The sequence below is a fragment of the Falco cherrug genome, chromosome 13 (genome assembly GCF_023634085.1).
Source record: "Falco cherrug isolate bFalChe1 chromosome 13, bFalChe1.pri, whole genome shotgun sequence".
NCBI classification, from domain to species: Eukaryota; Metazoa; Chordata; class Aves; order Falconiformes; family Falconidae; genus Falco; species Falco cherrug.
Genome location: NC_073709.1, coordinates 14,358,897 through 14,502,571, shown reverse-complemented (window position 1 = coordinate 14,502,571; position 143,675 = coordinate 14,358,897). Strand labels below are relative to the sequence as shown.

The 143,675-nt window shown below is 47.4% G+C and overlaps 2 protein-coding genes across 3 annotated transcripts; one reads left to right on the top strand and one right to left on the bottom strand.

Annotated features, from left to right (window-relative positions):
* The first annotated feature begins 92,142 nt into the window (after nucleotides 1-92,142).
* On the top strand, nucleotides 92,143-125,323 carry MRPS18A (mitochondrial ribosomal protein S18A). 2 transcript variants are annotated; one of them, XM_055725805.1, is made up of 6 exons: nucleotides 92,143-92,286; nucleotides 92,451-92,482; nucleotides 95,947-96,051; nucleotides 102,971-103,094; nucleotides 103,914-103,980; nucleotides 125,236-125,323. In XM_055725805.1, the coding sequence occupies exons 1-6, from the start codon at nucleotides 92,187-92,189 to the stop codon at nucleotides 125,306-125,308; spliced, it is 501 nt and encodes a 166-aa protein (XP_055581780.1). In that variant the 5' UTR covers nucleotides 92,143-92,186; the 3' UTR covers nucleotides 125,309-125,323. The 2 variants fall into 2 exon arrangements, with proteins under 2 accessions (XP_055581780.1, XP_005439146.3); XM_005439089.4 differs by lacking the exon at nucleotides 125,236-125,323 and adding an exon at nucleotides 113,441-114,194 and having other exon boundaries at nucleotides 92,145-92,286.
* Nucleotides 115,437-134,474, bottom strand: RSPH9 (radial spoke head component 9). The gene is made up of 5 exons (XM_005439104.4): nucleotides 134,214-134,474; nucleotides 133,796-133,958; nucleotides 133,086-133,215; nucleotides 132,381-132,527; nucleotides 115,437-115,690 (listed from the first exon to the last, which is right to left on the bottom strand). Exons 1-5 carry the CDS (start codon nucleotides 134,438-134,440, stop codon nucleotides 115,530-115,532), a joined length of 828 nt encoding a protein of 275 aa, XP_005439161.4. The 5' UTR covers nucleotides 134,441-134,474; the 3' UTR covers nucleotides 115,437-115,529.
* Between the last annotated feature and the right edge of the window lie 9,201 nt (nucleotides 134,475-143,675).

Genomic DNA, 143,675 nt, shown 5'->3' with positions numbered 1-143,675 from the left:
TTAAGAGTTACACCATGTGGTGCCGGAGAACTTTAGTTAGTTTAAGCAGTGAATTTACCGGGGTCTGACTGGAGCACAAAGGGAGTGGTGTGTGGGGGCTCTTCACTGGCAGGCAGAAACAAAAAGCATAACAAATCACTGCAAACTCCTAATGGCAGTCAGAAGACAGGAGGGCTGCAAGGCATATACATGGAGTTCACAAAAAAAAAGAAGCGGAGCCTAGGAAACAAAGTAGCTGGATAATTTCTTGCTGAGTTGGAGCATGAAGTTCCTGTCTTGCAAAGGTGCTGCTGTATCCTTCATACAGCCCACGCACCAGGAGGGCAACCTGGGGCCCCTTCAGTGGGCTGTAAGGGGAAATAATACAAGAAAGGATTTCAAATTGCAGATATTGCTGTCAAGGTGCTGCAGTGTTACAAACATGTGCCCTGATTCTGCTATGTGTTTCTCACAGGTGCTCTTCCCTGCTCCACCTTCAGATGTGGTCCACTCAGATGTCCACCCACCAACTGCTTGTTGCAGGACCAGGGCCAGAGCTGTACAAGCAAATTCAGTTCTGGGGAGGGATTTTTAGTGAGGCTTAAAAGGTCTGAAGGAGTAGTGTGAGACTTCCTAAAAGCTTCATCATTCTCATTAATTCCCCCAGACAGGAGAATCAAAGGCCAAGTGACTTGGTCACATCCCTCCTCCTTCCTGATCCTTCCCGGATCAGGGAACAGTAACATCAGCATGCCACAGTGGTGAGCAGTGAATACCCAGGAAGCTTTCATAGACCCATTGCTAAGGGGTTTCTAGTGGCAATATCCTAACTAAACTGAAATCAGGCAGTATAAAGAGAATAAAAGGGGGAGTAGAGGGAGGAAGAATATACTAGAGTGACAGTCACGTGGTGCAAAGGGCTAACACTAGCCTTATAGTCACCATCCCTGGAAATATTTAAAAGACGTGTAGATGTGCCGCTTGGGGACCTGGTTTAGTGGTCAGTTTGGCAGTGTTAGGTTTATGGTTGGATTTGATAATCTTAAGGGTCTTTTCCAACTGAAGTGATTCTATGATTTTAGCTCTCTTTAAATACATGGGGAATGGTTTGGGCATAAGTGAGATTCTAGTGGATTCCAGCCTGGTGTTATTTTCTCTGCATAGGAGTAAATTCTTACCAGCACCCAAAAGGTAGACTGTTATAAAAAAGTTTCCTAACTCCACTACCAAACCCTGCAGGACAGGAGAAATGAAAAATAGCAGGACTGGCAGTATATTGCAAGACTTTCCCCAGTTCTTTTACTGCAAGAGCCAGCCTTTAGGGTAAGCAGGGTTTACGCCAGCAAGTGTTCATCCGCATGGTGGAGTTAACTCGTGCAGTTTACAGTCCAGTCCCGGTCTCCAGTTAGCTGACCTTGCAGAAAAGCAGCTGTGCCTCACTGGCTCCTCTCCGTGCTTTTGGGGCCTTATCCCACAGCCCCAGGTGCTGTACAGGAAATGGCATGGCTCTACAAACCCTTCCCCAGAGAAATGGGAGGAGAGATGTCTGTCTGACTCAGGGCAAGAGGGGGATTATAGGAAGCCCCTGTAGGACTTAGCAACATGGGAGATAGATAGGCTAGCCTGCACCCGCATTGCAGAGCAGTTATGTCAGCAGCCTTGGCGTTGTACCCTAGCCCATCTCCTTGGCTGGCCAGCTGAAGTTGAAAAGCATCTCTGATTTATAGGGATGTGGGTGTGGATAAGACACAATTTACCAGCAACACTGGAGCTATAATCTTATTAACTCTGCAGTGAACACCCACCCTAAGCAGGGAGGCCAGGGAGGTAGGGTGACTCCAAACGAGAAACAGGACAGCCAGACTTGTAGTTCTGGTCCAGCTGTAGCCTTCCCACTCTCGTTCCCTTCACTGCACACACCCAGGGGTCCCAGTGCCACAAGCACAAAGTGGGGGCAGGACATTATTCTCCTTTTAGCCTCCAGGACTCAGGATCTCAGCAGCAGGACCCCCTCCCCCTGTCCATACTTCAGCCACTCATCCCTCCTCCGCCTCCACCCTGAGACCCCGCAGCTGGGCCCAGAGCATGCAGCCAGAAATGGGAGCTGTCAGCACAATCACTGTGGGTTTCACAACCTCCTATTACTGCAGCTTTACAGTTTATTTGCTCTGTGTGCCAACATATGTGGACGCATGCTCTGTTCCTGTGGATATATGTGCATCTATGTGTCATACTACCCACCTCACAGAGCACAGGGGAATGTCAGGCCTGTGAAATGGTGATGTCCATGGTTTGGCAGCTACACGTTTTGTGGTCACTCTGTGTATCAGATGGGCATGGGAAATTCCTGCTGGACTCTGGCAACAAGTTTCTCCCTTGGCTAGTTTTTAATGGCAAAGGTTTTGTAATCACCATCCGAGCCTGAGGAGCAGAAATTCCTGAGGGGTAATTGGCTTTGTCGGTCTGTTGGACGCACTCAGCCTTGATCTCTTCAATTACTGTACGCATGTACCTACTCTCTCACTGACATGACGGTGAGGACAAGCCTGCCGGCTCCATGGATGGGTGCATGTCTTCAAGCAGCACAACCGCCCTGGTAGCTAATGCAGCGCACGAGACATGGGGCAAGGACAGCAAGCAACACCAGTCTCAGTTTGGTGGCAGCCACTTCACAAAAAAGATCACAGAGGAGACAGGAACTGTGGGGACAGAGGGAGAAATCAAGTGGGCCACCAGCTGGTCTTTTTCTACCACTTGACTCAGGTAACTGACCACAAACTTCTCCACCTGCAACCACACAGGGCACCTTGTTCTCATTGCCACCAAGGCCTTCTTCACATGCAAAACTGGTCAGCTGCTGTAGCAAAACCCTCCCAGTGGAGACTCAGCTTCCACTGGCAAGAAGTTTGCACATGCCAGGGTGGCTTATCCCAGATGAATTTGCTGCCAGCAGAGCAGCACGTTGTCTTAAGACTCTTGCCAGCATAGCTGTATTGATGGGAGGGACAGGATGACTTTTCCTTTCCTTAATTAATGGGGTTATGCAGGCAAAACATTGTTGGGAATGGACCAGGCTGATGACCCCTTAATACTGCCTCATCAGCACGCAGCACTTAAAGGATGTATATGACATTGAAGCATGCTTTGTAAGCCCTCCATGGGGCCTGAGAGGGCTACACATAGGCACAAATCTTCAGGCCCAACATCTGTTATATCAGATTACATAGCGGGGTCTCGGGCACAGTAAACAAGGTCAGGATATGCATGCACTATCCTCCTCATGTACCCCAAGCCATCATCACGGTCTGACCAGCATGTTCCTCCACACTGGCTCCCATCCACAACTGTCCCACTCATGTCCCACCTGGCCCACATGCTGCTCCCATCTCACTCCATCCTCCTCACCACAGCAACATCTCCACTGCCACCTTTCCCCCTCCAGCCTTCAGGTCTTCTGCCCTTTCCCAGCTCGCCCCTGGAGCTGCTGTCCCTCTGCCAGCAGCCGGCGGGTTGTTCCCCAGCTTCACAGTCCCCAGAGTTCACCGCAGGCAACTTTCACTCCCTCATCTCCTCTAATTGCGGTCGGCACCCCCCAGGCTGGGGGAACTCATAAATACCATGGCCTTGTGAGGGAGTCTTCCAGCCAGTAATTGACTAAACTTTCCAGATGCACTTCCAGCAAGAAATTAAAAAGCAATGTGACCCTTGTCAAGGGCAGAGGCACCCCCCACAAAGCAAACACCCTCTCCCAGGAAAGCCCCAACCCTGCAGACGTGGGTCTGGCAGGAGCCATAGCGGCAGGAGGCATGGGGCAGAGGAAGTACGCTGTAAATCAAGGGTCTCCCAGACCCCGCTCTGTGCCGGACCCTCGTCCGCGCCACTTGGCGTGGGCACTGCAGGGGGTGTGAGCAGGGCAGGCGCTGCCAGTGGAGATGAGGGTCCCACCGGGGCAGTCCCAGCTCCCCCGGGAGCCTCCAGACCCTGCAGGCACAGGGGCCTGGCCAGTGGCTGCCCACCCCACACCTCTGGGCCTGTGGGCCTGGCATGGAGGTCCCCTCCTCCTGCCTGCTCCTGACAGTACTGGGGCCTGCAGCCTGATTGTCCAGCCCTTCCCTCTGCCACCAGAGCCTGCAGCTCGGCAGGCCCAGTGCCTTAATGGGGGCAGGCTGTCACTTCCCTGTCCCCTCTCCCCTTTGTCACATGAGAAACAGCCTCGAGGCCTAATGAAAAATAAACAAGTCCAGAGCTTTGCACGCTCAGGGAGCAAAACAGCAGCACTGACAAATGGGCTGACGGTGTGTGCCTGTGGCCAGGCACCCCCTGCCCCCACACCCAGGGGGCCTGTATTGCTGAGGGCCACCCTGGCTGCAAAACCCTTTCTCTCAGCACCCAAGCAATGCCACGGCTCTCCAAACAAGCTTCTGCTCCCTCTGGCAATGTTGTGATGGAACAGGAGGTGCAGCAGAGTGTCTCTCCCACTGGAGGCCTGACCCTTAGCTCAGGCTCCAAAAAACCATGGCAGCACCCAACAGAGCTGCCGCCTCGACAGGCTCTGCAACAGGGCGAGGACTTGGGACAGCCTGGGGTGCAGAGCGGAGAGGTGCAGGAGCAGAGTCCAGGCAGGGAAGAGCAGGGGAAGGCAGAGGTCCTTGGCAGAGCTGCACCCCCTCGCTCCCCCAGAGCAATGACCACCAGGGCAGAAATGACAGTCTCCAGCTGTAGGGCTTGCAGGGAGGGGAGGAGAATCCAATCCGAAGGATGGCATCCTCCAGCACCAGTATGGGGTGGAGAGGCAAAACCGGGTGTGCTGCAGCTCACTCCTGGCCAGCCTTGGCTGGTGGCCGGCAAGCAGAGGCCAGGGCCAGCATGGGGAGAGCAGCGGAGAGGTCCTCATGGGGCAGGACAGGGCTCCCTGGCTGGGGCACAGAAGGAAGGGCCTAGGGAGTGCCAGTGATTCACAGCATCACAGGCAGGCACAGATAAGTGGTTGAAAGGTCTCTCACCCTGCTAATCCCACTTCCCTCCAATAGCTTTAAATCCATCACTTAAAAATTCCGTGTTTCTCTGTTGGAGAGCTGGGTGGCCCACAGGATGAATGGAGCTCTTCACCCCTGGGGCAGCAGGGATACTCCAGAAAACAGGGCCAGAAAGGTGCTGGCATGTTAGCACGTAGCTGGGTTATAATTTACACACATATGCCATATGCTTAGTCCCATTCGCTTCTCAGCTTGGAAGGCACCCAGTCTCCTTTCACTCCTGAAGGAATCAGCCTCATTAGAAAGCACTCAGAGACCTACGTGGCTATATTTGCTTGCAAAATAGAGGCAGCTATGCTGAGACCAAAGGCAAGCCTTGAACATCAGGCTCGCTCCCCTTTGATGGAGTTAGAAAGATGGCACTTTTCATGGTGGGTAATCTTAAGCTGGCCATTTTCCCTGAGGGGACACAGCACACAAAGACATCCCTGCTGCAATTTCAGGGATTTTAAAATAACGTTTTAAAATAACGTTTAAAAATAACACCTATGAGAGATTGCCCAAGGGTCCAGTAAAGATCAATTAGCTGGTAGGAGAGAAGTCTTTAACTGCATGGCTAGTCCACATAAGTCACTTAGGACCTTGGGGGCACTTAAAATGTGATTGAGTCCATGCTTAAGTATGGTTTTATTATTGTCACTAGCACAATTCACACAGAATATGACAAATACTGTCCCCCTTCTGTACTCCTCTAGGAAAGATGCAATCATTTCAGAAGCCCTAAATTAACCTCTGGGGTAGGTGAGGTCCTCAAGGATAAAACCAGCACTCCCAGCTACACAGGAAGGCTTTGCCTTCAGGTCGACTTGTCTCCAAGCAGCTTACCCACTCTCCCACCACTCTGAAAGGCCACAGCCCCACACCATCCCCTCCTGTCCTTTTCCACCATGTTTCTACCACCTCCACTTAATGAGTGCCATAACGTTAGCTCCACAATCCCTGTGGACAGGCCCAGTGCAGGGTCCCAGATGGAGGGCTGGGGGGAGGAAGGCTGCTGAGTCTGTATATTCTTTCAGATCTCCCCCCTGCACACTCCTCCACGCAGAAATATCCCTGCTCCTATCAGCGGTTTTGGAGCTGACGTCCCTCATGACGCAGGTAACATCCCGCAGGGGCAACAAGGAATGATCTCCCCCCAACCAGGCTCTCAGACCCTGCCCACCCCAGCTGGAAAGACCTCATGCTCGCCTCATCACTGGTGCTCACAGGATGCTGCTGGGTCACATTGGCTCGCTGAAGGTTGGGCCTGGTGACAAAGTGGAGCAGCACTGATTTAGACCCACTTAGAAAGCTACCCTTTGAAATTCTTCTTCCCCGCTGCCAGTACCCAGTGTTTTCCTTCCTTCAGGCTGTTAAAAGGCCGTACTGATGAAAGCCCTTGAATGCCCTCTTGACCAGCATTTCCAAGCACTGAAACCAGGACTGCAAGTGTTGAAAGCACTGGAGCCTGAGCTCACGCTCCCTGACTGGCGCCTCCGTCATGTTGTCACAAGGCGGCCTTGGATCCTATACAGGAGCAACGGACTGTATGCAGTAGTTGCTCCAGGCAAGGAGCAAGACTCTCAAGGAATGGTCTCAAAAGCAGCCTCACCATCACACTGGCATATGCCTACCATTAAAAGGTGTTTCCAGAGACCCCATCTCATCCCCTGTCCTGATTTGACCACATGGGAACCTTTGCAGTAGAAGGGTGACCAGGCACTGCAGGGCCAGGAAAAAGGCAGGTCACATAGTGAACGCCTAAAGCGAGATGCTGAAATCCTGTCATGTTTTGGTGCATAGGGTCAGAGCTCTCTGTAGTTAGGCACTAAATTACCTTATCAACCTCAAGCTACTGACTTAGGCCAAATGCAACCTCCACTACAGTGAGAGAAGCTCACTCCCTTGCTTCCTTGCTTGCTTGCTTCCTTCCTTCCTCACTCCCTTCCCCAGAATCCCCTCACCTTGTCCCCAGAGTTCTTCCCTGTCTTGCATTAGCAGCCACAGGAGGAGACAAGCAGGGGAAGAGACACAAGGGAGATCTCTGCTTATCTCTCCCAGAGGGAATTTCTCACCTCCACTCCATTCTGCTCAGCTGCCCAGGAGGCAGCCCTGTCACCAGAGACAGCATCTGGCCTGCTGTGTTGACAAAGTCACAAGAGATGTGGAGTGCACATGGAGATCAAGGCAGGGCTGACACAGGCTTTAAGCCCATCCTCACTGCTCTGCTCATCGGAGAAAGGAAGCAGGGGTGGGAAGGGGAGAAGGGTTGTCTTCTGCACTCTGCCCAGCAAGAGCCAGGAGCAAACCTTGGCTCCTCTGTTCCCCCAGCCCAGCTGTTCTTAGCCACTCACAATTCCCTGCCCGGTGCCAGCCAGAGGCAGCACAGGGTTGACAGCCAGAGGCATCACTCCATGACCTTTGCAGAGAGGGCATAAAATTTTTACCTTATATTCAAGCAGCATTGTCAAATACTGGGGCTAGATCCTGCGTTAAACACACCAAGTTTTTGTTCCCAGCTCTGACAGTGAGGCACTCTTATGGACAGGCATCCACATGGCATGTTGTCTCCTTCCTCTTCTGCTCTCCTATTGCATGGTTCCTCATCTGGATGATTCCTCATTCAGATGCTTATCTGCTGAGTTTGGCATCAACCCATATATATGAGCACTCTGCCCACGATCCTGCTGCACCCCTGTTTGCAAAGGATCATGATGATGTACACCGTAACTGACTGGCAGAGGAAGGCAAGTTAGCATTTGCCTGGCAGTTTTCACACACACTACTTGACTGATTGCAAGCGCTCATCCATGCCTCCATTTAGCATGGAATTCACTTGCCAGGAAGGGTTTGCCCATTTCCACAGGCTGGGACCAGAAACATTGCTGACATCTCCAGCAGCAGGAGCAAAGCCCTGCTCCAAGTGCCCCCTCTCTGCATCCTCCCAGACACCCAGGCTCTGTTGCCTTCCCCTCACAGCCCCCCAGCTGTTCCACCACCTGCCCCTTCCGTTGCCAAACTGCCCTTACAGCTCACTTCAGCTAGATGGGAAACGTACACCCAGAAAAGCCCTCCTCCTGCATTGCAGTGCTCCCAAACTCTGGTCTCTGATGTCTGGGTGCTGGGGCCTCATAAGAGGTCAGGGGAACCTGGTGGTCCCCCAGGGCTGAGCGCACATCCCCAACCCTAAATGACCCCACTGAGAGCGAGGCAGGATCATGCCTTACAAAGCTCACTCATCAGGCTACACAGAGCGCTGTTGTGGCCATTCTGTCCTTGCCACTTTGGCAGATGGGATGAATTAGCAACAGCCCTTCAGTGCTGGTGTAACAGTGGCTGTGCTTCCTAGTAGAGAAATGTTGCTTTTAAAAACCACTCCATAGCCCTACACGTCTCAATTCTACTGTGAGGCTGACAATAATAAAGGCCAGCCTAGCCTGAAATAGCTGGATTTTGAATAGTGCTCAACTCCCACTGAGGACAATAGCAAATCCCAACCCCCAAGAGGCAGCAGAAGTGGTGCTGACAAGCTAAGCTGGCCAGCAGTGCTACTGCTGCCGGGAGCCCCAGACAGGCAACGGTGTGGCTGCAGGATGCCTCACCAGGAGTGAAGAACAAGTAGGACTTCCCCTTCCCTGATGCTCTGTCTCCACCTTTATGTTGCAAAAACAAAGAGGATTGGGTGTGATCCTGCCCTGCACCCAGCAGCAACTTCAGTGGTTGCGTGCACAACGTGCCCGCTCCTGGTGCTGCTCATGGAGGAGGAGGGTGTCTGTGCGCTGGGCACGTTCCTTGGGCCCCGAGGCACCATGCTTCTCCCTCTCCAAAGTACACATGCCTGCACCACCGCCCCCGTGCCGGCAGCGGAATGGTTGCTGGAGCCTTTTCCATGCTCCAAGCCAGGCTGGATGAGGAAGGCCGGGCTCTTCCCAAGGTGCCCAGCCACCTTCTAACATGAAATCACAGAGCTGATCAATGCAGGTGAGCACGTACGGCAGCGGGAGGGACTGTGTGTGCTCTCCCAGCCTGACTAAGAGAGCTTACAGTTTACAGCCAAACCCGACTTGACCTCCTCCAGGATTGCCCCAGGGAGCCAGGCTCTTCTTCTCCAGCTTTCCTTTTCTCATTACATTGTTTTGACCTTTATAGCAACATCTAAATAAACCCCTCAGGCTAGAAATCAAGGGGCTGCAGTTTTCTTCAGTGGTCAGTGGAAGTCCATAACAAGGACAGACACATACTAATTCACCCTGCCACCTACAGCAGCACATATAGAGTCCAGGATCTCACCACCAAAAACTAGAGGGAGGGTCACATCTGTACGATGCAGGGCATTAAGCATAAGAGGGAAAAAAGGAGAAGAGGAGGAAGAAAAATCCCCTGGAGCTACACATGCGTGTGTCCCCAACTAAAAGCCACTACCAGAGCAAACTGTGAAGACCTCAGGCCAGAAGGAACAGAGTTACAGTAGCGTCTCCAACCGATTTGGCTCCCAAGCTGAGAAGAGGAGCCTGTGGTAAGCAAGCTGGCAAAGCCTGCCAGAGCCAAGCTATACAGTAACATTAGCTGTCAGGAGCGCAGCCTCTGGGCTACTCTGTCTAGGATTTTTTCATTATTTTTTTTAAAGTCTTACTCTCCTTTTCCCAAACTGCAGACTCTGGCAAGCATTCTGCAGTCTGGTAACTGTGTGCTAAGTTTGGCCTGAAAGCATATAATCCTAATGAGAATAGAAAGACCTGACTCTCCGGGAGCTCCTGCTAGGCTTCAAAGGATCCAGGACTTACCAAGCAGTTTTGAAAACCATCCATGACTTCTGGCCCACTTTCTGATCACTGCTGAGGAAGGAAGGCTGCATGCATGAGGAAGGGGCAGGGGCTACCAGAGGAAAGCAGCGGGTGTTCAAAGGGAGAAGCTTGGGAGAGGTGGGGGTCTGTGTGCAGTGAGGGATGGCCTGAAGGAGGTTGTGTGCCAAGAGGGGGCCAGGAGGAGCAGGCAGGATGTACATGAGTTTTCTTTAAATGGCTGAAAGAGCAGATGGTATGGTGGAGATGAGAGGGTGGAAGGGGAAGATACCCATTAGTGTCCAGGGGAAACGGCAGGGCAACAGATAGAGGCACAGAGCTGGGGGAGCAGGGCTGGGTGTCAAGGGAGCTGCACAGACATGAGGGGACTAGCAAAGACAGCCCAGGAGCCCACACATGAGCCTACATGGATTTCCCCATGCATGCTGAGTTGGGGATCCCATTTCTTCACCTGCCCACTTAGCCCCAACCCCCTGGATCTTGTAATACTGTCCCAAAAGAAAGTGCTTCCTAGGGCTGGAGAGACTCCAAGAGAGCAGGCTTTCTCATTCCAAACACTTTCCACCTTACACTTGTGTTGCTACATATGTCAGAGGGGAGCAAATATGTGTTTGTTTCAGCAGGGACACTGTCCTGTGCATAGATAAGTAGGTGATGAAAATGTCCACAGCCTCTACCAACACATCACAGGGCTTCGTGAAATTTCTGGAGCATTCCCCTCCACCACCACCCTGGCAGGGAGGAGCGGTGCTGTGTGCTTTAGCAGAGATATTTGGGGCTAAGGAGCGCAGGGAGGCCACGAACGATGGAAAAATAACACTGCCACACAGGTATTATTACTAGCTCAGGATAACACATGAACTGTGGCAAAGAGGAAACCGGAGAGTCGGGAATGTGAGGCCAATCTAGCTACTGGCGAGAAAACAGTGGAGCCCCTCTGTGTATCCCTTCTCTCTTGTCAGATCTAATATTGGCCAAGTTAGGAATGCACATGGACGTGTTGCTGATGGAGCACTGTGCAATCAAAAGCCTGGCACTGTGCCAAGCAGTATGTGTGGCACACTGTTAATGTGGGGGGGGTCGGGGGACTATCACCCCCATAGGCACCATTGGCAATTCAGTGCCTGATCTCTTACAGATTTACACACATCTGGCCATCCCGTTGCTGGAGTGCCTTACGTGGAAAGCCAACCACAATACATTTAGCAGACTGTGCAGAGATGCTCACCTGCCTGCCAGCTGCTTCCTGCTGCTCTGCTGACTTGCTTCATCACTCCCTCCTTGTGAACACCAGCCTTTTCGACACCAGTCAGCAGCAGTCATAGCTGTTACTTAATGACTTGCTCCACAGGAACTGCTTGCCCAGAAATTCAGAGGCAACAGCCTGCCTTGCCCGCTCTCCACGAGTTCCAGGCTACATCCCCAGGGAGGACCCAGCCCCACCACTTACTCCCCACCTCCTGGCAGCAGTGAGGTGGGTGGCAGCATCTCATCCCATGCACAAGCTGCTGCACTCAGTGCTCAGAGCCAGCAAGGCCAGGGTGTACCATTGGTCTGTACCCCAGATCGTAATGCCCCAGCCTTCTTAGAAGCCCCAAGAATGCACGCACACTCTCGGCCTGGGCCCAAGCAGAGCCTCCAATGCAGACGTGCTCTCCTACCCAGCACTCATAGACAATGGAAATGGTCTTATTAAAAAAAGCTGTAGACAGAATGAATCACAACCTCCTGCAGGCCTGGTCTCTGGGCCCTTCCCAAAGACATGAGGCTGGCAAAAAGCAGCCAGCCTGTCGACCAGAGCTGCCTGCTAGCTTTATGCAGCACCAGGAGGAAACACCCTGCTCACCACTCTGGGACCAGGCTCATCCTGGGAAAGGAGTGGAAAGGAAAAGTGCTCTAGCGAGATGATGAAGAAGCCACAGGTCCACAGTGGGTTCTGCTGGGAAACACGATCCTGGAGTCACAGCCCATGCAAGGAGCTGTCAACACTGAGGGATGCAGGCAGTGGTTGTAGCAGTCAGAGAAAACAGATCTCCATCAAGGAAAGCAGCCCCAACATTTTCGCTAGGACACAGAGGTGACTGCATCTTGCTCTGGGCTGGGCTGTTCTTTCCTAGAGAACATAAGAACTAGCACCTATTTGACTTGTCCTTCCTAGCCCTTGTTTCAATTACTTGTAACTTGCCACTTCCACCACTTGGGCTGACATTTTCCAGACCAGGCATCTGCCTTAGCCTGTTAAAAGAAAAAGAAGGGAAAAAAAAAAAAAAAAAAGAAAAAAGACCCACACACATTTAGGGGTTTTGACCATTTTCAGACTATAAGAATAAAAAGAGTTTGTTCTGTCCATGCTAAAAAATCAGCACCTACAACTCATTAACTGAGAGTTTACAATTTAAAGCAAGAACTTGAAATTAGGCAAGGGAAGTGCCTAGCTGCCAAGAATATGTCTCTGCTGTCCCCAAGAAAAATAACCCTGAATTTGGATCCAGTTATGAGCTCGATATTCACACAGAACAGATTTGGCAGAGTTGGAAGCTCCATGCTGCAAAGTTTCTGCCCAAAGTGACTGTGCGTATGTCCACACGTAGCTCCCAAGTGCCGAACTGAGCCAGTCTTATACCAGAACATCGGCATCTCTCCATGTCAATGTGTGGGTGGGAGGCATTGATGGAAATTTTACTTTCTTTGCAGAACATAAGCATTTGCCTTGTAAAATCTTGCTGAATCACCCAGTCCCAGTTGGCAAACATTAATTGACAACACTTGCCAGGCCTACCCTAACTTCACTGGCTTCACACACCTTTTGATTTCTGCCATGACCAAGATTGTGTCCCACAAACAGCTCTGGTTTCCCTCCCTAGAGAAGCCTAATTCATGCCCCCCAATCCTGAGATCATTGCAAGTCAGAAAAACCCATAGAAAAACTGTAATGTGATGGTATATCTATAGCGTCTGATCTCCTTACACACCAGGGACTTAAATCCTGGATGCAAAGACAACCTTAATTTCCTCACTTCCTCACCAGCGAGGCTTGGCAATACTTCTAACCTCTATCGCTATATAGGCTCTTATAGCACTTTTGTCTTTGCTGTTTCTAAGCTAGTCCTAAACAATATTAATCCTGCCTCTGAGACTTGGGCCTCTGATTCTTTTACTCTGCACCCAAGAGAGGAACTCGAGTACTTTAAAGCCTCCTGTCTCAGGCATTACGCTTTTGGATAGATGTGGCAGAGTGGGGAGCACAGCCCACGGATGTCCACTCCCAGGAGAGCTGGCCATAGCACAAGCAAGCCCAGACACTTGGACACCCTTGGCAGTCCTCAGCTCCGGAGAGGAAAGCTGGCTGAAGACAGGCTGTGGCACTTTTCACCAAAGGCTACTGAGCTGTATCTCTCAGGGCATTTGGAAGTCCAGATTTCCAGATTCAGCTTTCATGTCAGTGGTCCAGAAAGCAGAAATCAAGAGTAAACTACAGTGTTAATGTACATAGTTCCTTTCATACCAGGGCCTCCTAGGCACTTTGTGAGTATCAGTTTTACCTCTCAATAGACCAGAGAGACTGGGTAATAATTATTACTTTTTCCTTTTGCAGAGAAGAAAACAGACATTGAACATGAAGCAAATTTCCCACAGACAAGAGATAAGCTGTATGCAGAGTTATGAGAGGAACCCAGGTGTCCTGACTCCATTCTCCCTGCTCTGGCCATGACAGTGAGCTGGAATAGCAAATGCCACATACAGAAAATAACACAGGCCTGTTGCTTTACAGAAATGTTGCACGCTCTGATTTTAGCCGAGACATTTGTGTCCACATCTTCCTAGTTCTGCTAAATATTTATTCATAGCTATGCCTAGGCACACTAATAGTGCTGGATATAGCAAAGGGAGATGGAGGGGAAAAGAAACATGATACAGAGTGATGAGTATTCATGGGGTAGGAGATGGAAGATAGGAGTATTTTCCTCTCCTGCCCGCCTGATTAGCACCATGAGGTTTGTAGGGAGAGTAGTGGGGTTTTCTAATTAGACCAACTGGATGTATCTGAGAAAAGACAGACAAGCTGTCAGGAGCTTAAGCTCTTCTTTAGGTCTGAAAGAGACATCAAACCTCAAGCTAAGTACAAACTGCAAACAAGCATTCCAAGTTTAACTTCAGTGTGTCAATCAGCTAGCTGTTTAGAAGGAAAGGGAGTTGTTAGTGCATCCACAGCAGTAGGAAATATTAGCAAGGGAGAGGGGTAAAGGCTGATACTTTCTGTATAATAAGCAGAGGCAAAAGTTCTTGCCAGGCAAATAGCAAGGGATTAGTGGAAGAGTGGGGAGCTGGGGAAAATTGTAAAATCAGTATTAGTGCTACATCCTTAGTTTCTAGCATCCACTAAAGTCACAGATTTTAATTCCCTACTCATCTTTTGAAGGTGTTTGCTAGGTTTGCCATAAGGGTGATGATGAAGTCTGTGACAGTGTGGCTGTTTGTTCTGTGCATAGTGCTCTCCTGACTGTGTAAGCCTATTCCTGTCATGTACCAATGCCCCGTGTGAGTTCATTCATGACACGGGGGTGGTTTGGTCCCCCATTAGATTCCCTGAGGGCACGGGGCATGCTGTAGATGTGCCACGTTCTGTATGCCACTGTGATGGCTTTGGGGCATTTTAGTGATTTTATCCTCTGTTGTTCAAGCAGAGCCTGACTCCAGGGTGACCATGCCTTGTATGCCGTGTAAAATCCCCAGCATGGACTGATTCTTCCTGGCTGAGTTAATGCCAGCACCACCCAATGCTTCATCCCTGCCTTTTGATGACTGCTATTCCCTGTCTGTATCTTCCTCTGAGACCTGGCATAGCATTGGGAGCTCCCTGCAACATAAGCTTTGCACTGTGCAGGCTGTCCAACCTCTCTGCAGGGGTCACAAATGGTTGTGCTGACACAGGCAGGACTGTGCTCATCCTCAGCCTGCCCTGAGTGTTGAGAGCTGCCATCCAGTGACTACACTTTGTTACACTGGATGTTGTAAATCTGGATGACCATGTAGGAGGCATGGGGCAATTTCTGAAGATGAAAGAGATGGGACCAGAAGAGCCTTCCCTCCAGCCTGGGGGATAGGGTTCGAATAATACTCTTTGCCAAGTCCCCACCACATAATTCATTGCAGAATAATTTCTTCCTGCTGCATCTCACCCTATTTCAGACATCTCTCTCTCTGACTCTCTCATCCCTCTCTCTCTTTCAATCTCTGCTGTTTGTTCTATTAAACTATTCATCAGATAATTCCCACAGACGGCTCCCGGGCATCAGTTCACTCCTGAACAGCTCTCTGTAAGCCTGCTTGAAATACCAGCTGTTCTGAGTGGATGTGCAGGTGCCGTGGGATCCTTCTGTCCCTTGCCATGAGGGGAATCCTTTGGATGGCACAGATATGCTCAACTACAAGTTCTAAAATGGTTTCCTGAGGTCACTCTCTCTTGTCTGATGTTCATGTCCCTTTGGAGCACAGTGAATGCTCAAGATGGAACCACCACGTCCAAAAAGAATTCGCTAAATGAATAGCTATGGATCAGCTTAACCAGAGATGCAAACCTCTGGACTGGACAGTTTTGACAGTAGGGCCAGCAACAGCCAGTTCTCCAGCAGGCTTTTACAAAGTTTCTATGCCCCTTCTTAACTAAATTACTATAGAGGTGGATAAATCAGTATCCAGTTTGCTCCATCATTTTTCCATACTTTTCTCTGCAAGCACAGACCAACCAAAGCTTTTGCTCGGACCCCAACACCACAGCTGAACCCTACTCCAGCTGAGATCACATTGGAAGGCATTTCTCAGTGTGACGGGACTGCTTTCTTCTGAAGAGGGACTTAAAAAAAACAACCAAAGCCACGCAATTAGAGTTTGGGGCTTAGAAGGCCCTTTATCTCATGAAAAAAGAGATTAAAGCCCTCTGATAATTTATAAAGCGCTTAAAAGTTTAAAGGAGAATTGGGCTTTTATCTGAACTATCAGATAACACGAGGCACGCAAAGGCCATGCACAAGACAGCCCCAGGGTGCAGTCACTTCATCGCAGAGAGCTTGTGCTTCCAACCATGGATCTGATCCCAGTCCCTGAAATTAATAGCCAGACTCTCGGACTTTCATGGACTAGTAGCCAGGCCAGTCTGACATGTCCCTGTGGCTCAGACATGCAGTCACGTAACTCTCGCTTGGACAGTCCTTGGGTGTCCTCACTTAGTGGTGCCTGACAGCTCCTGTGGTGAGATGGGCTGGATGTCCCAGATGCCTTTGAGTGAACATCCTGGCATTGAGGGCTTCTCCCACCACACTGATGGCCAGGGCTTATTTAATGAAGGTGTGTGGTGTGCTCAGCATGCCCTAAGCGATGTATAGTTGGCCCAAGTGCTCTCAGAAGCTTGCCCAACCTGTTTTCATTTGAGTTGGTATTTCAAACAGCTAATTATTATTTGGGTGGTTGAGGCCATCATTCATTACTTTCCTGGTAGACTTCTGCTGTCTTCCCAGTTCTCTCTCTGCTCATTATCCACTTTGGCCACTGCTGACAATGGTGTCCCAGCAGACTGAGACCACCATCAAACAATGGAGGGAGGAACATGTGTGGGACACACAGCATGCCCTGGAGCTGGCCCTGGATGCTGGAACTTGCTCCCACAGGAGACAGGGACTCCAGGCTCACGGCAAAATGCCAAGCTCAGCTATTCCTCAGCTCTGCCCACACATAAAGGAAACAAGTTGCCCTTTGAGCAACAGGGCTAACAAAGCTATTCCTGGGAAAAAGGGGGTGTCCTTTGTCCTTTGTCCCCAGACACGCTGCATTAAGCCTTGCCCCACAACATGCAAGAGACAATAGTGGTGTGCATAATCTAGAGCTAAATACCTGCTGGCAGGCAGGTTGTGTTCACACATCGTGATGGTGTGGCCAGCTGATGTCTAACAGAAGGTACAACAGCTGGGTTCTCCCTCTCTTCCCTTCAGAAATCACTGGTTTGCATCATGTCATCTACTCTGACAGCCACAAAGTTAGTGTTTTTGAAACTTCTACTGTTCTTTCAGATGTGGTTGAAACTGGCTGACATGTAGCAGAGCTACTCGAAGAGGGAAGGATGGACAGCCAAACAGGCATTGTTTCTTTCAGAATATGGGCTTTAAAAATACCCTGCAAATAAAACAGACTTTATTCCTTTGTACTGACCCTCGGTTAAAGTGTGTGCTTCACCCAGCAGATAAAAAAAGTCCTAACCCCATGCAAACAGAGTGACCTAGCCAGGCCCATCCTTACTTGACCAAATCCTCAGTCTCTCATGAGTGAATGAATCAAAAATTCCACCTTGCATCTGCTTTGCTGGCAGCCCATAAGAGGATCAAAATGTTCCCAATCTAATGTATTATGCAAATTGTTTGCCAAATATTCACTTGTTTTGAAGGGCCTTTTTTCAGCTTTTCAAGGCCAAGTTGAAGATGGAAGCTACCTCTGGAGATTTTGGTGGATCACTCAGAGAAACAGGGTTTTATCAAGTAGCTAAAGCTCTGGTGTGAGGGTCAGGAGACCCAAGTCCCCTTCCCAGCTCTCTCCAGGACCTTCCACATTATTTTAGAGAAGCAATTCCCTTTTGTATTTTCTGTCTCAGAGTTTGTCCATCTACTTGGTTTAAACTGTTTTCTCTTTGGGGAGGAGGCTGGCGTTAGTGAAGGTTTGACTAGCTTTTCCAGAATGGGACCGTGAACTTGACAGACAGACCGCTGCAACACTAGCAGCACACAGTAATAGATAAGGACTTTGCAAGTCTTCATTTCTGGAGAAATACATGCAAAGAAAATAAGTACATAATATATATCTAAGGGAATACATACATGTATATACACGCACATAATGATTACATGTATAAAGGATGGGAACCGCTGTATTTAAACTGTAAGAAGTCACTCTGAAAATGTCTGGAAGTGTTTGGTCCTATCATTGGTAGTGACAACATGCATGGGACCTGGGAAACTGCTAGCAATCAGTGAGATGTGCCACATAGCCGGGCCTGTCCGACTCTTTCCATGCAGCCAGGAAAGGCACGCTCCAGGTGCCACTGACTGTCAGCACTCAGTAGCCAATGGCTCTCATCTGCTGAAGAGGATTTTGTGTGGACATCAGCCACTGAGCCTGTGCAGTGCTAAGCATGGGAGCCACTGTGAGGTGGAGGTATTAAAAACACTTGTGAAGCATTAGAACATTTTTGGGGTTTTTGCTGTGGTTTGTCCTTTGGTTTAGGACACCACCAGAACCGGCCAAGAATACTTTAGCGTGACAAAGTTCTTATTCACATGACCGGCATGCTAACATCCTCATTCTTACCTTGCATGTCTGTCAAGTGTAAGCAAAGTATCTATTAATTGTGTCTGACTGAATTTCAGCTGCTTTTTTAAAAGGTCGCTGATATAAGTTTAGATAATAGGCCAAGAAGAGGTTGAATCCCCGCGGAGAACATGCAAGGTATTCTCCTGTGTCACCGATTTAATAAAGAAGACTGAAAACACTCCTGTTTAGAAAGGCCCAAATACTTTGAAGGTTTCTGCCTGAATGGAAATTGGAATTCACTTTGGCTGTGCTCTCACCCTTTGTGTGCTCACCTCCCTGTGCTGCCCCAGCCAAGGACTTTTACTGTGGGGAACATCTGCAAGAATAGCAAGAGATGCTGATAGCTTTTTGTGGGAAATCCTGTTTCCAGTAGATACCTCTTTCCAAGTATGAGGCTTATCCTGCAAGGCCACCAGCAACAAGAGGTGATGCATGAGACTCAACATCCAAGACCATAAATGAGGTGATCAACATGTCCCAAGAAAATGAAGTTAACTCTTATTTTGAAGCATTGGGGATTTGCAAGAAACAAACTGCTGAGAGTTCATCAGGAGGCAAGACATAAATGTATCACTTGAGATGACAAATAATCAACCATAAACTCATGGACTGCTTAAAAACATGACCAGGGGTGAAATGCCCCAGATAGGTGATTGGAAGTGTTACTCACTTGGTTGCAGGCATGACTCCTCAGGTCCACATGGTAACCAGAAACTCAGCCAAGATCTCAGCAAGTTGGCCCTAGCTGCCAACTCCAAGGCCCCTTCGCTTAGTCAAGTCCTCTGTGCAATGTACATTTCCTGCCCTATCCCTTGCCAAAGTCCCACTCATCTGCAGCTCACCCCAAGCAGCAGATGGAAAACATCCACAGCAAGAAGCAATGGGAAAAGCCAGCTTCAGTTGGCTCCTTACCCCTCAGCATGCTCTGAAATGGGTGAGCTGTGCTGGCTCCCTATCCCAGAGAGCACTGCCATCTCTCCCTTTCTATTTTAACCACATCACAGAAGGAGTGGAAAATTCTGTGAGGGAATTAAGCTGCTGGGAACGCTGGTAGGCATTGAGCTGTGAATAACCTCCCACTTGCCTGAGTCGCAAGAAACGCATTACTGAGGGAAGCAGGGCAGACCAGTGCCACAACGGACATGGGCACGGATGCCCTGCCATAATCACTCTGTGCCTCAGATGCCATAAAAAACAATACCCTGTGCATTATGTTTACAATACACTTTCATAAGAGTCCCAGGAAGCAACATATGCCAGAGTCTGCACTACACTACACCTTTGCAGAAGCTTCAGACACAAGGTACAACCAGACACCACTCACTCCCTGGTAAAGTATCTCATGGAGCAGCACGCTAAAATTTCCTAAGTGCTGTGTTGTCCCCAGCACATGAACATGAGCAAATGTCATGCACCTATTGCACCCGCGTAGGGAGGCTGTGCATTACCGCAACAGCCATAATCACAGCTTCTTATCTCTGGTGTGATAACAGACAGTTTCTATTACACAAATTGCACCAGGTAGGGCCAAACAACCCATAGCATGGCATCACTATCATTCTAGGAACAGTTCTGCTCCTCTGCTGCCAAAACATACCACCCCCAGCACGTCCCAGTGTGGTGGCATGCAGATGGGGAGCTACAACCACAGGGAAACATCCTCCTGCAGCAATACAGGGTGCCTTTCAGGGCTGGCTAGGAATGTGTTTTGGGAGGATTACTGTGAAGCCCTGCTGGATAAGGCTAGTGGTTGCGTCGCTGTGGAGCAGCTCAGGCAAGATCCAGTACTACCCAGGGAGCTGGTTGCTTATATAAAACAGCTAATATAGCTGGTTATCATCCAGGCAACTCCTGCATTATCTGTCAGTGGCCATGTGGAGGACTCCCAGAAACAATATACATGGCAGCTGTGCCGCCCAAGAAGAAGAATGTAAAGTAGGAACTCAGTGGTTGGGTTTTGTTGGTCCTTTAACAGACATCTAGCAACAAACGTGGAGAAAAGCTATATTCAAAAGGCACTTAAGCATGTGTGGATTAAAGTTAAGCATGTGTTTGTGTGCTGTCCTAGATCATATCCATTGCAATCTCAGGGCCTGTGTCTGGGGAGACTTTGTTGGCAGAAAGCATCTTCATGCAAAATGCCCCCTACTAAGAACTGGATTTTGCTGGGGTCTCAACATCTAATGGGAGTGTATATCAAACAAATATGCAGAGGCAGAGAATTACCCCAGTAGGTGCAGAGGCTTCAAGCATTTTTGGTCACAGTCACTAGCAAAAAACCGCCAAGCTCATCCAGCTGCATTGTGCTCCCAGGTTTTTGTGAAAGAGCCTAGAAGGCACATAAAAGAGACAGCCTCACACCTCTGCCTGATGAGGCCACATCCTTCCATTCCTTAGGGTGAGGATATACCACAATGCATTTATTTGCAACTAAAAGCATGAGAGGCAGGTAGGTCTCAGTGAAAACTCATCCAAGGAAATTGTTAACATACATTACAAGAACCAGGGGCATCAAATGAAAGTGGCAAGCAAAACAAGCAGTAGGAGGTGTCCGTTTACACAGCAGGTAGTTACACTGCAGAAGTCCCTGCCACAGAATGTGGCAGGTACTACAAGTTTACAGGGTTTCAAAAAACAGCAAGACAAATGTATGCAAAAAGAAAAAAAACTCAACAAAGATACTAGGTCTGCCTCAAAAAGTCCCCGAAGTACAAACTGTGGGAGGCTGGGGAACGTTTGGGAGACATATCACTATACATTTGCAGTCAAATAACGCTCTTTGTTGTGCATGCACTATCAGCCATCGTTGGAGACAGGCTGCTGGGCTCCACGAACCCTTGCTGTGACACAGCACAGCTGTTCCTCCCCTGTGCACATACACTTCTTGCTTGGTGAAGGCAGAAAGGAGCAGCAGACTTCCAGCCGTCAGAGCCCGAGGGAACACCCAAGCCTTGGATCAGGCTCCATCCCATAGTGCATGATCAGGGATAGATATTCTGCTCAAAATGAGATTGGGCAGAGACTTGAATCCGGGCACGTCTCAAGCCATTTCCCTAGGCACAAACACTAGCATGCGCCACTCACATTCCAGCTCTGAAAAATGTAAGTTTTGGTCCGAAAATCACATTTCACACAAAAAAAAAAGGAAATTTGACACAACACACTCTCTGCCAGAATAGCTGAAATATTGTGGCTTTGTCCCAGCACAGACTGAGAGCTAATTAGGAAGCTTTGAAAGTCATTCCCAGACAGAACTGCTTTCCTCTGGTTATCTATCACTGCAGCCTCACTCCAGAAATACACAAGTATGTCAAAAAAAGACAAGGACATGTATCAGCAATTCATATATGTATTTGGAAAAGAATGGTACAGTCTATTTTACACAAAAGTAGGAGTATGGCTATGGTTAGAAGCTGAAGTTCTGAAAAGTGCTCAAGCTCTCTTCTTCCAGTGCTACAATAGGAAATGCCAAGGGGACGGGCAGTGCTGGAGGGAAGCTGGTGGAGGGTCTGAGCTCCCCTCCCCATGAGGGCAGCAGAAGGAAATGTCACTGATGAACAAGCACACCAAAAAGACAGTAAAGCATCATTCTAACACAGTAATGACAATCACAGGCATCCAAAAGCACAAATCAGACTCAAAAAATTTCATGAGCTTTGTTTAAAAATAAAAAATTATAATCCAACATGGTAAGCTGAACCTTTCATATCTGCCGCAGAGTCTTTAAGCCTTCAGAGTTCACAGTTCCAAGCTTTTCTTGGTGACTCTTTGGTCTGGAAATGTGTTTAAAGAAAACAAGAAATGTGTGACAACTAAAGTGATTTAAGGTTTTTTTAGATTTAATTTTTAACATGGGCATTTTAAAATCCTTGCTCTTACGTGTAGAGCAGCTCCTGACTAAGTAAGAATTTGGCCTAAATATTCACCCTGAAAAAGACTTTCAAAAATAGCAAGGTCAGAGAAGAACAGGGCCAAGGATCCATCCATGACTATCAACACTAGAATAAAACTAAAAAAAAAAAAAAAAAAAAGAAGAGAAACTTGTACGTCTCTCTAAAATAAAAATATCAGCATGAAACAGTGGGGCCAAATTTTCTGATTTAATTGGTGAGTAAATCCACACAAGTCAAGTGGTTTATGAGCAGAATAGCCTGCAGAGTGTTAGAAAAAATAAGGAACAAAGATGTTAGCTGGTTTTGCAACACAGAAAAAGAAAAAAAAATACTTAGAAGTAGCTGCTGCTTTGTGTGGACAGTTCCTGACATTCGAAGTCATTACTGAATGATTAAGTTACCAACTCATTAGGGGTTATTTACATTGTTTACAAGCATGTGACTAATTACACAATGAAGATACTGAAACATAATCACCTAATAACAGCATATGGTTGTGGCGTAGATGAATTGGGTGAGCCTAAGTGCTGCCAGCAAGCCCCAGCCCGCCCTGATCATGGGGCACTCGGAGCACTCCTTCCCCATCTCCCACAAGCAGCAAGTCCAGAAGAGGCAAAAAAAAATCCAGGAACCCTTGCTTTAAAGGGCCACAGTCCAGAGGGAAAGCAAGGAGGGCTGCATGCATATCCTCGCAGGGAAACACGGGTGAGAGGCCCTGCACAGAGCCTCAGCACCAGTGCCACCAACATGGAGGGCGTAATCAGGTGAGTGGTATTTGGGAGTGGTTCTCACTCTGTCCAGAGGCAAATTCCAACCCAAGAGAATTTGATCCTGATGAAAGGTGTTTGACATGCAGCCTTGAAGACCGAAGGCTTCAACATCTAAACACAAGGCAACATCAGTGCAAATGGAGCAATTCCCTCTAGAGAGCAATCCCCTCCCAGCAGAGCTTCCATGCTGACCTCGCAGGGGGACTTTGAGGAAGAACCATATCTCCAAACAGCCAGTGAGTGTCTTCTGCAGCAGCGGATTTTTCTCATATAGAAACTTGTCCTCCTGGACCAAGACTCTAAGCAATGTTGAATCTGACACGATGCATCACTATAGGGGCTCTGCATGTCCAGGGTTGCTGTAAATACCTCTCAGGAATGCCCTGTTGCTAGTAAGGCTTCTCATGGGGGAGCTGGCTTCCCCTTACTTTCATATTCAGGCTGCACCGCTTCACTTAGCAGGTAATTTCAAGTTATATTAACACCTTAACTTCTTACAATATCATGTCTCCCACTTCAGATAGACTTCCCCTAACCACTTTGCCATTTAAAAACAAAAAGGTTGACATGGTCGTGACTTAACCAAAACTGATGTCTCAGGGTAAAGGGTTGTTTCAAGGATGGTAAGGAGAAATGGTGCTGCTGAAAGCCTAGCTCCCGGCTGGTATCAAGTCATGGCACAGAAGCTCTGCAAGCTGATCCCTTTGTGGAAAAAAACTATGCAGGAGGAACATTCACCAACATCCCACAGTGACGGGAGCTCTTCTAGCCCAGCCAGACTAAAACTCCTGCACACAGGAGGATGCGCTGGGCAGACAGCACTGGGGTCTGGCCAGGGGTCCCATGTGCATTGAACTAGCAGATGCACTGTAACAGGAACACTGAAGCATAGCCAGGTAAGACGAGTGCAAGATTGGGTGTTTACCCCCTGATGGCCAAGAAAATCAGGGACCCCAGGGAGCTCTTTGTTAATTTCAATGGCAACAACATCTTGGATGAGGTTCATCCAAAAGAAAGCACTTTATGGGTGATAACACAATCAGCCAGATTTATGGTACCACTTTTGAATATATATCATCTCCTAGACACAGTCTTATCTGATGCTACCACAGCATCTGCTCGTATCAGAAACCGCCTGCATCCTCCCCAGTGCTCCACAGATTTGTAGCACCCAGCCATGACACCTTGCACACCCTGGCTCCCTATGCCTCCAGCACTGGGGTCCAAAGCTGTGACCCCTGACAGACCGATATGCCCTCAGTCATGCAGTAGAGCAGTGGCAGAGACAATGTCAGACCACAGCCATGGCTATCTGAAGGCACCTGCAAGGAGCTCATTTTGCTGCCAGCCTAATACCTGTTCTCAGCGGTGCTTTCTCCATTCCTCCTCCTTACCCAAATGTTGGTTTGAAGGCACTGCAATGTGGAGGGCAGGAGTACGTTGCACCTAGAATGGAAACTGGAAGTCTGACAGTACCTCTTCATTTTGGGTATGGCATACCCAGAAGGGCCCAGGACATTCCAGGCAGAAGTCACCCACTACATTACTGGAAGTGCTAAACAGTCACAAACAGAGCACCCTCACAGGGAGAGGCAGAAGGAGAAAAGCCCTTGTCTTGTCTGGGAATGTTTTGTTCCATGCCAGTGCCCAGAAAGGGGACGCGTGTCTCCCTGATGGGGCAGATGGGCAGAAGTCCAATACCAGCTTCTGCAGGCAAGCCAGTGGCAGCATCGCTGTGATCTACAGCTCCCTGTGCCTGCAAGCTCCTCACGCTGCTCTTAGTCCAACAGCCTCAATGCTAACCATGAGCTCCAGCTTCACATCTGCTGCCAGCTCCATCCCAAGCTCATGCCCCCTAAACTGCCAGGGATTTTTACCCTGAAGCCCAGTGAGCAGCCATAGCCCCTGCTCTTTGGACTGGCTCTTTTGGCATAAAAGCAAATTGAAGCTCCAGCAGGAACTATGCTGTCTCTGAAGGAACTGGGGGGAAATCCCAGCTCAACTCTGAACCCGCAAGGGAGAGGCAAAGGACCCAGATCTCTGAGTTACCCTCTTGCCTTCTCTCCCCTCCTGCCCTAAACAGGATGGTCAAGAGGGAACATGGTGATTTATTAAAACAGCCCTTGTGCTGAAAAGAGGCCCTGGGTGCGGTATTGCTGAGCTCAGCTGAAATTGGGCATCTCCCACAAGCAGCAGGACGGGGAAATTTGTGTCAGCTGAGGAGTGACCCTGCTGCAAAGCATCCAGCTGTTTCCCTTCCCGCCTGGGTCTGAGACAGCACGAGCCTACCCGCATCCCTCCCCCAAACCGACCGTCACATTTGTCACAGACTACATTGGCCTAAATAGTTAGGTGTCACGTAGCCAGCAGCCCATACGGGAAGATCTTATATAACTCAGATAAATGGGACAAGGTCATTGCCAAGCCTGAGCTCCTTTTGCAGAAGACCCCGCATGAATCAGTCCTCCCAACTCTCCTGCAGCATGGGGGGCTGCTGGGGACCAGGAGAATCAGGGATTGCCTGGCAGCCCCAGCCACTCTGTCCACAGGCAGATCAAAGGGCACTGCTGATATGTACAGGAAGAAATTCCTGGTAGGATTTGCAGGGCTGGAATTTGCCAGCGTCAGTCAGTAACCACTGGTGCCAGGTCAGGTGAGACAGTTTAGTGAAACCACAGGTGTGGCCCTTTGTCTGTGCCCAGCGCCTGGCGCGGTGGAAAAGTTTTACCGGGGTTACCTCACATCTCCTGCGCCTGCTGATTCAAACTGCTTTCTCTATTTTTAAACAAGGTGTTCAGTGTCACCCAGTCAGGAAAATTACTCTGCACCTCCAGAAATAGAGACTGTACCTTACACCTGCTCTGCCCCATCCCAGGGGAGTCCCTTACAGGTATATACCATTCAGCAGTGATCAGCACTGCTCCTCCATGCGAGGGGATTCCTGCAGCGTCTGCTCTGAGACCGCGCAAACCCTGCGTTTGCAGGAAACACTGTGAAAGAAGGAAAAAGGGGGCTAAGCTGCAGGAGAGCACAGTGCGGGCAGACGAGGGAGCGGGTCTGCGTGGTTTGCGTTTTCATGGAAAAAAGGAGGATAAAAAACACAGGCTGGGGAGAGGGGCCAGGGGGGGCTGGATGCTGTGGGCAGCACTAGTCAGGGTCAACAGCCGGCCAGTGTTGGGCCACAATTTGGGAGCACTGGCCTTGGGAGCAGGGACAGACACTAGCTGGGGAGGGCAGATCTGGAGAGGACCCTGCCCCATATAACGGGGAGAGAAGAGCATGAGCAGGGGGCAGAGGCACCCAAATTAGGATGGGTCTTGTGATAGGGTGGGTTTTCCTTAAAGCTCCTGCTTTCACTGAGGGAAGAAGTTTTTCAGGTCTTGTCTGAAAAAGAAAGGCAGTTTCTAGTCTTGGTAGTTTCAGAGGAAAGCTTAGAGTTGTGTCCCAAGAGGGATTTTAAGGGTAACCAGTTGGAAGTGGGGGAGGAGGGGAAGGGCTGTTAAATATGGACATTTTGCTTTACTGATATTTTTACTTACTCTACCAATTTGTTGCACACTTCAGGCTGGCAGTGTGGGATTTTAAGGGCCAGTACACAGGGTGGCTGCTCTCCAGTCACCCCTGCCTTGCTGGAAGGTGCTTGGGGGCTGCAGCACTGCTCTGGCTCCCCAGCCTGTGCTGTTCAGGAAGGGTCCAGCTCCACAGCAAGCCCAGTGCCACCATCTTGCTTCCCTCTCCTACATCCCCATGTCCCTCTCACTTCAGGGAACACTGGCTTCTTTATGCAGAGCCCCTTTCACAGCCCCGTGCGCTGGCCTGTCATGCTCTGCAGACAGCCCAAATAGCACCAAAGCAAGTCTGCAACACAGCGCTGGCTTCATGACCCGTCATCATCAACCCCGACCCATCCAGGGACACAGGGCCAGCTACAGGTGTCCATCACCTGGAGGAAGCAGCCGGCAAGCAGTGTTTGTATCACATGCTGGAGAAGGAAAACCACAGAGTCAGCCAGAGGCCAAAAACAACAGCCGGGAGAGGAGGAATTCATTAAAAGAAAAGGCAAGGGAAGCAAAGCCTGTTTGTATAAGGGCAGAGCCAGCAGCAAGCCATCCTGCAGCCCGCAGCCACAGAGGGTCGGGGCTGGAGCCGTGCCCACCTGGCTGCCCCTGCGCCAGCTGTCTCCTTGGCTGAGCTGTCCTGGTGAGAAGCATTTAGAGACCCTCCTGCCCCCTCCCAGCCAGGCGGGTGGGCTCTGGCACAGGGCCTTCGCCAGGCTTGATGCTTTCACCCCCCCTACACACACACAGCCTGGCAGCATCATTTGCTGCTGCCTTTAGGGCACTGGGGCAGCAGTGGCCTCTGGGGTAAGCAGGTGGCTTTTCAGAGCCCGAGGCGCCGCGGGGGGGCACACCCCTGCTTCTCGTGGCTCCCCAGCTTAGCATCCCCTCTGGCACGCAGGCCAGCAAGTTCCCAGCAAAAGAGTTGGAACCAACTTCAAAAGGATTTACAGTGAGCAACCTTTCTATCTCTTGATCCTCTCAGCCGTACACTGGATTAGGGGCTGGCTGAAACCTGCAGCCCCCAGTCTGGGGCTTACTCCCCTCACTCTCTGGGGATGCACGGGGGACCTGCTTATCCCTAAGTCCTGAACTCTCCGTTTCCCATGCTGGCCTGGCAGTCTGCAAGGGGGAAGTTCTGTCCAGTGTCACTGTCATTTCCGGGACTCTGGCTAGCGGGGACACAGGGGCCCAAGGACATGGGATGGGTTTGCCCACTACAACACCATCTGGCAAAGCTCAGTAAGGAGACAGCATCTCTCCTCCACCTCAAGGCTCTGCTGTTAGGGCTTCCCCAGGGAGAGCCCTGTATCTAGGAGGAAGGAAAGCTGCATTAGCCCAAACCCTGTCTTCCCTGACCGCATTTGCCAAGGCAGCCATCCTCACAAACCTTGTATTGCCCTGAGGCTCAGCCATTCTGATTTTTAACTGGGCTGCCTGTCCCTGGGAAATATATTGGGTCCTTCCATCGCACCGCCATGCCATGGGGCTGACACATCTCCTCAAGTTCCAGGGAGGAGGGAAGGGTAACACTGGAGTCCTTGCTGGAGTAACACTGCAAGAACTCAGAGGAAGTATAATTTCCCACTGAGAACGGGGCAGTAGGTGAGGGGAAAAGAAATGCTGGAAGGGCTGCAAATCTTAACGAAAGGACTAAGCTTTCAAAAATGGAAAAGGAAAGCTCAGGAAGGGGGGTGGGGGGGGTGGGGGATGGTTTTTATTTTTCCAGAGGACAAAAGAGCTGGTCCACATTTTTTAATCATGAAAACAGGGTAAGTTTTCAAAAGGGAGAAAAATTATTCTAGCTGAGCTCAGAGTATCAGAAGAGTGGTTTGAGCTCAGCATTACTAAATCCCATTTTCTCTGCAAGACGGGTCAGTGTGATGTAAAGTTTGTCTTTGAAAAGGATGTCCAGAATTTTTCCAATAGGTGGGGATGAGAACAGAGGTGGAGTCACTTCATTAAGGAGATGAGGACGGGAAACTGCGCAAGCAAAGTTCATACTGCAAAACTGGAGATGTTTAGTGATCACCAGAAAAAAACTCAGCCAGCATAGTGGACAGGGTTACTGCAGGGCAGGACACTAGGGCTCCCCTCCGAAGTGGGGAAGAAGGGCTAAGCACCAGCATCGGAGCAGCAGAGCAAGGGTCAGGACACCAGGGTCTGGAAGCAGCATCACTGCACTCAAAGCCTACTTTTGTCACTGACTCCCTGCATGCCTTTGTGTGAATCTCCTTTGTGCTTCAGCTCACTGCTGTAAGACACAGGGCTAGAAAGTGTGGCAACTTCCAAGGGGTGATGAAGGTGTCAGCCACTACTGTCAGTGTTTTGAGAGCCACTGAGAAAGGGAGAGGACTCCAAGCTGCCAGTGCAAGTGATGGATCCATCAGGGTCTACTGGGATGAGCTTGTTTGTTGAGCCTTTGGCCCCCGTAACACTCTCCCCAGAGCTGGGCCAGCCAGTGCTGGGAGGGCCACTACACTGGGAAGTGTCAGGCAATCACTGGACAGAGCCATCACTGCTGCCAGTGTAGCTTCAGCTTGTTTGTTTTCCTTAATCCCAAGAGGCAGCATCTCTGACATGGCAGCAGCATGATTAAGATGACCCAGCGTTGCTGTCACAAGCATGTCATTATGGGTTTCCTGTGTCACTCCTGCCGGGAGGTCAGTGACTTGCCCTCCCTCACTCCAGCAGTGGGATGGGATGGCCACAAGCTTCCATCTGCCTCTTAACCCTCTGCCCAGCTCTGGCCTCCAGCTCCAGCCTCCAGAGCCCTGGTGAGGGGCACAGCCAGGCTGGGACTGAATGGCAGGCTGAGAGGGGTCAGGGAGACCCAGAGCAAAGAGGAGAAGGAAAACTGGAGAAACTGGGCTTTGAATGGGAGACTGCAGAGGATGCCTGCCCTTGCTGGGACTCTGTACCCTTAGGTTTGCCCACGAGGCTCTGCAGTGAAGCGGCCTGTGTGGAGTGCCTGGCTTTCAAGAGGGGGTGCCTGGTGGGTTTTGGGAGGCTGTCCTTTAGACCCCACAGGGGACCTGCCTGTTCAAGGGTGACCCTGGTCCCAGGGAAAGGGGAAGAGCTCTCCTCATGAGCACACAGGCCTGCCAGGGGCCAGTATGAGGGCTACATTGCCCATGGATTTAGAAAAGTGGAAACTATGGCCTGTTCCCCCTCCCACGACCCTTTTAAGACATAACATAATACATCTTGGACCATCCCGAGAGATGTGGGCAAGCTTTCCCATCCCCTACATCCACATACCTCTGCCCACAAGTACATGAATAATGGAAGCTTTGCCACAGTCTGCCCCAGGTTCTCCCAAAAGGCACTACAAAATCATTTATGAGGCCCCCAAGGGAATAATCTTGCTCCTCAACATCCATGTTTCCCTTGCAGCTAGCAAGCTGGTCATGGATGAACAGAGGAGCTGCTCTCACCAGATCAGTTTCTGAAGCTGTTGCACATGGGATTAGCTGCAAATCGCAGCAGAGAAGGACCCGCTGCTGGCCTGTCAGAACAAGAAGAGGTTTTGTGCTGCATTTGCTCCTGGAGTAGGCAGGGTTTCCTCAAGCTCAGTTTGTTTAGTGACCCCTACGTAAGGAAATCCATCACATAGCCTCCTTTATTAATGCTGGCAATCATCTGCAACCAGCTGTTGCCCAGCTGTCAGAGCTGGTATTGCATGGGAATCCCTGCACAGAGCACCACATCTCTCCATACTTACAGACCTAAGCTCCAAAAAAGACCTAAGGAAGATCCTGGGAGGATATGGCAGCAGCCTGCTTAGTGGGGTTACTGGCACAGGCAGATGCAGTGGACCTTAGCTCCTACTCACACAGCAAACTGCAGCTCAGTGTACCCACTGACCTTAATATCACTGCTCACACTTGGCAGGAGCAAAGCACTTCTGTCTGTGAGGAGCTGCCACATGGTCACTGGTTCTCAGCCCGAGAAAAGATGAGTTCTCTCCAAAGCACCACATGCCATTGTGTTTAGATGGGGCCAAAGCCTGGATTCAGATGTTCGGGCCAAAATGGATTTGCACCTCATACATAAAGTAAGCTGTGAAACTGAGTCTCAGTTCCTCCCTTACTGATCCCAACTATTTGCATCTAGCAAGGCATACCTTCCGGAAGGTTTCAGTCCAAAGACACCAAGAAACAGAGGAGCCATCATCACTCCCAATAGGGTGCTCCACTGAAAAGCTACCTTCACCATTGAAAAATTCTGCCTTCTTCCTGGGTTGGCTCTGGCTGGCATGAGCTAAGAAGCAGGCAAACCATATAGTTGTGTTTACACTTAATACAGTTACCAAGGGCTACAGTCTTGAAGTAACTCCTATATAAACCTACATGGGAGCCGACAGCAGTGAGGGCTTTTGCAGGTTTCCTCTAGTCTATGTTGCATTAGAAAATAAATGAGCCCCATCCATAAAGCATTCTATAAGCAGGGGCATGATCTAGAACCCCACAGGCAGAGAGGGAGGGTTTCCTCTTTCATGCCAGCAGCCATCCCAGCCACATGCAGTTGCTCAAACAATCAAGGTTTTCTCTGAAACAGAAAACAAAGGAGCACGGAGGTCCTTCAAGTGAAGACCCCCAGGAGCAGCCTCACATCACAAAAAGCTCCGGCTAATGCATGGGCTTAGGGGTCACTGTGTGGTTTAGCTATAAAAAGGCTTCTTGAAGGGGTAGCGCAAAGCTAGCAGTAGGAGTGCAGAGACAAGCTGGAGGAGGCACGAGGCAGCTGTGTGGATCCTGCCAACCACCCTTCCCACTTCCTCCACAGGGAGAAGAGGGGAATGCTGCAGCAGCTGGCCTGTGGTGAGGATTACTGCTGAAATCCTCCGTGCATGCCCTACGTAGCTGCTCTGCACACTGATACAGCCCTCTGCACAGACAAGGCTTCCACATAATAAATAGCCATCTTGCTCCTGACCACTTGCACAGCCAGTCCCTGAAACTCCCCTGGTTTCTTTCTTGCACCCTCAATTCACATGACACATCATCTCCGTGTTTCTGAATGTGCTCAGGGTGATTCATTGGCGCACGCACAATGGCCTGCCTTAGCGCGAGGCCAGGGAGGAGCTCTACCTGCCACAACAGAGACGCTGCTGCTTTCTGAAACATTTCCCAGGAGAAAACCCTTCACCTTGCCAAGGGCAGTGTCATGCTGGCTGTGCCGCTGCAGGGTTAGCAGTGACTGACACACACAGGGTCCCCTCCCAGGATGCGGGAGCTAATCACTTCCCTTGAACAGCCACAGCCGCAGGGGTGGGAATGTGTCCCATCACAGATGAGACCTGGGGTGCAAAGCCCAGAAGTGTTGTTTCTGAAGGGGAAGGGGATGCTGCTTTATATTGAGGCAATAGAGGGGACACCAAATTTGCACATAATGCAGGTAACTTCTAAAGCAAAGCAGAAGACATCTTTAAACATCAGGCAGGGAAGAGTCAGGCAGTTATTTGTCACCTTCAGGGATACTGGACTGGGTAAGAGCACCAAGGCCATCTGTCCCAGTCCCTACAAGTACAGGCTGATCCAGAGAGATCACAAGGACATTCATCCCCATCCTCTCCATCACCCACATCATGAAATATGTCATTGTTCTCCTCTGCAGTTCACAGGAACATCTCCCAGTGCCCTGGGAAAGCAGACCATGCCACACACTACAGGTTAAAAAAATTGTTCTTGCCAACCTGATTTGGGTAGAAATACTTTCCTGACCCAAAATCTGGCATTTCCTTAAGGCCAGAACACATGCATTCCTTGCAGGAGCTTCTGTGTGCCACTAAAATCACCACGACAGCCCACCACAACTTGTCTCTAGCCGTAGCCAGTGTCAGGTACACCAGGGTAAAAAGAAAATTATGGAATTTCTTTTCAGCATTCTTTCTAAGCAAATCAAAAGGGAAAGAAGTTTGCTGGTGGATTTATATGGGCAACCTGAGACAGGGATTCATTTAGCAGAATTGTGTGTATTAACCAGGACTAATTTGTGCGCTCCACCAAACATAAATGGGATCACATTTCATGTCCCTTTTGGCAATACCACCAACTGGAACATCCAAATTTCAATATTGTGAGCTTTATTCCTCCAGTCCAGAACCCCATTATCCTGTCATCCAATCCCCTCCATAAATTCAGCAATCCTGTGAATTATTCAGCTCTCTTAGGTCTTATGCATCAGCTGCTACCCGCATGTACGACCAGTATCGTGAGGAATAGGAAGAGGGACAAAAAGTGAGACAGTTCCCCAAAGTGCTCGTGCTCTTCTAGCTAAGTTGCAGAACAGCCACAAGGAAGGGCAAGAGACTGATAAACTTGATATGAATCTTGTATTACGACACTGTTGAATTTGTATCACTAAAGCTCATGGTCACTGAGATTTCTGCAGAACACCATTCTTCATAGCTTTATTTTTTTGCCCCCCCTTTTTTTTTTCTTTAAACCACACCTGTAACTGGTGTGGGAAGTATGGACAGGACATGACTCAGAAATACATACAAGCGTATCCCTCTACATTTACGCAATTCCCCAAGATTTGCTGCTGAGGATAACTGCATTGGACTGGATGTAACAGGTTTTTGTACAAAACATCCTCAGGGCCCTCTGAGCTCATGTGAATGCCCTCTTCTTGAACACCCTGGAGCCTTCTACCATGATGGGAAACAACCATACTTACTTAGGCTTTGGCCTGTGACAAAGGACCCAACACAAGTCTTACCACTTTCTGCTAACAAAAGCAATGCACATTTTTGTGATGTTCCTTCTACACAAAGGGACGTATATCCCAAAGAAAAAACTCTCCTCCCATTAAAAAACAATCTTTTTCCTAGGAAGCAGAGTAAACCATAGAAACTGATGTTAGTCACCTCTCTTAGGCTGATGGAAGATGATATTTTTTGGAGCATAAAGTGAGAACACCATAACTGACTATGCACCACAGAGTCAAGCCCAGCCTCGCCTGTGATGGCTCTCTTGATCTTTATCTGCTAGAAATGCAATTAATCCATTCAGAGCTGGGTCTGGTGGGGAACCTGCAAAAGGTGAAAACTCAGGAAGGGGAAAGGAGAGGACAGCTGGTTGGCCCTGACAGAGGAGGGCCATCCCACAGCTCAAACAGAAGAAGACCAAGACTGTGAGCTCTGCAGGAGAGCAGGGGTGAACTGAAAGTCAGCCAACAAAAAGCAAAGCTCCTTTATGGTCCTTTGGGCCAGTTCTTGGAGGTTAGTACCATCATGCCATGGCCAACCGCTGAAAGAGACAGATCCCAACTGACAACAAAGACAGAGGTTCTGGGAGTTCTGAAACAAAGATCCCCACAAAGAACTAAACCAGGACAAATATTGCCACTAAGACAGAGGAAGGGCACTGAAGAAGCTGACCCTGCCACCAAGCTGTGCAGAGCAGCACCAAGTCATCAGGCCACTTCTATGTATTGGTATCATTCCTTCTTGAGGTCTGATTGCCAAGGTGAGAGCTTCAGAGAAAAGCAGAACTTCCAAAAACCAATACACAGGTGTGGTAAAGCAAGCATGACACAAACATTTGATTGCAACACATAACACCTCCAATGTCCTTCATGACAAGAACCAGTTAAACTTTATATCCTTGCGATAAAGGTGCTTGCATTTTACTGACCAGGAAACTGAAACACCAGGAGATTCCAGACAATGTTTCTAAATGTGGAAGACTTAAATCAGACATCTAAAAAGCTTGCAGATGTGTTAGAAAGGGTCTAGGTCTTTCCAAGATGCTTCATGCCCACACTGTTTCTAACTGAATAATTGCCAGCTGACCTACTTCTGCATTCATGATCACAAACCTTTCCATAAAGGTGACAGATTGTTGTTATTATTACTGATAACAGAGCCCAATTCAATCACTCCATTCTCCACAGCTCCCAATGCCATTTCCACCTGATAAGACAGAGGAGAAGGCTGTCATATAATTTGTTTAAGATTTCCCCAGGTTTTCACAGTTACCTCTTGCACGGATTATTTTTTTTTTTTCCAATCTGAAGGCAGCGGAGTCATGCATGACTATGTGGGGCCATTTGATCCTATCACTTTCAAACGCCCCCCTGGAAATCAGGTGTCAGCAAGTCCAAGCAAGAAAAATCTGTGTCCCAAGATCGTGGATGACTGTAGTAGAGATCTGTATTAACATGTCCTTCCCAGGCCAAAAAAGAATTCACAGCTTTTTACTGTAAGCTAACTTTATCCAAACTTCTGGTTTGGATCACTGAATCAGATGTTTGAACAAATCTTCCCACTGTTCCTCTTATGGCAGGACAGCAAGGAGCTTATGTGACAGGGTTGATACTACTTTGTTAGATAAAAGCACACAGCTTTTTGGACATCAAAAAAGCGACCCTTCATCACTTACAATGCAAGTAGGAATTCCTGTCCATGAAAATACTAATCTTAACACTTTCCCAGTCTGTGTTAAATTAGTAGCATTCATACACAGCACTTCAGGACATTTACAAGGGGCATTTCCTGCAATCAAAAACATATGTCCTTTAAATGGCCCGGTTCTAAGTTTGCTTTCCTAGAGCAGCTGGCCATTCCTGAGAATACAAAGAACATTTAAGCAAGTGTAGTGTTTGCTGATACCGGGAGCTGGCTGGGAAATAGAAATCCCTTCCAGCGAGAAAGAAAACAATAGTAACCGAGTTTCTTTTTAAAGAAAATACTAGACTGAAAAGTCAAAAATGCTGTTTTCATTAGAGTTCCACAAAAATCATACTTCACAAGAACCAAAATGAAAACTTCTGGCTTCCTGGCTGCCCATCTGGTAGGGACTTCTTTGATTTCTGGTGCAGGTGAGCTATCAAAAACTTAGCGGGTCAACTTCCCAGCTCCCAGCCTTCTTGCACCTCTGACTGTTCAGCTGCGACTGATTTCTGGACCTGAGGGAAAGGCTGAGTGACTGAGAGCTGCACAGAAAGACAACTTCTGCTAGTTTGCCTACAGTGCTCTCGGCAATTTTATTTTCTTCTCGCAGAAGAAGAGCCAAGGATACTTCAGTTTGATTTTCCCAATGGAAATCTGCAATTTTCTGTAGAAATTGCTGAGTTAGTGAAAAGGGCATTTTCCATCAGAGAATTATTCTGATGGAAAATTTCCCAACTAGCTTTATTAATACCCCTGACATTGTTTTGTCATTCCTCCGATTTGTGTATCAGTGTCTGGCCACTGAACCAAATTTCCAGCCAGAACTTTCATAGTTATTATTCCCAGAGGGCCATCATGTAATTCTTGGAGTACACTAGACCTGAGATTTATTACAGTAACTGTTCTGGTGCCACACGTTAGGCAACCTGGACATGTATTTCAGTGCTCTCCTTCCAGCCAAGAAGGCTCAAAGAGGCTGTGTGCTGAGCCCATCTCCTCATCCTTTCATCAGATGCCTCAGTCAGGCCTGGCTTGCTCTCAGTTTCACATTGCATCAGGATACTTGTCACTCGCCAGGTGACTGTGGTACCAGTCACTACATATTCCTACCACACTACCAGAGCAGGGAGTACCCCAGAAAACCTTCCTTCTCCCTAACCAGGCTCTTACTGCTAACACTGAAGCCAGCATTTGACATTTGCAGCCAGAGTAAATTGTTTCCTCTTGAGATAAGCTGCAGCTAAACTGCTGACCTCCCAAGATGATACGTGGATCTTTTTTCTGGGTGTGAGCACAGTGCTGTAGACTGATGCCAGAGAGCCCCAAGCGCAGGTCTTTTCAGTATCTTACCCTGATGGCTGGCTTCCACTATCAATGTTTCAGGCCCATGGGGAAGTGCTGCAAGCTAGTTTTACGAACAGAGTTTCACTTTCTGATAATCCAAAGTTCTTTGCTTCATCTGGAGCCTTGGTACATCATGTGGATCAACATTACTTCTGTCCTTTGTGCACTGGTCTATTTAGGGAGTGTAATAGTGTCGATGTATTGGGCAAGACCTCTTGGTAATAACTGCCTATCCCCAGAAAGGAAGATAATTGTGACATATCTTGTAGCTGAGGTGCCTTGAGAATAGCCTCAAGCATTACTGGTGATTTATGAAAATCATCTGCAAGTCCCACAGCACATGGCTAAGCCTCCAGAAAATTCACTTTTCTGTCATTTGCTGTCCAGCCATTCTTGACAGCCTCACTGGTACCTCTGCAGACATCCCTTGCTGTCACTTCCATTAACCCATACTCTGCCTGCATAGCTCTGAACATTAAAAATACTTTGCAATAGCCGGTCCATGGCTCTCCACCAGAACACGGGCATGGAAGCTATCCCAGTTCTAGTCTGTTATACCAGAGTAAAACCTTGTCTGCATTATTCACAGGGTATTTTTTTTGCTATTGGGCAGCATCCCCATGGGGCCGATAGGTTTTGCTTGGTCAAACATAGGCAAAGGTTACCCATGTTTGTTCATGGTGACTGGGGAACCACCACAGAATGGAAAGCCCCCTCTTTCCTCTTCGCTTGCACCACATTTTGCCTTGGTAACCCCTGAAAGCATCCCAGGTCCTGCCCATGTTGTTGTTCTGCCCCTGCACAGGTTGTCACACAGATGGGTCCTCAGGAACATAGTGGAATTAAAAACACTTCTCTTTCAAGCAAAGCTTTCTGTTGTGAATATTTTCAGTTCTGGTATTATCCTGAAAGACTTTGACCCCAAAGTAGTGACTGTACCCCAAAGGGGGAACAATAAAAGTTCTGTTTCAGGCTATTTGATGCTGTTGCAACTCCCTGTCTTCTGGAGTAGCTGTATCCTTTGACACAGCAGTTCCTAGAGCACATTTTAAGGGCAAATCAGCCTCAGTTAATAAACGTTTTTGTATTGCTTCATTTTACATACCACATACTAACTGCTCCCTTGACACAGTATTCAAACTCTCTCCAAACTGGCAATAAATTGGTAATTTCCTTAACCTTCCTAAAAACACATATTTAGAAATTGTTTAATTTTCCTTTTTTTTTGATTGCATTTTTCAGGAGCTGAAATGCATTGCTATCACAAGTGCCTCTATGGAGAGAGGATTTGGGGAAACTCCCACCATCTTAGCAAACATTTCCACCCACTGGTTTAACAGAAACCACTAGTCTGTGGTTTCCTCTTTATCTTTTTAGCAGTCACTGTATTCCTGGATTATAATCCCACTCTGATCACCATTTCTTGCTTTTCTTTCTTTCTTAGACAAAACATGAAGAGCCACATAGTCACGGATAAGCACTTACCAAGTATACACAGCAGCTTCTCCCACTGCAACCTGGCCATGAGCATGGAATGAATGTTGCTTTCTCCTTCAGCACTACTGCCTGTTTTCTTAACCATTTATTTGCTCCCTGGAGGCTGTTTATCTTAGGGATGTGAAGAGCTGGTTTGATTATGCATCCTCCCAGAATATCTATGAACTGATCTGGGGCACCTGGTGATCTCCATGTCAGGTGCTGCTCTCATGCTGGTGAATCCTCACTGGGTGGAGTCCAAACATCCGGGTTGTTGTATGTACATGGTTGGTGGTGTCGAGGCCTCACCACAGCATACAAATAGCTCACACTACTGCCAGCAAGCGTCTCTGCTCACAGCTTCAGGCCTTCAAACTCCTTTCTTCTTTCTTGTTCACAAGGGACGATGTGATGCCTTTGCTTTCCCATTCAGGATCCTGGGCAGTGCAGGCTGGCTCACACCTCCCCTGCCCTGCTTCAGGAGCACCCAACCTCACCCTGACCCACCTCGGCTCAGGGTCAGCCCCCACCTTCCTCCAGCCCACATCAGTGCAGTGATCACCTGGTGAAATGGGATAGTGTCTCCCAGCTTCAACCATTGCATTTATTTCCTTGCCTTTCCCTCGCTACTAGTCTCCTAAACGCCCCTACTGCCAAAGCCACTGGAGCCCCGCTGCAGCCGCCGCTGCTGCAGCCACCTCCCAGTGCATCTCACACCAGGCTGCACTATCTCCCCACACTGTGCTCACCACCCCTGCTGCTGCCCCTGGTAAGGCACTGGCCACATAGCCCGATGGCTCCATCTGAGGCAGCTCAGCTGCAGGGGTGCAGTGTGAGCCCTGCCCAGAGCCTGCAAGGATGGGTACCTCTCTCCCCTCATCCCTGCTTCGCTGAGAAGGAAACCAGAGAAAGGAGACCGGCACCACACAGCAGTCAGGGGAACCCAGCCTTTCTGTGGGCCACAGAATGCAGCAGCCAATGCCAGGGCAGGACCAAGTGAGCACACTGTGTCATGGGGGATCTCGGCTGGCACCACAGGAGAGCAGCAGAGGTGCCTCGTGATGCTTTCTTACTCTGCATGCACTGTCTTTGCTCATGGTCAAGCACAAAAACATCTTACGTGTACCACGTCTGGAGACCATGATAGGGAGTTGAGAAAGGCAGCCTGTGTATCTTAGGGGAGGAAAATGGAGGGATAGTCCATCCATGCACAGGATGATCACAGGTATGATCCAAACAGCCAAGTGGGGAAAGGCATTTTTCACATCACCCTTCTGGCACCATAGTATATTCTGGCAGAGCTGTGGAAATTCACCTGCAGTGTTACATCATTGGGGCCTGGCATAAAAAGCTGTAAAGAAAGAGGCTTTGCCAGGCATCCGAGTGCTGGCTGCAGGTGCAACAGTGCGGTTGGAAAGGTACTGAGACGGCAGTGAGTCACAAGTATGGAGTCACATCAGAAAGGGGATACCAGCTTGTTCCTTCCCAGTCAGGTTTCAGAAGTTGCTGCCTGGCTCCTGCTAGCGGCATTTTCCATGAAAACTTGGCAGCACGGAGATGTCCAGGGTTAGCTTCCCCTGAGGGGGGGAGGGAAAGCTGGGTGATACTTGGGGTCGCGCCAGCCTGATCCTCACACACAAAAAAGACATGGCTCTTTCCAGTCTCTGCTTCTTTCTTTTGCCTGCATGGGAACCATGTCTCCCAGTGTGGACAGGCCAGGAGGGTAGAGGGAGAGACAGAAAAGCCCAAGGAAGCTACTGCTGTTGGTGGATATGCTACCCACACTGGCCCGACACTATGGCGGTAAGGGACATTGCAGGATCCCCCCAATGCAGAGGGAAAAGCGGGCACTGTGACCAGTTATTTTCTGGGCCTCGTCCATCCTCCCTGACATGCTTCCACTCCCCCTGCTTGCTTGGGCACCATGCACACGCCAAACCTCACAACAGCTGCAAACTCTCACTGCTTGTACAGAAAACAACAGGCCAGCAACCCCCCTCTGTATTCTTTTAGCTTAAATATGATAAATGTCAGAGAAAAGATGAGGAATTACTTTGGCCTGAAGTTCAGGATGGACAACAGTGAAAGTCAGGCCATGGGCAGTTTTAAGGCAATTAGCTTACATTTTGCTGTCTTGCAGACTGCCTGAGAAAAGGGGTATTGCCACCTTTCCAAAGGCACCAGGCTAGGTGTCAGCTCTGCTGAGTCCAAGGCAGCCTGTCCAACACAACATGGATCTCCAAGCTGTGATTCCACATAAAAAGAGGAAGCTATTCAGGAGCATCTGGTGGAGAGGAGCTTCAAATTAGGACTGAGCTATCACAGGCATCAAGGGGCTGCAGGACAGTGACTGAGCTGGGGCCCAGGGCTGGACCAGCTGGGGCTGAGGGGCAGGAGTGGAGAAAGAGGATTTGGGCTGGATGAGCTGTATGCAGGAATGAAGGGCACGAGTTGAGCTGCATTTCCACAGTCGCCATCTGCAATACACCTGGCTCTTGCCCCTGCCCTTGGTCTACTCATCCTTAGCAAGCCACAGTTGTTTGTTTGCAGCAATTTCAAACCCAAGAGTAAAGCTGGAGTTGCCCGGAGCGGTGCTACTGTCCGCACACCAGCTGACCTCATGCATGTATACACTGGGGAGGTATATGCACCATACAGTAATGACCCAGGACCTGCAGCTTTAAACTCCAGCTCTAGGTGTTGCATCAGGTTATGTAAAGTTCAGTTGCATCACAAACTGTTGCACAATGCAGCCTGTGCCTGATGGCAGCATGCCAAACCCCGCTTCATTCATCGATCAGGTCTTGTTGGCCGCAGCAAGCTGGTCAGGAGAGAGGTGCCTGCTCCTCGGGGTACCCCAGTGTGGGAACAGCCTCTCCCAGCTCGCCACACCCTCCCAAAATGTGTGGGGAGAGCTGCCACCCAGGTCTCTGTTGTATTTGGCACAACAGCAGCACAAGAGCCCCGTGAGTGAACAAGGCACAAGCCGCCCAGGTGGCCTCCTCTTGACTGGAGCTGAGTCCATGTCTCCTCAGAGAGACCCTCTGCTGGCACCACTCCATGGGAAGCTCTGCCAGGCAAAATGCGCCATTCCAGAGCCCGGCACCCACCCCCACCAATGGTATCCCTGTGCAGCACCTCTTGCGGGTGGTCTTGGCTAGCCCAGCACAGCACTGAACCCAGCCGACGTAGCACCCACACTGCACATATCCCCCCAGGATATGCAGAAAGCATCTGCAGATTGGCCAGGGATAAGGCGCAACACCAACATTGCCCTGCTCGAGTAATTCAAACCATGGGCTAATGGAAAAGATGGCGAGTGGCCCTCCAAGGCCAAAGATGATGGGAATGGCCTGTCCAAAGTAGTTGGAAATCAGAGACCACCAGGAACACACATGAAGCGCAAAGGGGGTTTGTGTCCACCTCCAGAGACAACCTGGCCCCCACCCCTGCTGGGCTCCTGTGCAGCACTCCTCCCTGGACGTGCTGGGCCACCCATGGTGGCAGGCTCAACAGCGTTCAGTGGATTCACTGCTATTGTGTGAAAAGCTGCCTTCTTGCCAAACACTCCCCTCCACTGCTAAAAGCGCAATCCCGCAATGACCCACTCCAGGGCGCGGCATTGCAAGCAGTGGCCCATCCATCAGGCTGAACTGGGTGAAAGCCCTACGGCATGGGAGGGTCTCCTCTTGGAGGGGGTGGGGGGGACCTACCTGTGCAGCGAGGAGCTCTGTCCCCCTCCAGTGGCAGAGACTTTCAGGAACCAGCTATGAGGCTTTACTCGCCTAGCTCACCCAGCCACAGCCACCTCATGCTTTCCACAGCAGAGCATGGGCATTTGGGGCCACCAGGCAGCGCCCCACATCATAGCCACGGTGGGTGCCAAAGCCACCAAGGCATCATGCCCAGAAAGTCCTCCCCAAGGAAGGTGCCCTGGCAAGAGGTCCAGTAGCCTGTGGGAGACCAGCCAACCACAGCCTGATCCCGTGCAGACCTTGCCTTCAGTGCAGGCATACGGAGCTTCATGGTTCCTATATTCACTTAAGAAAACAGAGGTTTTGACTTCTGTTTCTTCCCTGCCCAAGATGCCATTGCTAGAAATGGAGAAAGGAAATTACCAGTATCTCTGCATACAGAACTACAAATCTGGTCTTACATTTGCCGTGCCTGCAATTTCCTCATGGAGTTATAGTTGAGCATGGACATGGACTGGTTGACTGCAAGCCCGCCTGCCTCTACAGTACATGTCCCTCCACAGGGGAACGTCCAAGCTCTTGTGGAAGACCCCAAGAGAGCCCAGGATAACAGGGATCCACCCAGATTATAGCATGGAGATGCTCAGGTGACTTTCCTTGAGCAGTTCCTGGTATTGGGATGATGCAGCACAGGCAGACATGAACCCAAGTCCCCTGCAGACTCAATCACTTCCAGGCAGCAGGAACATCCTCCAGCATGAACTTGGCACAGGGAGGATGAAGGTGAGAGGTGGGAAAATAAGGAAGCCCGACAAGCTGGCACATCTACTATTTTCCCTCTGTGCAATGATAGGAAGAAAATACGTCCACACCCTCATGACTGATTTTACCACCAAGATATTGTACATTAGCTGCAGCGGGCACACACGCCAGGGAAAAGAGAGAGTCACAAAGCCACAGACAGCCCAACTCCCTGGCAGCTAATAGCTCCCTCCAGGAAGGCACCCAGTAACCACAACCTGGCTTCATCAGGCTTGCTCAGGCTGCTGAGTAGTAGGAGGGTTTAATACCAGTCAGCCGGTGGTGAACTGTTTTAAGATGTGAGGGCAGGTTGGGCCGGAGGAGGGCATGGGGAATTTGTTGGACCTACTGTGACCCCTACTGGCTTGGTCTGAAACTGGTGTGCTCATTGGCTTGGTGTCCCCAGAGCGTGGGGGGAGCTGGTCCCCCTGCTGCAGGGCCCCCAGGAGTGCCCACACTGCAGTCCCTGGGGATCACTGCCTCCTGCACCGTCTTTGCTCTCACTCCTGATGCAAACGTAATGCAGCTCCCTCAGCTCCTCTGGAAAGAAAACTGGCCGCTAATCCTCACAAGAACATCTTTTTGCATTCTTTTGCATTGGGCATGCCAAGTTTAAACTGTAATCTCCTCAGAAAGCTACATGGGGTCAGGGAGCGCCACATTGAGACAGTAGATTTCCATGGAGCAGAGGTGTCCTGCTCCAAGCAAGACTGGTGATTCATGGGCTCCCATCCTACACCAGGCCTGCCCCCATCCTGCTGCCAGTGTCTGGCACTGACCCATTCTTAGGTCTATGCTATGGAAAGGACTCTCTCAGGGGGATGCAAACGATGCCCTGAACACCTGCGACCATGAGAGCTCATGACATGTGCCTGCTTGGGTCTCCAATGGGTGAGCCTCGGAAAGGACACCACCATTAGGTGAGCAGAACAGCTCATCCCCTTCAGAGCTACTATCTCAGAGTCTGAGTCTGAATCTATTTTCTCCAAGAACAAAGCTGGTTTAAAAGTTTTCTGCTTCTCCCAAGCCTGGCTGCTTGTTCCTGAACCCGTCCTGTGATGTTCTGCCCTCTCAGGGGTGTATCAATGACCATTTTTCCTTAGCAGCAAAGCTGCTTATGAAGCTTCTGCCCCAGCCTGGCGTTCCTGAGCCTGCACAGCAGCTTGTCTTTCCTCGCCCCTCACCCCCAGCGGTGCCACTACCTCGGTGTACATGACCACAGAGACAGCTGAAATGGTTTGGGTTTTTTAAAAAATCCTTCTAAAATTAAAGCAAATTTTGTGCCCCTTTGTAACCTACTCCATGATCCAGCTTGTAGACGACAGCAGCAGCAAAACTGAAGGCACAGTAAACCTCAGTGCAGGGGCAGGAGTGAATGCTTTGGGACAGAAACCTCTGCCCATCTTTGCTGCCAGGCAAACTGAAGCACTGAACTGCACCCTTGGGGTTTTGGGACCCCAGAAGAAGCTGTTGCATCACTTCTCTTTAGCTCAGGGTTTTGATCTTTTCTATGCAGGCAGTGAGCAGGAAGCTTTCTTTTTTAAAGGAAATCTGAGCTTTCAGTTTAATCCTGTGTTTTTAGGAATGCCCAGATCTTAATCCAAGCCTGGAGTTTGGACTGTTTTAAATAGATGTTGTGTGACATTTCAGAGCTAGTTGCATTTAATTGGTGACCTAGGTCTGTTCCCACTGCTTTGTATGAAGTTTTAGGTTAAAGTTTCATGAAAAACACTAAAACACACTCACCCACATATCCAGCTCCAGCCTCCACATATAAAAAGAAATACAGAGGGGAGAGAGAGGCAAAATCATTAGCAAACCAGTAGGGTGCTGAACCTCACTTTGAAAATCAAAACCAGAGACTCATTGGTGGTGACACATTAAAGTGTCACAAGCTGCTCCCATAAAAGACACCGCAGAGCTAGTTTGATTGAGTGTTTGTGCTTTTTCCTATGCTAGCTACTGCCTCTACAACAACACAAATGTTTCTTATAGCAGAACTTTTCCAGTAGTTCCATGTTTTAAGCACAATTCCTCCTGCAGCACTGAACAAGACTGAATGCCCATACAGCTTCTATGGGGCTTGCACTCATCTGACCTCTCTTGTAATCCAAACACTCTTCATCACAGCGAGCACACCTTCCTCTGGGATGTTTGTTCCTGCTAAACATAGGACAGATTCTCACCAATCCTGCAGTATGTACAGAACAAACATTGAGTCGTGATTTAAAAATAAAATCTGGTGAATTGAAGAACTGAGACATTTCAAACGTCCTAGAAGGCATTCCTGGGTTACAGGGATGTCTTTGGAAAAGCCAAGACACACAGACAAATGACACAACACATCCTTATCAGCCAACCTTTGTCCTGACCCATCAGACTGCTTCTGTCCTATATGATGTATAGTATGAGCTTGTGGACTTGACCTTATTGTGATGCTTTAGTAAGAGCCTAGCCTTTCTTTAGCAAAGAGGATTGTCCGCATAGACGAGGGGAAGTGGTTGGTACATGTCCAGATAGCTAACAGTGCCACGGCAAAAAAGTATTGACAACAATGAATAAACGATGGTTAAAACCACAAGGCAGGAAGGAGGCTGTGTCATTACCCCTACTATCGCACTCGTGTTGCAAAACCACCTAGACGATTCAAACTGCCACCTTTAGGCCCCATGTACAAGGCTGATACATATTTGCCAAAAGCTGAGGTCTGCCCCAAGCAGCATGTGAATGGCGACAGGCAGCCAAATGATGAGTACAGAGAGGGCCAAGGAAAGGATAGCAGGAGCTCCCCAATACATGCTGTGCACTACCCCATGAATTGTCGGAGTTGAGCCAGTGTTGGCCTAAAAGAAAACCTGTATCATGGAGAGAGTTACGATGATTGCAACTGTGAGAAAAACTATCCTGCAATATCAGTCTTGACCTCACAGAAGCAAAGCCCGCTGAGTCCATGAGGCAGGGTGGAGTGAAGCAAGCTAACTTAAGAAAAAATAGACTCAAACACTCCCAAAACAAGAGGCTCAATAACAAGCGAAGAATGACTGAACAGGAAGGCAGTTGTGGGCTCTGCCGTGGGCTGTAGGCTGAATACCCAAAGCTGGAAAGTTCCTTTCCGTGTCCATATAAATATTTCTGTAAGTTATTTTTAAGTGTGTGTTTTGAAACTGAAATATATTTAGACTAGTTAAATGAAAACGTGGTTTATAGAAGGCTGCTTCTTTAGAAATTTCCCACGCTGGGAAGTCTGCTCCACCGTGCTCAGTCCATGCCAGGGCTGCCCGCTCCTGCAGGCAGCTTTGCAGGCTGGTACTGTGCAGGCAGCAGCGGCAGCACGGGGCAGAAGCAGGGCCACCTCTCTCATTGGGTAGAAGACAGCTGTGCCCCAGCCTCATTGTTGGCACAGGAAGGCTGGCAGCCCATGCAATGCTTCCATGCTGCTTTTTGATCCTGGCATGCAAGAGTCGGGGAAAGATGTAGTGCAGCACATGAGAGAGGGGAAGGGCTGAGGAGGAAATCCTGGATGTAGAGAAAGCAAGCTTTCTCCTTCCTGTGAGCCATGGCCGAGTGACTTTCCCAGGGCGCGGCAGAGGTCACAATAGTCCCTTCCCAATGCAACGCGAATCTGGGGTACTCGTCACATGTGGTCTGATCCCAGAGCACTTGCCACAGAATCAGGATGTTGTTTTGGCCAGGCTCCAGCCTGGCTTGAGCAGCCAGCACCCTGTCGCAGAAGCTAGGGATCAAAAAAGTTCATGAGATAGACAGCATAGTCCCTCTGCCTGGTCAGTGGAGACTGCCGCCTAGGACCATGGCATGCCATATTCTGTCTCTCTCTTTTCCTGAAGGAGTCTTTTTCACTTGCACATCCTGAGCCATTCTGCAGTGCTGCTGCATACACGTGGACTGCTTTCTGCCCCACCCAAGAGAGAAGTGCTTTGCAATCGATGGTAAAGTCCTCCTACCTATGTTTAAGGCTGAAGGAGAATTACAACTTATGCACTGGTTCACATAAAATAATGCTGGGAGTGACATCACATAGAAAAATGCTTTTTCTTCCATTTTGCTTGTTTGCATTATCTGTCCAGCCTGTGAGCAAAATTCTTACAAGCTTTCCCGTGGATTTCAGCCGGCTGGATTGATTTAGGAAAAACCTTTTGAAGCTTCTCCACTCCAGTCTGCACAGTTGGATTGCTTTTCGGGGGAGTTCTGGGAAGTGCACATCCAACAAAACCTCTTTCCAGGACTCTGATTTTCTTTTCCAGCTTTTATAGATAGTCCAGCTGGAACAGCAGCATCATGTATGCTATAGCTTAGAAATCTGACCTAGTTCCTTTAATCCGCGCTAGCCATGGGAGCTCTCAGAGGGCTCAGAAACAGTGCACAGCTTCGCCAGGTCACTTGCAACACAGGCTTTAAAGAAACAGTTTCATCCAAGAGTAAAAACATCCTTTGATGGATATTAAATTAACAAAAAATAGGGGGCGGGGGGGACTTTGAGCTTAAACAACAGCAAACTTCAAATGAGTCTAGTTTCTTCTGCAGATGAATGAAAGCTAAACTCTCTGTGGTGCAGCCTGCATCACCTATCAGAGCTCCTGGCAGGGGAATTCCAGAAAATAGAGTGAGAATGTATCTGGTAAATAGAAACACAGGATTAAGCGCAACTGACCCAATGGCAGGACCCCAACCAAGCTGCTGAAATTAAATATAAATCTTACAGTAAGTCCCAGATTCCCTGCTTGCTGCGCTGCATATCCCCAGTGCTTTGAGGGGCAGCATTCCCCAGTTGGTAGGCTGCCATCTGTGGAAAGGCTGCCGAGGGGCATGGCAAGACCACCAAAGTGTTATTAAATCACCCCCAAAAATAATGTTGCTGCTTTCTGCCCCTCCCCCAATGTTGTCCTTTGAGGTCCAGAAGTCACTTCTCCGAACACCATTTCTCCTCCCAAAGTCATTAGCAAAGCGTTTTGATGTTCCTTTTATTTTTCCCTAACACATACAAGGGCTTCAAATTTTTTTTTCCTTAACTGAAGGGTTACTCCTCATAATAAAGGAAGGCTGAGAAGCCCACTTCTAGTCATCCTTCTCTCAGTATAAGGAGAGGTTTTTATAAACCACATTCACGGTCTGTTTGGAGTCTCTTCTCTTCGTACAATGATAGGTGCCGTATAAAGAGTCAGAAAAAGGAGAAGACCTGCTCTCCTTCTAGTCAAAGCCAAGGACAATATTTCTTATCCTAAATCACCCTCATCTCTTCCCTCTCTCATTATAGAAGTGCCTTTCCCAGGCTCTCAGTCTTTCTCAATAGCAGTGCCCCAGCCCCCTCTGTTTCTTTTTTACCAGAGCTGAAGAATATATTCCCTTCCCATGAGAAAATGCCATTATAATATTTGCTGCTTTTTCTTTTTTTCTCTTCCATCCCACTCCCATTTTTGTTTTCTTTTGACCCCAGTGGCACACTAGGAAGAGCCTTCCACCCAGCCATGCCCACTGATACCAAGCCTCCTGGCCAAGCAGTTACAGCTCATCTGAAACATGGTCCTGTGAACAAACAGTTTGACTGGTCCCTTGCCGTGCACCCTCCCCCAGCTTGGTTTACTTCCTCAGTTTGAACCTCAGGGTCCAGATGTTCCTACCACCCTCCTTACACCTCCTTCAGAGAAGCGATAACACTGACCCGGGGAAGAAATCTCTGGGCCTCATTAGTGATGTTGAAAAAGCATTTTGGATGCAGTCTTCATCTTGCAAAGTGTCCCGACAGCAGCAACGTACTTGTCTCATTGCTTTGATCAGGTCAGTCGAGGGGAATATCAAGCCTACAAAAAGGACATGTGCTAACATCAGCTACGGAAATTTAAGAGGCAGCCACTGCCTGCCCTTTGCCAAAATTCTTTCTGCTCTGTGCAGGGAAACATTTGCAGGACCACTGGAGTTTTGATTTGCTTGGTTTTAGGCAACGGGAATTTCACGTTTGTTTCCCAGGATTCACATGCAACTGAAGGGGTTTTCCAAAACAAAACCCATTCTCCATTACAGCTTGCAAAAAGATGGGCCCAAAGGGCATTCTGACTGCACAAAAGTAGAAATATTATAATAATAGTAATAATTTGAATAATGAGAACATTCAGGGTGAGACAAGTTAAACATAAAGAAATGAAGGAGAGTTTTGGGAAGGCGTATAGATCCTGCTGCTGCAGAGCTGATTCTGCTTTTGGATCCCTGGCGTCAGGAGGAAACCACCCCTGGATACAAGTCACCACACGGCCTCGCTGCAGGGGCTCGTACACCTGTACCTGTAAAAACTCATCGTTTGGCTGCAGTGAAGGGGAACCCCGAGACCCCCGTGCGTGGCTGGACCCTGCAGAGGCAGTGAGCCTGTGGGGCCAGCCAGGCACCCGGCGCACAGTTTTCCCCCCCTCCCTCTTTTTCAAAGGGTCCTTTCTTATCATCCCCCTGCCCGCCCCACCTCCCCATTTCCACACGTTACTGGCATTCAAGGCAAATATTTCTCCCAGCCCCTTCAGTCTGGTCTCCCCCCCTGGCTTTTAGGAGGCCCCTTTATCAGGCAAGATCACGGCGAGCCGGGCAAACATTACCTCAGGGGCGCTGTGAATCGGGGCTGGGGGCGTGAATAGGCCCCACACATTCTCTCCAGTCTCTTCCCTTTCCTATAGCAACCAAGTTGGGAGCAGGCAGGTCACACAGCCCCTCCGTTGTGTGGAGAGCCCTGCTGGGGCCGGGGGGGGTGGCCATTTGGCCTCCCCAGACTAGGAGCGGGTCGCAGGGGGACGGGGTTGGGAGCAGGGGGCCTGGAGGGCAGCTCTCAGCCCTGCGCAAATATGGCGGGGGGTGCCCCGCTCTCCGCTCAGCACCAGCCGGCGGCTGCGCCCCGCCAGCACCCTGCTCTCTCTTCCCAATGAACCAAAGGCATCATTTCTGGTGCAAAAGGGGAGCCGCTCGGCTCCATCCCACCTCACCGAATCTCAGAGCATAATGCGGACCTTGTTTCAGCAGCCCCCTTGTCCTTCACCAGGCACGAACACCAGCTGCCCCACGGCAGCCAGAAGGCTTTCCGCAGCCCTGCTGCACACTCTCCTGCTCCTTCGCCTGTCGCGGGGCTCTGTGCAGCTTCTTCCCAGGGGAACTTGCAGCGCACAATCACACAGTGTTTAGCCAAAGATGCCAAAGGGCCGTCTGGCCTCTTACTCTTGACCTCCCACAGGTCAGCTCCCTCTTGGCATGTTTCTCCTGTGAGCGTGGAGGTAGGGTTTAAACACAGCTGCAGAGAAGGACCGGCTCTCACCTAGCCCCGTGGAAGTCTGTGTCTGGGTGCCTTCAGGGACATCAGACAAGGCGTACAGCCTGGTACCAGCAGTGTGAGCAGGGACAGCACCCACCAACAGCCCGGGAATGGGAGGCGATCTGTGTTTTCACAGGGGAAAGGGGAGAGGATGCCATTTTGGCCCTGTGAAGTTTTCCCTTGCAAAATATTTATGATCCAGTGTGACAGGGCTCGTCACAGGCAAAACTCTACATGCAACCACAGCCTCCCTGTGACTCCACATGTAAGGAATAAGCACAGCTGTGCTGGGTCAAAGTGAGCATCCATCTAGCCAAGCACTGTCTCCAGTGCTGGCTGGCAGCAGATGCCTGTGAGGGAGAACAGGAGCAGGCCAACAGCGATATTGCCTCTGCATGCCCTCCCAGGCTGACTGTGGCTCAGGACTTCTTAGGTGAGAAACTGTCTCCATATCTAAGAGTCCTTGAGGGACTTTTTCTCCACGAGTTTGAGTAGTCATCTTCAGGAGTCACAGATTTTTAACAGCTACTGCACCCTGATGCTTACCCAAGGGTTTTGTGAAGGACTAACCCTCCTTGCTTTTGTACTGTACATGATACCGCTTACCCCTGGCATCTTAAATAAATTAAAATTAATTATTTATTGGGTAATTTTCCTTCTTGGAAGTATGAGGGTGTCTGGGATGCCAGAGCAGATTCTTTGGCTCCAGGCTTCTGGTAAGACGCTCAATACAGGCACCCAGTAACAGGCTGCATAGGCAGGTGAGCTCAGTCCAGCATCTAGGTGTGGAGGGCTTGCTGCCTTTCCATGCTAGAGGTTGATACTGTGCTCAGCTGTATGGGGCAGCTCATGCCTCTGCCAAGGAGCCCTTCCAGGAACTCCTGTAGCATACAACTGGCATCACAACTTCAGCCACAGGAGCCATTTCAGTCACCAACATGGCAGACCCCTCATAGACGATGGCCATGGATGGGTGCAGTCCCTTCCATGGGCTCAGCTTAGCCCATCAGAGAGCTCCCAAGTCTAAAAACAGAGACTTTGAACAGGACTTCGTTTTCCAGGATAGAACATAGAAGTGCAAACATGAAAGGGACCCTGCTCAAGCATCACCAGCACTATCTGGGAGATATTAATCTAAGCCCCTCTGAAAACATCACAAGAAGGATCTCCCATTTCACCCCTAGGTTGCTTGCCCCAGCATTAACTAGGCAGTTATAAAGTTTTTCCTAATATGCCTCAAATATTCATGGACACTTACGCACACTAAGCTTCATACCAGCTGGAGCTTTTTCAGGACCTGTGGCTTTACTCCTAAGTATAGAGGGAAACTGTCAATTTGAGCTCTCATTTGTTTCCAAAATGAGTATGTTGTGGTTATTTTACTAACATTTTTTTATGTCACAGTAGCAGCCACAAGGCACTATGAACTGCACAGATAGCACAGGAAGAAAGGTCTTCCAAAATCCCACATGATTCATGGAGAATTAGGACACTGACAAAAGGTGGGTAGCAGGGAGCAGCACGCCAGGAAAGCGATAGTGACGGTGACTAACATCCTGAAAGCCAGGAGCCGTTTTGGCTCTCCTACCCACGCCTGAGACCCTCCATCACTCTTGTGGTTTCACAGTCATATATTCCACTTTCTAAAAAAGCTTTTGCTCTCTCCCAAAGGCTTGTGCAAAGCCCACCCAAACAACGGAAGAAACTCTCTGACCATACAAAAACTGATTGCATCCAAAGTGCTGACACACGCACCGCACGACCCAGCCGGGAGCCCAGCATGAGTGTTTTCCTCCACTCTTGGGCTCTTGGGAACTTCACAGCTCAGCAACAGGATGGAAATAACAATGCAGGAGAAGTACATTTTTAAGTGGATAGCACCCCTTCAACAAGTTGCTATGTCCTCTGCCGAGAGATAACTGGGTCTGTCCTGAGATCTTTCGGGATGAAGATAAAACATCTGCTGCCTTCTGCTTGTTCAAGGGTAGAGAAATCCCTCCTTGCCCTGGCCTCTCGCTTGCTCTGTGACAAGAAGGTGACCTCCATCCCAGCACCGGCGGCCATTCTCACCACACAGAGAGGCTTGCACTGTCCAGGCAATGGAGAAAACCAGCCCTCTGATCATGCACCAAAGACACTGCTGGCTGTATCACAAGGAAGAGGCTGGGGGACAGCAAAAAGCAGGCTGTCAGTTGCACGAATGGTTTGCAGAACCCACAACCTGCTCCTCACAGGCCTCTTGAGTGCTTCAGGAAAGGGGGAACACAAGAAGGAGCCAGTCCTGTTCTAGACAATGTGGCCTGGCAAACCCCAGGCTGGGGACTGTCATCCCAGCTCCACAAGATGACAGGATGGGGTACGACAGCCCCATATGTACGGTAAGCTGCCAGATGTTACACTAAGCATGAAACAAAAGTTCGCACAGTCATACCCTCCAGCACCTCCTTGACCCACTCCAGAGCCGGGCATTGTCCCAACCCAGAGCCACTGCGCTGCGCATCCAAGCCAGGACCACATGGCACCCCAGGGAAGGGTTCGTACTGGTTCCCAACTCCCAGTAAGGCTGGCAGTCAGCACTGAGAGGGGCTGACCACCACCGCAGCATCAATAGCCTCAGCACGAAGAGCTGTCCACATTCCTTCCCCCTGACTCCAGGCAGAAAACCAGGCACTGCCTGGCAACTAGCTGTGAATTTGGGGTTAGGATTCTGACCAAATTGGTGGGTTTGGTGCGTTGGCCACACTACAGGCAGGGCTGGCTGTGTTTGCAGCACAGCTAACAGGTCCCCAGCCTCAGCCCTGGAGGGCTCTTGGCACTCTTTCCATCAAAAAACCCTGCCCTTGAGGGAGAAGGCTGGTGGAGAAGGCAGCTCACAGAACTGGCCAAGAGGATCTGGTGGTGGGCTCTTTACCTCCGCAAAGCTCAAAGGCTCAGCAAGGGAAATTATCAGGAGTCCTGAATTGTCAGACGATGCTCCATACTAACATAGAGGTGATACCTGTCACAACTTTTCCCCTGAGCCCCACAGAAACTTTGCATGTCCGTGCATCATTCTCAGCCTTTGCCTCTTCACCAGGTATTCCCATGGAGGAGAAAACACAGATTTTGATTAAAGCACTGGGCTCAGGACTCTCTCCTCTGCATGCAGCAGGCACATCCTTCCTTGCCTCAGTCCCCCTCTCTGGGAGCCGGAGCTGACAGGTCGCTGCCCCCTTCTTCTGAGGCAGTGGGAAAAGAAAGCTGCTGAGGGCTGTGTAGACATCAGCCCTCATGCTTTCTGATGGGGAGCAGGTTAATACGTAGCTTCTGCATCATATTTGCAGTTTGATTAAAATCAAAGACAGGAAGCGGAACAGCTAAGGGACACTTATCGTGCCACCCCCATGTGTGCAAAGCCTCCATTTGAGGCATCTGTGCCTCTCCAGGGACACATCCTCTGCTCCTGGACTGTGGGCAGAGCCCTCTCATTCCAGCTACCTCCTGCCCCCCAGCCCTGCAATTGCCCGTGAATTAAAAAGAGCTATTCTTGCTACTCCTTTTGAAACCCAAAAGTTCCCAGAAAGGGCACTTCTAGCAAAAAGAAAAAAAAAAAAAAAGGAAAAGAAAAAAAAATAATCTATGTTAACAGGAACCTTCAGCAAGGCACCCACCTTTTGTCTTCCTGCCTCATTGCCACCCACCCAAATCACCAAGAGCAGTGGGTGGCATTTACAGAATATCTCCCTGCTGAGAAGCAAAGGCACTAGGAAAGTGGCCCAGCTACCAGAGTGGGAAATGCAGTGGTCTGCAAGCACTTGGCCTCAAATCGAAGTGGTTTATTTCTGGTAACTCAGCCACAGCAGCTTCCAGTAACGCTCATAAAGCTCCTTTCCGCTCGGGAGATGGTGTCTTCCAAGGGCCATCACAGCTAGCATTTCAGTTTGGCTTCCTTTAAAGCATGCTGGTGGTAGGGTAGGCTGGAGTCAATGCGGGAGCTGAAGCTGCCCAAGATCCCATGCAGGGGACACCAGAGATTTCCTAACAGAACCCACGAGGCACTTTTACACTATGAGTAGTGATGAGCCAACCTCATATGGTCTGGCCAGCATCCACGTGTTTGGAGAACAAGGGGACAGGATGGCTTATGAAGACTGCCTGTTCCTGTCATTCCTAAGATCTGCCTTATCCAGGCAGGGACTCCCAAAGACCTGCTCTGAACAGGTTGCTCACATAACCTCACTCCCACCGAGCCCAAGACAGGGCAGTCTTAGCTAGGAACAGCTGTGGCTTTGCCTCGCATCTGCTCTAGACCTAATGATGTCTTGAATCTACACTGTCCCATGGGGAAGCTGGGATGTTACCTGAAAGACATTTCATGGGGAGCTTCAGGAACAAAACCACAGCACATGAAAGCCCAGCTTTGCCCAGACCTGCTATACAACCAGATCCAGTGACTCCATGCTGTAAAAATGCCACCAGAGCTGCACCAAGGTGAAGTGAAGCTGAAGAGGATATGGTCCAGCCAGCTACCACAAACCCTTCTCTTGTCATGCCAGACCCAATCACTGATTGCTAACCTGCTTCTCACCAAACAGAAACAGTAGGTCTCAGCTGCCATGGTGTCCTGCCTTCCTGCCACACTGGAAAACAGCCACAGGGTCACAATCAGAGCACCACCTCCAGCAAGGCACCTCTATGCAAAGCGTCACCTCTGCTTCCCACAGCACCTCTTGCTCCGTGTGGGGTTTCTCCTGGCTGTGTGTGTCCAGCTCCTCACCTTTGCCACAGCCAGTCACTCCAGCCCTGAAAGCTTGACCCTGACAAAAGTCTCTGCAGATCCTGCCTCCAGTGGCTAAACAGCACCACCTGGGGCACTTTATAAAGCCATCGGCTAATGCTGCTTCTTGGTGATTAAAAATACCACATGTGTTTTGCACTCTATTATTCGGCTGGGTTCAAGGATTGCACAGTCACCCCTTTTATCTGTCTGGAGTCTGGCCCCTTTGCATTTCAGCCTGTGCCCCCTTCACCTGAGAGTGAAAGCTGTGACACGCCGGAGCCTCTCTGGGTTTCTCTGCATCGTTCATTCCAGTACCACATTGCCCCTATTTCCTCTTTGAGCTACCAGCAAGGCCACAGTGCTCCCTTGCTTGAGGCCATACACTTTTCAAATTGCTCCCCGTTTTGCCTCCTTTCCTGTCATTTTGGGGCTCAGAGCTGGTCATGAGGCTCTGAACAGGGATGCAGCACCAAGATGGGGAAGGATGGAGTAGCAAGGAAAGACAAAACCTCTGCCTACGGAGAGCACACACAGTGGCTACAGGTAACTTGGCCTCAGAAGCATCCTACTCTGTTAACAGACATGCACATGCAAATATACCAGCAACACACACACATACCCCAGCATCGCTGTTTGACACAAACACACTGGTTCCAGAGCCCAGGTCAAGCGATCTGCCTCTGAACCTCCAGACACTGCTTCCCATTTATCCCTCCTCCCAGGGATGCCCCAAAGCACGTGCTGCCACCCATCTTCCAACCCAAAAGTCAGGGCAGGAGCATCAGGGAGGTTGTCCCAGCAGATTCTATCTCCCGCTCCTGCATGCAAGCACTGCCAGTTCGCTGGGGCCAGCCAGGGGCCATTGCTAGCAAGGGGAGAAGGAATCTCATTCCCAGCTGATGTGGAAATGATGGTGATCAGCTGAAAGCCCATCCCCACCCCCTCCACTGCTTCAGGCTGTGCTCTGGCCTTTCCTCGGGGTAGTCATTTTAATGACTGAGCACGTCTCTGAATTTCCTGCCAAGTTTCAGTCACAGGATGGAAAGAGAGAGAAATACATGCAATGAAGGGGAAAGGGGAGGGAGACAAAGGGAAGAAGAGATATGTTATCTTCTGAGTTTCAGCTAGGGAGAGAAGAGCCTGAGCAAATGAAGGCAAGCAAAGCAATGTGTACTAGCAATGGGTGGCTTCTCCTGCAGGCCAGCTAAGAACCAAAGCTGGGCAGGGAGGTGAGGAGCTACAGCAAGAAAGAAACACAGCCAAAGAGCAAAGGACCCCAATGGGGAAGGCAGAGGAAAACAGGGAAAAGGTTAATAAGGGTGTAAGCATCTCCATCCTCCCCGCAGGGTCCTAGTACTCAGGACCATCTATCTAAGGAGCCTTCAGGCTCTAGACAAGTGAATTAGTGAGGATTAAGAGTCAGTGGAGGTCAGGTGGCCAGGGCAACTCAGATGATTATTTCTCAATATTGCATGTTTGCAAGGAGCTTGCTGATCACCAAAGCTCATAAATGCAAAAGCCCTGTTGCAGCTCCAGATAGCACTGGCCTGCCCTCTGGGAAGCCCAGCCACTAGAACGCATGGCCCTAATACACAACGTTTTCCAGTCAAGGCATGTTCCCTTCCTGACTGTGCCTCTGCCTCACCATTCTGCAAAGAAAAATGCCAGCAGAGATGTACCCATGCTCCATGTGCCCCAACAGGCTGCCAAGGCTGGGGACATGCCTGTCCTTTCAGTTCCCCAGCCATTGCTCACCCTGGTCTAGGATGCCCCCTCTGTCTGCCAGGGTCTCTAGGTGAGTCAGGCTGGCTGAGGCTCCTCTGCGAGGAACCCAAAGCCTCTTCTGCTCATGTCTTCCCAGTCTCCAATCCACTCATGCCATTGCCCTCCACACCCCCCGCCTTGGTCTGAACTCTGGGCAAACGAGCCTTGAACTTGTCCTGTCCTCCTGCCGTGACCGAATTCCCCCAGCATATGCTGGAAGTGCCTCCCCAGGTCAGCTGTGTTTGCCACTGTGGCGTTTTGCCAAGCCAGGACCCGAGTGCAACCCAGCCTGGGCTCCCACAATCCACCTGCCTCCCCATGGGACCCCACATTGCTGGCTTCCAGCAGCCCCACGACACTGAGGAGGGCAGGAAAAGTTTTTGCTTGGTTTTGGAGAGGGGAAAAAATGGAGAAGGTGGTAAAAAGAGAAGAGCTGATGGCATTTGCTGTGTTATCTCTCTATGCAGGCTTGGGTTCCTTCTGCTCTCAGTTCTGCAAATAGCAACAGATATGATGCATTTATATTGATGCTAATGTTTTAATTATGGTTACTAATAACGTAACTGATATTAATAAACACTGCTGCAGAAAAGCCTCAGAGCAGATCCAGAGGAGAATGAAGTCAAGGAGAGGAATAGAAACCCTCCCCCTCCCCATATTACATACAGGAATATCTATACTTCCCCCTGTTCCTCTGGTTTTATTTAACCCACAGTGCAAGACTCCTCTCAAAAAACTGCCGAAGCCCCTGAGTCTTGACTCAGTAGACCAAGGCTGCTCACACACAGCTCTTCTGATGAACATCTTCCCCATCCTGAGCATGGCAAGCTCTGCTTCACAGGTGGATACCCCCCGCCTGCACTCCCCACACCAAGCTTGGTCCCCATGCCACCAATTCCCACCACCCCATGGCCCCTCTGGCATCTCCCAAAGAGCACTTGTGGCATCAGGACAAAGCCCATGTCCTGGGTTTCCCCTTGCCCCACTGGGAGCTGCCTTGCCGAGTCCCCCCTTGCAGCAGCACCGAAGAGCTGGCCTGGAAACCCCTGCAAGTGGCCAAGGAGAGGAAATGAATTCCCAGGCCCCTCTGCCACAAAGCCTGAGAAGTTAATCAGGGAACTTTATTAAAAAATAATAATGGTGACAAAAAGGGAGAAACACAAGCTGCTTTGGAAGCTGTTCAAATGCAAGCACAGGGAGCATGGGAGGTCCTTTCAAATGCAAACACAAGCGAGCCTCTTCCAGGCCAAGCGGCATTTTGGGGCAGCAGGTTGCAGTTATCAGCCACGCTGAGGTCCACCGCCAGATCACTTCTGATCAAAACCAGCCCCCGCTGGCTCTGCTGGGAATGAAACACATCCCCTCACCGCCTTTTGCCAGGATCAGTTCCCGCCTGGACAGCAATGAATGAAAGCATTTCACAGAAGCTGGCGGCATCTCTTCCCAGCAGTTTTCCTCTCTGCAGCTGGGGATTCCCCACAGCGTGCCTGAGGCTTACCCAGGTCCTGCTCTGTGGGCAGCCCGGAGCTCTCCCAGCACTCACTGATGGGGCAGGACCAGGACCATCTCAAAAGCCTCTTTTTAAATTTATTTTTTTTAAATAGTGTTTATAAACAAAGCATCACTCAGAGGCTCAGGGTACACACCTGGGGCTCCCCCCTGATATCACAGAAATCAGGTGGGGCAGCACCTGATGTCCCCAGAGGTACCTGTACCTTGTAGTTGTATTTCCTAACCTCTCCCTCCCTGGGTAAGCTTTCTTGACTTGAGGGAAGGGCTCCCCTGATTTATCCTTCCCACTCTGGCAGGTGCCCCCAGGTCACAGTGGAAAGAGCACTCCAGCACATTTCTCACGTCTCTTCACACCACAGTCTTCATCCTTCCAATGCTCACAGTTTGCATCTCTCACAGGAGAAATGTTGTTTCAGCAAAGCATGATGCTTCATTTTCCGTCACACCTGGAGTACACCACCCCATCAGTGAAATCCTCCAGGCAGACAAAGGCAATTCAGCATGCCCCCATGCAGGGACAGTACCATCAGCATTAGCCCCAGAGACGGTCCTGTCCTCATACAGATTCACCCTGAATGTTCCATCACTAGCAGCTGATGGTTATAATGGGCATTTCATGCAGGTGAAGCCCCTGTGGCAGAAGATAAACTCTAGGCAGGATGATGTGCTCCTCCAGGGAGGATTTTCTCACTCCAGGAATGAGGGAGACCCAGGCAAGAGGCAGGAGCTCAATGGGGAGCTCAGGGACAGAAGAGGCAAAGCCACCACAGGCAGCAGAGCTACTAGAGAAAGAAACACTGCCATGGCCTATGGGTGGCTGGGGCCTCCAGAGCTCAGTCTGCTGCGTGTTAGAACCATGGCTGAGGGCCATCACCATTGCACTGGGTTTGGTTGAAACATCCCAGACAAGGTGATGCTGTGGCCACTGGAGATGGGAATCACTTTCCTGCATCCGGTTAATACATGTTGCCCTTCACATTGATCCTGCCTATCAGCCCCTTTCCTCTGCCTCTCTGCACGCAGCTGTCCCAAGAGTGCTCACCAGCAGCAGGGCCAGACCAGCTCCCAGGAGCCAAAAGCACCTTCCAGCAAGGTCCTCCTGTGCCTGGCTGCGACTGGGTTCGTCAGCCTGAGTCACTGCTGAAACAAACAGCCAGCAGACCACCTCCCTGCAAACACAGCCGGTGCCAGGGCACAGTGCATTGGTTTGTCATTTCGGGTGCCTCAAGCACGAACTTGCCTGCAAGTAGAAGAGGCAGGGAAGCCATCAGATTAGAGAAACCACAAAACCTGTCTGTGTCTCCCCATCCCTGCCACCTCTGGACTGGACCGATAGGAAACCAAACATCCTGTACACACACAGCGAATCATGCAGTGGGGATGGGAGCTTATTGCCCACTTCCTCTGCGAGCCTGCCTGTACCTCTCAGGGCTCAGCCCCACTCCCAGCTTCGTATAATGAGAGGTGCAAACAAGCTGCCAGCTCATGCTGACCTCTTCACTTTCAAGGTGCCCTCCCGAGAGCAGCAACCTTCCCCTCCTTGGGGCACAGTGAAAGCAGGAGAAAGTGCTGCTCCTCCACTCCCAGGAGGAAGGAAAGCTGCAGCCTGCACCTTTGCAAAACCGTGTGCCTTCCTCCCTGGGGTTTGTTCTCCTCCAGGGAACACCAACCAGGCTCACCCCCAGTGCCTTGCTGGCATGGCAAGGTATTGCTCCAGCCTCTAGGCTCATCCTTCTCACCAGCCCCAGGGGTGCACCAGAGCGGCCCATGGAGTTACACCAGAAGGACTGGGCACGGGCAATTAGGGCAAGGGGTTTAACAGCCACTGAAGGTCACAGACAAACACCTTAGCTAGGGGAAATTGGCACCGGGGTCCATTCTGCCTGTGTTGGCCACTATCTATGAGGTTTTCCCTTGCAGTCTCTGTTTTCCTTTGGGCCAGTCCCCACATTTTTAAAGTCACAATCCCAGCATGAGTCCATTGCTACTTCTCTTATTTCCACTGTGCAGTCCATCACACAGCTGGATGTCTTGGAGGTAAAAAGCAGCTCTCATGGCTAAATTGGCCGTATTGCTGCATGCTTCATCAGGGCTGGGAGTTTTTATCTTGAGGCAGAAGTGACAGAGGTCACGGCACCGCATCTGTTAGGTTAAATGTGAATTTGTCTGGGGGTCTTCCGGAAAACTAGTTACCTAGGAGCTGCGAAGGCTGAGATGGGAGCAGAGAGCTCACCCACTGACCTGGAGTGCACCTCAAGCACTGAGATAGAATAAACCCCATGAGCAAGGTCTCCCTTTGCCTGAGGACACCCTCCCAAGGGAAAACACATGCATAGCTAGGTCCTGGAGGAGACACTGCACCAAAAGCCATGAGCTAATCCTTTGCCTTCACCTGCAGGCAGAGGAAATATTTACACCTTTCGCTGAAAGCCTACCAGGTTTTCCCGTTCCCTCTACAGCCTACTCTGGCAAAGGGGCCAAAGCAGGGATGCTGAAGTGGCTACCCCAGTCCCCTTGGGCTCCTTGCATCCCTCCTCCCTGCTCCTGGGCTCATCTTGGGAGATTATTATCAGTCACAGGTGACCCCTGGATAAGCTCTCACCACCCACCAGGCTCCTGCCATCTCCCATCCATTACGAGCCTCCTCCCTCCTCAGGGGCAACCTGGCTTTCCAGACCCCCCTGCAAGTTTGTCAGGGATGCTGGGACACAGAAGGGGTGCTGGCAGCCCTAACTGATAGCCCATGATGTGCTAATCCTGGGATCAGCCAGAGTTCAGAGGTTAATTACAAAGGTGTGGAGAGGAAGAGGGAGAGAGCAGGGACCACAGGAAGATCCAAAATTACTCCTCTGCCTAAGCAGCAAGACTGAACCCCGGTTGCCTGCAGTTTCTGAAAGACAGCATGAAGGAGGCAGTACTCTGGGAGGACATGATCTCCCACCTGGGGTCAGACAAGCCAGTCCCCCCACCAAATCCCTGACCCATCTCTGAGACACCGAGCATCCTTCAGGCCCCAGCTTATAAAACTAGCACAGTCCCACCCACAGGGAGGTGCGGAAACTAAACCCAGTGGAGACTGTGCACAGCTCTAATACAACCCAGGCCACGCAGGAACGTAAAATGGGGACATGCAGGGCAGATTATTTCAGGGGGAGGTGGCAGGATTTACAAATCTTCCCACCCAGATTGACTTCTCACACATCTTTGCGGCAGAGAGAGGCATCACGCAGGGAGACCTGAATGGGCTCCCAAGCGGGAAGCAGCGTAAACGCTTCAGCCTCAATTCATTATCAGAAAACATTGCTAATTTGCTCCAGCACAACCCCACTAAGTGCGGTTTTCTGGCTTCCAAGCTGTGAAGTAGCTATCTCCACAGGACACCACTCTTGGATTAAGTAGCTTTACCCACCCGTGGAGAGCTGCCTGGGTGCCCAGCATGGCAGAGGCAGCCCCGTGCCACCCCCTGAGCCCTACTGATCGCAAGGGGAAGACAGAGACGGTGGAGGGTCCCTCCCCAACCAGGGTCTCCAGGCAGAAGCCCCTGGGGAGTCAGTGCTGTCAGCCCACCAACAGGTTTCTGGCGCGCCCCTCGCCCGCTCCGTCACTGCTGCATCCCCAGGGCTTTCCTCAGGGATGTCATTAGTCAGAAACTGTGGCATGTGACCACACATCTGGAAGGAGTTAGATGACAAGAGCCTCTGCCAGCTGTCTTCGTTTAGGTTTGTTCATACTTGGAAGTGCTCTGCAGCGTGATCTGTAAAATAAAAAGTTGTGCTGATTGACACAAGCCGAGGGTTTCCTCCAAGGTTCTCCCTGCCCCCATTGCCTCTGCCCTGGCCGCCAACATTAGTACGTATTACATCCCGGAGGCTGGCTGCATACGATAGCACGGACTGCGTCACCCCTGGCTAACACCGGGACAGCCCCAGTGACACCACCAAGCCTCGTTGCCCAAGTGGCACCCAGTGGGGCTTTGGTGCAACCCTGCTGGGAAGCCAGAGCCTGTCCCTTGGGGACTTAATGGCATGCCGAGTGCTGCTGCATGGGTCCCATCCATTTTGGAGCATCCAGTTCCTTCCCCAGCCCCATTTCCCCTCCAGCCCCCTTCCCAGGCCCCAGCAACCCCCTGAGCTCCTGCTTTTTTTTCTGCTGGCAGAGGAGGAAGGAGGAGACCCCCCCTACTGCAGTGGCCGGGGGGGCTGGCCTTCCTCCAGCCCTTCCCTCAGATCTCCACATGCCAGACTGGGGTGGCTGGGCAGGTCGTGCTGCCTCCACTCTAAGGAAGCGGATGGGGAGGGGCACACTGGTGTTGCGGGGCACACTAAGCACAGGGTAACCACACCAGCAAGCATGCTGGCAGCAGTGTATTGGGTGGGGATGTGCACCCTGCTGTGACCACAGCTCAAGCATCCCTCACCTGTGAGTTCAACCTAAATATCCCAGATAGCTGTGACACTACTAAACTCAGGAGGGGCTGCACAGCTCACTGGAGAAGCATATGGGAAGCTCAGGGACCTCCCTTTTCCACACCACACTCCAGTTCCCCATCTGAAGCTGTTTCTGCAGCCTTGCCTCTGGATGTAGCGGAGATTAACAAGGTCTCGGGTCAATCAAAGGAGACTATCAGGAGAGCAGTGTCTAAGCTTCACTGAATCTTTGTGGATTTGTCAACAGACTTGGGATCAGCTGTTCCCAATCTGATAATCCCAGTCCCCACACATGCAGCCAGAGGCTGCTGGGAAAACAGCTCATCTGTTTTAGGATCTCCCAGGGCTGAATCCTTCCTACAAAAGATGAAGCAGGACAGGAGCAGACAACTTTGACATAGAGTCCTTCCCAAAACAAGGATGCTGCTACACAGGGAGGTGGGGAGGGCAGTGGGGAGGTGTGATGCTGGGCGAGTATGTACCCCTACAACAGTGCTGCACATTCACATGACAAAGTACAGCCTCCCTCAGCTTCTGCAGGGCATGTGTGACCTGCCCAAAAGCAGCACGAGGGGCTCACAACAGAGCCTGGGTGACCATCTCGTCTGTGTGACATATGATCTCCCAACAAGGCTGCCAAGGCTGGGCCCCAGCCAAGGGATCGCGTTCCTAAGACATGTCTTCAATTAATGTCTTTTCTTCCCCATTTTGTTTAAAATTGGGGTTGAACTGCTTCTAAACAGATGTGTTGGGGTAGCCAAAATATTTGCCTTTCTGCTGGCTGCTTGTTTGGCACCCACGCCTGGCTGATGCTAAAATATTCTTTCCTCCCACCCGCAGTGAGTGAGAAGCAGCTCAGGGGGTGCAGTGGGCACCCTCCATTCACATACCCAAAAAACCAAACTCAGCTGGGTCCCTGCTGCCATCATGTCTCAACTGCTACGCTAGCATCTCCCTTGCTGGCTATGTGCTGTGGAAGAATGGGAAATGAGAAAGGAGTTTCTCCCCTTGGAAATGCAGAGGAAAAGAGTCCAGCGCTGGGTGGAATGAGCATGAGGCTGGAAAAGAAGCATCCATGGTGGGGACAGGGCAGCCAGTAAGGCCCTTCCGCAGCACCACAAGGCTGCAAGCAGCAAGCACCACTCACTCCATTTGTCCTGCAGCCCCTGCACCCAGCCCATGCTGACAGCACCTGGAGGAGCGAATCCTCCATCAAAGGGGTTGCAGTGGCCATCACCAGGGTGTCACAGCCCCACACAGCCCCAGTCACCCAGGAGTTTTTCATGCACCTGCTCAGCAGGGGAGCAGTGTCAGGGCTTATCCGCCCTGTGGAGGGGAATGGCTTTGGAGATATCCTGAACTGCAAGAAGAAGTAAGGATGCACCTGGGTGAAGGACACTACACCAGGGGGTAAAGGACAGCCAGCACCCTCTGTCCCCGTGCTTAATGTGGGGACAGACCCCACAAAACACAGCAAAGCCTCTCAGGGAATTCCACCCACTCAGGACATTCTTAGCCCTGTCTTGTCCAGAAACATGCCCTTGGAGACAATTTCCAGCTGTCTGCAAGGAGGCTTCTCCGCACGCAAACCCTTGTGCTGGGTGCTGGGAAATCCCCCTGCTCACAGCCAGGACCTGACCCCTGTGATTCAGAGGCTGAGTGGCCGGAGGGACAGTTTACGTGCAGATGCTGATAAAGTCGTGCAGGCACCCTGCTAGCTCTGCTGTGTGCCTCGGGAAGAAGCCGGGCTGTACAGCATGCAGACAGCCCATGACTCAGAGCACTCTCACCAGCCCAACGTCAGGCTCGGGCTGCAGCTGGAGAGCCCACCAGCATCACAGACACAGGGGAAACCTCTGCCTGTCTTGTCCTTTCCTTACGAGGCGTAAGGAGTAGCATCACACTGTCCCCTCCTCCTTCCTCCCTGTGCAGACACAGACCCATTCATGCTGGCAGAAAACCACAGGCAGTTTGGAGTTGGGAATGGAGCTGTGCCTGCGGATTCCAGCCTCCCAGCACACTCTTGCCACCTGCAGGGTTAAACGCAGCCCCCTGCCCTCACAAGTGCTCTCACCAAAGCCAGAGCCTGACACACCAGCTTGACTCTGCAACAAGCTAATAACCAGTGGAGAGATCATTAAACCAACTGCTCCGGCTCAGCAGCCAGATTCACCCCTACTCAGTCACACACCTGGACACCCATCCATGATGCAGACAACCGTTTACACCAAGGCTTTCAGGCTACAAACAGCCCTAGCACATCCTCTGGCCTGAGCCTGAGGCCATGATGGGAGGAAGACATTTCAGCATTGCAAGCTCCTGTCCCTTTTGCTAAGTAAAAACCCAGCAAGGAAAAACGCTGCTATCAGTTGTCACCCATGCCTCCTTTCACCCATTTTTCCCCCTCTCCAATTTCCTAGGCTCCTCTTTCCTCACTTACCACTGCCTGGTCCAGATGCTCAGGATAGACCTGCATACCAAAGGAGAAAAAACACTGGTCAGGTCATTCCCTGGATCCCATCAGCATCAATCTGGGTCTCACTCAGGGGCTTATTCTTGCTGGTGGCTTATACAGCCACCAAACCCTCAGACCTGTGACTGCAGCCCCACAAGGTGAGGTGTCATAATCCTGAGGAAGACAGACATTTTTACACTGGCCGTCTGAGAAATCATTTGAGACTAGAGTAAAATTCACCTCTGAGCCAGCAGCCAACAGCTCAGCACCTCAGCAATGTGGCAAGCCACAGAAAGCCCTTACCCAAAACAGGTGGGTCAGGAGCTGACCTGGGAACATGTCTCTTGCTATGCTGTCACGTAGGTTTTTTTTTTATTTGAGGGGCCAGCTTTTTGGACCCAGGTGCTTCTAAGCTTCTTTTGATCCCTGTAGGCTTCAGTGTTTCTGCTACACTCTTCTGTCTCCCACCATTTCTCTGAAACTGGACCCAGTCTCAGCTGGTCTTGTCCTCCAGTAGCAGACCTGAGCAGACCAGATACCAGTGCTCCACCTCAGAGTCAAGCAAGTTAGTTTCAATAGCAGTTTAGATGCCAAACTCCCTTGTGGCTCTACCCCCCAGCTGGAGCTTTGCTCTAGACACAATACTCAAGCTCTCAGCCTGGAATTTCTTGCAGCTCACAAAGACTTAGCCTATGGGGACCTGCATTTGGCCATGGATGAATCCAAATAAGAGATGGGAGTCAGTGGCAAGGAAGCAGCAGCAGGTGGTGCGACACGCTGGTTGAAGACAAACAGTTGGCACCTGTGGTCAAGCTGGTCAGAAGTGCAGAGCCAGAGGGTTAGTCTGTCCCACCTCAAAGGAACACAGCACAACAACAAACTCCTCCCTGCTGCTCCAGCTGCACAGCAGCCCAGTGCCACCAAGGATTTGAAAGTCAGGTAGGCTTGTAGGCAAACATAAAGCAGGGCCTGGCAGCTGTATCACAGACGCCTATGGTAGCTCTGACTGCATAAACACCACATCAGATCAGACCATCATTCTGGCTGAGACTCCTGTTTGTGCAAATAGCAGGGAGCACATTCACACGGCAGAGAGGTGTTGGTAACCTGGGATCACTCATGGACCAAAGCCCTTAGGTGACAGCAAACATGCAGGGCTCCAGCCCCATGAAGGACAGGCATCAACACGGGGTTCTTCCCTGTGTCAGAATGTTCACATGGGTCCTTGCCCTTTTCCTTCACTGAGGTCTTGCCTCTCCTCTGCCTGTGAAAGTCCAAGGGGAGAAGACAGTGGTGCAGCAGCCACAGCCACAGTACCATACTGCAGTGACACCCTGCAGCCTCCTAACTATGCTGTCTAAATGCTATGGGCTTCCACCAGTTCCTGGGGGATCGTGGTTGGGATCCATCCCTTCACCAGGCAGAGGCTCTGCCTCTCCAGTCCTCCCAGTCTGACACGTCTGACACAGAGACCAGACATCTCTCCCTTGCCATCCAGCCCCTAAGCCCTTAAATGTGGTAGTGGAAAGGGGTGAGGTGTAAAGGCATAAAGGACACCCCTGTTGATCCCATGGCTGGGCCAGCACCAGCTCCTTCAACAGATGGGCCTTCAAAGAAAGGGCCACAAAGCGACATGGGCATGTTGTGAGTGTGCCCCACAGCAGCACATCTGTGACCCAGCTGCACACAGCTGGCAGCACTGGCAGCATCCAGAGCCTTCCCAAGGGGAGAGGAATTGCCAACCCATGTGTGCTGCATGGACTGTTCCTCTGACTCTGAGCAAGGGCCCAGTACCCTGCTACCAGCCTTTGAAGCGGGAGCTGGCTGGTACCCCGTGGAGGATTCTCCTCAGCAGGGCTTTGTGTCCAGATGTCACCACACAGGAATATCCAGTGAGGAAGGAGGATGGTGGCAAGGCCTTGCCTGTTCCCTGGTCACCTCCAGATCACTCACCACCTTGTCATGGTGACCCAGACAGTTGGTCTCTAGTGATTGCTTCCCCACTCCGAACACCCACCAGTGTTAATTCCTTCCATCTTAGCAGAAATGTCTCACAATGCAACAAGACTTCCCTTGTTTCCTCAATACCTGAGATTTAGAGCTTTGATTGCCCAACATTCATCTGATGGGCTTAAAGGGAGGGGGAGGAAGGTCCAGCTAACATCCTCAGAACTGATGAGTATCATCCTAAAACTGCCTCAAGCTTGTCGTGAAGGTCTGCCCAGAGTCATTCTCTGTTGAATTCAACAGAGTCATAGAGTAAACATCCCAGTCTTCAGTGCAGCAATGTCAGACGCCAAATGTCCCAATTGGCTGCTCACGTACACTACTCATGTATTATTAGAGAGCATTTACATCTTCATCACAGCATCAGAGTGGGGTTGTATTTTTCCAGTCTGTTGTGAGTCAGGGGTGAGCAAGTGGGGACATGTGGGCTGTGTCTGGTGATGGTGTGCCATGCGCACGCATGTCTGGGACAGTAATTAGATGCATGGCCACGCTCTAACCTCAGCCCTCCTCTGTGGTCCCACACTCAACCTGAAAGCCAGAGACCCAGGGCAGAATCTGGGCCCTCTGACCCCAGGTCAGGGAGACTTCTGGTTTGAGGACGTGGCTGGGGTGAAAGATACTCCAGTGTTCACTTCAGCCCTCGCTACCCAGTGCCTTACAGGCAGGGTGAATGGCAGCAAGGTGATGAAAGGGGGAAGGGTGCTGGCGAGGCTCTTGGTTCCCAAGGCCCAGTACCACATCCTGCAGTGCACACCCCCCAGGTGCACCGTTCCCAGCCCCGACCACCCCCGTCACTCCACACAGACCCTCAGCTCAGCAGCATGTCAGGCAGGGCATCTTCCAGCAGGCACAGCCGGTGGGAAGGACAGGCACGCGCAGCTATGGGAGATGAGGCCCCATTCCTCAGGAGTCCCATGCTGGACATGCAGAGATGACATCCACAAAAATTTGCTCCGTATTTGTAAAAGACCCTTTCCTTTCCTCACACCCCATCTCTCTCTCCCCACCACTGGGAGCCCTCCTACCTGTACTCCCAAGGAGGAGGCTATGATAACAGCAGAGCTGGATAATATCACTTCTCTGATGCCCAGAAAACCTTTGTATGTTTGCTAAGAGCTGTCTCAGGGTAGCTCCAGCCCGGGCTCAGGCAGGCTGAGGCACAGGGGAGGTTTTCTGCTGCCCACAACTCAGAAGGTGAGGACAGGCATTCTCCAGGCTAGGTGAAGGTGTGAGCATCATCACCCTGGCCCCTGCAGATAAACACCAGGGGTGAGACAGGGTGCAGCTGCTGGGAAGTGCGGGGGGGGGGGGGGGGGGGGGGGAAGCTACCCAGCTCTGCAGGGGAATCCTTCCAGATGAAGGATGGCTGTAACTTAAGAAATATAAAGTTTTCCCATATTTTCTTACCAGTGCACTCTCTACCCCACCTCACTTAACATCAGATCTCCAGCAACATGCAAGGAGCAGGACCATTGCAGGCAGCAGCGGAAAACCCACACACCCTCTGGCAGAGTCACTATCACCCACCAGTTCACACCAGTGAATATTCCTCCTCAGGGGCCAAAACACAACCGATTTTCTACACGGAGGGCTGCTGCAGGGCCATGGGATGGATGCTTCCCCCTCCCCAGTTCTGCCAAAGGGAGGGTAAGACATCCAAATCTGTAAACTGCCTGCATCCATTTTGAAAAATCCCTTCATCAGCATAACGAATCCTTCCTAACAACATATATCAAGGGTATCTGTGCTTCCATGCTCCGTATCAGAGCCAAGGCCTCCTGGCAAAGCCAGGCTGGGCTGGCAAAACCTGCTTGGCTATTACGGCCTGGCACAGTGGTTTGGGGGTTTCACACTGTTGCCTTTCAATGGCTCCTTAACACACAAAACATAAAAGCAGAAAGCTGCTCAACCTCTGCTCTCTACAGAGGAAGGAGAAGTGAGTGTTTGCAGGCTGCTTTTAGAGAAGACTAGCCTAGTCCAGCCCACCCTAGCCCTCCCCTTCACTCACAGCCAGGGAAAGGGCCCACCAGCCCCAGCTGTCTCCCCACCCCAGCTACCTTGCCAGATGTTGGCCATTAACAGGGACCAGCCTGAAGCAGGGCTGGCCTCTGGGAGCAGCCTCCATGTGCTGTTAGTGGTACATGTGTGTGAGCAAGAGCGTGCGTGTGCAAGCCAGCATCTGTGTTTGCAAGTGTGTCTCCAAGGGCTGCACTAACCGCTCCTTTGGCGCACTGCCAGAGGTGAAACGTCTTTCTCACACATGCACGCTCTTGGCTCTTTGCTCACCCTTGCCCCCTTGCTGTTTTGCAAAGCCCCAGACCCAGCTGACTCAACAGCTGAACTATCCAGAGGCCCAGAGCTGGAGGTCTCCCCCCTCCTCGGCCACGTTCACGTCCAGCACACACCGCTTTCCTGGCGCGTGGAGGTGCCAGCTTCTGACGCCACTTCCACTATTCCCATTCAGCTCACTTGCTCGTCAGCCCACCTCAGCCTCACACACACAAAAAAGTACAGCTTTCTGATTCATCTGCCATGAGTCCTGAGGAAAATGAATCCTCAGCTTTTGTTTTGTGAGGATGGAGTGGGATCTGTTTACTCAGGGAGGCAATGAAGTAATTTTTGTCTCGTTTAAGCCAATAGCGGAAAACCATTTCAAAGGAAAAGGAGTGGGTTTGGATCTGGCCTCAGACAGAAGTTGAATGAACCCAGACCAGAATCAAAGGCAAACAAAGCTTCTGGGTGGCTTGTCCATAATACTGATAAGCCTGACCCATGTTCTCTGCCACCACAATCAGAAAAAGACTCTCTGTTATGGACAGGGCTACAGCCTACGAATCCTGGCTCCTCATCTTTCTGCCCACCCAACCTCACCCCCTCCCAGTTCTAGGACATGATTTCAGCCAGCTTGCCTCCTGGGGGCCTGCTTCATCCATTAGGTCAATTAGTCTGTGGAGCTGGAAGGGAAGCCCTGGAGTCCTGCTCCAGTTATTTGGCATGGGTATTTCGAAGAGCTCTTGTTCCACCCACTGAATCCAGCAGGAGCTGTGGAGGTGCCTAGGGATAAAGCATAAAGCAGGGATGACTTCATCTACACACATCGACCCTTCAAAACATGGATGTAGGATCCTCAGATCATGCCCAGCTCAATGCCGGTTGGATCTGAGGTCGGGTACATCTCAGAAGGATGCAGGAAAAGCCTTTGACCCAAACTGAATCTACAACAACATTTTCTCATGTAAGGTTTTTTCTCCTCAAATCTTTGTCTCGTCTTAAGGTTCTTCATCATCTGGCATTTACATGTTGCAGCACAGATCCCCAGCAGGTGCAACCAGAGTGCATCAGACACTGGGTGACTGCTTAGGAAGATGAGCAGAAGCTTGTTGCCTGCTTTGCTGAAGGATCACAACAACCATTGCTCCCACTGTTCAGTTGTAAGGAGCAGCACCCAGGAGGTGGCTGGTAGAGCCTAGAGGCTGATAGCTTCAGCATTTCCACAACTTTCTTGGCTACAGTGGGTCAGTGGTCCTAGGGGTGGCCCCAGCTCTCACACAGGCCTTTGCATGCAGGAAAAAAAATCACAGCAGAGTACAGAGCCATGGACAATGTATTTATGAAAACCTGTGTTGCTAAGCAGACATGCAGCTGGGATTCACACCAGTTGAAGTCTCCTTCATTCCCCCTTGGCTCTGTTCCCAGATATAATGAGTTGTACTCAAGGAGCTGAAGGGTCCTGCTGCCAGATCTGTGTCCAACAGAATAGGCATGGGGGCGATCCATGGTCGTGTAACCCCCCAGGACTGGAAATATCATCATTGACTTCACTGGGTACATTTCACTGTACTCCAGAACCCCACAGAGCGACTCACTGACATCATTCCTATGGCTGGACTTGGCAGAGGCAGTGGGGATGAGGTCCACAACAGCCAGAAGGCCAGGGATGGTTTGCATGGTTTCCATATGTTATTCTCGGGACTCTGTCTTTGCTGCTCAAAAGCCTCAAGTGCCCTCTTTAGCTCACTGGTGCAACAACCATGGCTGCTGCTATGTATGCAATTTCAAAAGACCTGCAGCGAGACGCCCTGGCTAATGGGGCAACCAACTGGAAATCCTTTAGCTGCTTCTGCGGTAGGCAAAGGGAAATTAACTGAGTCATCCATGCAAAGCCCTTTCTTTTTGTTGAGTTGGCTATGAAATGTAGCATTTTCACCACTGCTGGAATACTTTCAACAAGTCACAGTAGGATTTTGGACTATAGACATATCTGTGCTTCCCCAAAGGTACCTGGACAGTGGGCAAGTGGGACGTAAAGGTGCAAGCCAAGGGATGGGCAGAGGGGAAGGGGAGAGGAGGAGGGACAGCTGGAGAAGCACAATAGCAGAGCACCGCTCCAAAAATGATCAGCAGAAGAAGAATAATGGTTGCTGTTATTATTGAACATCATTACATCCCAACAGTTGAGGTCCACAGCATCCATAAAGTGTCACAAGAAGCTTCCTCCCAGTAATATTTTTCCCCAAAAGGAAATTGACCTCATCTGGAGCAAAAAGCACAAACCAAACCACGATGTTGTCCACAAACAGCCAATAAGAGTGACTGCACCTCAGCACTTCAAAGAGAGGAAAAAAAGGGCTGTAAGAATTATAACAAAAAGAATAAACATATCTTGTCCTAATGAGCAAGAGAACTAGCTCCTCAAATACACTAACAAATTAATGTATGTGCACAAAGCAATGTGTCTGAACTGAGGAGAGATTCCACTGCACTTTGGAAACTGAGATGGTTTCTTACACACACACACACACACACACAAGACTTCCACACACAGTCTTGGTCAGGATACTATAAACAGGGTTTTACTTTCTCACGAAAAATACCACTGGACTCTTCACTGATGAAGAGGAAGATGACAGGTCTGTTATCTCTGCCGGAAGATAGCACTTCCTACAGCCTACAGTTTCTCCTGGCACTAGGATGTGACATCGGGTTCAGCGAGAGAAAGTGCCAAATCTTGAATCATCAGGGCTTCCTGTTCACTGCAATGACTCAGAAGATACCTTTCTGACATCTACCCACTTCTTGTTTCCCTTTTCACCATGTTCATATTAAATATGGGTAGTCAGGCAGAAAATATTACACAGCCTGATTTCTGTTACCTGGTGTGTAAAAGTAAAGCTCCCTTATGTTTTTTCACTTGTATATACTAGTAGGCAAAATGCTTACTGGTAGGTTTACAGTGCATTTTTTTTTTCTATGAGATTGAGCTGGTGCAAAATGATTTCTGGTGCAGATTTTCTTCTGGGAAGAAGATTGACGTGTCTGGACTAGATTTTATTTGATATTTCTCAGCAAGCTTTTTTTTTTTATTATTTGATTGGAAATGAACCTCCTTGTGGAAACTTATCAGCGCTACCAGATCACACAGGCCAAGGTTAGGTACTCAAGTAGGATGTGGGAGACCCAGATTCATGGTCTGCATCAAATGGACCAGAGAGACTGATTCATTTACACTGCTGTGGTTCCTCTGGCAGGATGAGGCCTGTGCTCAGATCCCTCACCTAATGAATACTGAATCCCTTACACAACATGAAACAGCTCCTTGGGAAGAAGGAGAGCACCTCCAAACAAAAACTTGCAAGATGGGGAAAATGTCTGGGACGCTAGAGACTTAGATCTAGGTCCCTGCTTCAATTTTAGCAAGCAAATATTTAAGCAGCTCTCACTTACAGCATCTTCAAAATACTTTGTGCCACATTGCCCACGGTGCTCTGGGTGGCTACTGTGCTCACTGCTACTGCAGCGATCCTCATCTGGCAGATCTGACCTGAAGCACCACTTGTGTCCTTTCACTCAGGGAGATCAGTGAGGACAGCTGAGCTGCTCCCAAAGCACAAACCTTGTTGTTAAAGAGCTGAAGCAAAGGCCTGAACCCTGGCAGAGATCAGCCAAGTACCTACTACAAGGGTAGTAAATGGTGACCACAGGAGAGGTTAAACACTGTCTGGGCAGCCAGCTGATGAGCCAACTCATTGCCAGGAAAACAGCGAGGCCTAAGTCTCCTACAAAGTTCCCACTGGCACCCCAAAAAGCAGATGGGATTTCAGGTTCTTCAGGCTGCTCACTGGAGGCCCTTCTCCTTACAGGTCCTGGACAGCCCCTGCAGGCAGCACACAGTGGCCCCAGGCAAGTATTTTACCTCATCCTCCCCCCAGACCCCCTTGCCTGAGCAGCTCCCTAAACTGGTAAGAAGCTGGCACCTCCAGGAAGACTGAAAAACAAGACAGACCAGAGCAAATAAAAGCCACACTGCACACCTACTCCTCTCCAGCAGAAAGCCCACGGTATGAGTCCACAAGCCACATCCTGGTCATTCAGCCCCCAGTGTCTCAGCGCTCCTTATCGGGAGCATGGCCCCCACCACAGACCACATTCTGTCGTCACTGATGGACAGTAACTCTGACCCCCAGTGAGCCGCAACAGCCTGACAGACCAAGAACAAAACAATAATCAAACAAAACAACAAAGCTCAGACCTTGTGTCCTTTTTCTCTACCAACCTACACCTGATGGTGTAAGAGGCCACCTCTGGAGCCGGACACCAGCTGCAGGTTTGTTTTTCACAAGGGGAAAGCAAGCGTCCTCTGCTTGCTGCAGGGACTTAGAGCCTCTGCCTGCCTGCAGCAGCCCTGCGGTTGGGCACGTGTTTGCCATTCTGTGGGAAACTTGGCTATCAGGAGAGCTTTTCAAGCTGCTCCTTGGCAAAGCTGCTTTCTGGAGGAAGGAATTCCCCATCACTAGCTGGTTGCCATAGGCTAAGGAGGGCTGTACCTTCCCGGCATTCCTCCTGTTCTTCCTTCCCACTCCTGGGTGCTAGCCCTCACCCAGCTGGGAAGCAATCACTTGCTGCTCTTCTTCAGGGACAGCAACTCCTGGTCTGCAGGACCAGCCCTCCTGAGCTGGAGGACCAGCCCTCCTGACTGCAGAAAGGCTCTGTGCAAGGCAGCTACCCCGGACCCTGCCCCCTAAGGCAGCCCCATCCTGCTCCAAAAGCCCTGTTGGCAGAGTTCCTCCTGGCTCCTGAGAAAGCATCCCCTCGGGGGCTGTTCCTAATTGGTGGTTTCCTCCTTTTTCTCTTATGTCACTGCATTTTGCTTCCTAGCTCATATTTTATAAGGCTGGTTTTTAATAAGCCTTGCAGGCTGCCAGACCTGAGTCTACCTTCAAACTTCTACTACTGGGAGAAAACGTCCTGTCTGTAAACCAGAGGATAGCTGGGTCTTTGTGTCTGGATGCAGGCAGGGCCAGTGGGCCCATGCAGAGGCCAGTAAGAGCTCTGAGCTTTATCACAGTGATGGGCACTGCAGCCCAAAGAAGACAACCCGGGGGTGGTTTCCAGCATGCACTCCTGGGATCTGCTAACCCACGGCATGGTGTATGTGATGGGCAAGAAAGACCTTCATAGACTGTACACAGCCTAAATATTACCCTCTCGTCATTGGTATATCCTCCTTCTCCAGGGGATCACCAGCTGGGACAGGGAATAGATGAACCTGAAAACAGCACTGCCTGGAATGCAGGCAGGTTTTACTGCTGTATGCCCCAGCTGCTGAGAAAGGAGTGACTAGACACAGGTAATTTTCCAAGACATGACAAACACAGGAGGAGCCTTATGCTTCCTTCAATGAGCCAGGCATAGAAGACAGAGGTTGGCAGACGCAGCACGCTCCCTTCCCGCTGCCTTGGTCCTTTGTGTCTCCATCCTGCCCCCAAGAACCTGCCTGGTCCCCCCTGAGAGACAAGACACTGCTGTCTCCAAGGCTCCTTTGGGCCTTTCTTCCCATGCAGGGACTTGAGGGGTGGTCTGGGCAGCAAAGTTGATATACTGAATCTGAACGCCTACGGCACACCAGAAGCAACTGGGCCTGGCAGCATCTTTCCCTTTGACCTGAGAGCAAGTCTTGGTTCTGGCAGGGCTGTCTCAGCAGCAGGGCTTGTGTCCACTCCCAGATGAGCCTCCACTTGTCTGAACAGTCCTACTCCACACTCAAGGAGGAGGAGGTATGGAGGCACATGGCTATGGCTGATCAAAGCCACAAGCGGTTCTCCAAAAGGAAGCCCAGGCTGAACTCTGCAGCGGCAGCTGCAGTCCCGGTCCCTGAAGGCAGACCATAGTGAGGAGGAAGCCAAAAAAAGCCCCACACATGAGCACAGACAAAATCTTCCTCCCTCCTTCCAGCAGACCTGCTGCCCTGCCAGCTGCTCAGCTCCTCACCTCCAGATCCCCACCAGCTCCTAGATCTAAGCAAATCCACAATTTATCAAACCTCACCTGCCTCTTTGCTCAGAACCAATCTGGGGAGCCATCACCCTCCCTGCTACCACCTCTCACCTTCATCACAGTTCCACTGCTGCTTGGAAAGGTTTCTCCTCTGCAAGGAGCCCACACACGGTGTGACTAGTGAACCCCACACGTGGCTGGCAAGTCATGAGGGTCTGTTTGTGCTCCCGCTCCAATCTGCAGAACTGGCCAACATACCATGAATTACAAGTGTCAGATATCACAAGCATATCTCCAGCTGGATTTTCCATTCAGAGGGAAGGTATTGGTTCAACAAACAGCAGAAAGTGCCTCCCAAGTGTAAGAATGAGGGGTGACTGTCAGAGAAGGGTCAGGGCTGGATTCCCTGCATCCATCTCTCCTCCTCACTCACTTGTGAGCTGAGGATGGGTTGCTCTGAAGTCCATCCCCTGTCACTGCCTGAGGCAAATATACAGGCAGTCTATCTCGTATCTCTGAGCCTTTGATCCTATTTGCATACAAATGTCCTCGAAGATAAGGGGCAAAGGAAAGAGACAGAGGCAGGATTGTTTCTAGAGGGAATGGTGTGCCCTCTGCTTTCCCATAGAGAATCAGGAGCACTGCATCCCTTCCAAGGCACTGGCCCGGTTGTGCTCTGGGGATGAGCCCCACACCAAGCCTGGGCACCAGGTCACCAAGAAGGAGCTCTCAGCTCAGCCCTGTGAATTGCAGAGCAGGGTTTATTTAAGTGTGAATTATTGCCAATTGCGGTATGCACTAAAGCAGAACGTAGAGGTTCCAGTTGAAATCATGGTTTGCAGGCACAAACATATATACACAAAAGCTCATCCCTGCCACAGAGCTTATAGTCTAAAGAGGAGCAGATGCTGATGAAAAAGGTCACAGCAGGAGACAGACCAGAGGATGTCTCAGTCCAAGCTGAGTGCCTCAGCTATCACGTAACACATGTAGGGAGGGAAAAACACTGAAGGGAAGCAGGGTCTGTAAAAGTAAGCAGGTAAAGTACGTGGGAGACTCAAGCAAAGTGATTCGCTGGCACAAATCCCCAGCCCCATGCATTCTTGCAACCAGAAGGCATCCTGATGAAAGCATACAAAATACAGAGCTAAAGACAACTGGGTGTTGCTGTTGTCCTTGGACACACAAGGGTGAACAGATACTCAATAAGATGAAAAAGCAACCAGTCCAAACTTCATCAAAGTGAATAATTTCCTTCACATCATCTGTAACTGGACTAAGCCATCCCTAACACAAGAAGCTGGGGAAGCCAAGAACTTAGCAAACGTTAGAAAAAGATTGGACAATGATGTGGATGAAAAGGAAAAAAAAAAAAAAAAAGCTGCTAGCTAATAACACTTTTGGAAAATATGTTAAAATTCATATTCCTGGTCCCAATCCCATCTCTAATGGGTAAGAAAGCAATGTTAAGTGTGGAATAGATTGTTACATCTGCCTACTGCAAAGATCTTGCATCTTCCCCTGAAGCATCTGGCAAAGGCATCAGAGAAAGTATCAGAGCATTAGAGACAGGATCCAGGAATAAATGGATTTGGGGGCTCACCTAGATTGACCATTTCAAGGCTCCAGCACTTCCAGGGTTATGATTGCAATCTCCATATTTGCGTATATAAAGTCCTTGCAGACACCAGTGAAGTGAAGCCATTTGAAGTAGTATTGCTATTGCTAGTGCTTGTGATAGGTTGTGGATCTCATTATACTGTTCCTGTCTTTCCTTAAAGCTCCAGATCCTGACGACAGATGATTAGGTGAGAAACATATTTTTTACATAAGACAAGTTTCTAGTCCTCTTGTTTGTGAGGAAAACTGATTATGACCCCAATGCAGCATGTTTTCTACATGAGAGACATTTCTAGCGCTCTTCACTGTGGGAAAAACTACAAAATGTGATTTGAAGGCAACTCTAAGGCTCAGAAAGCAAGAGGCAAAGAGTGAAAATGCAGCATTTATTCTCTTACAAAAGCTCATTATTTTAAAGTTATCACAAATTTTTGTGGTCCAGCTTGAAATGTCTAAAACCTTGGGGTTTAGAATACCGAATTTAAGGCAATATGAACTGTTGTAAGCTCCCTTATATCTCAGTTCTTGCCAGCTTCTCTCAGTTCCAGGACTTCTGCTCAGTAGCTCTTCAGAAGCCCTCCTCAGCAGGGTCTGTCTCCCCTGTGCTGCTGACTTTCTAGATTTCACCAGACATCCCATTTGAGTCACTGTTTTTCTTAAAGCTCCAGCTCTCAGACTCACTCAATTATGTGAAAACATACGTCTTATAAGGGAAAGTTCCTACTCTCCATAGCTGCCAGGAAAAGCTAGCAATGGAGCCTGACTGTAACCTAAAAGCCCAATATTGCAGGGCTGAGAAAAACACCCGTATCTTCTTACACTACCGAGACATTTATGATTTGAGAGGTTTGGGTCTTGGATCGTGCATCTGAACTCCTTCTCCTGGCAACATTGCTTTCCCCACCCCTTGATTTTGAATGGGTCTCTCTTGCCTCCAGCCTGCTGCTTATGCCCTCCTAAACTTACGCTACCACTTCCTAAAAAGGCTAAAAAGGGCTCCGCAGTAGTATGGATTCTGAATGAAAAGGAGATTGATGTTCAGTTTCTTCCTTTGAATGCCAGAGCTCTGGCAGAGTTCAGTCCAGCTCAGGCACTAGTGGCATGTCCTTAGCACGGTCCTGAGCCTTGACCCAGTAAATGTCACCATCATGCCCGCCACCCACCCTCCAGCTGAGCTGTGTCCCTCTCCCTCATCCCAAGGCACAGCATCCCCTGGTGCCACAGAGAGAAAGCAGCTCTCCCACCTCTGCTCCATTGCTGGCTCCCCAATCAGTTGAGCAGTTAACTAGGAGCTGGTAAAGATTACAACCAGTTTCCCAGTGCTGTTGTAATTTGGCTCTTGTTTCTGCAGCACAGCACCCAGTCAAAGCTGGGCTTTCAGAGCCCCAAAGGCTTTCTGACGGAAGATGGAAGGAGTTGGACCTGAGGGTTAGGGCATTCACGGTTTGCACGGGAAGCAAGTTAGTGCTCAAACCCAGGCTCTGACCCAGGTTTAGCATACAATGTGAACGTACCCACATACTACAGTCTTGTCCTGGGGCCAAAGTCTTATGGCAGCATCTTGAAAGTGAATGTATGCATCTCCTAACTTTGTGCAACCTGCTCAGCAAGGGGTTTCCAGAGTGTCCCTCACCCTGGTATGCAGGTGTGTGAGATTTGCATCTGTGGCTTCTGCACAGGTCAGAGCTCTCCAGGGAAGGTGTGTTTTCCAGCTCTTTCCTGTGCCAGGATTGCCGCCACCTGGAGATGAGAGGAATGAAGGGCTCCCAGCCATTTCCCTACCTTCATCCCTCTGCCTTTTCTCAGCCACCAAGCACCCTCCTCTATTTCAGCTGGAAGGAGAGCTGGCAGCCTCCCAGGTCCTGTGGTTATGATGTCCCATGCATGCAGCCTGTTGTAAGTCCTGCTCTGAGAAGGATGGGGCCCTTACACTCTTGGTAAAAACACAGCTCCTGGGTACTAGGGGAGGCTTTGGTGAAAGAAAGCAACCCCCACTCAGCGCACTCTCAGTGCTGCACCTTCTGGGAGGAGGCAACTTGCCCTGGGCTTTCCTGTCCTTGTTAGTTTAGAATTTAAGTTGCAGATCTGTGCGAATGAATACAGGCTTGTGTGTTCAGCAGAGCTGTGCACGTAAAGAAGGGGTTTCTGCACTTATTTTATGGCACTGTCTGGGTACAGAGATGGGAGGAAGCCTGTGCACTGCATGTGCACGTGCACATTTTCATGTTGTCTGCACGTGTGTGCATGTGTATATGCATTTCCATATTGTGTCTAATAGGCTCTTTGTTTCTCCAGAGAAGAAGGAAAAGGAAATCCGCATGTAATGAATCCATTTATTTTATGGAGCTCCCCTGGAGAGGGGCAGGGGAGCACAATTTATGCAAAAAAACAGGCAGCTGCTGTTGGGAGGGGGACATCAATCTGGTTTTGATTTTCTTTCATAAGTGGAGGTGGCCACACAAGCCAAGGCCTCGTAAACTCCCTGTAGAGGAGAGTGGCCCGTTGGTGTGAGGCTGTCAGAGCCTATCTGGCCATTAGTATCGAGCTGCTCTCCTCTGCATCTGACTAATTCCCGCCCTGTTGTTCTGCCTTCCTAGGACGTGTTTCCCCGTGCTGAGGCCTCCCATTAGAAGAAAGAGGCAGAGCTGCACCGGGGCACAGACTGAAATCTTTGTATTGAAGTGCAAAAAGCCCTTTACAGAGCATTTGCAGTTCATGTCACAATCCAATGTATAATGCACATTATTTAAAAAAAAATAGCAAACAAACAACCAAAACCAAAAGCAGCATCACTTGTATGCTACAGTCCAGTTCTCCTCTGCCATATATAAAAACAAAGGGAGTGAGATGGGATGGAAAGATTCCTGGGCTGGAAGAAATGGCCTGGAAACTAGGTACCACTCACCAGTCTGTTTTCCACCCCCGCCATTTTGCAAAATGCAATGTATATTTTCAGGCCTGTGAGTGCAAAGGGACAGTGGCGAGTTTACCAGTGGGAAAGGTGTCTTAACAGGGGCAGAGCTCTCAACAGAATTCTGTTTTATTATCTGATTGCTCATCAGATTAAGGTTCCATGGAGTTTATCCATCAGCAGCATAAGAGAAAACTTCCCTTAGCATACTCTAACTCACACTATGACTGCCCCATATGACAAGGAAGTTACATTTGGCTTTCTGATGATCTGCCCCCAGCCATCTGTGCCAGACACAGATTATATGCAAAGAATCTTGCCCAAAATCTAGCTGAGGTTCCATATTCTTCACCATCACCTTGTGCATGCCTGGTAGAGGTAGGCAGGTAAACAGACAGAGAGACAGATCAACTCAGGAAACCAAGAATGAAAGTTAGTCTCTTATGAAAGCTGTCCTCACATGCTACCATCAATTAATTACTGGACAAAGTTAATAAATCTTGTATTTTAGTTACTCTCTGTAACTTAAGTCCCTACAGACAACACAGATTCTCTAGTTCTCAACATAGAATGGTATTTTTAGATCCCTCAGATACATGTTGTCCTTACAGAGAACAGACAGCACTTGCCTGTTGACACTGAACTTTAAAAAAAATTTCCTTGGCAGAATTAAGGCCCAGTGGTGGGTCGGTGAGAAGAATTTGGAAGAAGAGGTGTGGTTCACTTACCACTCCCTAAAATGCCCAAACCACCTTGCAGGAGAAGGATTCATTTTGAGACCTGCCAAAAGGAAGGTGGGTTATTCACATGTAACACCTTTGTTGATTTTCCAGGTAGTCTTTCAAGAGCTTTCTAAGAACTATCTTTGCCACCAGCTTGTAAGACAAGCATGTTTACACTATCCTGCCAGCAATACAACTCCTGGCATCACACTGCTCTTGCATTACCAGACATTCTGAACCTCTTGTTCCCCAGTATCTGGGAAGGAAAAAAAAAACAAAAACCAAAAACCCAACACCAAAAAACACAAAGCTGCTTTAAAAGTATAAAGGCCAAGTATGCACTGATGTGAAATGCTGACTTTAGAGAAGCAGCCACAAGGAATGTTTGTTTCTGAAAGCAGTGGGATCAGGGCCTCTTCCTGAAGCCAAAAGTGGTAGGTCAACTGGGCCATCAGTTTTCAGGCCAAGAGAAGGAGATGCTTTTACAGGCCACACTGGAAAAAGTTCCTGTAACAGAGTCTGATCTGGGGAGGAATGGATCAGGTCACAGAGCTTTCACCAGCAGAAACATTCAAGGGTAGAGGTGGATCCATTTCAAAATTTTGTTTTGAAAGAGACTTTACTGCGCACTAAATCTTAGAACTGCTAGGGAGAAAATACCAAAGATCAGCTGAAAGGCCTCAAATTTGCAGTAAAGTGCCATTATCCACACTTGCCCCTTGAGAATCCCCGATTCAATGATTTCACTCCTTTTGAGAGTCAAGACTGAGAACCAATGACCAAAACACTGTGTAAGCCAGGTGAGCAGGTAAAAGTAAACAGATCACCTTAATGGTCTCCTGGTTTACATTTTCCTTCCTTGTATATAAACATGGGTATGTTTAGTAGCATTGCAAAGGATATTTAGAATTAGGGAAATGTTGAACTGATCTACCTCTCCACCTCGTGCATGTTCTCACTTCCACTTACCAAATGCACACATTTCAAGTCATCTTCTGAACTGAACATCTTATGAAAACTTGGTTGAATGATACTGTATCTATGAAAGTTTTTCAATGGTCCCTTCAGCTACAGCTTGTGCAGCTCTTAACTTTAATGTGTTCATCTTCATACAGACCTACAAGAAAGCAAGGCCCAGTTATGTCCCAGTTACAGTTAAGTCCCTGAGGAACCCAAAGACTAAGGTTTGTCCCATACTGTAAAGCTCAAGCAGCCAAAGAGGGCTGCCAATGTAACTGTGCCAGTAAAAACTCTCATGTAGATGCATTTAACCTGATGCAACCCTATACTGTCCCCATTTTTGTCACTGGGTAAACAAGGAAATGGCCCTAGAGGCTGGGAAGAGAGGAGGCAGTAAATGATGCCCAGTCCAGCAGAAAGACTTCTAGACATGCAGACCATATTCCCACTAGGTGGCTCTGCCAATAGTTATGCTCTTGAGCGTTCAGTAATTACTGTAAGTTATTTCTCAAGCACAACCACATAGACCACATGCAGGTACTCTGTACTTCATGAATGGCCAGCATGCAAAAGTTTATTCTTGCTGTTCTCTTGGAGTTTGACTTTTGCTTCTACATGTTGAAGAAATCACTTCATGACTTGCCAAGGTCATGCAGAAAGTCTGGGGTAAAGCTGAGAATTAAACCATGTGGCCTGCATCCTCAGCTAGTCACCTAAGAAAATGGATCAGATGCTGCATTAGAAGCCGGACAGCCTGGAAGCATCCTGAGAAAATTTCTGCTATCATCAAGATGCAGCAACCCAGAACACAGGAAGCAAAATAATGCTGGGAGAAAGGGTGAGCTACCTTGATAGGTAGACACAAGGACATGCTCACATATGCTACTGCATGGCTAGAGACATGGCACGACGAATATCCCACAACACAGCACCACATAAATTAACATGTCGTGCTATGATATGCTCTTCTCTAAATAGATGGCTCTGAGGACAATGAGATTAAATAGTTTCCTGCAGTATGTCTGAAGATCAAGAGAAGCCTCCATACAGCTGGGGTGAGGACTACACACAGTGGAATTAGACAGCAGCTGTAGGCAGAGAAGATTCCAGCCTGGCCTCAGGGCACCGACGAAGGACATAGTAAATTCTGCTGCTCCAAACTATAGGTCCATTGCTGCCTGTTTGGAAAGACTCTTAGTATACAATGAGAAAAAACTTAAAGAGCCTCATCTAGTTCATCTGATCAAAACCAAAGTCCCTTCTAGCAGCAAATAACTCAGCATGGCCTTGACTTCTTCATCTAGGAGGTGACTTCCATCCAAGAGCTCCTCACCAGGAATTATACCTTTTCAGCCAGCTCTCTGCAGTTCCTACTGACTTGGCCTAATGAAAGTGGCTCCTCACAAGACTGGTTTAGTAAAGTTCCTACCCAGATCAAAACTGACCTCAGCTGGCTCCTGTTGTTTCCAAAAAGCTCCTGCTGATTTGGCTGACTATCAGAGCACTCCAGGAAAATTGCATGTAAGCCCTGCATTTGCAGAGGGTAAATTCTCCCTTGCTGGAACACAAAGGAGACAGGAGCAAAGCCAACAGGAACAAACAGAGTCAATTTGTCTGGATGAAAATGTTTGCAGCTAGGACTACTGACCCTAAGCAGGACACCAACACACCCTGGGCAAGCCAGCATCTCAGGCCTCAGCGACAAAAGCTTCCCCAGCCCCTCAGCCACTTTCTTTCTAGCTTGTTTTGACTCTTCCAGGCCTGGACACCAGCACAACTTCATGCTGCAGCCACTTGCAGAGAGAATTATCCTTACGAAGAGTTGTTTCATCTTGCAAGGGGCCAATAATTTCATCCCAAAAAGGACATACAGAAGCACCCCGTACTTTGGAGGTGAGCCCAGCAGGACTTTCAGGCACTTCCTTTACCCATCTCAAGCCCTTGGCAGAACTGGGATTCAAAATGATTGCTTTGATTAGAGGCTTACGGCCACTTAAGCATCTGACTTCCATGCATGGCCCACCTGGCAAGGCAGGCACACCTCCCCCAAACCCACGCCAGGCCCATAACATTTGCAGGCTGTGTGGGCTGCTCTGCTTCAGGGCCGAGGAGCCTGCCGTGTTCCCCTCCAGCTGCATCATTGGCAGCGTCATGCTGACAGGTTCAAGCCATGCAGAGAGGGTTATTTTTATAACCCACTTTCTTTTAACAAAACTTTCCCAAGCTTATTCCTCTATGTTATAGTCAAGATGACCTGCTGCTCAAGGGGATCCAGATTCTTAAAGGAAAATGAAAAAAAAAAAAAAAACCACCCACCAGGAAAGATTGACACATAGTGGCAACCAAGGAAGAAGAAAGCACCCAGCACTAACCAGTTACTCCAAATACTGAGCTTTGCCAACATCCCTCATTCCTGACTGGCAATTGCCCTCCTTTCTCTGTTGTTCCCCGGTGTCACCACAGCAGACTCTGCAGATGCTCCTCATACTGTCATACAGGTCTCCTACTATTCCAGCTCTGGGACCACAACATACTGCCCGGTAGTTGTCTCTGAGCCTTCATCAATAGCCCCAGTGTCAGTTACCTGCTGGTCTACTCACAAGTTCATCACAACTCAGCTCTGTGATACCATAACCCATCTCTGCTGGCACACCTTAGCCTTCGCTTATGACACCCCAACTGTTCTTGCCCGATTCACAGCACAGCTCCTTCCGTGCACATCAGTCCTGACTTTCCACCTCATTTACCCCATAAAGACAGAAGCCAGCAGATACGGATCATGTCAGTCACTCTGCTAGACCAGTCCCAAGGCCTCTACAGTTCAGTATTTCCCCTCCAGAAAAAGCTATCAGACAAGTCAGGAGAGGATGTAAAATCCACTTACTAATCTGTCCACCATCCAAATTTGAACTGATATTAGTTTAAAAGTCTGCAGCATCATGTTTATTCTCGTTTTCAATTTTGTTATTAATAATTACAGTGACTCTCCACATACTTGCCATCCACACACTGTCCAGTCAAGTATATTCTCAGTAATATTGATGAGCACACTGAGTAGCGGTGCTCAGGTCTTTTCCTAAACTAAAAGAATTAAATTAGAGCACTTCAAGATGTCTGAGTAAACGAGTTTTCTCCCAATCATGCATTATCTTCTGGCATTATACAAGGAACTTAATTTGCCATTGAGCTGCCTTTTCAGTAAGTTTAGCTGGGTCTCTCTGAACTCCCTCCCAGTTCCTCTCTTGTCTTGACCAACATAAATTTGGCTAGTGCTCACATAGTAATATTTAAAGCTCCCACAGTGCAAATGAAAAAAACATGCTATAACAGGATTCTAAACAATGCCATTTGTTTTTTGTTTTAAAATTTTTGTATTGAATTTCATGCTCTTGAATCCACAGCCCTGGAGACCAAAGCTCCCTTCCTACCCAAAAGGAGCTGCACAGGCAAGACAAGAACAAGTTTCTTCACAGTGTGCGGGAGGATCAACTTGTATGTTCCCTAACGAGTTTAGACTGTGAGGAATATTAGTCCACAACTTCTTTGATTAAGCTATCAATGAGTGCAATGAAATCCCAATGCCTTATTTGAGACAGGGATATTCTTCCCCACTAGGAATTGGACTACAAAAAACCAACTTATTTCACACATGTGCTGCCAAAGGGCTGTCAGATGGAAACAGCTTATTGTGAAATGTTTTTGTCATGAGAATGAATATTCACTGAAGAACAAAACAAAACCTATCAACCTCTCCGATTTTAAAAACAAAAAGCCCTCTGGCCAAGAGTTTCAACCACCCTCAGTTGGCTTGAGATCCAGGATCCAACAAAGTTCAAGAGCTGCTGCCCAGTAGGGCAGGGAATGAGATCCCAAACAGGTGTGGACCAGGTGTGAAAAAGTAGAAGGTTAACACACCCCATCCATCACTGAACAGCACAACTGTAAAAATGGAAATAAATATTAACTCAAGTCAAAATCTTGTCTGGAGATGAGCAGAATTCTCCCCAGTGGAAACTAAAGAATATCATGCGGTGAGGACTGCAGCTGAGCTGATTTACTGCTAAACTGTGCATGTAGGGCTGCAGGAGGCTCTCATTCCCTTGCTGCTGGATTGCTTCTTCTCAATACAAGAGACAAAGAGTTCTAGTGCTCCTCTGAATATCTCTCTGGTTCATTTTTCCAGTTGCAAAGCAAACGGTTTGAAGTTTCATTGTCTTGCCAGACTCATAAAAAGAAACTATCAAGCGCTAGCCAAATTGTGAAGAACAGCATGTTTTATGAAAACCCAATTAAACTCTGGCCATCAGTATCTCACTTTCATCTCCGCTGAGCACTGTCTCAGCTTTCTTGTTGCATGCCAAGCTCATATTCGTCTGTGATTCACTCAGTGAGATTACAGTTAACAGTTTTGTTCTGTTGTTTGGGGGGTATGAAAGCAGAGTCCTTCTTGTTTGTATACTAGATCCGCAGGGTACCAAGAACAAGTATCTTTGGGGTCAGGAGAGGAGTTTATTTCCATGTCTCAAATATCAAAATGGGAATTGCGTGTCATTATCACTCACAGAAGCAGACACTGAATGCCTTTCCCAGAAAAAAACTGACAGAAATTAAATTAAAAGAGAAGCAGCACTGCACTGCGATAAACTTTGGAAATCCTCAACAGTGGAATAGCCCTCTGAGCTGCACAACATAGCAGAAGCCCATGCAGACCCTACAGCGTACCAGGAGAACTGGAAAGTGTCATAAAAGTACTCCCATCCTCTTCTTTCCCCAAGGGAAATTATCTTTTCCCTTACCTATCTCTAAATAGATAAGGTATCCAGCCAGCTGTGACTCACATTAGGAAGCCATAAGAAATGCAAGAGCAAAAGAGCATTTTCACCTGACTGGCAAGGAAGCCAACACTATTATTTTCCAGCAGCTTCTAAGGCTCTTCCAGGCCACTGATTCATGAAAGTAAAGAATTCACTAAAAAATGCAATGCAACAGATTGCAAAGCAGAAAGCACATACAGTTAGGGATAAGTAAAACTGATTTTAACAGACCAACAACCATCACTGCAGCCCATCTGATCTTTTTTCCAACATGTCAGTCCAGAAAGCAAGCTTGATGACGACAGACACTAAACAAACAGACATGTCCTACTGTCTTGTGCTGTTATCACTCTTCTATTGTCTTCTACTGTCTTCTATTCAGAAGACCATCTAATAAGACTGTCCCCTATTGTCTACTTCATGTAATTTTGGTGCTAAGTGATAAATATGCAGTGAGAAGGGCAGTCCCTGCTTTTATTTTTCATTATATTTGATGTTTTTCATGCTGAACAATATCAGAAAATGCAAAAAAATAACCTAGAGAGAAATTATGTTCTTTCCAGATTTGCAAAATGCAAACACAAATCAAGGTTCAGATAACTGTGCTCTGTTGATCAGACAAATCTGCTAGGACTCAGGGTGGCACCAAACATCGGTGTGTACAAAAAGTGTCACATTCTGAACTCCTAACCAGCTGGAAAACAGCAGCATCACAAAGAAACACTACTCTGAGAGCTACACCAACAGCACAGTTGTCTAAGTGAGCGTTCTTCTCAGAAATACTGAGAGGAGTTACATGACTGACAGCCTCCAGAAGTGAAGGGATTTGAGGTGAATCCAGCTGATATATTTGTTATATGGTGCCAGCACAATTTCCCCGAATGGCTAGAGAAAAGGGGAAGCATGAAAAGGGTCAGCTGGGAATATAAGTGCATGTGGGGGAGGGGGGCAAAGAAAAGGCAAAACTAGCTGAGAACAGGCTCCATTTAAATTGCATACAGACCTCACACAAAGCACAGAGAATTGGTCAGTAGATTGAAGCCATCTGGCTGAAGGAGCCATAAGAGTAAAACCCTGCTGGAGATCTCCCCATCGTGTCCCATCATGGTCCAACATCAGAGCACAGCATGGGTTTCCCCCACTCCAATCTCATGGAGCTAAATATGGGAAGAAGAGCAAGAAGAGGACTGCAAAGTTCCTCGTTATGACAGAGCCTCTACTCTTCTCACAAACTATAAACCCAGCTGGCACTCTCTTCTGCAAACTATTTCTGTCTTGACTCTATGCCTTGCTACAAAAATCCCACTTCACTTAAAATCTAGGTGTTTGATTCCTGACTGGAACATGCTGCAGAGCCTGCTCTGTGTTCAGCCAGCCTTGTGCAAATCTTGACTGGAATGATCTGAAGCTGAGCTTGTGGATCCTCCTGCACCCAGAGACAGGGATGTGAAGCTTGCAGCTGTCCACACCAAATAATGAAGCAGTTTCTACAGCAACAAAGCAGTTTGCTAGAAGGAAGGACTGGGCATCACTGGTTTTGTCTACGCAGTTCCAACGCCTCTCTGGTAAACCTCAGGCTCTGATGGCAACAAGAAAGAAACTGAGTCAAGGCTATACATGCTTCAGCCAACGGCAAAAAACACTGACACAGACAGATGACTTCAGGTTCTCATGACTCCCCAGTGAAAGAGCACCCCAAGGCTTGCCTCATGTGAATGAACCAGAGGACTTCATGTCTCCTGCTCATCCTTACCATTTACAAGCACACCTGTCATTGAAGGCAAACTGCATTAGTGACAAAGCAGTGTGGAAAGGTCTGAAGACACATCATTTTTACTGTAAAAACATACAAACATATTTTAAAACTTATAAACCATATCATTTTTATATCCCAGAAAAAAACCTCTAACTTCATTTCATGCAAATTAATACTGCTTGTATTTCAGTGCACTGGTATCTGGACATTTAAGGATGTGGTGATCTTTACACCAACCATCCTTTATAAATTCAATGTTTTTCACTGTTTTTCTGAAGTTCCTCCTTCACCTGGGTTGGAAAAAAAAAGGCACTTAACATCTGGAAAAATTAAAGCTTTGGAAGTTTGCCGGTCTGATTGCCATGGTGTTGTTACAGAGGGTTTTTTCTTATGATTCTCCCATGCAGCCCAAATATTAATTACCAGAGATCAAATCTCAGTACAAGTGGTTCAGTTGTTTTCCATCATTTTGACTTGCCCATATGGAACATTTCCAAAATGTCAAAAGTCATTAATATTTTTTAAACACTGAAAATCTCAGAACTTATCATTTCTGTATCAGAAGTGATTTTCAGTGATCCTAAAGGTTTCTCCCTCTAACAAATGCCATCAATGAGGTATTTCAGCTGGTGTCAGCAATGCCGCAGATACAGGGTATAAGAACAGTAGCAGTGAAAATATACAAGAAGAGGGGTGGGGGGAGAAACAGAACTGAAGTGCTCTCAAGAAAGGAAGTTAGATTAATTTTCCCACTGGATTTTTCTTGTTTACACTTAACTTGAAATCTTGGAAGGAAATGTAATGAAATTATTACTTGGTTATTTTACTTTGAAAAATAACCGTATCCACTGGGAAAATAAGAAAACCTTAAAAATATAAACAAGTTATTTTCAAGTGAGTCGCTGATTCTTCTACCAGAGTGCCATCTCTCCCTGCTCTCTTTGCGGCATTTCCTTCTTACCATTTTCTGCTACCTTTTCATCCCCCTTTGCACTTCAAATTATTAATTTCTGTCCCAATATCATTCTCTTCCAGCCTCTAAAGTCTATTTCAGAAGCTGGTTGTCACTTCTTCACAGTCACAGACATTTGGGGTAAGCTGCTGTTGTGTGGAACAGGCAGGGCTTTCCTGCTGACGAGGACGCGGCCACTCTTGACCAGGACACCTGCTTCACATACACGAGATGAACGCTGCCGGAGCCTCCAAGCCCTAACAGACTCATGATGCTGGACAATCTTCAGAAAGGTTTCTGTATCACAGTGGTTGAGTAGGATGAACTGCATTTTTGGTGCACATGATTGTTATTCTCTTCCCTTATTCAGTCTCAAGAGGGTTTCTGTCACTTTTGGTTTTTACAATCAGAAATATAATTTGAATTATCCAGATATTTTTCATGTAACTATAAAATATTATTGTAATATTATTTTTCTCAGTATGGACTACCCAACAGGATAAACCTGTGACTCTGTGTCTTTCTTACTACAACTGAACAGTTCTCAGGATCTGTAGCATTTGATATACGTACATAGCTAACAAGTCATTCTGAAGAGCTCACTACATTTCCTCATTTAAAATCTTGGATTATCAATTGTTAGACTTAAACACATTTCTTCTGCTTTTCATCACCCAACATCAAATTACAAGCTATAATATAAATTCTAGACATTTCCAACCTACTCGACACCAGATTCAGGTTTCCTGATTTTTCAAGAAGGGGGAAGGGAGACATGCTGTTGGATGCAAAGTGAACGCTGACCTGCACTGACCCCTTCTGGAAAGCACCAAAAATGTACCATTGGAAACAAACCTGTACTGGTCCAGGGGGTGCGTGTGGGAACTACGTGACCTAATAGCTTTTTCCATCTCGATTTCTATGACTTTTAATCATGTTTGGTTGGAACAGCCTCAGTCTTCATAAGCTATTTGCACGGGTAAGGCTCTGGAGCAGATATACATGTCATCCATTAGCATCCGATGGACCAGAAAAGGCCCAAAGGACCTGAAAAGTTTCCTTGCAGTTGGAAGCAGAAACCAGTAATACATTATAGGAAATAATAAAAAAGACAAAACATATTCCATTTTTCAGACAAGAACCGAACACAAATTAGTATGAAAAGAAAAATGAAGCCTTACAGAACATCTACAATGTCTAATCACAAAGCAGTTCAAACAAGGGAATATCATTTCTTTGAGAACAGTCCCGCAAAACCTCTAGAGGACATAAGCAATTAGGACATAAGTTTCTTATCTAAAAGATGATACTTCCCTGCTCCTGACCAGACCCACACTTGGGAGCACAGGTTTAATTTTAATTCAAAAGGAAAAGGAGTCGTTCTTTAACGGCCGGTGACATCCCATTCCGTTCCTTGGAAACGTCCAGTTCTATCTAAACTGGACGACCCTCCACAGTGCTAACAGATCACAGAGCATGGCTGAAGCAATTTACAGAAAGAAAATAACTGTCTTCTCTCTCTGTGTGCATGGACACAGCACTCAGGGCTATTTTTCTTTTCCCCTGAATACAAGGGCTTGATGAAATAAACACATTCAAAAATTATCTCCAAGAAATCAGAAATATGTCAAATTTCCAAACTTGGAAAGAGGTGATGGGCTTCAACTCAAATTGGCACATGCTTTGTTTGTCTCCTTGGGACTCGATGGGCTGCATTGCTAACAGTTGTAGGAAATAGTCAGAACACAAAGAAAACATCTTGGGAGAAGAAACCGTTCGCTCAATGCAGAGGCTGCAGGTTTTTAAGAAAGCAATTATTTTCCTTCTTTGCATTAAATTATGTGCCACTTAAATTCCTTTAGAGAGGATTTGTTTTAAGGTGAGGCGAGCAAGAGGAGTACTAACTGTATCATCTGAACTATCACCATGTTGGCCTTTCTGTCCAACCAACAGCCATAGTGCTGCTGAAGTATCTGCATCAAAAATCCTATGACATGTGGAAACTCTTGAAAAGCACATAACCCTCTGTCTACATATCTCTGTGTAGCTCACTATGGTGAGCTAGTGCTGTTCTTACCAACTGTTGGTTTCTATCCCATGAAGAGAGTCACCCCTTCAGTTTTCCACATCACAAGAGCCAAGGAAGCCAGCAGAAGAGATTGCATTTAATTTAACCCATTGAATAAACTCTCCTATTAGATTATTGCAGCCAAACTCCTTCCACTAGGATAAAAGCCTCTATATAAAGAAAAAAAGAAAACAAATAATCTCATAAAAAATGTGACATCGTTATACCACTGTGCCTAGCAATGTTCCTTCTCCTCATAAGGAAGTTATCCCTAGGCTGGATGGCAGTAAATATTTTGTTTGGCTCTTACTTTTAAGCTTTTGGACAAGCTAAAGATCACCCTGATTCTAGAAATCATTATATAGCATAATGCGGCGAGAGAGGAAAAGATCTCTTCCGGCAAACATTCTTAGTCAATTTGTACTCTGAATAACTGGGATGGCCCTGTTTTCATTGCTTGGCATAGAGCACAAGAGTCTGGACAGAAGCCCTGCCTTCATTCTGGCTTCTTCGGAAAGTCCCAAAGTTGACTGCTTAGGTCTGCCACAGAAAGAGATTTGCAAACTAAACTGTTACAAGAAGCAGAAGTAACTGTAACACACAAGGAGGTGGAAGAACTCCTGAAACAGGAAGATCAAATTTTATTTTATGTCACATTTTATATTTTACATCACATTTTAGCTAGAAACTCAGAAAAACATACGGAACATCTCCAACAAGTACTGTTGACCAGTGATGGAATAAAATAGCATGAATATCCATCAATGCACATGAACTTCCAAGGGATTTTATCTCACTCTGTTAGGTTTGCTTCCTGGATTTTTTAGAGATGACAAAGAGAATGCAAATAAGCACTTGGAGAAATCCCATGAATGACCTTTGCTGTTGAGTACAACCTTAAGTACACTCTTCATGAAGACGCAGCATTGAATGGTTTATTGGTATCTAAAGTCCCAACTATCTGACACACCCCCTCAACAGGCACCTCTAGACTACCTTCCACCAAAGGCAGGTGGAAGCAGCTAAGAGATGAGGCATGCTAAGAAAGGTGATGGGAAAAGTTATCACTCAGCAGCCTACAAGCTGCCCAAGACATGCCAAAGGCAAGTGACATTAAAACAAAAATGGAAAGCATCTAAACTGGCCTGACTGGTTACAAGTTTAAAGCCTGGCAACATGCCGTTTCCAATCTTCACCTGCCAAATTACACAAGCCAGTGCAGGAACATGCACTGACCTCAGCATCCCTGGCAGAGAGAGATGTGAAACTAGCAGATTTGAAACAAGCCCCTTCCCTGCACCCCACAGCTGGCCTGAAACACCCCAGATACAGGAGTCATCCTGGAGCCTATCCAAACAAAGAGGCCTCTCCACCACATAGTTTAAGCTAAATCACCCCGTGCTCTTCCTCTCACTAGAGTCAGGACTCAGGAGCTGTTCCAGGACTGTAGCTTAGGCCTCTGTAACAGGAAGCCAGCACTACCTCTAGATTCACCTCCACCCCAAGCTGACACAAGCTCAAAGAAAAACCCTAAAAAACTCAAACCCCAAAACAGTAACAACAAAAAAACCCTGAAAACAAACGGACAAACAAATGAAAAAAATAAGGAAAACCACTCCAGCGGGGGAATATGCTGGGCAGGGGAATATGCTGGGCGGGGGAACAACAGCCTCCCGCCTCCGCCCTCCTCTCAGGCGACAGGGGCGGGGAAGAGGCGCGCATCAAAATGGCGCCAGCAGAGCCCGCCCCCCCGCCGGCGGAAGCGGGAGTGACGGCACGGCTGGCGACGGCAAGATGGCGGCGCCCAGCCTGCTGCGAGGGGGCTTGAGGCGGTTGTTCACCGGACTCTTTGGAACCGGTTGGGCCTCACCGCCTACCCGAGCTCTCCGGGAGGGTGAGTCCGGGGCTGGCCTCGGGCCGCCCAGTGCTGCCCCACTGCCTTACCGCTGTCGGTAGACACGGTTGCGTTCAGTGTATTTCACCATCTTCCCCCACCGAAAATACTGGGGTTTTTAGGCTAATGGGTCTCATTTTGTCCTCACATCTCTTTTTTTGCAGTCGTGGAGGTGAATGAAGGCAACACGACCACAGTAAGTCCCTGCACCCCTTGTACTTGGTAGCTGCTTTGCCGTTGCTTCTCCATCCTTCAGCCTCCCGTTGTGCCTGTGTGTCCATGTCCGACCCCCAGCCCCCTGCCCCAAGGGGAAAAAAACGGGCAAAAGGGTCGCTTTTCTTCCTGAAAGACATCTCAGGGTGTGAAGGCAAAACTAGGGTGAGTGTGCCTTGTGAGTGCAGGTAAATGGTGGAGGGTTTGGCTGCCGAAGGTCTGATCATCACCTGTTGCTGTTGAGTGCCTCCAGTCAGAGCCACCCATGGGCGCGAAAGCCCTCGCTGCACCGCTGGTAGAGCTGGCAGCCCCGACTGGTTGGGACCCAACGCGCAAGAGGTGATTCTTCAGGTGGGTTTGTTTCTTAAAGTATTTGGCATCATCTTGAATGTGGGCGGACAAGAAGGAGGTTTGCCTAGTGGCTTTGTCACTTCAGCCTAGGCCAGCAACACAATGTGGCATCACAGGATGGCTCTGTGCTAGCTGCATGCCACGCACGTCACTCGCCTTTGATCTGTGTCATGTTTGCTAATCACTATCTGCCGTAGTGACTACAGGTAATACAAAGTTTGCATCTTGTAACACTCTTTGTAAGAAAACATTTTCAGTGAAAGGAAGATCTTAAATACTAAATGAAAACTGCTCCTGAAAATAAAACAGAAGTTCTGAAGGAACTGATAAAAACAACCATTTTCTCAGCTGCAGTTCAAGACAGGATGGAAGAGACCAAAGGAGCAGAATTAGGCTTTTACTTAATTAACACCATGTGATCTATTGTACTTCATGAAGAGAATTGTCATTTTTTAGAAGAAGCACTGAAATTACTGGGGAGGAAAGGAGATTGCATTATTCTGCTCACATATTTCAGTAGCAATCTATGCATTAGCTGGAGATAGGTGGCACAGGTATCTTGGAATGTGTAAATACAGTGAGAGTGGAGCAGGAATTATTTGGTAATAGCTAGAAGACAGTGCGCCTAAATGCTAATGTCTATGAACATAAGTAATAAAGAGGGGACAGACCTTTTTGCTTGCTAATGAAACAGACAAAACCTGTTTTTTCATGCCTTTAAAATTCTGAGATTCCTTCTTGTTGTATTTGTGTTAGTGGATGTTATCAGGTTTGAAACCTGGATGGAGCAGGTTACTTACATTTTAGGTATATAATATCAAATAGAATATGGCAGTTAACAAGACCTCTAGGACTGTCAACAAAAGTAAGTTTAAAGTGTGATAGTAGGTGTGATGGAAAGTCTCTTTTTCTTCAAGTGACAGACTAATCTTTGCCCAGAGACCTGGAAAGAAGAGCTTGTAAGAATGTCCTGAAGTTGTTGTAACCAAAACAAGGGGGGAGTGTGCACACCGACACAACACATACAGTGGAGTGCTGCACTTTGCTGTCAGTTTCCAGTGGGATGTAAATTATAATTGCAAAGTACATTAACTGAGGCTTGAAATAAAAACAGTATGCAATTACAGTAGCAGAGCACTTCAGAAAAATAAATTTTCCAGGCCCATTGTAGAAGCATAAGGAATATTATATATATTCCTTATATCTTATCATATCATACAGATATTTCTACTGTATGATATCCTAGTATCAATCTAGGACCCGTCAGTGCCCCTAGATGAAAATCTTGTAACAAATGGTGTAAATTGACCAACCAAAGAGGCGATACATTTCTTGGCATGTCCTTTGGTCACTCCATTTATCCTGCTCTGCATTAGTCTTTCCTGAATCGATCTTTCTATTCTCATTGTTCTGTGCATGCTTGCTTTTATCAGTATTGAAGGAGGTGTTTGATATGAACCAGAGGAATGAATCCCAGAGAAATCTGGATTTCATCAGCACACTGAGAGTGTACAGCCCCTGTATTCCCTCTTAGTTCTTTACGGGAAGAGTAATAACTGAGCGGGTTAATAATATGAAAGCACTCAGTAGTTGGGGGAGTAATTGCCAAAATCTGTATACTGAAATTTATCTGAAGAAAAACTGATACTGACATAGCATTCTGAATCTGTATTAGTTTCCAAGATGGAATTACAGTCTGAAGCCAGACTGGCAAGAATCAAGACCAGATACACTAGCTTCCCAAAATATAACTTTACCAATGAATAGAAAATTAGATACTGGCCTATGTTTTGTATTCAAACTGGCTGTTCTACTTGTGGGGGGAGGAATCTTACTTAAAAATTGACAATATTCTCTCTCTTTGAGGTACTGAGATGCTTGAACTACAAATAACTTCAATTTTGCCATCACTAGACAAGGAAGACACAAATCCATGGTGTAAAATAGTTCTGACGGTTCAGCTGGATGTCAGTTTCCCATGTACACTTAACAGAAAAATATCATGCTTTTCTTTTCCCAGGTTTTCCGGCACTGAACCTGATGGTGCAGTCTAAATCAGTCCACTTTTTTCTTCAGAATAACATTGCATTCCACGCATGGTTTCTTTTTAAACTCTGATGTTTGCACTATTTGAGGCTGTCAGTTGGTGTTCAAAATCTGGTTTTAATCCTAATTTGACCAGAGGAAACTTCCAAAATACTTTGGAGGAAAAAATGGCTTAGTTTTATTGTCTCTTTTGTCTCTTCAGCTGCAATTTGAGATAGCTCTTGCTTCTATTTGTAAGTCCTCAAAAATGACAAGCGTGCATGTAGATAGACTTCATGTTCCTAACATATCTACATTTAGAAAACAAATTTCTCAAGTTCTTCACACACACCCCTTCTACATCTCTTTGTATGTTACTTTTGAGGAAAAGTGTTAGATGTCACCACTTTGTAGTAATATAGAAAAGATTATAAAATGATCTCCTGAAGGAATTTTTCAGGGAATTAAACTGGATAAAACATTGGTGTATTTTAAAAATAAAAAAAACAAAACAAAACAAAAAAAAAAAAGAAAACCACAAACCCACAGACATCTCCTAACAGTTCTTTTGTAAATTTAACTTTTGCTCAGAATTTTCCCTGTTCGTGATTTATAGCAAGCCGCTGCATGTTTTCATTCACAACATGCATCTGCTATTCTGTGACACTCTTTTATGCTCATAAAAAAAATGTTCTAAAGCTTTTGGCTAAAGGGCCTCTACAATTTCAAGGCATGGTCTTTCAAAAGACTACTACAATAAATGGAATTCAGGCAAATATGAGAACTTCACACTGACTGTGAACTAGTTTACATTTAGTAAAACATACAAGAATTTACCAAATGGTTCTCTCCGCCCTTTGGATTTGTTCTTCCCCCATATTCTGTGTACATCCAAAGTGGTTGTTAAATTTATATGTAAGTGAGTTGGCATGATGCAGATGCTGTTCCCCTTAAATCTGCTCAGTACTGACCAACGTGATGTGGACTTGATGATAAGTATTCCTCAAGTCACAGGTGCAGGTAGAAGACTAAACTACGCCTGATCTTTATATCCTTTGCATTGTTTTCTAGATTGAAGGGAGAATTATAGAGGATGCTCAAGCACCAGCTCCTCCAAACCCCTCTGGCCAGTGTCCCATCTGTCGCTGGAACCTGAAGCATAAGTACGATTACGTGGTAAGTTCCATGAAGGAGCATTCCCTCATCCTCATAGCTAGGTAAATACTGCTGTCAGATCTACATACTACACAGCCTGCCCTTCTTGTCTTTTGCTGGGTGTAGTAAAGATACAACTCCATCTCTGCTTCTCTTGAGTGTAGCAAGGGCTTCCCACATAGTAATTGTTTCCCTTGGCTGATAGTGTTCCTGGCAAAAAGGATGAGCTCATATAAAATAGGAGGTTTGGAATTGTACACATGGCCATCTGATCTGAGGCGGCCATATATATCTCTTTTGTGCCCAGGTGCCTTTCAGCATTGTATTTCCAGGAGACTCAAACTAGAACGCAACATTAATCAACTGATTCAGGCCTGTTCTGCCTCCAGAGAGGCCAAAAGACTTGGCTAGATCAATTGCATGTCTTGAAGCACTACAATTTCTCATTGGGTCATTTTCACTAAGGTAATGACTGTTATATATAACTTTCAAAACTCTCGATGGGCATGAAGGAGAGTATATGTGTTTACATCTCTTGCAACAGGAAAAAATAGGTTTGATTAAAGCTTTTTGCAGGAAATGCTGATGAGAAGTTTATTAGTTAATGAGACAATTACTAACACGAAATGTAGAAGATGGCAGGGAAATCCTGTAATGCTTTTAAACAAAAGAACAGCAGTCAAGAACACTTTAGATTAAGAAGTGTAAGACAGAAGATGCAGAATGTAACTTTACAAGAGGTCATTCAAACATGAGAGTTTACAAAAGGACTAAGTGCTCCCCTTGCAAGCTAAAAACCCAGTACTAGAATTAGAAAAGAAGAAGACCAGACAGGAACATGCTGATACTAAGATAAAGCCACAGAAAACTCAGAATAAGTTAATGTCATTAGGATTAGAGCGAGGGAGATACAAATGCTTCTGGAGGAAAAGAAATCTTTCTGAGAAAGTGCATTAATGAGACAAGTGGACTGAAAGCCATGTTGGCTGCAGAATGACTAAGCTGCTCACATGCAGTCCTAGTGCACACACACAAAAGGAAAATTATGTTTTAATATCTAGATAGTAACGGCAATCTTGCAAATGTGAAACAACAGGAAAAAACAGGTACAGAAATAACTTAAGCATTGAATTAGGTACAGATCAGCAGGCCTGGATTGCATGTAGCCCCAGGATCTTAAGGGAAGTAGTTAGCAAATGTATCATTTCACTTGCAGGATTTTTTGAAAGCATTAAAAAAATCCTAAGGAATCACCAAATGGTTTGAAAATAGCAGCTGAAATACTAAGTAGCTGAGAGAGGAAGGAGAATGTTGCTGATGATTATTACTTGGTAAATCAAACACTGCAAATAACCAAGTAAAATGGTACCAACTAGGAGTAAAAACAATAACCTATTGGATAGGATGAATTATGACTCATGAATTACGAATTATGAGTACAGCAATAGTGCCAGACTACAGGCAGGTGAAACAACAGATGTGAGATGTAAATGAAATATCAATTCAGTATCTTTCAAAGCCTGTGTTGCAGAAATCGTTTAGGATCTGAGTGTTGTCAGTGTGATTCGGACTGGATGCAGTATTAAACAGTGAAATATGTTTGGGGCAGGGGAGTATTTAGTGTTCTCTAGTCTCGACAATCTGGAAAGATAAAATATACAGTGAATTTGCAGGTGATAGTAAATTAGGAGAAATGGCAAATACCATTAAGGTATGGAAAGTACTACAAAAACAGATCACATTTGGTTTGTGTTGCCTTCTTTGAATGCAGTGATTTCTTGCAACTCTTCTTCATGGTTGCTGAATTGTGTTGTGATCAAAAACAGACCAATCGCTTAAACTGGAAAATGCTTTAAGGTTAATATAAGTTTTATTTGACTTTTAAATGCGAGGAGTCAAGAGCATCATTAAATTGGGTAGTTCTACAGATTTCCAGCAAGCATTCCATCAGTCACACATCAGCAACTCCAGAGAAACTATAAACTGATGCTCAGGGATGAAAGGAGCCATGGGAGCAGATTAAATCTTGGCAATTCATGTATAGGCTCACTTTCTGCTGCTGTCTGGTAGAAGGCTCTGTTGGCATGTAGAGATAACAGTGCCATCAAGAACTAAAGAAGCAGGTTTTTAGACAGTGTGATGCTGTAGAGCCTGATTTCCAGGATTATAAGTAGGTTGTTGATCTCAACAGGCAACGTAAAGCACGAGTCTTAGGTGTGTTTGTAGACTGAACTAAGGTTATGAGATTTCTTCCACACTTCAGTTTGATTCTCAGATCTTGATTTCTACTGGTCAGTATTGAGGCAAGAGAGAAACCAAATGTGAGGGGAAATCCTTCAGCCACAGTCTTGAAAATCATTGCCTGAGATCATTCCTAAGAAATTGTGGTCCTGAGAGACAAACTAGGAACATGTCCATCCTGGCTGTCATGTAGGTTTTTAAGTGCATATGCTTCTGATGTATGTATATCCAGTACTCCCGCTGTAGAGCAGAGGAAAACCTGGACAAAAAGCTAGAGAGAGCAGTGTGAACTGGCATTTCAGAATTGTAGACGTTTCTTACCTCAGCATGTAGAAGCGTTCCTCTGTGGGGCTGATGAGAACTGGGAGAAATTTCAGTTCTGGAGCAGACCACCTCTTCTTCTTGAATAACTCCCTTATATGTTTGGATGCTTTGTACCAGTCATGGATTTTCATGCTTCTAAATGTCAAGGTGAATAAAATCTCCCTTTTCTGCACAAAAGCAGTCTGCTATTTTTCTTTGCTGCAGCAGTGATGAGCAGCAGAATCTTTAAATGCTTAAATAATAAAGTGCAAGTATTTAACTCTGTGGGTAATTAAACAGTGGCACCATTTACTTACTGGTGGTTAATTGTCCTAAAAGTCTGTAAATTGAGAACAGCTATTTTTGTTAAAGATATAGCCCAGTTCATACAGCATATAACCTATAATCTGTCTTGGTAAGAGATCAGAATGGATGGATCACAGTGATTCCTTTGAGATTGATAAGCTGAGATCAGTCAGTTGCACAGAAGGGAAAGTGTGAGCTTTTTTGCTTGGGAGGCTTGTAATTGGACTGAATGAGGCCCTATGAAAAGGGAAGTGTTGAATTAGCCCCTGAGGGAGCTGAGTAATATGACCTCACAGGACTTTTCTTTTGTCATGTGCAGCTAGCACAGTCTAAAGTAGTGGCATAATGAGTTACTTTGGCTGTCAGAGAACTGGGGGACCAATGTCTCCAAAGTTATTAATCAACTGAACAGGCATTGTGAGCACTAGCAGTTCATGATTCCAACCTGCCTCCGCTGTGGTGTGGAGGGCTGTAGTTGTCTTTGCCAGTTCTGTCCTTAGTCTCTGCTGAGGCTCAGGATAACAGAGCCTAAGGTATAAATTCCCACAGTTTGTGGTCTGTGTGTGTCTGTCCATTGAATCTGAGACCTCAGTTGATTTTTTTCACATCCATTGGAGATAAAAAATTATTTTGGTCATTGTTAGGATGCAGCTGGATTGAAACCTGCAGTCCTGTTATGAAATGCCTGGAGAATGGTGTACAGCTCCCAGGAGTAAGGGAGAAAAGAAAAACTAGACTCTTGTATAACTGGAAATAATGACTGGCAGACTTGCGTGATACAGCTCAGTAGTAATTTGGCTACACAGACAGAACTCTTCTTGTGGTAAATGAAGGTTTTAATGAATCGCATGTAAGCAGTCAAGGATCCTGCTTTTCAGAGTGTCTGCAGATATTAAAATGCAGAGATGCATCTGCATTTTGGTTGCCATCCATTCACAGGAACGTGCTGTACATAGTGTTTCGTTTAGCAAGTTTATCCAGCCCTTTTAGAGGTGAAGGCTAAACTTGTTTTTCGTTTTCCCCCTTATCCACTTCAAATATCATTAGTCTGAGTAGGCAGTAAATATGTCATCTTGCTTTGGCAGCAATGAGAGGAAACCAAACTGCAAGCTTTGCCCTAGATTAATTCAATCCAAGTTGTTTTCATCAAATGCTGCAGATTACAGGGGTGGGATTCTGGGTCCAGCCTCATGGGAGCTGTCCAGTGATTAAAGCAAATCCGTGGTTACAGGCTTGGCTGTCCACTAGCACAAAATGTGAATTTCATGGAACATGACGGCACCATGAGAACTTGCCAGGCATATTTTTTTCTTTGGCCGCTCTACATACTTGCTTCCCTCCACAGCTGCCCCATAAAGTTGGCTGTACCTGTTTGCTTTCTCCCTGTGGTAAGATGCATCTGTGCAAGTATTCTGGGAGAGGCACCTGGCCTGTTAACTGTGGGGATCTTCAGAAATGGACAAATCGTCTGTCAAGCATGCAGAATTTTAAGCCAAACAGTGTGAGCATAACCTGGAGCTGCAGCGGCTGGGACATAGATGATTTCAGTTAAGAAATGACTGCCACACAAGGGTGTTGGTCAGTTGGTGACACTGTTGATCAGAGATGATAACAGAGAGCAGATTTTCCTGATGTTTTTCCACAGAGGGGAAAAAGAAAGGCTACCTCCCTTTGCTTCCCACCACCCCCCTTTGCATGGAAACACTTGATAACAAGCCTGTGACTCCATGAGGCGTGGTGGTAATATGAAAAATCAGTTGGACCACACACACCCTTCACAAGATTCTGTAGCCTGCTTAGACTTTCACAGATTCAAAGACTGGAACAGCCTCAAATTTGCCATCAGATCCCTTTTTCCTCTTCCCTACAGAGTAATGCAGCAGACTAGTAGAAAAGTCTCGTAAGTTTTTCTCTTTCTAGGCACTTGGAGCTAAACAGCCCTTCTTCACTTAAGGAAGTGGTATGTTTGCGCTAAATGGCAAATTGAGCTGTGGGTGATTTGGAGAACTGGATGGCTAAAGAAGCAGCAAAAGGGGGATGGAGTCTTGCTCTGGCTTCCTGAATCCAGTCCAGTGCATTTCAGGAGGGGCTGAAAGTCAGTGCCCTTGGACTGTTTGGCTGGCCTCCGTCCAGTTTCCAATGCAGCTGGCACCAACTGTTCCCCTGGTTACTGTTCTCATTGGCAAGGCCATGTATTAGCTGGGCTGAGGACACTTCGCTTCCGTTTTAACCACAGAAGGCCTCTCAGGAACTTGCTGCTAGTTGCTCAGCTATGCTTTTCTTGTTCTTCGGGTACAGCATCACTCTGTATGGTGGTTGATAAGTCATTCTGTATCAGTGAGAAGTTGCCTAACCTGCCATGTTTTCAAAGGAGCTGGATCTGAAAGTCAGTCTGAACACATCCGTTGTAGAAAGGAAGCCAGATAAGGGAAGACGGAAATTGTGTTATTGATTGTGTTGTGGTATTAGTGAGGGTGGGATTGAAGGTGGGGAGGGGTGGGGGACAAAAAAACTGAAAAACCCAAACCAACAAAAAAACCTCTAAATTTTGACTGCAGCACTTGTAAGACAGCATCTGTCAGAATCGGTCATTACCAGAAAGCCATGTTGAATTCCAGCAGCCCCCTTCAGAGCTGAGCTGGTCTTGTGCAGTGGAAGTGGATGTATAATTCCTAGATAGCTAGATTCATTTTATATCCACTTGTGATTGTTTGATTTTGCAAGGCTAGGATGAAGCTAGGAGTGGTCCATGGAGCTCTTCATAAAAGAACAAACATATGGGGGTGGGAGTAGGTCTGTGAATCTGTAACAGGCAGAGTCAGGGTCACCCAACATGAAAAGCAACAAGTACTCTTTGTTCTTGCCTGTTGCTGTTGACAGAGAGTGTGTAAAGTGCTGTCGTACCTCGTATGAATTCTCATTCTGTCAGGGTGCTTGCTGGCAGCTTGCTGAACATGCTTACAACAGCAGCGGAGAAGTAAACTCTACCAGCAACAAGTCTGTCAACAGGTAGGGGAAGAAACGAGCACAGAGTCTCCAGGGGCCTTTTGGGCCAACTTATGCTGATGTCAGCATGTCAGGGGGAGCTGTCTATATCGGCCTGAGGGGTAGCTTTGCACTGGTGCTGTATGTGGAAATGGAGAGCATGTATCAAAATACTGCGCTGCTATACTGTTAACAGTTAATGGGACACTTGTGCAACAGCTGTTGCTGCTGTGTTTAAAAATTTTTCATCCCAGGCCTGTGATACTATCTGATCCTAGAGGTCCCTTTAATTGTTTTTATTAAGAATGCTTTACATTTCCAGAGCTGTGACCATTGGAAAGGTCAACAGCAGTGTAATTTCAATGATTCTTGAACCACAGACAAACCCTCGGCATGCTCTGAATGCTCCTTCCATCCAGCATGGCTGTAACAGCCCCACCTAATGCATGCAGTTGAAGAACTGAAGGCAGCAATTTATCCTGTTAGGTCTTTCTCATCAGCACACATTCTTTTCATACAAAAAGCTTCTTCATGCAAGATCTTGGATCATTTCCCTGCTCTCCACCCCTCCAAAGAGACATGAGAGAAGTTCCACCATGGGAAACTGGATAAAAGTTTGAGGAGTAGATAGCAGAGAACAGTCCTGCTCTGAGGGAACAAGGAGGGGGCCAGAGGTGATCTAACAGATCTGTGACCTTTAGGATAGCAGCTGTGACGGCATTTCAAGTTGTGTAAACACTATCCATCTGTAGGTCTTGTGTAACTGCCTGACTACCTAGGACACATTATCTTAGCTAGAATCTTGGAGCAAGCAACAGTAAAGTAGCAGGGATTGCAGCTGACATCATGTGTTTACACTAGTGAAGTCAAGGGAAGACTCAGACCATCTGAGTGACCTTACTGCGCTAAGCTGGCAGGCATAGTGACAGCAAGCAAAAGCCCCTTGTTGTGAAGCTGCAGCCAAAATGCGTAGGAAGGAGTCATTGTTTTGTTTTGCTTTGTTTTGAGTTCTGTAGACAGCACGAGGGTCAGCCCAACACCTAAGAATCACAGCAGCTAAAGTAGCTATAGCACTGATGGATTTGCCCTTCTCTTGCTCCTTCAGGACGTCTTGCTGCTGAGTCAGTTTATCCGTTCTGATGGAGGGATGCTGCCACGAAGGATCACAGGCCTCTGTTTGGAGGAGCACAAGAAGATTGCTGTCTGTGTGCAGATGGCTCACCGTGCAGGTACCTAGCCTCCTCCTGAGACAACCCCTTACTGTGGGGTACCTATAGAACCCCTTGAGAGGGGTCTCCAACCCAATTGGTATAGCTCAGTGAGATGTCATTGTCCAGTCACCCAGCAAACTTGTTATAGTCCAAGTGCTGGGACAGGATGATGGACTAGAGGCTACTCCTTCCGCTTTCTATGTGTCTTGGCTCCTGCCTTGGCAGCAGACATTTATCCCTTTAGATGACACTGCCATTGCAGAAAGATCTGGGAAGTGGCTCAGTCTCTAGTAACTAATGATTAATACCAGCTTCTGAAATCACTCAATTTAGCGTAAGCTTGACCAACCCCATTAATAACATGCACAGTCTACCATCTGCCATGTGAAGAATTTTTTTGCTATACCCTAGGAGTGGGACCAAGGTTGACATAGTTGGAGTGTTGAGCTGATCTTTGTGTGTGGTACCTGAGTTGTATCCAGGTTAAATAGACTGAGGATTTTAATGGTCAGATTTTCATCCTGGAGATAGAATCTGATTGGACACCAGTGGCCTGTGCCATCTCAAAAAGCCTCTTCATTGAGCCCAAGTGGCTGTGTCTTCGGTGTGTATTTCCTCTCTGTACCCAGCAGAACCTTCTAGCATCTCTTTGGCTGGAGTGCAGGTTCAAGCAATGACATAAAATACCCTTTCTACTGTAGTTTTTTGAGTTTTTGCTGTGCTCTTCTAATACGGACCTGGGTTGCCTGGCTTATGAAGTGTAATGTAATTTCTAGATGCTGTAGAGGCAAGGAGACACTGCAAAATATTCTCACGCCTTTCTTTTTTTTGTTTCAGGTTTGTTGCCAAACCACAGGCCTCCACTTCCTGAAGGGCATATTCCCAAGAAACACAAGTTGAACAGGTGAATAGTCTTGTCTTTCCACATCTTTTTTTTCAGGAGTAGATTGGAAGAGGAAAAGCAGTTCCTTATAACTAGGTAAAACATGCCTCAGGCAGCAGGGCTTATAAAGAGTACTCACAGTATTTCGGAGAAGGAGAGTCTGTCATGATATTCTCTTGTCAGTCTTTTAAGGACAAACCACATCTCATTCAAAGCATTTATCCCCACAGGATTAAAACTGCCACACGTGTTAAGAGTCTGCCCTCCCTTCTTCAGCTGTGCTCACCCTCCTTATAACTCACACTCAGTAGGCAGTTGCAGGAGGATGCCACTGAGATGGAGTCCCAGCCTCACAGAGTAGTTGAGGTTGGAAGGAGCCTCTGGACATAGTCTAGGCCAAGCCCCCTGCTCAAGCAGGATCACCTAGAACAGGTTACGTAGGTCTACATCCAGTCAGGTTTTTAGTATCTCCAAGGATGGACCTTCTGCAGTCTCTTTGGGCAGCTTGTTCTGAAGAACCACCCTCATAGTGAAACAGTTTCCTTATGTTCAGACAGAATTTCTTGTGTTTCAGTTTGTGCCCATTGCCTCTTACTCTGTTACTGGGCTCCACTGGGAAGAGCCTGGCTCTGCTTCTTTACACCCTCCCTTGAAGTATTTGTGAACATTGGTAAGACCCCTCTGAGTCATCTTTTCTCCAGGCTGAACAGTTGTTCTCTCTTAGGCTTTTGGTGTCTGGCCCCTGACAGCAGGAGGGTGCCCAGGAGTGGTATCAGCAGTGAGCAGGGGGCTGAGCAGCCAGCAGGGTCCCATGACAAGCCTGTTCCCCTCTGCCCCATCCCTGTTTCCCCCAGTCAGTGATTTGCTCTTTGCCTGCCCTTGCTATGCAACAGGGTCTCGTCCCCCTTCCTGGCCTGAATGGCCCCTGGCCTTTGGTGGGCGAAGGGAAAGCCTGTGGCTGCCTCCTGCTCGGTGCTGGGCGCTCAGAGGTGCTAATCCCCTGTTTATGACCTCACACTCTGTTTCCATGGGAATGCCAGAGCGGTTTATGAACCTCGCATTAGCAAGCTGTGGGGTTACCAGAGGCCATGGGGCTGTTGCTGGGAGAGCTTAGGCTGCAGGGCTAGGGATGGCTGGAGACTCCTACATTTCAGGTCTTAAGCTCTTGGAAATGTCCCTTGGATGCTGGCAGGCTGTGTACTGGGTATCAGTGAGGATCAAATAAGAGGACTCCACATTTGATGTAGCCTTGTAGCCATCAGATATTTCAACTCTGAAAACCTCTTTCCTGTGTCTTACAAATCTTTGGGATTCTTTAGAGGCTGTGTCTATTTAGCAGCTGTGGGGTGGAGCACATTATCTAGTTCACATTCACATAGCAACCCTGCAGAGCAGGTTGAGACAGGAAATGGTAAATCCTTTATCTTGCTAGAATCACACCAGGACTCCAGATTAATGCCCTGACTCTTAGAATTGTTCCATAGACTGGTATAGTGAGAACAAAGAATGGATACCTCTGGATACGTTCTACATGCAAGTAGATGTGCTGCACCTCTAAAATTAAGAGATTTAAATTGGAGATTAGTATCAAAGCCCTCCCTATTGCATTGCTAGTCCTTCCCTACACCACCCTTGTGGTTTTTTTGTCCCAGCAAGGGAACGTAGCAAGCAGGGTGGAAGCAGAGTTTAGAAAAAGAGAGCAGAGCTGTTGCTGAGGAGGTGGAACAGCATTGAAACAGGCAGGCTTTGGAGTCTGGGTGGAGACAGGAGAATGAGATCAAGAAATTGGATTGAGCATTTTGATGGTGGGGCTGGAACTAAACAGATGAGTCCCAGAGCCAGGATAGAGTGCAGGGGCACTTCAGAAGTGCTCTCCTGGTCTCTCATGATACTGTCTTCTCAGCATACTGGAAGGGGAAAGCTCTTCATGTTGGACCCTTGCAAAATCTTTGCCATTGCGGTTATGTGAGAGTTTTGACTGTGTGTACCCCTGCCTGCACCTCCTGCATGGCTCTCTGGAACCACATAAGGCAGGGGATACAAATTTATTCCTTCCTCTAGCACCTCATCAAAAGTTTCCCACATAAATGAATTGTCTAATCTTACCTTGTCTTTGCGTCTGTACTTGTTTCTAAGGCTTTCTGTAAGTCTGTAGTAATTTGGGAAGCACTCAGCCTGTGGTGCTGCCAGATGCAAGTGAGCTGACAGGGAAGGACAGGGGCAGAACTGGGCTGGGACTTTTGAGTGGAACAAGCTGCCTTGTTCAGTGCCATGCGAACATGACCAGGTCATCCTCTAATCCTGTCTGGTATAATGTCAGGGCCGCACACCTAACTTAATCTGTTCCTTCACTGTGTTTGTGTCTGCTGTGTTTGTAAGTGCTAGTTCAAGAAGGGATCAACAGGATCTAGGTAGAGCCTATTACAGCAGGCAGTACATTACACAGTTAAGTAATATATTTTTCAAATCCTTGAGCTTAAACTCTTCTTGAGATCACTGTATTGACTGCTCTAGTTGTTTTTACCTCCCTGCTTAAATGAGAGGTAATAGTGCCTTTTTGCACTGCTGCTGTAGCCCTAGGAATGCCAACAGGAAGAAACTGAGGTGCCTCATAATATGCTTGGGCCCCTTGTAAAAGCTCTTCCAAGACAGAAACACAGGTAATGTACATTCCTTAATGTCAGTTTAACCAGTCCTTGTGGTCTCTAGCTCCGCCTGCAGTGATGGCTTTTTCCTTGCTCTGCCAGTGGGTCAACTCTGAGTGTGGTGTTGAAATAGGCTTTTCTGTACCCCATCCCCTCCAAAATAACCCTGACCAGCCACACTTCAGGAGCAGACTGAAGTGCCAATATTGCAGGTGCTGGAACTATTGAATTGCTATCAGCTCCTTGAGGGACTTTTAACCTGTTCTGTGAAGGAACCAGGGATCCTGGCACAGCAGCTTGCCCATTGCTGTGCACTGATGCTGGCAGAGGTGAAAGAGGCATCACTTTCTTGGCTCTGCAGGAATCTGGTCCTCCTTGATCAGAAGAAAGTAGTCATGCAGCAACAAGCCAGCGAACAGAGACAAACTTGTATCAAGGCTGCAAATTGAGATGGATAGTTCACACAGGTGGCTAATAGTATCCAGTATACTGAGATTTTAGTCCATTCCCAGTCACATGGCCTCCATTCCTGCTGACTCCTGCTTGCTCACCTGCACTTACTCTCTTGCCATCAGGAGTTTGCATTGCACATAGAAGAAAGCTTTGTATACAGAAGACAGTTCCTGCTGTCTTAAAATAGGAAGGTGCAAGGTGAAAAGAACAGAGCACTGTAAAGGCATATAGTCTGTCTCAAGACTGTGACAATAAGCTTTGCCCTGATGAAGGACAGCATTTCTCTCAGAGTCTTATCTGTACTTTTGTGTGCTCATCCCTTCTGCTCTGAATTCCCTCTCATTACCCCTGTAATCAATCCAACTCTTCACTCTGAATTTAGACATCTTTCACTTTTTTGAAGAGGGGACTTACAAGAAGTCACTGGCTACTCCAGATGTTACCCCACATACTTCTGTGAGAATTCCTACCGTCTGGGGACAGAAGAATCTTACGCTGAGCTGAAGAATGTTTTGCTGATGGTAGGGCTCTTGACATTAGACTTGCACCATCAGCTGCTAGAATGACAGGACCAAGATGAAAGCCTAAGATAACCTTGGGGACTGATGTCACTCACACCACCTGAGACTGAAGGAGATGCATGATGGGGAGTGTAACTTGAAGCAGGAGTCAGAACCCAACACCTCTACCATAATACAGACCTGAGCATTCACTTACTGCATGTAGACTCAGAGCAGCAAGCCCTGCCTGGCTGAAGTCTGGCAGATTACTTCATTTGGATGAGCAATCCCTTTCATTTCTCTCCAGTCTTGCAAAGCTCTTGTTGATGCTCCCTTTGGCCAGGCTTTTTCCAAGGTTGTGTCAGTATTTTTGAGAGCAGCTTCATCTGCTGCCGAAAGAGGGACAGACCAGCTTGATGAAAAACTGCTTTGCCTTGCTCTTTGCCCCTGAGGCAACATACAGGCCAGCTGCATGGGACAAACCCTGTGGCACCTGGGCAAAGGTGCTAAGGAAGTACATAAAAAAGGGTTGAGGAGCTGTGTTAATGTATACTTTTGAGAGTGCCAGAAAAGCTGCTCTTCAGCTTTTCCTTGGCTGCACTTGTGGCCATCTTGGCCAGAATGTTTGGCCCATATCACAGTCACCCTGTATAAAATGAGCGCCCTTAAAATACAAAGTGTCTGGCATGCACTGGCTAGCACCTAGCTGAGATTAAAATGTAACATGCCACTGTATGGAACTATCGGCAAACTGTCTTCTTTTAACAAGGGTCAGGGGTGCTTCCCTGCTGTTGATCTAATCATGTGAAGTATGGATTTATCATCCAGAACCCCTCTACGTGCTCTGCCTCTCCAGAAGGTGTTCTGGTGCTTATTCAGTGATGTTCTCCAAAAAGCAGAATTCCTGCTCTATTTTCTGAAGTGTTTTTATTGTCTCCGTTGTACGAACTTTGGACATTCCCTCCTACATGCCCCAGCTTTCTCTGCAGAGAGGTGAGAATTTCCCTGCTTTGCACTGGGTCACTTGGCAGCTGGCCTCTGCCTACCCACCCCATCTCCCAACCTTGTTTCTACTACTGGAATGCAAGAGGAAGAGCAGAATGCTTTGGGAAGTAGCGGCTTGCAGATCCCGCCTTGTTCTTGGTTAGCCAACTTTCTGACAGAGTATGCAATCAGCCATCCAGGATGTAATATAATGTAGAGGAGGAGACTGGGAACTGCAGAAGGTATAACGTGAAAGTGAAATGCCAGTTTGAGCCAAGCTGTGTGGTCCTGGGTGTGGTAGGAGATGTAGGAGAACACCTTGTGGTTAGAATTCAACTGGGGAGTGCTCCACAGCGCTCTCTTCTACCCACTGCAGTTGGGACACTGTCCAGGTGAGACTTACCATGATATTTCATATTCCTTGGACTTCAGTTCTTTGCCTTTCTGCTTTCTGCCTAATTTATTTTTGACAGCAGAAGCTCATGAACGTTATCACTTGACTGCTTTACTAGCAGTGGGTGCTTTTGAAGAAATACAGCCATGGGAGTACCTACATCATCAACTCTTGAGTCTACTGTCCTTCCCCTTCTCTTCCATATTATTTGTCTGCAGAACCCGGACATGTAAAACCAATGAAGTTTACCCCTGTCGATGTAGAATTACTCCCTGTAGTTCATTTTCTCATGTTTGGCCTAGTCTGGGGCTTTCACTGTTTCCAAGGGATGATTCCACAAGCAAATTTGTCTTGCAGCGAAGGATTGTCCCCCCATCCTTTGCCTGAATTCTCACTTTCATAACTTCCTGCTGTGATTTCTGCATCCATTTGGGCTCCAGCCTGGCATGCTGCAGAAACAAAATATTTTCACTAGCCCATGAAGCCAAGGAAGTTCTCAGGAGTTTCACCAGCACTGCATGGAGTGACTGACTGTTCTGGTATTCCAGAGTCTTGTCAGCGCAGGCCACCACACACCAGAACTGTTTGGAAAATGGTCAAACACAGCTGCAGGTCAGACTTCTGTCCTTGGTTTCAGGAATGGAAACTTGAATAGCTCAGCAGTTTTCTTTCCAGCATGGAGGTTGTTACATGGATAGTGTGCACTAACACTCTATCCAGAACAGTCACGAAGTTCAAGCCAGCGTGTAGATGCACTCTTAATGAGAATATAGCACTCATTTTCCTCTGGCAGGTCCAAAATACTGATTGAAGTACAACACTGTGAAGTTGTTCCCATTCCAAAAGGACTAAAGGATGTCACAGGTTCCCTGAGGCTGGGCTTTGTCAGCAAGAGATGCTGTAGATGAGGGAGTACTTGATTTTGAGTGCTCAGCTGCCACTCCATTTTCAGCTTCCTACTGGCAGAACAGAAGTTGGCACAGGTAATATCCAAGTCAATCCTTCCTCCATCACCTGAACTGAAGAAGTTGCTATGTGGTAGGAAAGAGGCAGGTTCCATATGAACTCCTCATGAATTACAAAGTTCTCGGGCTCTGTGGACACCTCTCGTCCCTGGGAGCAGAATCTGGTTTCACTGCTATCAGCATTTCACTCCAGCAGCATGTGGTTTCTCTCATCTGCATGGAAACTCTTCTGTGCATAGCATGAGAATTCAAAAGCAAAGAGCCAGAGTGGCTGCAGGTGAGCAAAGCCAAGAGGTGTCACGGGAAGGGATGTGGCAGGGAGGAGGCAGTCTTGCCAGCACTTTGATCGAGTGCTTCCTGCAGTCTGTAGCCCTCTGCCTTCTGCTCTTAATCCAAACAAAAGCCAGATTGAAAAAGTTCAGTGAGGGTTCAGAAGTTCAGCCTTGAACTGCACCAACGTGGCCTTTGCTTGGGCTGTGTGCAGGACTGCATTTGCCCCATGGGTAGATCATTTCCCTTACCCAGCACCTGGAAGCCCTTTGCCTGCTCCTGGGTGTTAAGTGGCAGCCTCTGAGTGGGAAGGCTTTGGGGCCTCACCTGCCGACTGAGTAAAATCCATGGAAACAGGCCTCCTTATGCCACAGAGATTTTAGGTGATTGCAGTGGCTGCAGGTGACTAACCGCAGTTGTTTCCATCCTCTTTATATCTTGCCTTTTCCCATCAGGGAAATCCCACCAAGATTCCCATCATGCTTTATCCAAACTACTCATTTATGCAGCTGGAGTCTAGGGATTCTGTTTTTTGTCCAGGATCCTGCCATACTGATGGGGGCAAGCAGAGCCCTGAGGTGAGTAGCCAGTCCCCAAGATTGGCAGTTCTGCCCCCCTTTGTCCATACTGAGAGCTCTGCACTCTGAGATAACGGGTTAGGAGGCTGCCGACCAGCTGCATTTGGCATCCACATGGAGGCTGTGTCCTGACAACCCTTGGCTGGTTGAGAAAATTCAGACCATCTGCCAGTGTGTGTTTGTAGGTTATTATAAAAACTCCTCAAGGCAAACCGTGTGGTTGGATACAATGGAAGGTTGGGTGACTTGGCTGGAAAAGAGGGTACACTACCTTAAATGGACAGCAGAGTTTGCAGAAACATCCTGTGTGCTGGGCTTTGAAGCTCTCATATGTGAGTTTTGTGGATTGTTTTTAGTCTCAGAAAAAAAAAAATATCTGTGAAACAGTAGGAACTGGGGTTAGTCAAAGAGAAAAAGGAATTTTGTAGACTGACTGCTCCCAGGCATCAGGCTTTTGCCACTGCTGAATCAAGGTGGTAAAAAAAAAAAAAAAAAAAAGGCAGCAAACAAAATAGGACAAGTTTGAGTTTGGGACAAAGCAAGTATTAAAAGCGCTAAAAGCAAATGTGCTCCAGGAAGGGAAAGCGTCCAAATGTCTGTTTCAGCTAACAATGAAAAGCCCCAGCCTGCAGTCCCCAAAGGAAGCCAAAAGCCTGGACCAGAGGGCTGGATTAGACCTGCTCAAAAGAGAAATAACAAAAGCTTTAAAATCAGGCCATTACTAAATCCTCCTTCCTATGCAGAATTGGGGTGTGCACTTCCAGCCCCCACACAGAAACAGAGGGATTTCTTAAAAAGCTACTGTCTGTCTAAACCTGCACACAGCATTGATGTGTATCTGTCTCACATTCACACATTCACTTCTCTCCCAGTGAGATCATTTATTATCACGGGAGCACTTTCCCATAAGCATGTGGACACGTGACCAGAACTGCACTTGGCACGCTGATGCATTAAAACAATTTGGGATTTTTTTTTTCCTCTTTCACTGTAAGTGCAGTCTTGCAATACCAAAACTTGTGCTATAGACCTCCCCCTGCAGCAAGGGGAATATGAAAAGAAGGGCCGAGCCCCATGTGCCCATCTAATACCCCTGCAGCTTCTCCCAAAGGAGCTGCCTTGCCATGGTTCTTTGCCAGATTCCAAACTGGGGACCTGTTTGGTCTCACTGAACTCCCCTTGCATGTGAAATGAAAGGCAAGAGAAATTAGAGTCCTGTCCTGATGTTGTTATGTAAGGGATTCCACTAATGCACTAGCATAACATTGAAGGTCAAAAGAGACTAATATAATGCATACATAGGAGAAGAAGTGGCTGTATCTTGCTCGATACCTTTTCCCAGATTCCCTCCTGCTGTTGCTTCTAGGTGTTTAGTTAACTAACATAAACTTTTCAAAGCAAAAGAAAAGCCTTTTGGAATTGGCTTCGTTTCAGTAGCAGGTACTTCCAAATATGATTCTTTTTTCAATTTGTGCTGTTCAGGATTGCTGAGGAAGAAAAGTGCTAGGAAAACGGGCTTGCTGTTACATAGTCTGTGGCTGCCTGGCATAGCAAGCTTGCTTTGTAGTTCTCAGGAATGTGCCAAATGCCTTCAAACAAATGCACTACATGGTCTCTGTCCAAAGTTCCTAATATCTCGAATTTGCACGATGCAAAATAAAAGGTAACAAAGCTGTTTGGGGAGAGGATGACTGATTGAGGTTACATTAAGACCATGGGATTACTCAACCAGAGGCATGCAAACATCGCTGGACAAAGTTTATCAGTCTGTTCCAAATTCTAATTTGTTAGAGCATTGTTTGTGCAGATTATGCTAGGGTTTTACTTTGGATCTTTATTGTCTGAAAAGACTCCTCTTTCTCTCAGGACCTCTATTCCCCTCTCTACTGGTAGCAAAAGATTTAAAACCTAACAAAACTCTAGGCCACCCAGCCACAGGGTAAGATTTCCAGTAACTGATTCTGGATCTGAAATCCCCTGCCTGTTTGCAAAGCCAAGTCTAAAACTTCAAATGGTAAAAAACAGAGCATATTTGCCAGACGTTGCTCTTCACAGAGATTTGTAGTTTTGTGATGATAATTCCATTCTAGTACCTCTTACACTGTAGGTTCTGACTTCCTGCACCAGCAAGCTGCAGTAGTATTGTACAGAGAACACTAAAGCAAAGTTGGATGTATGAAAATACAAGACTAGGACAGAAACCCATCACATGCAGAAGAAATAACCGATTATCCACCAGAAGTAAACTAATCCCTTTTTAGAGACTTTATTTCTCACAGAGTTTAGCCTTTGTAATTTGTTTACCTTATTGAGGCCAGCTGTTGAAATAACACCTCCCATAGAGGCTGGATGCATTCAGTCTTGGACTTAGTTGCAATGAAGGGGTTTGGCACTCCAGTTTCGCTACAGGTGGACAACTTGCCAGCAGCCTGGAGACTACACCTGATTTGTAAGACTGGAAGTCAAGCAGGTGCCAGGGGGTTCAGTGCAGAGGTGCAGCTTAGAAGTTCCAAAACAAAGAAAGATTCCTTTCCAGTGGCCCTTTCTGAATTGAGGGGGCTCTGCTCATCGTTATTCCTTTTATAAAGAGGCATGTGTGGAGGCAAAGGCTACAGTGCCTGCTCCTGCTTCAGTTGGAACCTCTTCTCTGTGATCACTCTCAAGCTGAAATGCATTTGTGTTTTTTTGACAGGTATCTGACCCGCTGGTCCGTCAGATCTGCAAAGCCTATCTGGAAGAGGGGCCCTAAGTGGTGCAAAAAACCTCTGCCAGTGGGACACCCTTTGCTGAAGGATAATGTCAAATATACACACAAGCCTCTCTGTTTAAACCACTAGTGGACAGAACTGGCATAGTCAGTAAGCACAGCTGTTTCCCACTGTTCTGCTTTTTTTGCAAGGTTGTCAGTATCCCCAGTTTTCTTATGCCAAAACTCTCATTAGTACTCTATACTGTCTCCAGTGAATGAGCTGCAACCTGCTCCTCTAGCAGAATACAAGATTTAGCAAAGCAAAGTTCAGTGTGCAGAATGATTTGGAGAAAGGAGGGGCAAAGACTTTTACCTCAAAGCTGGAAAGGATCTGAAGGCTTTTGTTTCATCGTGGTTCACGACTGGGTTTGGAAAAGCATGTTTCCCACTTTTTCCAACAATGAATGGTGATTCCCCATTAACCTGTGTTTCAGCTCAGATCTGCCTCATTTGGGCTTTTATACCTGTGACACTAATGGAAGTAAAAGTCTCCTGCAGAACTGTATTTCCTTGGCAGTAACAGAAATTGTTATGACTACCAAAATTAATTTTTTTAATTATCTGTACTATCCATAATTTGCAGCAGAACACCTATGGCAGTGGTAAACAGACATGTGTATCTTACACGTCCCCTTAAGGATTTCTGGCTTGTGCTTCACTCCTGGATCTAGAAAATACAGAATGTTGACATCCTTGATGACTTGGCCTGTGATTTTTTGCCCATGGAAATACATTTGCCTTAAGTCTTCCATATCGGTGGTATGGCTGCTTCCTGGGATAGTTTGGGCCTGATAGATGCGCATAATTTTCCATGCTCTAACTAAAAGGTGGCACCATTTCTCTCCTTGTATAGTAGTACATGCATGTACCTTCCACCTGCTGACCACTGCTACTCGAGATGTGCTACTTATGGGCCTGGTATGAAAAGGTCATTACATTTATCAGGGTCATTATGGCTTTGGCTACGTTTCTTTGATATTTGTCTGGGGGCTACAGATCAACACAGCTTATTTATATACTACTATGCCACTTAACCTTGTACTGCTTTTGCTAATACCTGTCAGCATGGACAGGAACAGAGAGTAAGGATAAACACGTTTTACACAGGAAACCAAGTTATAATGGTTCTTCTTAGCCTTACTTTGTGAAATGGAAGCCCTACATTCAGCCCCTTGAGCTGGCCAAGATTTTTTTGCTTTGGGAGGCAGAGCTAAGACTTCATTAACTATACTGAGATAAAATCTCTGGCTGACCATCTATTTTATGGAGCTTTGAAACTTACAGCCCTTCAGAAAGGAAAAGATTTTTCTTTCTTCTCCTGCGTACACAAGTTACTATGTCTTCTAGCCTAGGTAGCTCTGCTCAGTGAGCTTTACTAATGGAAAAGTCACTGGATTAAACCACTGCCTTGAGATGAACCTGAATGAGCACATTTTGCAAAAGACCAGGTGATGCCCACAGTTAATGTTTTCTACAGTTTAGTGCCACGAGCTGGAAAGACCTCTCTAATTTTCATGAAACCTAACATTTGAAAAACAAAATACTTTCTTCAATATGCCTTTCTGGAGTTCAGGGTTTAGTACAGATCCCTTATAGTATGCATGAGCTTTCTACTCTGAGTGCAGCCCTGTCTGTTTGTCATTCATGGGTGATAGTAGGCATTCATTCATGCTGTCTCCAAATTAGTTTTTGTGTAAGCATGGTGTCAAGTAAGTGTCATGGTTGTATAAGCATGTGTAACCAGATGGCCTAGGTTTGATTTCTAACCTGGGGCTTCACCCATCGTGGAAGAAAATGCCATTTGTCAGTATCTAAAGGATCTTCAGTGACACATAACAGGGAATTCAACCTGGAGCTGAAGGAGGATCACACACAGCAAAGTCCTAAGAAAAGAACTGGGGCCAGAATCCAGGCACAAAAGAATCCTGCTCAAAGTGCAGAGGTTTCACACATTTATTAGAACAAGCAGTAAACAAGTGTCTCCTAAATATAAAATCTAAATGTTCTCAAGTCCTCATCCCAGACAGGAGAGTCACAGCATGAAGGGCAGATCCAAGTTCTTCTCGCCAGTGCCGAAGTAGACATAGCCGTATTGCTTGGTCATTGGGACATGGTAGAACGTCAGTCCCAGCCACAGTAGGCTCCGCAGCACCACCACAGTGCCTCCCTTCTCTAGCTGGACAGTCCAGGAGCCTGTGCAAGAAAATGCCATTTGTCAGTATGTCACAAGTACAGTCACTGAAAAGGAGCAAAAGGCAGCATTCCCGGAGCAAGCTGTCCCTAAGCTGAGAGGGGGACTGCAGTGCATTCTGCCTGACCAGTTAACAGTGCACAAGGCTGCACTGGAGTTTGTGACACCTGAGAAAAGGGAAGTGAGGGAGACCAGAAACCTTGATACCTTTTTTTCTTTTGTCAGTTCAGCATTACAGGCTGCCCTCAATTCCAGATGTCTGTGTCTAGCTTCACACAGTAGCATATTCCATGGCTATGATAGTAACGTCATATGCATCACAGGAAGGGACCCCTGGAGCTCCAGACTTGTATACTTGATCCCTAGGAGAGGCTAGAGCTATTCTTGGATGCTTCTGAGTGGGCAGCAGTTACTCTACCAAGCTGCCACCTACTTGGTCTAGCTGCTAGCTATAGAGAGCCAAGACTAGCTATAGCAATCCTGCATAGGTATGAAATTTCTTTTTAAAATAAACTTGTAGCATTAGTAGTGAGAAGAAGAAGACACTTCAGCTCCAGAGAAGACTGGTTTCCCTGATGCAGCAACTGGGAAAGAAGAAGACAGCATGAAAAGCACGGTATTTCTTAGCTCAGAGAATTTTGCAGAAAAGGTTAATTCTCCTCAGTCTTTCCTGGCTCCATCATTGAAGAGGATGTGCGTGGTAGGGGCAAAGGGATTAGTTTCCGCATTAATTTTGCTTTGGCTCTGCAGAGGAGGTTCAGAGCCAGTGTGAAAATGCAATTTCTCCTGGATGCAAGGAGCTCTGAGCCACTGAGTGTTTGTTTTGCATCTGACACGACAGCCTGGGAACAACACAGGAGGGGAGGGGGCTGGAGCATCAGCTTGGATTCAATGCCAGAGGGCAAGGAACTGCCAAAAGAAGAAAATACCAGCTTCAGCACCAAATCAGTAACACCTAGAGGCTACAATGTAAGGAAGAAGGTTCCTGCCAAATCTTCATCTAAAAGCAAAAGCAGCAGGCCCAAATAAAAAAGTGCAGTTGGAGCTGTCATACTACTACGGGCCTGGAGTCAAGTGGTCAGGCTGGCTGCACCCAAAGTCAAAATCTGCCAATTCCAGAGTAAGCAGAAAGCCCATAATGTGTTGGGCCAGTTAGACGGTATTCATCCTTGTAGATAATTTTAGGCTCATCAATTTATGCTGTGACTCATGCTTACTCATGTCATGGTTAGCCTGGGGAAGGGCTTCTGTGATTGCTGTCAGCTGCCAGTCCTCCCCTTCCCACTCACTTCTGACTCTTGGCCAATTTTAGTGACATCCGACAAAGGGTTGAAGCGTTTTAACACCACAAGTTCCTACAACAGGTCTCCACAGGACATGGCCCAAGGGTTGACTGCAGCTCCTGAAGCTATTTGTTTATCTGCCAGCAGCTGTGAGGAAGCACAGGCTGTTTGGCTCGCCTGGCAGCAGCTATCTGGGCAATCAGTGCTTGTAGCTTTGGGCTCTTGCACACTCACTTGCAGTACATGTAGTCTCTGAAGCAGTTCATGGCAAACTGCAGTAGTTGAGGGCTTGATGGAGGGGGGAAGTTGAGAGGAAACAATATATATGGTGGCTGCAGAATCAGAAAGGAACACCACAATTCAAAGCCCTGTAAAACCAGGTGTCATGAGTTCTGCCGCTCACCTGTTACCTCCTCTCTCTTCTCTTTGTATTTCTGTACTTTCAAAAGTTTCTTGGACACCACTGTTTCCCCTGTCTCCTTCAGCAGCAAGTTCCACAGGTTGGTTTTATCATAATATGCACTGTGTCGTCTTTGATCTGTTACCTTTCAAAGTACCCTCTTCAGTTACGTGCAAACATGGAACTAAATGGACAGCAACACCTGCCTTCCATGGCAGTCACTGAACTTTCTAACAAAGTGACTCTGGCTGCAGGATAGAAGTACAAAAGAGACATTCACAGTCTTTAAGGACTCGGGAGATTTCCATACTGGAGATCTTACTTCTGACTCACTCAGCTCCATGTTGCCACTAAAGAGAAACAGCTGGAATCTCAGTAAAGCAAAGCGCTACTTAATACAGAGCAGGATCAGTACAGGTGTGTGCCATCTTCCTTGCACTGTAACATTCCTTGCACACGTCCTAGTTAAACCATGAGCTAGTGTCTTCGCCCACAGTGGTTTCACAGACAAGGCAACCCGAGTCTCCCATGCAGTCTCTCCAGTGCTACTCATATGGACACAAACTGGACTGGACCTTGGTCATAGCTGGAGTAAAGCCACATATTAATGGTTCAACCACTGGGATTACAAATTCTGACTGACTGGGTCTCTGACAAAATCTGCATGTTCTTAAGAAACTTCACTACTTGAACAGCATGGAAACCCAGGTGAAGAACATTTCATGACGAGGCAGATCATCCAGTGGCTGAAGCACTACAGCCATCTGCTGTCAAAGGACAAGCTTTCAAACAGTTTATTGAACTTTGCCTCTAAAAATTTTCACCATTTGCTCGTGGCGGTAGCTAGACTATGCATAGGGGAGTTGAGCAACAAGTAGCAAGCAAATAGGTCTGAATATGTGACAAATAACTTTTTCCATTTCTCCTTTGAACACCGACTCTGCTTTCAGCGCAGAGTTCTTGCAGCTTGCGCTTGCAGAAATGATCTGCAAGCCCTTTATCACGTACTGGTGGTTCTTGCTGCAGCTTTACACATGGTTTGCAGGGGGGGACTGTAAACTTTTGAGAGAGTTTCTCTGACAAAAAGCTAATGGAATGAGGAATTCTCATTGTCTTTGATTTAGGACCAGTCCTCTGAGAAGCAAGTCTGTCAAGAATAGGACTGTGCCTTGCCTTGCTGGCTGGCGAGAGCCTCTAGGGATTATCTGGTTTGGTAAATGTCTCCCAACATACTGGAAGCATCCAGCAGCCTGGGTACATGTGATAGCTTGTGTGTGTGTGTATGTTCATGTACACAGATGAATCCTCTGCCCAAAACTATTTACAAAGAACAAAAAGAAATGCCTGGAGCATGACAAGTGGGAAAGGTAAGAAGGAAAACAGGTATGTTAATGCTCTCATGAACTGTATCTGGATTCAGACTTCTTTTTGCTGGACAAATTCACAGAGAAGGTAGAGTAAATAGAGTTCAACTTGATTTAATCCCCTTATCTATGCTCTGGGGCAATACAGTACATGGATCCATGATCTCCTCACAACGTTTCCCCAGTGTCACACAGGCTTATCTATCTCTGCAGAGTATTCATCAGCAGTTAACTCTGCTGATCAAAGGAACTTCCCATGTACCTTCACACCCGGCAGAAATGGACAGATGTAATTGAAGACAGCTCCATTCACTTTTATGCTTGATCTCTGAAGGCTGTGATGTGCAGCTGTTTCATTTCCCTACTGTCTGTCCAAGCTGCAAACTCCCAAAGGGCTCAGATTTGTCATTTCACAAATGTGAGACCTTTGGGGAATATTAAATTGTTACAGCTTTCTAGCTCTTCTCTGATACTTGATTCTGCATCTAACTCTATGCAAATAGGGACAATAAAGTTTTGCTGATGCTGCATAAGTCTTCCTGTGAAATAAGGACCTGAACAAAACAAGAGGTTACTTCAGGGCAATCCCACCAGGACTGACATAGCACTGGTTGAAGACAGGAAAAAAATTACATGAAACTGTCTGAAACTGTAATGTCATTTTCACTCAGATCCTGTTTTCACCAAGAATTAGTCATAGAGCTGCTCTTTATTCTGCAGAGCCAAAACAGCAGCAGCCGTGCCACCTTCTACCTTTTACTAACCAGATCACTGGGGACATATTTCTAACACAGCAATCAAAGGTGATTTATTGGGTATACTTTTCCAGGCTGGACCTTTGCAACACACAAAATCAATTCAGAAACTGCACTGATACACAGTGCTGGTGTTTGCCTTCTAAGAAGGCAGTGCATTAAAGTTGTGAAACCTAACCACTTATTTTGGTCCTTTTAGAGCCCATTATCTCAGTCTGTTTTTTCCCATACCTCACCATGTTAGCAGCATTTGAGGAGATAGTCCAGAAGACAAAATTATTTGAACTCATAAGACATGGAGCAAGTTATTCTCCTTGAAAGCTCCAAGACAATTGTGTTTTCCATCACAGCTCAAATCTCACTATATTAATAAAAAATGCTTTTTCAGGCCCACCTTTCTTGTAGGAGTTTGAAATAATGATGTCATAAATCACTCTAAAAGTACTTTAATCAGAAGCTAATGAACAGCATGAAATAATAGCTTAAAATGAATATGCCTTCTTTCCTCCTTCAAGAAAATGCCTTAGAAATGCATTTCATAATAAAATATAAAAAGGGCTGAGGACTGCGAAAATTAAATGCTGCTTTTATCCTTCTTTTTTTTGCTTTTATCCTTTTTCTTTTCTTTTAAACCTCCCTGCTATTACAAATGGTTCTTGGAGTAAAATCATTGCATAGGTAGCTGTAGGTCTCTATTACTATAAAAATGCATAAGTGGGATGCTGGGTTCAAATCCTTTCTAATATTGGCTCAGAATACCCCATGGCAGTCCCCGTACTGTTCATTGCCCCTGTGTCAGACAACATGTCTCTTGCTGGGAGGCTGAGAAACTCAGAGCATCAGTCTGTAAGGTACACCAAGACTCCTAGATAAAAGTTGTCAGGAAAAAAATTTACGAATTATTATTTGCATTGGAGGGAATACAAATAGAACTAAGAGACAGCAAGTAAAAGCTGGCTTTCCTAGAGTTAAATACTGATTTTTACTTGCATCTACGTGTGAGCTGTAGCCTATGTTATCCCTAAATCAGGCAGCAGAGTTAACTTCACTCATCATGCTTGCTGAGGTACAGGGAACCAGAGGTCATTGCTCTCATGCCAGAGATTTCTAACTAACACCGCTCTGGTAAGATTTCCATTCTTCAAAATACATTTTTTAAAAGAGCAAATTAATTCTGAAGCTGCACCCAGCAAACCTAAGGAAGCCAAGCACTGTCTGTGTTGAAACTATTGCCTGTTGCTGCTCCAGAAGGGAAGGGAGGGAGCTGCTGTGTGGGAGGAAAGAGCATGGGAAAAATATCCGCTGGATGAAGATCTGGAGCTTCCTATTCCCTCTTTAGAGCAGGCTGCAGCCTCCACCCCTCCAAACACAGACAGGAATTCTGAGGAGTTCCTTACATCTTTCCCAAACAAGAAAGTGCTTTGAAGATTCTGATGCTCACCCAGTGTTAAACCACTGCCTTTTTTATGGCCCTTCAACAGCTGCCAGGACACCAGAGCTGAATTTCAAAAGTCAACCTACTTCTCAGCTTCTTCTTCCTTTCCAGTCGCCAATAGAAATCACTGTCTCATCCCCCATGTGTCTCAGCTATGGGCTGGATCTTCTAATTCACAGAGGCAATAGGGTGCGTGAGACATTAGCTTTTAAACAAAAACCTTTTAAGAAGGCTGTTTGCAGAACTTTCCTGTGGTAACTGGTCCACTTTCAGTATGACCTCTCATAACATTGCTGCTTTGGAGGTGATTCAGCAATGCCTCGTTTCAGTACAAGCTTGAGAAGAAACAGCTTTAAGAGCTAGACAGCCTGATAGAGAGGCTCCATGTCACAAAAGCTCACAGAGGGTCATAAAAGTGACATTATCAATTCCTCTTCAAAGCAGGAAATGTCTCAAGGGAAAAGCAGCTACAGCATGGTTGCACTTACCATTAACGCAATATGCTGCCACATGAGCAGGTTATAACCTAGCTTGCTGCAGTTCAGTTCTGAGTGAGAGTGAAGTATGGAGTTATAGCACAAATATTAACACCCAGAGAGGGGTAACATAACTGTTTCCCTTTGCAAAAGCAGCCACTGCTTGGCTGCGTGACCCCAGGCACTTAGCTCTGACAAAGCTACACTACACCCATGGGATTTAGCTTCCATTTCCCTCCAACAGAAAATCCAGCACTGCAAAGAGCTTCCTACTTCTAATTTGCTGTCGATAGGAAACAAAGACAAACTGCAAAGCAGAGCAGCTGTAAGGAAATTTTGCTGCACGGACATTTGACGCACAGCCTACCAGCCATAAGGACACACATCCAAACGCTCTTATATGTGGGGCTCAGACTCCTTCATGCCACTTACTGGCTACAAACTAAATCTTTTTCATTTGCTTGACACACCACCTGCACCCCATATGTTAACACTGCTGTCAATATTTCCAATTCCCCATATAACTATTTAATAATAATTAAATAAAAACAGAGACTGGTTGCAGGTTCGGTACTATTTTTAAAAGCCTCCAGAGCCAGGAAAGCACAGCTTACAAACAGTCAGATGCTTCCAAGTGGCTCTTGCGTGGTCCTAATGCCTGCCACATCTTTGAGACACAAATATAACTATGCCCAAACCTCAAAGTAAAATGATCTTGCTTCAGAGGGTTTTTCTCTCCATTATCCTCTCCCACAGGGGATGCCGCTGCAGCACAAATGATTAAGACAGCCCTGGGCCTTCCATTTACGCACAAAGTACCTGTTTCCTGCTGACAAGGAAGACCCAGGGATTGCAGTGTTGTCCCAGAAGCACAGTATTCAGGTGCCTCCGAGTACTGGCTGAAATGAGGCCGTACTTAGACATCTGACAACAGTGCTGCTTAATCCAGTTGAAGCAGCCTCTGCCCCCAAACCCTTATTCCCCTCCTCATCACTCTTCCATCACAGAGACCACAAAAGTGTTTATTTACTGCTCAGTGAACCAGGGCAGGGAAATGATCTGGCTGAAAAATAGTTTAGCCAAAAATAAAGTTATTTTTCCAGCTGGAATCTGGCTGCACAGCCAGCAATGCCAACACAAAAGAAGGGACAATACACAGACATAAATGAGCAGCAAAGGATGGGAAAGACTGAAAAAGCTAGCACAGAAGTAATACACATCAAATTACAGCCTCCCTTATAGCCCAGTTAGTTTGCCCTTTAGTCCTAAATCCACCTGATAATTAGAATAGAGCTAGAATCCTTTTAACATTTGTTGTTCTTGAGAAAAAGATGCAGACTTTGCACAGAAAGCATCCAGAACAAAGATTTGGAACGGGGCTGTGCACTAGAGGAAATAGCAAGACAATATACAATCAAAACTTAGGAGTAGAAAAACTGGTTAAAATCTGTGCTATTTGGATTCTGACAACTGTAATACTGATCATTGTATCTTGGGTCTTCTGTAGTAAATTTACAAATCTCTCAGAGAGGCAAAGCACCCTCCTTCCAAAGCACAAGTTTACGCTGGATCTTGTCACACTCCATATTTCTTGTTCAGCTGGTCGCTGTGGAAACGTTTTTGGAGCGTGCCAGGAGTCACGTAGCATCTACCTGGGGAGCCCCTGCATTAATCCGTCACCTTCGTGGGCTTCTGTGAGCCCATTGGTTGGAAGGAAGAAAAAGAAGGAGTCTCTCGCCCCTCCCTGCTCTGAATGAAAGACGCTTCCTCTAAATCTTGCTACAGGATTTCAGGCTCAATTCAGCTTCTTTGGGGCTTTTGTCACCAAACAAATGTGATGTCTTTGAAAGAAAGATTAACAGTTTGATGAAAGGATGCAATGGACAGCTTTGTTCTAGCCTGCTTCCCCCTAGAGCTTTCGGTCACTGTCACTTTCTTACCCACGGGAGAATATCTGTCTGACTCTCAGAGGAGATTATGGCCACCTTGTAAGATTTTGCCTCTCCTGATAACAAAGCACTGGCCACTTTGAGGAGGTGATAATGATGAACAGGGGCTGGATTAGGGGCAAAGAACCTCACATTGATCTCTGAATTCTGAGAGAACACAAAGCAGTCGATGCTGGGATTCAAAACCCAGATGCTGGGATTCAAAACCCATCGAATGTTTAGAGGACATCCAATTCGCTCTCCTGCAGGAGGGGCAAGGCTACAAGCCCTGTCAGTCCCCAAGTTGTACTTCTTACCTCATCATCAAATTAGCAGGACTAGTTAAAAGGGCTTAGGGTGAGGAACAGATGGCATGGATTATTAACTGTTGATGTTTTCATACTAAACTAGATACTAAATTCTGGCCCGAATTACCTGAAGAGCTTACCAGTTTCTGAGAAGACTGTCACTCTGAGCATATCCACACAGCACAGTGCAGTTGTGTTGATATTCAAGCTAATTCTGAACACTAAAGATGGCTAAGCATCTTCTAATGCCTGGGATATCTTAGCTGTCTCTGCACAGCACAACCTGCACAGCACAACTGCCATACAAATATATCCATAGATGAACTGTCTCATCCTTTTCCCTCTACACACAGCCACACACCCATTCAGCATGCAGAATTTCAATCTATATGACATTTGTGTACAGTAAAGCAAGACAACGCCCATTACTTCCCCCCTGCAAAAGTTGTATGGCCAAAGGGGCAGCAAACAGCAAAGCAAAGCTATAAACAGGGCTGGCACCAATGCCAGCTGCTGTGCAGGCAGGAGCTGCCACTCAGAAATAGATCACTCCTAGCAAAAGCTGACCTTGTTGTGACTTCAGTGACATACAGACTGCCCTGGGCTTTCCCCTGCAAGTAATTTTTCATCATTCCCTAGAGAAAGGGCTAGGCCAAGGCTGACTGATGTGGTGATAAAACTACAACTTCCGGTTCTAAGAGGCTTCACCCGCATTTCCCATCAGTTCAGCAAGAAGTTCATCTCCTTTTCATGTCCAATGAACCAGGAGCTGAAATGGAGACAGGGGTGGGCCATGATTTCTTTTACTGAGAACGAAAAAACTTCAAATACAATCCCTGGAAAGTTGCTACGAAGACGCTGCTTCTGTCCTCCTCCTTTCACTGCAGCAGTCAGGAGAGTGAAGGACTCCACCACAGCTCTCGGTTGATGGGCAGCCCTGCTCCAGTATAGACTCATCCAATGCCTCTGACTAAACAAGACCCCTGAGGTGATATAGACCTAGGACCCAAAAGCAGTGAATGCACTGCTTTATTACCCATAGACACAAAGCCCAAGGAAAACAGACTCCTTTCCAGAAATCAAAGCAGACCACAGCCAGCCAGTCAAAAGCTATAATACTAGCTCGCTCTGGAGTCCTCACGTGGCAACATAGCAGGAGAGGTTCCAGTCCGATCTTGAACTCCTGAGCTGGCAGCACCCCAGCTTGTAAGAGGGACATCTTGTATTGCTCCCAGGCAATGCTCTTGGGTGGCTGCAGGCGTAGCCTTAACAGCCTTTAAAGGCTCCTCAGTCCAAAAAAATGAAGAGCGTCTCTACTTTTAAAGGATGTAGGAGACATGCTTATGTATTTGTGTACATCCATTGCATGCTTGTAATCACTAAGGATGCAAAGAAAGCTATTGAAAAGCCCCAGGACCGTTCCAGAAATTGCCTAAGCTTGGAAGGGACAGAGTAGCTTCTCCATACCTACAGTTCAGAAGGTCAATATACCACACACAGCCTGGAAACTCAGGCCATACCTTCTCCTCAATTTGATGCTGCTCTCGGTGCTTTTCTTTCTCATTTTACTTTTCTATAGTCTCCTTTTCTGTGCTCAGCAGTGACAACGCCTGGACCACAGTGCGCCCTGCTGGAAAGCCGCAGCTACGGCCAGCCTGGAACTATTTCTAGGGATGGACGACTTCAGTTTTAACAGAGAACTTCAGGTACCAATGCTTTAAGTATTAACCCACTGACCTAACTGTTTGGTTCGATTCTTACATCCAAAAGCCGACTGTTCTGATGCACGCTAATCTGTTTACTCCTTCTGTACTACTGTGTGATGAAGTTTGTCAAAAACACTTCTATAAATGTCAGGTAACTCCACGGGATGCTGTAGCTCAGTTTCACACATTTGCCAAACCTACAGATCACCTCTCCTAACCAGGAATGAGGATAGCTGTGAGCCACACTAGGTATTTTGGTCTATGTTTTGGCTACCTCTTTTTATCCTCCCTAATATGAAGCCCTGCCCTCTCATTCATTATGGGTCTTTGAATTTCAGCAAGACAGCTTGAAAAGCCTTGTCCCCGTGTGGCTCTTGGCAGGCTAAGAAGTAAAGTGCTTTTGCTCTCAGTTTTCACAGAGCTGGGGAGGTGCTGCTTATTGTTAAGCAATGAAAGGGGAGGGCTCAGGTCACATCTGTGAAATGTTAGGGGAGAAGGGAGGCTGGGTGAAAGTAGGTGGCCAGCACAGCATAGCACTGCTGGATTTTGCAAGGCCACTGGGGAGATAGCCATTTGTCTTAGAGCCCTGATAACGGGCAGGCTTGCTCTCTGCTAGCTAGCTGGGGGTTGTAAATACCTCTGCAGACACAGACTCTTCAAATGGCTGGAGACTAGGCTGATAGAGGATTAATCGCCTGGAGGGTGGGTCGAAAGGGAGTTAATTAGCTGTGTTAATGCATGGAGATAAAGCAGGTTCATGCCTCCTGGACGCCTTACTTCCAGCACCTGGACTTTTGGGGCAACCAAGATGGAGCTACCAAAATGGGCCTTGAGAGTGGCCAAAGGAAATTATCTCCCACTTAGAAATGCGGCCTCTCTATCTTCAAGGGCCCATTAAGCACCAGCTTTTGCTAAACTGGTAAAAAGCGTGCTAATGAAGCTCAGAGAACAGGAGGTTATGAGTGTTCTAACCCAGGCTACTGTTCAGCAAGTTTACAGAAAGGCTAGTGCCCAAAGTATTCAGCCAAGGAAACAGCCACAAATCCCATTGCCTGTAACGCTGTGTAAGGAATGCCTCAAAATCACTGCACTTTCAGGTGAAGAAATGGAGCTACAGACTGAGTGGCTGTCACTTCTTCCACAGTCAAAATGGTAAAGGAGCTGAAACGATCTCTCTAGGCACTTCTCTGGCTGAATCATGAAACAGCAACTATGATCCACCCTGCCACTGTATACCCATTTAGAATGACGCTACGAAATCCCAGCATTACGGAGTCAGCAATTACATCTGAGAGGTCTCAGCTCCCCAGTCTACCCTACACAATGCATGGCAATAAGTCAGGAATCTCCTAAGTCCTCTTTTTGAGCCCTCATGCATCATAGTTCAGAGTGTAAAGCCAGCTGTACTGAGAGTCCTGTGCTTAGAGTTGCTGTCTCAGGGACACATTGCCACTTTTGCGTTAATGTCACTGACAATGAAGAAGCCCAAACTAAAAATCACCCTCCATGGCTGTCATCAAGTTTACAGCCAGGCATATCAGGAAATCACCTGTTCTGTACTCCTACATTAAACTTAACTCAGTTACTCATGTCTGGGACTAGCAACTTCTATTTGCCTTTGGCTAAAACACAATTCCCAGGAAGACATCCAGCATGATGCTAAGATACCAAGAGACACAAATTCCTCCATTATCCTTGTTAGCCAGTAATAATTTTACTGTTAAAATTTGTACCTAGTTTCTCATTTTCATTTTTCTGGCTATAATATTCAGCTGCTGATTCCTGTTATGCCTTTCTCGGCTATACTAAACAGATCTTCAATAATCAATACTTAAACTCCATGGAGTATTTACACAGTGTAATAAAGTCATTCTCATGTTCCTTCCTGCAAGATAAACAGATTGAACTGTTTGTGTCTCTCACCAGCCCTTGAATCCTTTTGTGGCTCTTTTCTGTAACTCCAGTTTTGCAATGTGCAGTAATCCAGTCCTGATTCCACTAACAGTATAAGCAGAAAAAAAATCACCTCCCTGTTCCTATTTGCTACACCCTTGTTTATACATCTACAGATCAAATTAGCCTTTTAAGTCTCAGGATCAGACTGGGAGCTGATGTTCAGTGGGTTGTGCCTGGACTTCCTTTCAGAGCCACAGCTTCCAGAATACAACTCTCAAAGTCTGGTTTCCAGTCCCTGCTCTTAGGTCTGTGACTTTGCAAGTAGCTACAACAAAATGTACTTTCTTTAAGCAAGCCCAGTTTACCAGATCTCTGTAGCTGTCCTGCCCTTGTCATTATTTGCCTCTCCACCAATTCTTTACTTCTAGATCATTTATAAATAAGTTGAAGAATATCGGTACTGGCACTAGTCCCAGCTGAATCCCCTTCTGACCCTCTCCAGAAATACGCCCATTCAGTGATTCAGATCACATAGCGATCACAGCTACTAATTAAGATAAGTTTAGGGAATATTTCTGCAATGCTGGGATTTATTAAAGGTTAGCATCGTAAGTATGCCACAAGTCTCCAGCAGTAACTTATCTAGCTCAGCCATTTTCATTTTTTGACACACAGTAAAGGTTGTCTAACTACCCTCCCATAGCAAACAGTCTGAAAACTGTCTGAAAGAGTATTTTATTGTCTTCATTTCATGTGAGTCCATATTCTTCCCCAAAACAAACCAGAAAAAAAAAAATTGAGCATTTCTGCTCTTCCACATTTCTTATCAGCCTTTTTACCTTCACCATTTAGTGACAGTTTCCAGTACCATTACTATGCTTTCTTTTCCTATCAATATAGTTGAAAAAGTCCTCCTTATAGTTGTCAGGGACTACTGCAGGTTATCCTGGCTTCCTTGTCATTTTCTACTCAATATAAATTCCAATTTATATCAATCATTAATTGTTCCCAACTTTCTGTATTTCCTTTTATATTGCTTTTTTAATTCTAATTCCTACCCTTATTCCACCAGTGAACTGTGGTAGGCTTTCAGCCAGAAGCAGCTCTTTATTGACTGGGAGTCATGACTTGTGAATAAAGTCTTCTTTTATAAATCCTATTTCCACTCATATCTTTTCCTATCCACATTTTTCTTTTCCTTTGCCTCCAACATACCTCCCCTCCCGCATCAGTTTTTAACTGCATCAGTTTTTTAAGCTGTTGCTGTCCCTTATCTCCATATCAAAGTGATCTGAGTCAGTAATCTGTAACAAAACTCAGAGTTGATTTATTGCTTTTCTGAACTGTACTTTGAAAGCACCAAAGACCTGAATTCTGCATCCCCTGTTTTACTTCCTCCCAAGCTTTCCAGTCTATGCTAGTACCTTAGGCTTTCTCCCATCCCCTTTCATTTGTCCTTGCAGAATGTAGCATAGCCTGATCTGATACTATGGTGACAGTAAAATCATCCTTCCCCCTCCATTTTCACTTTTCCCATCATGTCAATGCTTGACAAGTGACTATTATTTCATACCTATGCAACATTAGGTCATCAAGTGAAAATGCTGTAGGCACGCTAGGAATTACTGCTATTTATTTCACCATTCCATTACCTACAAGCACATGTAAAACTGCCACAACTCTAGTTCCCGAGATGCTATCACCCAGGGTGCCAAACTCCATGCAACAGAAAGGACCACACTGGCAATCTGCCAGCAGCTGAAAGGCTATATCTAATTGTGCATAAAGTTGAGCAGATTGTCTGCTTAGACTAGAGCAAACAAGCTTATCTTTAATGCAGACATATGGCCAGCAAAACCTACAGATCCCAGCATGCAACATTATGGCCAGCTGGCCATTTGGATCAGAATGAAGCATTACATGATCTGATACTGTGGTGACAGAAGATCAGTATCACAGCCCCTCCATGTTCAAAAATCATGAGTCGGGCCACTCAAATTCATGAGTTCGGCTCAGAGAGTTGGCGACTTTAGAGGGGATAAGCCAATTGAATTTGCTTTTGAGACAGGGTTTGCATTCTCCCACTTTTCTCTACAATCATTTAAAAAATGTATTTTTAAAGTAAAATCTAAGTTACACAGTCACTTGTCTCTGGGAGCTGAGACACCAAGAAAAAACAGACAGACTCACAGTATGATTAGGGGAGGAGCAGCAACATAGTCTGAACTCTTAAAGTGCACAGATAACCCAATAGACAGACACACAGACAGAATCTGGAACCTGCAATCACCAGAGATATCACTGATAAAGATAAGGGTGGCAGACAGTTTTGTTACAAAACTCCAGGTTCTCCAATCTTGCACTAAACTCTGCTTTTACCATTGTTTCCTTTATTCAATCTGGTTTAACTTCCTTTCTTCCCACCTCTCAGCTGTCATATAAAATGTTCTCTCTGCCTCCAATTTTCCATTCTGTAAGACACCTCTGCTTTCCTATTATGACACCCCATACATTTTATGACAGTTACACCCTTGACAGCCATCACAGATGTTCAGTTTCCAATTAATAAAGAAAACTATTCCAAAAGAGTTGTTACTTTTAGACAGGTTAAAATCAGCCCTTAATCTCTCAATCCTGTTCTTTAGGTCTTTTAAGGGAGAATTCTAAGGCATGCTGGGAGCATCACTCACATGTTACTCAACCCGGTCAATTTTTTGTGTATTTATTGAGAGCAGAGATGATTTTGGCTTCAGTCACAATTCTAGAGTCAATATATTTGGGAATTCCTACTTCTGCTCTGACAATAACTGTTCAAAAGTGGATCTAGCCAAGAAAGACAAGAAAAGCTTCAGGTCAAAATGAGGGGATTTGCCAGAGCTACGAACAACATGTCAGGAAACAGAAAAGGCACTGTCTGTGCTGGGTCAGGACCAACATGAACTAGCAGAATTGAAGGAGGGTAATTCAAGAATCAGAGTTTGAGTACCTTGCAACCTGGAGTGAGGGACTTCGGCAGAGCCGTGCAGATAAAATCAGCAGAAAGCCCGTGTCTACCTCCTGTTCTTTTTTTTCCGCTACATTTTCACAAGCAACCAGTACTTCGGGCAACCTGAATGCTTGTTAAAGGGGGGTGGATTGATCTTTCTTTAATGTCAGAGCTCCTATCTGCATGTGATAGAGTGCAATTAGAGAGGCTACATGCCTTGCTGATCCTGTAACCAGTTCCTGTCTTACTTCCTTCGCCTGACAAGCTCATTCCATCAATCCTCAGGTTCAGTCCAAAAAGGAGCAGAACAGAGCAGCCAGAGCTGCACAGGCACCATGATGAATCTTCTTTTCTTCCATTAAGAAGCACTCAGCTGCACTTGAGCTCAGGTAGTCTTTGAGAAATAACTTTTTTGAGGAGACAGAGATCTGCACTAACAGCAACAACCTCCCAGGAATGGGGCAAAGGTTCACACTTACTCAGACCTCAGGTTGCAACAGGAAGACAAACACGACAGTGGCACAGCTGAGCCTCACTTTCTATCTGCCACTGTGTAAAATTTGACTACAAGTCAAATTTGATTTAAAGACTTCAATAAAACCGCCATCTTCATGTCTAACACACAGCATGACCTGCCAGTTGCCTGGTCCCTTGAACTAGATGTGAAACACTGCAGAATTATATCTGTAATCTTTCAAAGGTGCCATTCTTCATCACAGCTGAAGGTGGCTAAAACCAGCTCTATGATGCAAATTAGTCTCCAGGCTCTTAGCCCTTGGTGCCTGTTTTCTAGTGGAAACATAGAAAGCACCCCAGATTTATCGCCTGTTGCAGTGGCTCTATGGTTTCAGGCCTCACAAAATTAAAAAGTCTCCCTACCACAAACCCTAGGAAAAAAAGGGTGGGCAGGGAATGCAAACAGTAGCAATGCCTGAACTACCATACAAAACTGCAGCTAAAATTTTCTTAGGAGGTATCTAGGAGCTAATCTCCCTTGCAATACTCCTTTTTGAGTCAAAAGGGCCAGCTCAATGGGCCAGCATACATAAAAATGTGCAGTCCCTCCAGACTACACCTTTGTAAAAGGACTGCAGCAAGGGCACTCCCAGTAAATTGAACAATGGTTTACATTTTAGCACTGTTTATGCTCTGAACAGTCAGAAATGTTCAGAATTCAGGAAGGAGCTCACTAGGTTCCTTCTCAGTCAAAGGAAAGATTGGACAAGATAGATAGATAGATAGATATTGTCCAATCACACACACATAAAGTCTGAAAGTCAGAGCACTGGTAATTCACTGTCCTTCCAGCCAAATCCATCAGGCACAGGTCACCTACTATCCTATCCTGCTACTCCAGGATAGGAATAGCAAACTTAAGTTCTGACTATGACCCAAGAATCTTTCTTTCTGTTCTTTCTAGACAGCAGGACATGAAAACACTTGTCCCAATCCAAAAAATGCAACAAATCAGCAAAAGGTAGTTAGAAGCAAATAAAAATCATGCCCATCTCTTTAGAGAAATATCCTGCCACAGGAAGAAGCTTTAAATATACTTAACAGTTGTCCAGCAGAACAATAGAGATGTGAACTGAAAATACATTCCAGTAGGCACATCTTCCTTTCTCCTTCCAGTGTAATCCTACTAAAATACAGATTATTCCACACTACAGCATTTCTAACACAGTTTATCAAAGGAACGTTTGAATTCAGCCTCTCAGAGATACCAGCTTAGTGTTAACGAGAGCCCATTTAGATAAAGAGCAGCAATACTGGGTGAGACAAGAGGTCTCTTCAATACTTCAAACCACATATATTCCCTCTATCACTGGTGGAGTTATCTCTCCCCGTAGGGACACCAGCTGTCACAGGCTTTACAGAAGTCAAGAGACAATATGCCACTCAGGCAGAGGGGTTAACTGCTGGTGTGTGTCAGCTCTGGTACACTTACGTCTTACCACTGTAAGCATTTAGATTTGCTTAAGAAGGGAATTAAGTACAATATTTAGTAAAGAATACAATTCCTTTACAGATTTGCAGGAGCTCCTCACAAGCATACCAAACTCCATAGTAACCTGCATCCTGTCACCTCAGCATTTCCCAGACTACTCAAGACTGCCTTCCCTTTCATTGCATCTGTTGATTCTTCTACCTTTACCTTGTGGGATATCATGCTCCAGAGAGTCTAGAAAGTCAGTGGATGGGTCCAGGTCAGCCTTTTCCAGCAGGGTTTTATTCTTCAGGTTAACAGGCTCAGTGAAATGGAAATAGGAACTTAACTTTTTTGCCTCCATCAAAGAAAGACCTGCAAACAGCCATTGGTGACCATTAATAGAGTGAGCTAGGCTAACATTCGTCACACCATAGAGTATCATATAGTTTCTCTAATGCCCACAACATAGGAAAGAATCACAATCTTTCTTCAGTGGACTCCACAGAAGACCAAAGACTTGCCGGAAATGGGTGGCATCAGTCATGAATGATGTGCCTTGCAGGCCATACTAACTGCAGTCCTAGATAAGCAATGGGCACTGAGTTGAGACCAACCCTCTGTGCCCATTTGGTTACATCCTATATCTAGAGAACTCACTGCAGCTGTAAGTGCTAACCACTGATATAAACTATGTACAGACAAATGAAACTACAGGTTTAATGACTCAGAGCCATTACTGACTCTCCTCCCACCTTCCAGAGTTGAATCATGCACCTGAACATTAGTGGCATTGGATTCTCTCCTCCCTGTTCATCTTAGCCAAGGAAAAACTAAACCTGAAATCAAAACATCAGCTAGAGAAAGTAATCTTAATTTACAGCCTTTATGATCAAAGCACAGTTGATCCTGATAAAGACAATGAGAATTTACCTTCAAAGTTTCTGTTTTCATGCACAGACCCAAGAGGAGTCTTCACAAATGCCCCCCGGGGGATGATACCAACTGCTCTGTCTATCAGTTCTATCGTAGCTACGAGGCGGGCCTCCTCCTTGATCATGGGCTTTAAAGAAAAATAGGCAAATGTTAAAGGCAGGGCTTTCCTTGTCATTTCTGGGAATAAACTCGAGGTGACAGTAGAAACCACAATGGACTCATCAGCTTGGAGCCCAACGGCACTAAGAAGACGACCACAAATCGGACATTCTTTTCATAAGATATGACAGAAAATGTGGCTAGGAGCAAACAGTCTAGACTCACCAGAGAGCTAACAATCTCTCCCATCATCCATCCTTTCCTCCCTCCCAATTAAGTTACTTACGACTTGTCTATTCATTTATAGAGAATCGTGCCTGTGGTTCCCATTAAAGCCTCAGAAACTGCAATGAGGATCTGTACCAATGGGGCAAAGTAAACCGTAAGGGAGATACAGTATTTCTGAGCCATGTCTCACTTCAGGAGCAATGGAAATATGAGTTCAATCAAGAAGGTGTCTCTATGCAATGACAGCAACGAGGATATTGTATATACTCTGCCTGAGCACAGGCTCAGGCTGCTTACTACAAAGGAGGAGGAGCTACCAGCTGCCCAGCCTGAGGTGTACAACTGTAGCAAAAAGTTCAAAAGCGCTTTGCTGTATTTACCTCCTTACCATCTCCAAACAATCTTTTGGCATCTTCTGTATTTATCTCGGTATACTCGTACTCAAAAGAAGGATCCCCCTGGAAGCGGCCCTTCAGCTGCTCAGCCTGGGCAACCACCTCCTGGGTCGCTGGTGGCAGGAGGCTCCATTCCACGCAGTTCAAGCTGCCAGCGACAAGCACGACACAGGCCCGAGCGGCTGAAGAACAGGGCTCGGTGCAGCCCAGCCTGGCCCCTCAGGGCGCAGCAAGGCTCCCTTCAGGAGAGCCGGGCAGCCCCCTCCGGGTCCCCAGTCCTCTCTCCTCTCTCCCCAGCCCTCACACCAGCCCCCCGAGGTCGTGCAGGCCTGCCCTGTCCCACCTCCCCGCAGCGGTGCCCCCCCCGCCCGCAGGGAGCGGCGTCCAGGCGCGGCCTGCGCACCTGTAGAGGCGGCGGCGGGGCGCGGCGCGGTCGGGGCCCAGCCCCTCGGCGATGTAGTAGGCGCCGCGCACGCCCTGGATGCAGCCCCAGAACCAGACCCGCTCGAAGCGGTAGTCGCGCTGGAGGAGCAGCAGCGAGGCCCCCAGCACCGCCCGCTTCTCCGGGCTCAGCCCCGCGCCGCCGCCGGCCACCAGCTCCAGCGCGGCGGGCAGCGCCGCCGCCTCCATGGCGGCTCCGCGTCGCCGTTGCCAAGCAACCGTCGGGCGTGCGGGCGCCGCGCGTTGCCGCGGTGCTGGAGTCAAAGGTGACAGCATGCTTCCGCCGGAGGGAGCGGCCCGGGGCGTCAATCAATGTCGGCGCCCTGGTAACGAGAGGGGGGACGGCGCCGCCACGGCAACGGCGGGTCCCACCTCCCCGGTGGCGCCGGTGGGCGCAGGCGGCCGGTGCGCCGGGGCTCAGGGCCCGGTGTACCTCAGCGCCTGGCGGGAGGCGGCGGCCGTTCCCGCGCGGTGCGGGGCTGAGGGGAGCGGGGCGGCCGCGGGCCGGAGGCCGTGCGCAGGCCTGGGGCACCGCGGGCTTCGGGGCAACGGCGGAGAAAGCAGGGCCCTGGCGAGCCTGGGCAGGCAGGGCAGGCTGCGCCGGGCCTGTGGGGAGCCAGCCCCGGCCCTGAGGGGCAGCAGCCCGCTCGGAATGCAGGTGGGGTGGCTGCCCTGCCTAGGTCAATGGCCTCCATTGCAAGAGGCCCAAATCCAAATGTATGTCCAAAAAGTAGGAGGGCATACAATTACACTGCACCTTCGCTGGGATACCACAAAGGGCTCCACCTTCCACATTTGTTACATGAACGGCAGCAAAAAAAAAAAAAAATTCCAAACCTCTGAATCTCACTACTTGCAGTGTCTTTTTTACAGTTCTTATCTAGCTCGTGTACATCTATAATCAATTGTCTTGTTTATAAACGACAGCACTCTTTGTGCTTTCACTCTTTGTGAAAGTCACTCTTTGGGGGCTCATTTTGCTGAATCCCATACAGACAGCCATGAAACTGTCCCTGCCCTTGCAATCTGACTTAATACAAAATGCAATAAACAATGAGATTGTGTGGCTGTTTAAACAGAATTTGTTTGACATCTACAGGAAGTTTAAGCTTTTATATGTGTGCAGTATATAAATAAATATATGTGTATGCACTTACATTTAAATCCATTGTCACATCATAAATTCTTGGGTTTCTTTTTCATATGTTTCCTGTTCATTTCTAAGGAAAACAGTGATCCTGGAACTGCTGCCTGTAACAATTGTCACCTGCTGATCTGTCACGTGAAATCTTTAATGAGCTGTGCAGCACACCATCTGACCCATTAGTTTTATGTATGCCACACAAAAAGCAACTCAGATTCCTGAAGATTAACCACCTCTCTTAGACATGAATCAGGCAGAACTTGCAGCAGTGACTGCAAACTTTTTGTCCATGCTGTCACCTACCACTGTGCCATAGTCTGATTTTCTCTATGGGAATAGGCATTTTCAGGCTTTGTGAGCTCATTTAATCACTGATGTCTCTAGAATCACATGTTAATATGCTATGGCTATCTGGCTAGTAAACAGAACTGCAAACCAGTCAGAGTCAACCTGAGATCCTAGTGAATTTCTGCCACTGTCAACCACAGCTGGAGTCAAACCAGATGCTAACAGCTGAGAGGCTCTTTAGCCTGTTACGGATCTTCTAAGCCACCCAGTCTCTAGTTTTTGCCAGTCCTGACTGAAGATTATCAAAAAGGAAATCTATAGCTTAAGGAAATTCTTCCTGGTTCAGTGAAGTCTGGTGGGTAACTGTACTCTGCTTTGCTTTGTCTTGACCCCAATTACTAAACACTGATAAGGATCGGGAAGTAAGTGGTTGCATTATTTAACAAATGAAAGGTCAAAAGCGCTGCTATTCACTAAGGTCAAAGGTTACCATCACTGTTATTAAACAGTTTGAAAGCAGTTTCTCCCATCGGTTGCCATCCCAGGCTGGAGCAGCACTAGGGCAGCCAGGAGGGGAGAGAGGCACCAGGCATCATTCAGCCGGCTGCTGGCTAGGCGGCTTTGCGTGGACACCTGCTTCAGGGAGGGAAGGTGCCACGCTCCAGCAGTGCCCAGCAGCTCCAGTCAGAGGACAGCTCTCCTGCCTTTGCACAGAACATGTGTGTACCTGTGTGCCAAACAGCTTTAGCTCCTCCCAGCTCCACTCCTTTAGAGCTGGCATCCTTTTGGGTGAGAAATCAAACTCGGGTTCCCTTCCGCTCATCTTGAGCAAGGTACTGAAGCTCACAGAACTGTTTACAGCATTAGAGTTAAAAATCCTGAAGTACCTGTAAGTTACTACTGAGTGCACAGTGACTCCTGTATGCTTGCACAACTTTATAAAACATTTGAAAAAACTTTCAGTGATTTAGGAGGAAGCTAGCTCACCTTCCTTTGCATTCTTTAGTATACCTCATCTCAAGAGAAAGAAAAATAGTTATTAATCCATGTCACCATTTCTGCTGGTACAGATTAAGAAGGCTACCCTCAAAATACTCTTGCAGGACAAACGTTTCACTGTCCTGGGCATCCATTAGACTGACACTGCTCACGAGTTACACTGCTGTCCATCATCCAGGTCACTTCAATGTGGTGGGGACAGGCTGCAGTTTGTTCTGATGCACCAAGAGATAGATTGGGGTTATTCCTCCCAGGTGTGTTGAATATAAGGTCTGGTTTTCCTTCCAGTTATCTCAAAAGTTCAGACTGTCTGGCTTCAAAAACAGTGTGGTTTTGAATCATTTTCCTGCGTGTAAGTCATTACTGTGTAAGGATAGTAAAAGATAGGAAACAAGAAAGAAAAGTACAGTTTTTCTCAATAAGGAAGGCATGATAGGTGGCTGCTTGACAGAAGGAGAGGAGATTGTGGGTGACAGTTGAACAGACTTTAAGAGCTGCAAAATGAAGCCTTGAGCTGTGCTAAGCATGAAGTAAGGAACTGGAGCCAAGTAACAGTTTAACAGGAATGGAAGGGACCAGGGATGTCCCTACCTGGTATAATATAGACGCTTTCCTCTGGCTTGGAGATCGTACTGAATACAGAAAAACTTGGCTTGTCTGGGACCAGTGCCGTTGTCTCCATTACTGAGACCGGAGCTAGCTGTGTGCAGTCACTGGGAGACTCGGAAAGGAAGGGGTGAAGGTACAATGTGTGCTGTGGGCTGTGTTCCTCCACATCTGGAATCCCTGCAGTAGCATTCTCAGTAAGAAGGCAGCAAGAAATCAGGCTAGTAGGTCAGGATGGGAACAGCTGTGCTGAGATAAAGAGGAAACCTGTGGGATGACTGTGACAAGTCTTCCCTGGAGATTCTCTTTGGCGTAATCCTGGGCAGACATTATGTCCAAAAAAGTGGTTATACTGCCCTACTCAGGAAGAAGGCACAAAAGCCAAAGAGCTTTGTCATTTTGTGACATAAGTTTTCTATGTCTTTAAGGTTCGTTTCGTATTTTTCATCATTCCCCTAATAGCCTCTGTCTTCCTGACTGCTCTTGGCACAGGGGACAGGTAAAGAGTTTACTGGGGTAAGAAGTACTAATGTGCTGATTATATCATCTTGCCCAGGCATCACATGAGCAGCTGTGATTCTTCTAGCTGGCAGCTGCACACACACGTCTGTGTTTTTCAGGTACCCAGAGGGGTGAGATGCAGCCCTCTGACCTTGCAGCCACCATACTGCCAGTCAAACTGCCAACAGTCTGAGTAGGAGGATGCTGTTGAGGAACCCTGGGAAAGACAAAACAGGACGGTGAGAAACTGCTACGTAAGTGTAGTCCTGACTGTGATTAGGCTTCAAGAGGATTTAATGCATTGGTATAGGTATTAGCCACATTTCAGGCTGCCCATCATCCTAGTGTCTTGGCACTAGCAGTTAATATATACACAAATATAATAAAGGGGGTTTTAGACATCCTAAGCAAGGACAGGCACTGCATGAAATACTGCCAAATTGTTTTAGTGATTCCCTGGAAGCAGCTTGCTGACAATGATCCCTGGTCTTTGCAAGTTCAGTTTTTATGACTGACACTCATCTTGTCTCTACAAGCTGCAGTTGCTACAGCAAAATGGTGGAAGAGCATGACTTATAGTGGCAGGGACCTGAATGATTTAGGTTTTTCAGAGCCATGACCAAGATTACTTATGACAGAGAGGAATGAATCGGCAGCCATCAGTAAGCACAGTCTTGGTATAACAACATTTAGTCAACTTGTCCTTGGAAGAAAGCCCAACAAGTTTGCAGCTTGCAGATGGCTCCAGGCAGAACCTCTGTAAACCATTTAAGCACAGGGGCAACAAAGACCTGGGTGATGCGTGAGAAAAGCATGCAGCAAGCTGATGATGGGATAAGTGTTTCTGGCCTACTGCCTGAGAGCCCAGAGCAGAAGTAAGGAAGCGAATCCAGGGGAGCTCTGGGATCAGAGTAATCAACAAGGCAGATCTCATTAATTAAAGATGACGTTTTCAGAAAACATGCTCCTTCTAGTTAGCTTTGCTTTTATCTAGGCAGAGGTTATTCCCGTTGGAGATATCTGCATCTCTCCCTTTGCCAGATAGTCAGAGACCACTGGCCTTTTCTCATGTCACTTTCTATAGTGATTGCCATTTCCAACACCTTTTTTTTTTCTCTCCTCAGGAAAATAGTTCCCAGTCTGAAATTTCTGCTCAGTCTCAGGCACCTGCTTAGAACTGTTAATCTTTAAAAATGTGCAGGAGCCAGACACCAACTCAGGTGGGGTGGGTGGCTTCAGATGACTGTCTGCACCCTCAAGCATCAAACACGCAGAAACCTCTCTGCTGTGTTTGCATCCCTGTCTCTGAGGCACTGACTTTTGTCAGCAGAGCTCAGTCATCTCCTCAGCAAGCCTTTTGCCTTTGTGTGGATTCACTCTTCCAATCTGCTGCTGAATTGCTTGGTTTGAACAACCCAGCTGCATCATGCTGATACTTTCATGTGGTTTCTTTTCCCAGTAATAGAGTGGAACCAGGTAAATTATATCTGAAAAGGGGAGGAAAAGAGGGCTCCCTGCACAGCATCTGCTGCAGAGTCTGTCCCTCCATATGCACTGTATGGTCCTCACCCTGCCAGCCTTGCAGTTGCTTAGCACTAATAAAAGGAGGGGTTTCCTCCTTTTTACTGCAAGACTGAAAAATATGTTCTGTCTAGTTCTGGAGAAAATGTTACTCCTCTGAAATTTCCAGCCTTTCTTTGCTGCCTGTACTCAGTTCTGGGCAGAGACTGAGGAAATCTGAGATGACCCAGGAGAGAGAACAGCAGAGACCTCTGCCTAAACTGTTTGAATAGCTAATACCCTTTCCAAATACTGGCACCTGGGAATCCTTTAATGACTTGGATGGTGCTTTGGGTAGACTGAATATCTCCTTTCAGAAACAAAGACTTACTATTATTATTTATTTATCTGACTTAAATCTTACAAGCAGTTAGAAAGTAACCCTTTCTTGTATTATATTCCTGGCCCTGTGCTAGGTATCATGAGGCCAAAGCGTGCTCTCATTTACTCTGATTTAACGACAAGCGTAAGTCTATATTAGGGCAGATACTTCAGATTTACATCAAATTTTCAAAGAGCAGAATTTGTCCCTATTCCTTTATTAAAATCTTAAACACACACTGCTCATTCAGAAGGGAATTATATGTGAAAAATTCCAAATACTAAATGGATGCGTGCCTCCAACATAGCTAATGAAAAGCTAAGTAATTATTTGTAACTGAGAGGAGAAGGGTTGTCACTGAAAGAAGTAATAGACCACCCTGTCGAATTTATTTTATCCTCTGTGTTGGGCAATTGTTTTAATCAGCTGAACCTTTATTGACATTTCTTTATTGACAGAGCTCCGGTAGGAGAAATTTTTCTTTCTTGTCTGCTTAGAGACTCCTACTTGATCTAAAGAGAGAATGCAGTCTGTGGTTTCATGGGCATGCATGAAGACTTCTCTTAATAACCCAAGTTACGATCTTTTGACATTTATTTCCTACCTCTCTCCTTCTTGCCTTGATTTGTTTATAATTGTCTGCATCACTCCCAAAACCAGATTATCTCTATAAAATCATAATTTGTAGGCTTGAGCCACACAGTTCCTTGCAGACTCCAGCCTTTCTTGGTTTGATCTCTTTTCAAGTTTTCTGGTCTTTAAGTAAGTGAAAGTATTTAGAGCAAAAAAAGCGAGCAAGTAAATGCTGCAACTTTAGAAATTTTCCTTTACATAAGCCTGGTTTACACCTGTAAACTGCAAGGGTGGAGGGTCACTCTGGGTTTGTTCAGCACCTAGGAGAATTAATCCTCCCCCCAGTCTCACTTGTGGCCTTTAGTCTGTATGAGAATACAAGTGGTGTCACACATAATAATGACTACCAGTTTGCTTTCCTGCTGTTAGATGTGCCTTTAGTTCTGCTGGCCTCTATCTCTGAATTTCCTGCAACACAGTAACCTTGAGCTTGTCCAGCAAGGGCTGGAGGTCATTGTAGATCTGAACTTGGGAAGTTTCCTCAACAACAATAGGAGAAATCACATCCCCAAGCCCCCGCTGTGAGTTTGTCAGTGCAGCAGCACAGCACTATGCCAATGGAAAATGGGGTGGGTCTCACACAGTCAGTTGTTCGGGCTTTATAGCCAGCCACAGGGCAATTTCATGCTCACAGCAACCTTTGAGGCATAGAGGCACACCGGAACTGTGAGTCCTGGGTCCGTTTTCCAGCTCAGAGGCCCAGATGCGCACTGCAGTCACATCCTGGTTAGGATGCAGCCTGGATGTGTAATGGTCTGCCTTCTCTCCCCTGCCGTGCTTCCAGCTTTCCATTCAAAAGAAAACTGGGACTGAGGGCAGGGGAGTGGGTGTTGTGGCGTACTGCTGGTTTAGACAGCCATAGTGTGTCTTACAGTTCACCTCAGACTAATAACACATCGCAAAGCTTGACCTGGCACAATAGAATCGCTGTGGGATGGGCTGTTGCCAACTTCTGAGCACCTGAGACATGCAGACTTGGACTACGGTGGTGCTTGTGAACCAAATTTCCTTTCCCAGAGAACCACCACGAGGCAACCTCAAGCACCGTTTGTTTTACAGCTATTTTTACACTACCAGCAGGGATGAGTTAAGATGTAATTATTTTGGGAGAGAGAGCAAGCTGTTTGGGTCAGTACTGACTGATCTGGATGCCTAGTTCTAGGACTTAAGTGGGTCTGTCTGTACAAATGCCTAATCAGTTTCAAAATACAAAACAACTTAATGTTTCCTTTTCATTTGGCCATAGCTTTATTTTTGCCCCTGTTAACCCAGAATCACATCTTGGCAGCTTGAGTTCATTTATCTTTGAACTGATGGGCCACAGCTGTATGAACTTGGCTGAGGGTAGGTGAAAGCTGCAGCCTATTTCAAAACATTATCTACTTGATGTAAGCAGAAATAGGAGCTCAGGTGGGCTGTTAGATGTGTGTATTGCTGAGTGGTTAGAAGAATTGTGCTGTGAAAATATCTGAAATCAGAAACAGTATCTGGGTTAAGATACAGGTTTTGTGACAGCCAGAGGCTACTGGTTGAAAGCTGGGTCTGGCAGAAGTCAGTAGCAAAGCTTTCATTGATTTTGCTGGATCAGGATTTCATCTGTAGAGCGCAAATGAGGAGCCAATGGAACGGCAGTAGCAGAAATGGCAGTAAAAGAGTTGTGGTAAAGTTGGGTATGATGCTGGATGTTTTGTGTGGAGAAACAAAATTATAAATCTACAATATGAACTTGATGAGAAAGTTAAAGTGGTCACGAGGTGGCTACATGCTTTGTTGAAAAGCTGTGAGATAACATCATGGAGTTGATGAGAGTATGACCTAGGTTCTGGTCATTGGGAGTACCTCTCTCCCAAAGAGAGCTCACAGCTGCTTCACATTACTGACTAACACGGACTCCTAAGGGGAGAGATGCCTCACAAATTACTTGTTGTGAGAGCACAACAGCATGGTTCAAACTCCCAGAGGACTTCTGGTTACAATTATATAACAATGCTAAAGTCCATTGAACTGATTGCTTAAGCCAGAAGTAACCTTGGCTGATGACTAGCTCCCTTATATGCTGTAGAAATCCTACCTTGTAAACATTCGTAGACTTCGTACCCACCAAGGCAGCCCCCCTGGTCCCTCAGTAATAAGAACATCAAGGCACACATTCCTACCCTGTAAGAACTGGTTCGGGAGAAGGCAGCATGCAAGAAATCTCTTTTCTGTTTAAACAGCACATCCTTGGGTGCTATGAACAACTCATGAATAGTAACATTATCATTTCTCCTCTCCTCCACTGTTTTTAAATGGAGATATTCGATGCTAATAGAACTTGAAGGTAGCAAGGGAAGCTTTTGTTTGCACATTTAGTAAGTACTTCTCTTTTTGAAGATCATATTTTATAAGGATTCTTTCTGTGCATTTTTCTTATGACTCTAGAGAAGACCTGGGTGGATAAAGAAATCTATCTCCCTTTTAGGTGCTGGGTTCCAGAAACAGATGTGAATTATGTTCTGTGGCCAATTCATGTTGATTTTTTTATTGTTACAGCAGTTGGGTCAAAAAATAATGGGACTAATGAAGGCAGTTGAGACAGCAAGCCTGTGGAAGTAGGGAGCACGCAAGCAGCAAATGTGAATTTCGCTGAACTGAACTGATTTTATACAGCAAAGGCTTGGTAGACAGTGCCCTCTTTGTTCCACAAAGAATAATGCACCCCTCTGAGCCTTGCTGTTGCAAGAAGTAAGCAAAATGTGAAGAGATGCCAGCCGTTTAGCCTGGCCTTCTTAATCTTTGTGTGTTTGGAAATCCTGTGGAAGTCAGGGCTCCTCCAGCCCAAGTGGAGACCACAACAAGTATCTGAGCATCTTTTGTGTCCCTGCAGGGAGATCTAGCAGATATGGACACACAAGCCTTTGCCAGCAGAGACAAAGAAGGGCTTTGACCCTCTGTAGAAGCACTAGAACTGTGTCCGCTTTAAATGCTATTTCTGTTGAAAGGCTCTCGGAATTTGGAGCCTTTGCAGGACCTAAATGCAGGAATCCAGTGAGGCCCTCGCTCTTTTTATTCCCTCTGCCTCTACTGGAGTTCGTCCAGGCTTGTCACAAGCTGGAACTGTCTCTCCTAATTTTGGCGGCAAGAAGGTGGATCTTTTCGGGTGCCCTCTTGATCTAATGAAACACAAAATGCAGAGGTGCCTAGGGCTAAGATCAGAGTTTTCGTGCTCAAGGAAAATACAAAGTTTCTGGTCGTAGAAACAAACCTGCATGGGAAGGATCTGGAAGTAGCCTATTGCTCAGTGGTGTGGAAATGTGTGTGGTGGACAGGCTGCACTAAGCATCAGGGGATGCGGCAGCTGCTGTGCCTGGCGTGCACACACAGGTGCTATA

What these genes read in the sequence shown, in the direction of transcription:
- MRPS18A (XM_005439089.4), top strand. Translation starts at nt 92,187, where the DNA reads ATGGCGGCGCCCAGCCTGCTGCGAGGGGGCTTGAGGCGGTTGTTCACC. An exon ending in TACCCGAGCTCTCCGGGAGG is followed by an intron (nt 92,287 to 92,450) that starts GTGAGTCCGGGG and finishes CTTTTTTTGCAG; the next exon opens with TCGTGGAGGTGAATGAAGGC. An exon ending in ATGAAGGCAACACGACCACA is followed by an intron (nt 92,483 to 95,946) that starts GTAAGTCCCTGC and finishes ATTGTTTTCTAG; the next exon opens with ATTGAAGGGAGAATTATAGA.
- RSPH9 (XM_005439104.4), bottom strand. Translation starts at nt 134,440, where the DNA reads ATGGAGGCGGCGGCGCTGCCCGCCGCGCTGGAGCTGGTGGCCGGCGGC. An exon ending in TGTTTGGAGATGGTAAGGAG is followed by an intron (nt 133,216 to 133,795) that starts GTAAATACAGCA and finishes TTTTCTTTAAAG; the next exon opens with CCCATGATCAAGGAGGAGGC. An exon ending in GGAGCATGATATCCCACAAG is followed by an intron (nt 115,691 to 132,380) that starts GTAAAGGTAGAA and finishes TTTCTTGCACAG; the next exon opens with GCTCCTGGACTGTCCAGCTA.